The sequence below is a fragment of the Pituophis catenifer genome, unplaced genomic scaffold (genome assembly GCF_029215685.1).
Source record: "Pituophis catenifer annectens isolate HBS135680 unplaced genomic scaffold, rPitCat1.0.hap2 SCAF_2, whole genome shotgun sequence".
Taxonomy (NCBI): domain Eukaryota; kingdom Metazoa; phylum Chordata; class Lepidosauria; order Squamata; family Colubridae; genus Pituophis; species Pituophis catenifer.
This window is the reverse complement of record NW_027256882.1, coordinates 82,897,417-83,041,595: the sequence shown is the minus strand read 5'-3', so window position 1 is coordinate 83,041,595 and position 144,179 is coordinate 82,897,417. Positions and strand designations below refer to the sequence as shown.

Sequence of the window (144,179 nt, the reverse complement as noted above, 5' to 3'; positions counted from 1 at the left end):
ATAGAAAAGACCCAAAAATGTGATACAAAATATAGTGTGACAGTGGCTTCCATAGCATAATTTATTAAGACATCAAAAAACCCTTGCCATTTAATATGCAAACTTAAAGTTTCATGAATAATATTATGTAGGATCGTTGGCAACGAGAGTAGCCTGCAACTGATCATTTGATCTTGGGGAGAAATGGGGAGTATGTCTTATTCTTTCTAAATGTTTTTACAAAATGAATCCAGTGCATCGGTGTACTGTATCACTGTGAATGCTGGTTGGCTGAGCCCATGTCAGAGTCAAGGTCAAGATTCTTTTCCCCACCCAACCTCACCCCTATATCTTCTACTTAAATGTTTGGTAAATATGTATAGTGTTCTGGGTAATTTACCTTCAAATGTAGAGCTACAATCTTCTTTCTTGTCTCTCAAGTTGTTGAATCTGACTGCTGGCAGCAGACTCAAACTAAATGGTAATTATTACTAGTCATGAATGAAGGCGAATATACGTGTCCCAGGATAATGTTGCAGGATCCAATCTGGGTTGGTTCAAATCCCTAGTACAGGTCTCCTGCGTGAGTAGGGGTTGGACTAGATGACCTCCAAGGTCCCTTCCAACTCTTGTTACTATTACTAGCAGTGTGTGTTATTATGTGTGTGGTATTTAAAGTTCCCGTTGTAAGTGGCTTTTTAGATGTTGATTAGGGTGTGTTGATGGCTGGATTTTAATTATTACTACTTTCATAGGTAATTCAGGAAGTAGTTTATGAAATAAAAGAATATGTACAAACTATATTTAAATATTTAGCTTGGTTAGAAAGCATAAGACTTTAAAGCGTAACAGGCAACAGCAGTCAACTCTTTCTTCTGTTATGATTCATCCTGATTTCATACATGCTGTTACTACATGTGTCAAATGAATATATACCGAGAGCAATTTTTGTTCTACTTTTTAAGTATATCAGTAGATTTGCCATTTCTGTTGCCCAAATGATATGCCGGAGAAGATGCAATCTATCAATGACTGCACTGAAATTTTTAGAATCTACTTGTTCTAGAAAAAAGAAATTATACAACCTGAAATTGAATCCAGATAAGATGGCGCTCCTATAGATAAATAGAAAGTTAAATTGAGGACTTGAGATTTCTGCTTTTGTTCATTCATCCTCTAGGAAATAACAGTTTTGCAGTCTGGGAATACTCTTTGTCACTAAATTCACAAGTGGCGACTATGTCATAGAAATATATTTGTGCAAGAATAACTAGGATGCCACCTGTAATCCTTCCCAAACCACTTGATTTGGCAGTAAATATCCATGGCTTTCTTACATCCCATCCTGGCTCCTGCAATACAGGCTGGTCAACAATTTGACCAGAATTTACAGCTAGTGTAAAATCTGATGGCAAGATTATTAATCAGCTTAAAATCCAGGAATTATATGTTGATATAGTGAAAGATCTTCACTTGCTTACTGGACCTAATTCAAGGGGATGGCTTGTGTAGGAAAGTCTCTTTTGAACTGAGCTTGATTCCTGGTGACTTCATAGGCACTTATGTGCAATTTTCTTTGACAACTGTTCAGAAATGGTTTCCCATGCCTTCTTCTGGGATGTTTATTAGCACCCCGATCTAATCTACAGTTCTCCCATCCAAGTAATAGAGGTCCTGACTGTGCATTCCTGCCAGATGTAGCCATTCATTAATAGCCTGACAATTAATTTCATGCCATTGGATGGCAGCAAAGAAATATCAAAGATTTTCTGTTGCCATCTAGTGGCCATTTTTTATTTATATGGCCTTTAACTAAGGAATTGGCTCTCATTATGTATCTGCATAGATGGGAAAAAAATCTATAAGAAATGCTGTCTGTTGCCTGTTATTCTAGCATGAAGGAGAGTCCCCTCCATATTTACAAAATCTGTAAGGATTCATGTCTTCACTACACTTTTGATATTTAGATTATTTTAGTATCTGTTTTAGTGTTACTTTTAATTTTGGTTTTTTACTCTTCTTATTCTTATTTAGTTTTTAATATTTTATTAGTCATCTTGATTTTTTTGGCAGAATAAATAGGTGTACATTAAATACTTATTTAATCTAATTAAATACATCTGGGTTGGGAGTTGGGAATAGAAAAGAAAAATGTCTGGTGTTCAAATGGAACAAGAGTCTTGGTAGTACAGTGGTCTAAGGCACCCTGTTATTAAGCTGGTTATTAAGACCAGCTGCCTGCAATTACTGCAGGTTCGAATCTCGCCAAGGCTCAAGGTTCACTCAGCCTTCCATCCTTTCTAAGGTAGGTAAATTGAGGACCCAGTTTGTGGGGGCAATAAGCTGACTTTGTATAAAATATACAAAAGAATGAAGGCTATTGCTTAGCGCATTGTAAGCCGCCCTGAGTCTCCGGAGAAGGGCGGCATATAAATCAAATTAAATAAAAATAAATAAATAAATTAATTAATTAATTAAATAAAAATAAAGAGTGGAGTATTAAGACAGTGATCATTGAACATAATGGCAAATGCTTATGTTGATCTAGAGAAGCCAACAACAACAAAATCAAAAATAAGGCCCATATATGTGTGTTAAGAGACCAGCATGGATTCTAGATATATAACAGAGAGGTAACAAGAAAAATACTTTACTTTCTGCCTAACCTTGAGCATCCTATCCCATTATTCCCATCCATTCATTTGGCTGATTGTTAGTAATTGCCTAGACAGACAAAGAGTGTAACTCTATCAGGTAATCTTTTTCTAGTCTGTATTATAGTCTGTTGTTATTGTAAGCTTCACAACTGATCTGTAAAGCATAGAGAACAGTCCTGCCTTTGTGTTTGTAGGAAGATTGTATTTGCAGAAAGATTGCTGTATGAAGACAAGAAATAATGAATAATGAACATTGGGCATTGTATCTTCTCAGAAATTCTTTCAAAACTTTAACCGATCTCTTTTGTAAACCTTTGGATAAGAAAGTTATCCAAGTCAGTCTTCTGGTTTGCTATTTGTATGTCCCTTTAAATTATTAAGAGATCAACTGGTTTCAATTGTAAATCCAGTGTAACAACTTTTCCCATATCATATTTGTAACCTGAGATTTTAAAATCCATATTTGAATCAGCTTCAGTCTCAGTCTTGTTCAATGAAACCTATTTCTCTTCTATAACCTCTTTTAAATCTATTTTTATGATAGCAAACTTAACAGTAACTTTTGAATGTATTATTCCAAATTATCCTTGAATTCTTCCAATGTTAAGAGTATTTTGCTTTATTATTATTATTATTAATGAGTCTCTTCTCCTTTAATTATACTCTTTAAGTCTTTCTAGTTCCTTCTGGTGTCCAACCCTCATCTTATCATTTTTTTTTCTGATCAATATTTTCCCATGGGAAGATTTCTTGTACTTTATTAGAAAATATTCATATTTTTATTAATGTAAAATAAAATAAATAAATAAAACAATCTACAGGAAGAATTCTTGTAATTAGTCCAAATCTTATTTCAAAACGTTCTAATAATCTTTTTTTCCTGTTTATTCCAAAACAAGAATTTTTAAGTTCTTAAAGCTGCATATAACATATTTTGCCAAGGATTCAAGGAAACACATCTGGTGAAACACATCAAGGAAAGACACCTGTAGAATGGAACTGGCCATTCTACAGGTCCTTAATATCAAAAAAGCCATTAGTAAAAATTTTCCAGAAATTATTAAAGAAGGACATATGTGAACTCAGTGTCATTTTAAAGGAGCCAACCTGCAGCTTGGCCAAATATTTTAATCCCTCATCTTCCTGCCACAGACCACTATCTTATGGTTTCCTAATAGGAAGCTACTGTGTGGAACATGTGTGGGTAATGCTGAATCTTCTCCTTGCCTGGAGAGGAATCCAAAAGCTGATCCAATCAGGTATGAGCTGAGTCATCTTCCGATTATCATTGCTGCTCCAGAATTCACAAATTCACAAATCTAAAAGTTGCCAAGTTTGGTAAACATTGTTGTAGTTCATTCTAGTAACATGGACAATGTGATTAGTGGCATTGACATGATATGCAAGTTGAGAAAATTGAATTAAATCAGTAAATCATGATTATGTATGGGTGTACTTGCTGTGTGAACTCAACCAGAGGTGGTATTCAGCAGGTTCTGACCAGTTCTGATGACCAATAGCGGAAATTTTGAGTAGTTGGGAGAACCGGTAAATACCACCTCTGACTAGCCCCGCCCCCATCTATTCTTTGCCTCCCAAGTCCCAGCTGATCGGAAGGAAATGGGGATTTTGCAGTAACCTTCCCCTGGAGTGGGGAGGGAATGGAGATTTTACAGTATCCTTCCTCTGCCACACCCACCAATCCACGTCCACCAATCCATGTCCACAGAACCGGTAATAAAAAATTTTGAATCCCACCACTAAACTCAACCTTTATTTGTGCATGAGTACATGATTCAAAACAGGTAATGCCAACTGGATATTCTATTCTTGTGTTAGAGCTGTTTTCCACAATAGCTTTCTTCTGTACTTAAATAATAGCTCAATTTATATCAAGGAATATAGCTGGGAAATCAGGACTGTTCTTTGCCATGACATGTAAGGAGTTGTATTAGATTCCATTTGCTTTGCTTAGCTCCCATCCATCCCTAAAAGAGATGAGAGATCACAAAGTTATGAAGCAGAAAAGTGCTGGAAACTTCACTTCTTTTTCAAACAGGAGCATTTTAAAAAAGGAGATTCTCTGGTGTAGGGTAGTATATCTTATACTCTACCATCTTAATCTACAAGCATTACAAATAAGAAGGCATTTTAGAGTGATGTCTAAATGTATTTGTACGGGCAAATAAAAATGAGGAATGTGAGAAAGTTGTAAATGGCACAATTTAACTGGACTCCATATAATTCTATGAATAAGGGGAATTTCTTAATAAGGGTGTCTTTTGGATACATCTTGGGATAAGGCAATGAAGTTGGTTGTCTTTTTCCTGAAGGGACATGATAGGGAAACAGCTATTTCTTGTAGACTCCACTCAGTTGCTTATATATTTTATAGACACTGAAACAATAGCTGCCTTCTGGATCACGGAGAAGGAAAGAGATAATGTTGCTGTAACAAGTTACAAAGCAAACCTATGCAAGCTGCCCTTCCGGCTGCCGTCAGTCGTTCTTTACAGAGAGGCCCAGGCTTGCTGCCTTAAACCTGTTGTTGATGATGCCAGCCAGTCTGGTGGTAGACACTTGGGATCCTACTTGGTTAGAGAGCATTCTTGTATCTAATTGACTGATCTTCTTCCTAATTCATGTGAAATTGAGATTAAAAGAGCAGTGCTAGAAGCTGGAAATGCTTCTGCATCCTTTATTTCTTTGTCAGTTATAAACAAATTTAGTGTTTCCCTTGCCAGATTTTTCACACAAAAATCACCAAAATTTCTATTGCTGTCATACCTGTAGCTGTATCACACATCTAACCTCTTGAAGATGTAAACATGCAAGCACTTGATGGTTACACATTAACTCCTGCTCTTTTCTCCTTTATTTTATATTACTTGGAAGCAATTGCTAAGAAGAATAATCAGCTTTTCTCCAAAGCAAAGTCAAGTTCTCATAAATAAGGAAATACATGTAAAAATAGCAATGGTTTTCTACTAAAATAGTAGAATTTTAGAGCCTTTCTAATGCCAGGTGCCGTAGACATTTCTCAGCAATGACCAGGTCCACTGGGGATTCTAGTAGCTGATGTTTATATATTTGGGAGGCACCTGGATTGGGGAAGACTAGAATCTGTTGTCTCTCCCCCCCCCTTACTTCATTGGTCCTTATTAAGCCTGATGTAGCCACAATACCATCCATACATTCTTGGCTATTCTTGATTAAACCTTAAATCCCTGGGTGTTCTCTAGCTAACTCAGCTTGTGCAGGGGCTTGATAAGATTTCCTGACCCATCTTTTTCCCCTGAAGAATTATCCCTAGATACTGCCGTGGCAATGTGGGCAGAAAGGGAAAAGATATATATTTCTCAGAAGAATATATATTTGCAGAATCCATGTTTGTGCCCAGAAATGGATTTGCTGTCACTCAATCACACCATCTTTATAAAAATATAGATTCCCATCAGGACCTATTATAAAGGGAATAGAATATTTTCAGGAAAAAAAATTGATGAAGAAATGAAATACCTACAACATTTCTCAATTGATTAGAAACTGTTAGGCTTATCTCCACGTCAACAAAAGAAAGGTGCAATTATCATTTATTTAAGTTTGAATATTTTTAAATTCAATGAGTATTGCTGCAAGTATACAATACAGAAGTGGTAAATACAGCAGAAACAGCTGGGACTCTGGGTCATCTCACAGATATCCCTTTTATTTTCAAAGTGAAAATACAACAGTTTACTATAAATTAGAATGTGTAAAGACAATTATAACGAGGCACAGATAATTGTTAAATAATATTATATCTGCAAGAGAATAAATATTCATGTTCAGAGAATAAGATGCAGAAATATTTAAGAATAAACATTCTGTAAATCTGAAAATGCAAGTTTATTGAACAGTAATACAAAGAATTGCCATCCAGGCACTATGCAGAGTCAACTCTCCTTGGCTCTTGAGCCTAGACAACTGCTGCTCCCTGCTGTGACATTTAAGGAAAAGCTGAAAAAGGAGTATATTCAGGTGTTTTGGGAAATGGGTTTATTTAGTTTACTAATAAAAGCAATGCGGCAATAAGGATTGAGCTCAGAAAATCCAAATGTCATCTCCATTCACTGTCAATAGTAAAAAGACAGGGAGTAACAAAAGCTGTTCTTTACCTATTGACTTTTATTTCCTTTGTTGCCTGCTATTTCTCTAGGCAAGTAAAGGAGAAATAGAACTGCTTCATAATCTTCATGGGCCTTTGTAATACTGACCTCTGTAATGGCATTTCAAACATGAGAACTTGAAGGTTCTTTATTCTAAGGATGCTAATTAGTCAGAAAATTGGACAACATTTTTTTAAATTTGGCCTTCAAGTTAGTGTTGATTCCTGGCAACTGCCTGTTTTCCTGGCAAGATTTCAGAAGTGGTTTGCCCTTGCCTGCTTCCCAGGGCTCAGAGAGAGACTGGCTGGTCCAAGGTCACCCAGCTGGCTTTGGAGTTAAAATTTGAAGTTTACAGAGCAGCCTTCTCCAACATCTCATCCTATCTAGAAATTACAAGGTAATAATCCTATCATTTCCAAACAGCTATCATGTAGTTCATGCAATTCCCATTCAGGTTCCATGGACTTTTAAAAGAAGGTGAGGAGATTTCCAGAAGACTGAGATGTGCTAAGCATATTTTGTGAAGTCCTAAGCTCCTGAATCTTACATTTATCACAAATAATGCAATTTTATCTACATTTGAAACAAGATGAAATGGAACAAAGGTGACAGGATAATTTTTCAATAACTGTTTGAGGCAAAACAGAATTTTTTTTCTCCCTCTCTTTTCATGCTCATCTAGAAAATGTTCAAGTAGACTTTAATGCTAATAATTCCTTTCCAGAGAAGACCTGGATGGAATATATTGGCTGTCATTCTAACTATTCTAACTCTCTTTCCCCAATGCTTTGAAGTAAGAATGGTTCAGCAAAATTTAGTTATCCTGTAGCATTCATCTCATACCAGGGGTGGGTTCTACTTACCTTTGCTACCGGTTTGCAATGGGGCTGCGCGCGTGCATGAATGAAGCGAGCGCGCATGCACAGAAGTGTTCTGATGATGTCAGGGTCAGTGGGTGGAGCCTCTTGCCGGTTTTACTACCAGTTCTATAGAACCGGTGTGAACCGGGGGCAACCCACCACTGTCTCATACCTACCATAAGAAAGAAAGCTAAACAAAGGAAAGGCAGATCCATGGCTGGGAGAACAAGGAGCACTCCAGTCAGTTTGCAGGATCATAGACAAAAGGAAGCAAAAAGGGAATGCAATTCTTAATTATTTGGACTCCTTAATTGCTCCAGGTATGATGTACGGTACATTAACAGCAGCTTGGGAAAACTGTGGCCCGATGTTGCTAGACTCTAACTTACATACCCATTAGATGCTGCCTGTGGAATCTATCAACAACTAGAACAGTGCTTCTCAAACTTTAAGTAACTTTAAGACTTCAATTCCTAAAATACCCAGCATTCCTAACACAGTTCTCTGTGAGAGAGGTTGCCTCCCTCGATCTCACTGATCCTAACATAGGAAAGTTGTAGGTATGTTCATTTTATTTTGTTTTTTCCCCCACTGTTTATTCATTTTCATTTCATATCTTCATAAATCACCCTTCTCTAACCTGATATTCTTTTGATATTCTGTGTTTCAAATGTTGTAGTTTCACTCTAACACATCATGTAGTCACCTAATAGGGGATTACAAGAATAACACAGATAATAAGCTAGCTTTATGGTAAGGTATTCTAAATCACAAGATAAAATAGATTAATTTAAAATTGCTTTGATGACTTTATATTTATTTAAAACATTTATATGCTACCCTCTTATATCCTATCGAGATTCTCAGTCATCCAGGTCATGGTTTGTCCCAAAAGTGCTTTTTCGAAAGACAACGGGACTTGGTTTTTTCCCACTGGGACTGAAGAGCTGAAGAAGCTTCTTGGATGAGAAGCAAAATGTCTTCAAGAAAAGAAAAACAAGTCAAGTTGCCTTTCAAAAAAGCACTTTTAGGTACCTACCCCTCTTATAAAAAAACTCTGGATAGCTCCCAGGCAAAAATTAAAACCACATAAAAACCATTTTAAAATTATTAAAACCAAATGCATAAAAACAAAAATCTGGTCCAAGAATCAAGCTTCTGATGTGCAGTCACATCATTCTATCCTAGTGCTTGGGGGGAAAGCCTGGCCTTCAGTGCATTTCAGAAGCTGGGAAGGTAGAGACCTGCTAAACTTCTGGGGCAAGAGTATTCTCTAGGGCAGAGATTGCCATGAAAAGGTATGTATGCTTTCGAGCTCTTTCCTATAAGGTGGCAAAGTTTAAGCGAAGGGACTAAGAGTGGGCCCATCCTATCTAACCTAATTTTTAGAGAAAGGTAGTCCTGCAAATAACCTGACACTGTGCTCCCCCCCTGAAATTGCAGATTTATACTTCCTTATAAATGTTTTTTTTCCCTCAGAACTTTTGTCCAAAAAACCGCTTTTAGCATTGTTCTTAGCCTATGTTATTCCAAGATTAATCTCAATGCATATACTCATCATTCTCTAGACCTGGTTTGCATTAATTTATTTCCTCTTTGGAAAGTGCAACTCTTCAGTTAGATTCATGTGGGAATTTTATTACAGTGCTACTTAATTCCTCTCCTGAATCATTAATGGAGATGTTGAGGAAAACGAATCTTAATTCTCATCACTGTGATTTCCCTCTGGACGCTTTTTTCTCAGTTCTGCAGAAAGCCACCATTTATCATTATGCTGTATTCTCAGCCTCTTAACTTTGTCCCAGCCCGCCTGACACCGCTCTTATCTAAATCTTTTGAAATTTATTTCTCAGAACGGTTCCACGAGACATTCTAGTATGATCTTTGATTAGTGACAGAAACAGAAAGAAGAAAGGAAAAGGGGTAGTACAATACATTTGATCTCATGCGCTAACCTGTGGGTGACCTTTTCTGGGCCATGATAACATGGTTTGGCAATGAGTCTCAATGTTGTGCTCTGATCCTTGTGTTTCAGGAGAGGGAAACGAAGAGTTTAAGTTTCTCACGGAGATGCCTTCACAGGGGTCAAAAGTGTAGCCGTTTTCAGTTTCGTTTTGACCAAGAAAGACCATAGATTTCAGCAGATAAGCCTTTGTGCAAGATTTAGTATGAAGACAGCTGCTGTTCCAAAAGTCGGTATTTTGGAAAAACTATCTGTACAACAGCAAGTTCTAAGCTAGTTGCTAGGTCATGATATCTGTTTGGAACAGACAGATCTTTGAGAAATTAACTTTTCCACAGAATGTATATGTGTGACTTGGACAAGATTTTTGACTGGCAAAACATTTTTCCCATTAAGTATATTTCTAAATTTTGTAACAATCTGTTCCTTTGGCTCTTTCATCCTAGTTTGGGATTTCACTTCTGAAACACCTGTACATGTATTTTTGTGGATTCCCACCCCCCCTTGGCATTTCAGATAAAGTTTTGCTGCCAAGCTCATTGCAATCATTCCTGCAAAATAAGCGTTAAGCAGGTGGCAGCAGCAATGTCTACACCCACTCCACAAAACTGCAGGTGAATTCACATTACTCTGTGCCAGGGTTTGGCTGATGTTAAAATGAATGCCATCTGTAGAGATAAAAAAGCTTCGTATCTTATTTTACCGTGGTTGTTATAGCATAAAAGTTATTATGAATTTACTCATTTGAATGATGCATGGTTCAGAGATTTCATCCTGCCACCCACACAACCAACCAACCAACCAACCACCCCACACACACATATGGTTTGAACATGTGTAAACTTGACTACTATCATTCAGCTGAAGGAGCAGCTTTCCACATCAAACTAATGGTTCATCTAACCTTGTACCTCCTCTTCCAATGTTACAAAAACAGCTGCTTGTGGGGATTCCAGAGACCACAGAGGCAATAACTTCTGCTAGTAATGTTCCCAGAAAATGCTATTCAACTCATACTGTCTGTGCATGTAGAGGTGGTATTTAACAATCTCCAGCTTCAGAGGCTGTGTAGCACTATCAAATGCCAGAAACAGGAAGGTATTGCCGAGCACCACAGCTGAAAGGAGCTTCTTGTCAACTACTTTCTATTTAACACATTGTTGTATCACTTTTTCAAACTAAGGGGTCATAATTGGCTTTTACATGTCATTCAGGGTGAGAAGCATTCTTTAGGAAGTGGCCATGGGAAGTTATTCAAAAACAAGTATTAAAAAACAGTTTGGCCCAGGATAAATATTAAATAAAAACATATTATTTTCCTTATGTATTTAATTCTTTCCCCATAAAAATTGCAGAATGGTAACACCTTTGAACAGAGCTTGAAGCCCTAGGACTTCAGGTGGTACAAGTCAACAGATCAATACATTAAGTTGGCAAAGTGAAGAGTGAAATCAACTAAGCACAGGTAAGAATCTATAGTGGAACTTACCTTGTGGCAATAAGGTTGGCAAAACATACGTATTGATCTGTCCTTGTTGCATCATCAGATGGGTCTATGACAATTTGCCACAGCCAGCTCGCCACAGCCAACTTGCCACAGCCAACTCACTGCAGGACAACTTACCACAGCCATCTCACCACTACCATAGGACAACTTGTGACGGGACAAAAGTTACACTAATATTAAAGATATGGTGGAATAGAATCATTCAAGGATGCAAAAGGAAGGACAAAATGAAATTTGAATGGCAAAAATTAAAATAATTTTTATTTGTTTTAAATAATTAAATAGAATTGTTAAATTGTCATGCAACGAGTTGTCTTGTGGCGAGTTGGCTGTGGCGAGTTTGCCATGGTGAGTTTAGCCGCAGCAAATTGGCTGCAGCAAGTTGTCCCATTCTCTCTTCAGATAGCTCTCCAGCAGCCCTGTTTCTGGTAACCAAGTCCCTCCTAGGTAAAGAAGGATTAGATCATATACCGAAGGGCTGCTGTGAGGAATGTTCTGTCAGATAAAGTCTCTCAACTTCACTCAAACTTGAACTCTGGCTGGGTAGATCCCTTGGAAGTGACTAAAACAAATCCAATCCCTATTAATTTGGAGGAATTTGAGTTGGTTGATCCTGAGGAAGTTAATGGGATCCTCCACTGGAGAAGCATTCCTTGGACGAATGACTGAATGAAGGATGAAATAAACTAGAAGAGGGAATGGCCGAGGGAGCAAGCATTGTTTCAAGTATGAATATAATTATGTCCTGAACTATTTGTCTTGCATATTTAAATGATAAGTGACGTATTTCTGAAAAGAGAGAGAGAAAGAGAGGGGTGTGAGTGTTGTGTATATTTTAACACAGATTTCAAGTGACACTTGGGCTTCTCTTTAGCAGTTCTGAAAAAGGGGGGCGGAATGGGTTTTGAGGGAAATGAAGTTAATAGCATCTTTGCCACCATGATTCAGTATCATCATAATTTGTCATATTGATCATCCTTTAGAGGTTATGAGAATAATTTGCTCAATCATTCATCCTGCTGCCTTTTCCTTTTGCACAGGAAATTCTGGGCAGTTGGAAGTAGCAATTTATCCCTCACTGTGCTTTTCAGCTTTACTTCTATCTACCTGTTATGTTCTTACCATTATTTTTGGATTCAAAACACATATAAATAACCCCCCCCCCTTCGTTGGATAATGCAGCCTGTACATAATTTACTGATTGATGACTCCTTGTCCTGTACCTATCCAGCAAAAATCACATTTGCCTTAGAATCATGCACTTTGGTTTTTTTCCAGCTCCGTGTTCCTCTATTTCTAATTTGCTGTATTGACCTATGACCAAGATAAGCATTTGTTTTTATTCTAATTTGGAATCCTCTTCTATCTAGTTACCATTCCACTTCAGTAATTTAAGGCGTTTATATGTTATCTGTGGGAGGAAGGAAAAATATGCTTTGAAAAACATGTGCTTTGTGTTAATTTCTAAATGCTCTGCAGTAGCAAGCAATAATCATTTGCCACAGTTTGCTCATTAAAAAGCTCTGGATCTAGTTATAGTCCTGTATAAATAAAATTGATGATAATCATAATGACAATTGGCCTTGCTGAAAATCTCTAATCACCAGTTCCTTTGAAAGGGAGAGGTGCAAAGTGTCTTCAGCCAGGGATTTTGGTCAATGAAAATCCTTGAGTTAAGAAAGAACATAAAGGAAAGGCCATTACCTTTTCATTCCTTTTTTAAATATAATTGTTATTAAAACTTTTAAAAGAGAAGGTAAAAGCGAATACAAATTGAAGCTTTTAAACCTAAATTTAACTTCTACTCCCAGCATATACGATATATATATTTCAAGTGACACTTGGGCTTCTCTTATTACAACAAGCATTTAAAAATGATTATGCTTTTTTGTTTTTGTTTTTGAATGATTTAATTTTAATTTCATTACAAATTGACAAAACATCAGGATACACCAGTTTTGATTTTAGTGTGCATGTATGTACGTGTGTGTGGTGGGGGGGAGGTATCATTCATTCATTCATGGGAGAGATAAAAAATGTAGCCTGTAATTAAAAGATGAAGGAATGGGAACTCAGGAACATGAGTTCAATGCTCATGGTAGCTTACATCACTAGAAGTCCTACAGCATCTTGGGCAAACAGTATCTTTGTGCCTCAATCTCATAGTCTATGTAGGCATCTTTCTTTTTTCCTTACAACATTGGCAGTATTTGTGGTGTTTGGTATTAGAACTTCAAAACAAGGTTATGTTTTCTCTAACATCTTTTGTCTGGAACAAATAATAGCAAACTGCGTATTGTTATTCATGATTATTTTTACAGAGGAAAAAAAAAATAAATCTCTTCTCATTTGTTTCATTCTGTATTAAAAAAAAAACCTTGATCCTCCAACCTGGGGGTTACCATTTTGTTCAGTGCAATAATCAGGAAGATTACAGAGTTTGCCCATTCCTCAGGCCAGCCTGCTCTCAATATGGCCGATGCATAACGAACAGACTATTATAAATCATGTTGCTCCTATATTTATGGTTTTGATTTGGGGTGGTTTTTTAAGCTATGTTCTGTGAAGTTTCAACATTTCATGGGATTCAAATAAGAGTTTGTCCAATAAAAGAAAAAAATTAAGTATAAATTTCAAATTGAAAAAAGATCAGAGTAAACTATATTATCTTTCTTTGCTCATCATGTAAATACATATTTTATCAGCCTCATTCTTTCTGGCATGGAGAATTTGAATTTCATCACCTTCAGTTATATCTCGTATTTTTGTGTCTTTAGATTGTACCTTGTTTCAACTCTAATCTCTGAAACATCTCCAAGCCCTCTGACTTCCTTAACAGTCTTGTTCTCTTTCATTTTCCTTAGACTGCATATGTTTCCTTCAACAAATAAGAATATTTTATTTATGTATTTATTCATTTGATTTTTATCCCTGTATTATTGTTTATAAATAACCCAAGGCATGAACATACGTCACTGTATAGTGATTAATTATTTCACTACAGCTGCACATAAACCAATGTACATAAATTTTCCAAAACTTGGCAATTCAGTAGTATTCTTTATAGATCCTGGCATGAAATCTAGCCAAAATAATTGGCTGAAATTGACAAGGAGAGCAGAAGTATTCTGACTTGAGAGACATGAGGTTTTGGAGGACCCAGATAGAAAGGTTTGAGATGCCCCTAATCATTTTCATTTTCTTCTTCTTTCCCACCTGCCATTTTCACACTGATCTTGAGACAGAACAGCAACGCTGTTCAGCAGTGTCAACTGTGCTAGTCTTCTTTTGAGCCTAATGGATGGTGTTCAGCCCTTTCTTTTTCTCTAATTCAGTAGAAATGCCACTGAAACTGGCATTAAAAGACAGATCCCTGGCCACACAAGAGGTAGCACAAATTTTACTGTCTGGCATCCTCTTTTACCTCTATTGAATGGAAACACAGTATTGTCTTATGAACAGGTTTTCTGATTATGGTGATCACGATTTAAATCTGTGCGGCAATGGCTCTAGGAAAGGTGGAAATTATCCTTTCCTACTCCCAAATCATTAGAACTTCAGTTATCCATTATTGTGTGGATGAATCCGGGAAAGACTGAGCAGGCTAAAAATTCAATTATACTGGGATTCTGTTTATAACAGAAGCTAGAATCCATAGAAAGTGGCCGACTGGCATTCAGGATTCAAACATTTCTGAAAATTAAGAGTCCATCAGGTTGCGATGACCAATACTGTAGCAACTGACAGATCTTTTCTATGAATTTGCTAATACTTCTTTAAAGGCCAACATAACATTCTGTGGCAATAAAATACTTACATTAAATTTGGTGATATATAAAAAGATATTGACAACACAATCCTACGTAGGTTCACTGTGTTTAATTTAATATTCACTATTGAATATATTTATAATTGCAGACTTTGTCTGCCCTGTTTTTAACAATAATTTTATTAAGCTTTATCCTTTTTTCATTGTCAGCTCTTGAAGTTTCTCAAATAGATTTTGAACAAAAACTTATCCTGTCTCTGATTACATCGGTTGCCCTTTCCTGCCGTTATCTGCTTTGTACGGATGATTTAGCAACTATGCAGCTTTTGACATATGTTACATTGTACTGTACAGTATAGATGCTATGCTACCAACAGCATTACTTTCCATTTCTTTTTCAATAATTTACAAAATGGAGTTCATTTTTTTTCAGTTCTGCTCTGTACTAAATTTGTTTTTCTTTGTAAACTGCTCACTTCCCTTAAGTCCTTCCCCCCCCCCAAACAGTCTTAGCCAATTCAGATCCCCTCATCAATTATGTAAAATTATGATTTGTTTTGCTCAACAGACAAACCATACTGAATTTAATTTTCAGTTTGTTGTCCACTCAGCCTTCACAGTCTGCCTTGGATGTCTCACCTAAGTGCTTCATAAACTCCCTATTTTATTGTTTATGCCTGAATCCAGATAACTGAAAGCTCTTTCCAGATATTTCCCTAGACAGCACAAAATTGTCTGTTTCCATTCTTTAATCTGTTACCAATAAAAGAAATTACTCTTTATTCCAAGACAGCTGTTTATTCAGGCTTTTCTGATGATGGGTTTTTGTTAAATGCTTTTGACAAGCCCAAGTCTGAAATTTTTAACGGGTCAAGCCTAGTTACATGTACATACTCCAAATATACTGAAAGTATCTTTACATTTTAAAATTTTACCTAATTTATAAAGCTTCCAATACAGCTTGGGGGTGGGATAAGATATTGAACTGGAAGGTTGATAATTTTTTTTATTCTCACACTGAGATTCCATTCGGCAAAGAGAGGAAAGTATTACAATGGCTATCTTATAAAAATGGTTTTAAAGACTGGAGTTATATGATTTTATTGTAAGATCAACAAAATCATATGGGAGCTCTGGGTCTCTTATAAAGACCCAGTATCTTGCTAAGGTGAAATTTCTTCATTAAGTTTTGTTACAATCTGCTTTCTTTTTTTCAATAATCCTGTCACATTTTTTTAAGTATATCTTCCAGTATTTCTCTGAAGTTATCATGAAGGATACAGCACAATTTGAAGGAGTTTCTGGAGAGTACCTGAAGAAATTGGTAGAAAAAATTCAGGATAAAAGGAAAGAATAGGGCAAAAACCACCTCCTTTGGGATTTTCTCTTAATTCAAAATATGCTTTTACAAATCATATTCTGTCAGGCAATGATAGCTTCCTGTGCCAATTGTATCTCCCTAAACCCAGCCCAAGCCCCATTAATACAGATCTTTGAGGAATGATTCTAATTATGCCATGAATATCACCCAAGCACTTGAGAAGATTTGACTTTCCTAACGGACTACTTCGTTCCACCTCTTCTCTCACATTTTGGGAACTTTCCATTTGGTATGGAATTGTTATTGGATTGGATTTTCTGACAAATCTTTCACATCATATCATAATGAATTTGATAACAGAGTGGTTTTGCTTCTCAGGAAGTCAACCTTGTATTAAGTAAAATATTTCTTGCTGGTAAGGTTTTGTTGTGACCTAGAGTTTGCACCCACTCCTAAGGGTTTGAGGGTAGGACATAGCCTCCTTCAGGGACATACCCATCCCCCAAGAATATGCAAATATTGGAAATATGCAAAACGTTTCCCTTGTTTCAGATGTAAAATTTTGCAAAAAACAAAACAAAAACCCAACTCAGGGTGAAATCCAGCAGGTTCTGACAGGTTCTGGAGAATCGGTAGCAGAAAGTTTGAGTAGTTCGGAGAACTGGCAAATACCACCTCTGGCTGGCCCCAGAGTGGGGAGGGAATGGGGATTTTGCAGTATCCTTCCCCTGGAGTGGGGTGGGAATGGGGATTTTGCAGTATCCTTCCCCTGCCACGCCCACCAAGCCACGCCCACAGAACCGGTAGTAAAAAAATTTAGATTTCACCACTGACCCAACCCTACTTTCCATGCAAAACATTGCCTCAAGTTCAGAATCAGTTGTTCTGAACCCCACTTGCTTTGTTGTTCATTGCCTAGAGGTTCCATTGACAGAAGAAGTTTACAATTATTTTAAATAAATAAGTCTTACACATCCCTAGCTCACATTGTCACTGCCTTCTCCGTCTGAGGAGAGAACATAGGGCTAAGAACCCTCTCATGTTGCAGTTTATTTAGCCCCCAACTAACTTCAAACTGTTGCAGGAGTAATATCCTAGTCTCTAGCTCTTTTATTATTGTGATTGGAAAAAGGGGAAGTAACAGACATTGAAAGGATCCAAGACAAGAACATGCCAACAAAGATGGCAAAATCAAGGAAAACAATGGCTGTCAGCAAGGCTAAGTAATGATTAAGGAGAGAGGGCAATCTGCCCTTATCTCTCAACACTCCCAAAATACATGTCTAATGACAATCCTGTAAGGGCATCTCTTTAGATCCTTGCAAGATAAGTGGGTAACAAAACGTCAACATATTTTACACACCTTGAAGCATCATCTTAAGGGGGCTGTAATACTATTTCACTTAATGACAACTTAAGGCCATTTCACACCTGGTCTGAGGATGAGAACAAGGAAATGTTGTGCATGGGGGCGGGGGGAGAGAGAGACTTGGGTTTTCAGAAGAAACTGCAAATGGGAACAGGATCTACCTTCTGCTTGTTTCCACTCCCTCCAACTTTACTTGAAGGTGTCCAGGGTCATTCTCATTTGCATGGATCTTTGTCCCATTTTCTTAGCCTCCATGCTGACTCCATGATTGTTCCATAATTAGATGATCTAAGGCACAGCCATGTCTCCCATATATAATAGAATTGAGTCTTTATTGAGACCTGAGTATAAATCTATGGAATCAGTATGAGAGTAATTGAAGTCACCCAAGATTATAACATTTCGTCTTTGGCTAGCTGCCTGCCTTCCTGATTATATTTTCTCTGCCTGCATTTTTCTCTCTCTCTTTGTTTCCTGGTCACTTCTAAACCAATTCTATCTCACTTCTTTCATTAATCTCCCGTTTCCTTTCCCTGAAAATAGCTGTAAGCAAAAGCCTACTCCATACATCTAATAAACTGAGCTATGATCCATGGAAGCTTATACAATAATAAATGTTAGTATTTAAGTTGCCACAAGATTCTCAGATATTTTTGTTGCAAAACATTAACATGAAAATGCTTCTAGTAAATTAATATACAGTGAGCCTTCGATTTTGCAGACCCTCATGCAACAGACTTGCAGGGAAAAGACCAATTTTCTTCATCGATTCATATCATTTGTGTAACGATATCATTACACAAATCATATACCACTATATGACATCATGATGCAAATTATGCAAATCACCACAGATAAGTTAATTTGTTAACAATGGGACCCTCTCCTGCCAATTAGTCGATGAAAATAAGCTTTTGCTGCATTAGTAGATTAATTTTGGGGAGCAGTATACTGATAAGAAACAGAGTTTGTACCTCTCATTTATTAGCTCTTTGTAGTCTTAGTTATATAAAGGGACATCTAGTCCTTATTTCCCCATGCTTTCAGTAAATTATACGCACTGACATTGATATTAATTGTTCTGCAACTGTAACTGTATCCTGCTTTGGCATTAAACATTTCAGTTCCCTACATCTGAGGCATATGTATTGGTTTATACCAGGGGTGTTCAACGCTGCCATTTTTAAAACTTCTGGACTTCAACTCTCAGAATTCCCTAGTCACTATGAAGTCCACAAGTCTTAAAGCTGCCAAGGTTATACCTTGCATTTGAGGCTGAAAGGACATAGTTGACACACAACCCTCTATTTTTCCCCCATTCACTAACCTATGAGGCAGATTAGGCTGAGTATGACTGGGACACGGTTTCTCGGTGACCTGTCCCGGCCCCAGTCTAATACTTTTAAGCATAAACCACACAATATTTGTCTTTGAAGGAGGACTTTTCCTTTTTTTTTTTCCTTTTTAAAAATGACTTTCTATACTTTTGTAATGACTATTTTATATATTTGGATTTTTATTGACTGTTTTACACCACTCAGAGCCATTTTGTGTGAGATGGAGACTATATAAATGTGATTAATAAATAAATAAAATCACCCTCTTTTCAGTGCCCACAGACAGATTTTATTTTATTTTCTTTAATCAGAGGCTCAGGAATATTTATACAATTTTATTTATACATATAATTTCCATTTCTAAGTCAGCCCACTCGCCAACAAATTTGGGCAGCTTCGAGAATATGACAAAAAAAGTTAATAGCAAACAAATAAGTCATGCCAGGAGGAAAACAATCAGTTTCATCTTAAATAGCAGATTCACATATTGTCCTCACCCAATGCCTGTAGGAAAATGCTGCCTTCATTGTTAAAATGTCATAACCCATTGCTGAAAATACTTAATTACACAACCCATCATTACATGCATAAGAGTCATTGCCATCGCTATACACTTATTTATAGAACTTTTAACCAAGATAAACTGATGAAACTTCAGTATTTAATGACAGATCGGCGTTTCAGCAACAGATATGTAGAGCTATTAGAAGAGAAGGAGGAACAACCACATCAGCAGCAAAATGCAAGTGTTCTATTACCAATTCTAACTGGGGGCCAGGTTTTAAGGCCTTATTTCAATAGTGTCAGGATGTAGAAGTCTTAGGGGAATGGTGTTCCAGAGGGCATCTGCCATGACAGAGAAATCCTAGTTTTATGGCAAGAAGTAGATGACTGTATTTTTGATATACATCATCTGAAATACAACTTTGTAAACCGAAAAGAAAATCTTAGTTTTCTTATATATATGACATATTTTTACTATGTATTTATTCATTATATATTCTGGTTTTCTAACAGGAGTAGCTCTCATGGGAGTCTCTTTTCATTTTATCCTCACTGCAACCCTGTGAAGGTGTTGAGCTAAGGGTGAGTGACTGGCCCAGAGTTGCTCCATGAGCTTCTGTGGCTGAAGGCTAATTTGACCTGGGTTGTCTCCACTCCTAGTCTAACCCCTGGGTTACTGAGCTATTGCTATGACCACATCTGTCTACTACAGCCCCCAGTCAGTCTCAGTCAGGTTTTGGTGCACAGATTCAACAGGGCAGATATTGTCCAATCACCATTTTTGATGTAGGATTCACTTACACTTCAGCCAACTTCCATATTTGGAAATGAAATGAGGAGTGAAACCATATTGTTGTTAGTCTCTCATTAGCATGTCCTCAAGCTCTGTGGGTTTTTTGTCACCTGGATTCCTCTTCTGCTTCCTGAGAAAATGGTAGCACACTTCAGTGTGTGTTTTCCTAACAGTTTGTCACCACTTTGGAAAAGGAATCCCGCAGTCAGCAGCATTTGTCTTGTTTTTGCTCCAGATTTCAAAACAGACCACAAATAAAAACAAAACAGAAGCACAGGTGGCAAATTAATCTTTGGGTTTCAAAGTGCAGATCTCTGATTTTGAAAAATGATCTCGATTTTTACAAAGCAGACATAAAGAGCGGGCCAATTTTGTTAATATTAATTCAGCCTGCAGCTCTTGATACAGTCTGTCAGCTGGTTCTTTGCCCTGCAAAAGTATTGAATATTTTTGCAAGAGTAAAGAAAAGAAATGCTCAAGAGTATAGAAAGGAACAGAAGGGGAAAAAACCCCCAAGCTTTGGTATACTGTGGAAGCATGACTGGATAGCAGTACTTAGCCAAACTTCATGGATTGATTATGTGCCATTAAGTCATTGTTGACTCTTGGTGACCACCGAAATAGATTTTCTCCATGGTTAATATTGAAAAGCTAAGGATGGAACTAGTACATAAAGTGGGGGGGGGGGTTGAGCATGAGGATACAAGTGGTGAACCACCAGGAATTTGGGGACTGGAGGTTAGCTGGAAAGTTTTTAAAAAGTATCATGGAAGAAGGCAACATCTTGTTACATGGTTGTATTTGCATATAGTGATTGCAAATCAAGCTTGATTTGATGGAGAATTTACAAAAGTATGGAGAAAGTAAATTCTCCATCAAATTCTGTGAAAATCCAAACATCCTCAAATGCTGAGTTTTGTGCTTAATACTAACTTTGTGCATGCATGCAAGATGGCAGAAGAGTCTGTACTGTATTCTCTAATTTTTAATATGATTGAATAGTGAAATCTTATTCTTGACCTGCAAGTGAAGAAAAAAAGATTAGATTTATTTTTATTGAAAGAATTCTTGCTAAAACTCATCAAAATAAAGTTGTTCATTTCGACTAGACTGGTCATGTGGAAAGATATTTTCAGAAAAGACAATTTCTAGTTCTTTCCCATAGCCTCACTTTTCTTTTCCCTTCCTTTCAGTTCAGTTCTCCACTTTCCATATCTATCCCTGAGTTCCATGCCCTCTCCCCAATCACTGATCAAAACATTTGAATGTAGCATCTACTACTTTTTTAAAAAATGCTCATTTGTGTTAATTTTTAACAAAGCAGGTAGGCTGGCTGTAAAAAGCAGATTTGCAGACACTCATTGTTGCAAAGTCTTGTTGAAAAAATTAGATAGAATTCATGCTTATGTGGGGGGGGATTCTGATTCATATTCTTGATGGGGAAGGCAGTGTATGCTTTGCCAAATAACAGAGAAGGACAGGTCTAATTAGGGGCTTCTGTGGCTCTCAAACACTTTTCATGCTTAGATGGTTTGTTAGACCCTAGACACTAAAACATGATTAACTTTTTTCTAATTAATTTTCTTAATTACTACTTTTTATTCCAAAAGCCAGGAAAAAGAGCCAATTTGCATCTTATTGGATTGGAAGTCAAAACAGGGCAAAGAAACAAAGAAAGGGAACAGCTTGGTAGGAAGAACTGGAAATCATCATGACTCAAATTTTTAGAATACCTTTTTTTAACTGCAGAATCACATAGAGGTGGTACACAACCATGATTAATTCTGCTGTATTGCCAATAGTAATGCACATTACAATGACATCTGATGGCCTTGTTGAGTAAGGAACTTTGCTTCCCCACAGAAACAATTCTTTCTTCAGAAAACTAGAGATATAAAACTTGAAATATAGTGGTAATCCACTGATGAATTAAGAATCTTTTTTCCCAGATAAAGAAACTGTTTACATTACTTTCATTACATTTAATCTCTGACCTCAGATTGCACAAATTTACATCATCTATATGGCTTTGAGGCATCTTGCCCTCTTCTGCTTGTTGAACATCAAGAATTTGACTCAAAACTGATTACTACTACTATTATACAGTGCATTCAGCCCTGTGTTTGCCTGTTGTGAACTAGCCATTTTTGTTTTAGATGCTATGGTTTGTGGTTTATTGTGATTGGATCTAGCCATTAGTATTTAAATATACATGGCTGAACAAATCATAGTTTAGCAAAATATTTTAATTAATCTATATTTGTTTTTTCCAATACCTTGCAGTTTGCTTTAAATAAATTCCTCAGTGATTCCTTATGAACGGTTTGACTTTCTGGAATAAGTTGGACAGCATTTTAATAATGAATTAACCATGTTTATAAACAAGGGATCTCAATTCATACATCACTTTATTAATTTTTAAGTAGTTTGCATACAGAAATTATAATATTCTGGGAAATATGTAGATATTAAAACCTTGCCCCAAAGAATAAGCCTTAAAGATCTCCATCTATCAAGATCTTAAAGAGAACTCCATATACATTTTATTCATATCTTAAATAGCATTCTGTGAAATATAATATGGGGTGATAACTTCAAGGTTTTCCCCATCATTTAAGTCAGTTAGATGAAGTCCTGAACTCTGAGCAATTCACAAGAATTTCCTTCATCTATATAAAAACTTTTCAGTTTTTTGAGCTATGCTATCAGTCTGGTCTTCTGTTCTTTAGGCTAGACACACAGATTTGTTTCCATTTCTCCTCCAAGAACTATTTATTTAATGGTTTTGGTTAGTTGTTGCTGTTTTTGGCATCTCATAAAGTAGATTCTCCATGTGTAGCATTAATTGCAAAAAATAAAACATAGCACAATAGAGTCTAATGTACAAATCTTGTTTGAAACCTAGAATCCAGTTTAGAAACTTGCACAACAGTTAACAAGCAAGCTACAGGTGCTAAAACCATAGTAACAATTAATAGTACCACTAAAACTGTCAGTGGCAGGACTAAACCTTTATGACATAAATATTCATCTTAGAAACACTTGGTAAATATTAAAATACTTAACTTGACATTACAGAAATGATTTCTTTAAAACCTTAACATGTTGCCAAACTGACAATATGACATCAAGAAGCCTCTCTAGAAGGCTTTATTTATTTATTTATTTATTTATTTATTTATTTATTTATTTATTTATTTATTTATTTATTTTGTTTATTCATTCAATCAATTAATATCCAGCCTTTGTATTTTACTATTAGCATTTAATATTGCTAACTAGAATTTGTAAAATACGAAGATACAAGATTATACTAAGATAATTAAGACTACAGTCGTTGAAATGCTTAATATGCTATTACTGGGATAAAGAGTGACTTCTGATAAGAAATGTATTGGTCACCTTAAAAACAATCTCCAAAACTAAAGAAATACAGAGAAAAGTCCCAGAGAGGTATCTGTAAACTTAGTTTTAAGGCATATAAGAAGAGGTATTGAAATCCTATTCCTCGTGAAGTTTTACTGGTGCAAAACAGCACCTTTAATTGATTGTGAAAACAAATTAGAAGCTTGTGACAGTGAGAGCCGGCCCATCACATATGATTCCAGTTTCAATATTCAAAGGCAACCCACATGCAACAGATTATATTCGGGTAAGGCCTTCTGTTCAATTGACCACTTTCATTAATCTCATTACAAGATAATAATAGTAGGCACATACAGAAGGAAGATCCTTAGATCTTGGCAATCCCATAGATGCTTCAGTCAAAGATGCCTGTTGTGTCACAGACCCAGACAGAACAGCAATAAAGAATCCTGGTCATTAGCATTCAGGTTGTGGGTTCCCACTGTTATGAAAACTGATGATGTTTATTTAGAAACAGTCCCTAGATTCCGAAGAGCTAGCTTGAAAGGTATTGTCCTAGCAACCTGCATAAGATTTAATGATGAATGCCTTTGTTTGCCATCAGTAATTTGAAGATGAGAAAGGAGATGTGGGAATTACCGGCCATAGCAGAGCTGTTGTTAACGTTTGTCAGATGCTTTCACAAAGGCTATTCAACTCTGCACAGGTGTCCTGGATTGAATGCTTACTTCAACCAGCTCTGATTTCATTAAGAAAGGTGTCTTGTTGCCAGCATATCTCAGTTTTTTGGCAGTCAAAACTGCATTTCAGAAACAAACTCACCTTAATTAAAGAATGTAGGAGCTTTCTTCTTGTATCAAGAAGATGCAGCGCTATTTATGTTGTCTCCAGAGGAAGATAGGAAAGGGGGTGGGGGTGAGGGCTTTAGGTAAACTACTGAAGTCTGAAGTTGGAAGGATGTTTCTTTTTGCTACAATTCCCTACTTTATTTAATTAAATATCACATTCTAATTAATTTCACTGTCACTGAGAAATCCCTTCATGAAAAAGGGAGATAAAACCTACCCAAGACTATTGGGCTATCATTGATCACAAAAAACCCTAGAACTAATTTGGATAAGAATTTCATTGAAATTCCTTTATTGAAATATTGTCAGGTTGCTTATTGTACAATTAAAATTTATTTCTGAAGCCTTATTTATTGCATTTGTATAGCCACCCTTCTTGCATAGCAACTGTATACAATAAAATGGAATGTACAAAAACATTAAAAATCACAATTTGAAATAAAAACAATATAACATCTTTTCCATGGGATAGTTCCATTAAGGAGCATGCATGCATCCATCCATCCATCCAGGGGTGAAATCCAGCAGGTTCTGACAGGTTCTGGAGAACCGGTAGCAGAAATTTTGAGTAGTTTGGAGAACCGGCAAATACCACCTCTGGCTGGCCCCAGAGTGGGGTGGAAATAGAGATTTTGCAGTACCCTTCCCCTGCCACACCCACCAAGCCACGTCCACCAAGCCACACCACGCCCACCAAGCCATGCCCACAGAACCGGTAGTAAAAAAAATTGGATTTCACCACTGCATGCATGCATGCATCCATCCATCCATCTTGTTATTCCTAGTTGTACAGAAAAGGTTATGCAAAGTGCAGAAAAGGACTAAAACTTAACAAGAAATTAAAGACATTAAATAAGAAAAAGAAAAAGTAATATAGCTAAATCTTTATACTGTACAAATTAGTGTATCTCTACATGGGGCTCTCCTTGAGGAGCACTCGGAGGCTCCAACTGGTGCAGAGTGCGGCCGTGCGGGTGGTGACGGGAGCAATGTGACGCTCCCATGTAACACCTCTCCTGCGCGAGCTGCACTGGCTCCCGGTGGTCTTCCGAGTGCGCTTCAAGGTTTTGGTTATCACCTTTAGAGCACTCCATGGCTTAGGACCTGGTTATTTACGGGACCGCCTGCTACCACCAATAGCCTCCCACCGACCAGTACGCTCCCATAGAGAGGGGCTCCTCCGGGTGCCGTCGGCCAAACAATGTCGACTGGCGGCCCCCAGGGGGAGAGCCTTCTCTGTGGGGGCACCTACTATCTGGAACGAGCTCCCCCCGGAGATACGGAGGATCCCGGATCTGCGTACCTTCCGTCGCGCGCTCAAGACTTTCCTATTTCATCAAGCCGGCCTGACCTAAGTCTTTCCCCTTTTAAATGGAAATTTTAAATCTGGTTTTAAATTATTGGGGTTTTAAATTTGTTCAGCCAAATTATTTAATTCGTTTTAATCTATTTTAAATTTTGTATTTATATGTTTTATTCTATGGCTGTTCACTGCCCTGAGTCCTTCGGGAGTAGGGCGGTATACAAATTCAATAAAATAAAATAAATAAAAAAACAAAATTGTTTTACATTTTCTTTGCCCTTTTGAACTTTAATTATGTTCTTCTCTTTGGCTATGTTATTTGCAATTATTTTTTTCTCTGTCCGCACATCATACAGTATTATTCAATCAGTATTATTATTGTTTGCAGAAATAATTCTCTTATGCACATTTTATTCTTATCCATAGCCTCTTTCAATGCATCATTCTGCCAAGCAACTTTGTTCAAAAATAAACATTCAGACATTTTCTAAAAACACCCCCAAGACCATCATCCCCAAGAGCTCTCTAGAAATTGTTAGGCATATCCCAGCTTAATAACTTAAGGGCAAAATGAAAGATCTCTAGATGCAAAATCTATTTCTCATTCAAATTATATATACCTGCAGAAAAAACCAGATTGTATGTTGCATATTCAGTGAAGATAACTTTGGAACACTTAAACAGAAGAAAGTGTCAATCTATCCTATAATATTTTAAATTACAAAAATTCTAGAATATTATATTTGTTATTTACTGCAAAAAACCTTGGTACTAGTGCATTAAACTGTAAGTATTCATAAATTCAGGTTAAGAAAACAAAACTGTGGTGTTCACCCAATGGCTGACTTTGTCCAATGTGCTGAATCCCGAAATTCTATTTTGGTTTAAACTAGCATGCTGTGTAAATTGGCCTTTGTCTTTTTTTTCTTATCAAAAATATGTTAAGCAGCAAAAGGTGGAATTGCTCCAAAGTGAGTTTTGATTCATAACACTATAAGCTTTCCATGTCTGAACATCTCTAGATCAGGGGTGAAATCCAGCAGGTTCTGACAGGTTCTGGAGAACCGGTAGCGGAAATTTTGAATAGTTCAGAGAACAGGAAAATACCACCTCTGGCTGGCCCCAGAGTGGGGTGGGAATGGAGATTTTGCAGTATCCTTCCCCTGGAGTGAGGTGGGAATGGAGATTTTGCAGTATCGTTTCCCTGCCATGCTCACCAAGCCACGTCCACCAAGCCACATCACGCTCACCAAGCCACGCCCACAGAACCGATAGTAAAAAACTTTGGATTTCACCACTGCTCTAGATGTAGTTATGCAGGCATATCTGCCTAACTACATAGGGATATCGCTCTCTCTCTCTCCCTCCCTGTCTCTGCCATCACTGCCAATTCCTATAGTTGCAGACCTAGGATTTACAATATCTATGGTATAATAAGGCAGAAAAAGACTTTCACAGAGAACAACCTGGGCCATTTGCATTCCTCATCTCTACATTCCAATCAGTTCAGAAAACAAAAGGAAAGGAAAGACCAATAGGTAGGGATTGCCTAAGGCCCCAAATCACCTATCAGGCTAGCCTGATTGGTAGCTAGCCTGAACAGAGAGGCTGCACTTGTGATGAGGATGCTCATCACAAGGCAAAACAATGCTCAAGGCAAAACAATTCCCACAGGGGAGAGATGGATCTGAACTACATTAATTGGAGCTAGGATTTTGCTGGGCTGCATGTAAATCATTAGTTGTTTACCTAGAGCAGTGGGCAAATGATGGGAAAATAGCTTCTATCTAAAGCAATTACTTTGGCTCAGTTATAGGATGTATCTTCCTCATATTCCCTACTCCCTTTGTGTAATCCACACAATTTCTGCCCTTCATTTCTTCACCCAAACATTGGTTCCCAAAAGCTGAAAAACTGTTTTGTGAAGAACTGAAAGCTGAAAAACTGTTTGACTACAGGTGAAGGATGAAATTCTTTGGTTTCCAAGCATGAACTGCAATGAGGATCGTATCAGAGAAAAGTGCAGATTATATAGTGTACATGAATGTTTTCTGTCCCTGAAGGCTCCCTTCTTTCTTGTGGATTAGGTTATTATATGCAGGCAACTCAAAACTCAAAAAAAGCAAGATGTGAATTGCAGCAGTGCACTTCCCCCCCTCTCTACTCCCTTCCGCACATATGTGCATAAATGTTATAGCATGGCAACCCCCAACTAACCTGTTTTGACACACATACATACACCATGTGTACAGTCTAACTCTTTAATATGCCATTATTGACCCCATTTGAAAGAAAGAAACCTAGATACAGTGTTTTTGAACCACCACAGACAAAATTTGCAGTTTGCATACAGAAAAACATCACAAAACTATCTTGGTGTGCATTTCATTAAGCAAAGGCTGGAGGTCATGATATTATACCATTAGGTAGAGGAGCAGAGTCTATGTTTTTTTAGCACTTTGCCTGGGGTGGTATATTTAAATCAAAATAAGCCTCCCACTTTTTCCCCATTGGAGCCTGGTGGTGCAGTGGTTAGAATGCAACTCTGCTCACAGCCTGGAGTTTGATTCTGATGGGGCTCAAGGTTGACTCAGCCTTCCATACTTCCAAGGTTGGTAAAATTAGGACCCAGATTTTTTTCGGGCAGTATGCTGACATTGTAAACTACTCAGAGAGTGCTGTAAAGCAACATGTGTGGTATAAGACTAAGTGCTATTGCTGCTGTTAAAGTGGCATAAAAATGTCCCCAAGATGCTTTTACAACAGGTAACTGGACTTTCTGGTTTTTTCTTTGAAGACATTTTGCTTCTCATCCAAGAAGCTTCTTCAGCTCTCCACATTCAAACTCCAGATAGGCATCAGAGCTGAAGAAGCTTCTTGGATGAGAAGCGAAATGTCTTCAAAGAAAAAAACCAGAAAGTCCAGTTGCCTGTTGTAAAAGCACCTTTGGAACAACCATGATCTGGATGATTGAGAATCTCCATAGACATTTGACATAAAAATGCTAATCAACTTCAAGGAGATTGTGGTTTATTCTGAGAACCAACACCCCCCCACACACACACACACAAAAGAAAGAAACCTGGGTGTGCACTTCCCTGTTGCCATTTTTTGAACTGAATGTAGATATTTCCAGATAGGTTTTGATCCAGAATGGCCCTTGTGCAAATACTGGAAAGATTCCAGCAAACTCTCTCAATAATGAAAAGGGAAAGAAACAGATTTTGCCAACTTCTCACTGCAGATTCCTGCAGCGTCTCCCATGGTATTTTGTTTGTCCATGCCCTAATCCTCCAAAACAAATTGGGGGGAGTGCAGAAAAAAACCCCAGAATATTTCCATCCACCCCAATTAACAGAGGCATACTATATGTGAAACTTCACCATATTGTGAAATTGCTTTTTTTAAAAAAATATACAACCATCTGTTTTATAGATACGAAACAGTTCAATAAGAGAAATTGCCTTGTCTAACTACTGGTGAAGAAAACTGTAAGCTTTGAAATGATTTTCCTGTTAATTAGTGTGTGTTAATCATTTTGTGGTTTATTTACCGATAAAAATTGACCAAATCAACATTCCATTTGTTGAGACCACCAAGTAGCAGCCAATCAATAGTAATGCTGCATAAGAGTCTATCTCCTAAAGTAGGGACAGAAATTGTCAGAAATATTGTAGTGATAGCTGGATGCTACCACGTTTTAGAATATGTGTCTCCATCAGTTGCCTTAAACTTCTGAGATAAAGAATAAAAGTATGTACTTGTTGCTCAAACTGCTCCCTTTATTTTTCATCATTCCGTGAAGATTCTTCCACAGATTTTAATTTGGTCTTTCTTAAATTAGCCATTAGACATGAGCAGAGGAAGTGAGGGGATGATTTCTGATGTCTTGTTGATTATATGTCTTTAAATATATGAAAGGTGAGGAATTTCCAAAATGTCAAAAATGTCCTTTTTCCCTAGAGTCAATTAGCTATTGCTATATTCTGTATGAATACAGAAGAGATATTGAAGAACTAAGAGGAAAAGGATTAGTTGAAACTGGGGAGTACAGAATAGATAGTGAATTTAAGAAACGGGAATAGAAATTCATAAAGTCTGAGAGGCATTACTAGAGATACAGATACAGATATAATTCTGTGACGTGTGTTTCTGAATAATAAGAAAAATGTTTTAACTATTGAAAGTGGATGAATACTATGAAAATATGTGGGAAGAAAATAGTTTACAGAGAATATATTTTTGGAAACTCAATAAAAAATGATTCAGCCATCATTTTAGTTCTAACATTTGAGAAACTTTGGTTATGTCCAGATTTCATGAGGAACTAGCTGAAACAGAAAGAAAATATACAAAGACAAGATTCACATATTTAATCTACTTAATCTATGATAAAATTAATGAGCCACAGGTAATGCCACATTCTGCTAATTTACCGTAGTTGGAAACTATAGCTTCATATATGGCATCCAAAGAAGCTGAATAAACTGAAGTAGCTTTACTTATGCTTTACTCATATAAATATTCTGCAAATCAATAGAGTAATCATTTTTCCTCCTGGAGTGTATACTACTAGATGTGGTTTAAATGCTGCTTGTGACTGCCTTCACCCATGATATCCAAGAAGCTTCTGAATGTATCTTAATAAGGCAGTTGATTGTGACACCAGTCCATATGTTAATATTAACCATATGTGCTAAAGAAGGCAGAACAACAGTGAATGACATTGGAGTTTTTTAAAGACTATGTATGTAGGTGAAGGATCATTTTACTTAGTTTGCAAGCTGCTCTCCATGTCTAAAAGATGTGCCAAGCAGCTTTGAAAAATCTCACAAGTGTTCTAAAGAGTGCACCATAGCTATATGTACAGAACATTGCTGATAATTTGGAATTAGTTGAAGCTTATCAAAAGGATATTCTTAGCCTAAAGTCCTACTGATTATTACACTTAGAGAAGAAATTGTTAGAAATTCTGTTTATATAAAGCACCATAGAGCAAACAAAGAGTACAGTCACCATGTGCTTTACTGCTCAACTATTTAACTGTAACAGGAAACTACTTAGAACAAAAGAACATAAAGTATATGCCATAGATCCAAACATGTAAATACTGCCATCTACTGGCTGAATACTACTGTAGTTGATGCACAGAAATACATTCCAACAATGAATTCCAACAGAAACAGTAGGAAATCTTTGATATTGGGCTTCTGGTTGATATGCAGCTGCACAAAACAATAGAACAAAAATATTGTACAGCATTTCCATAGTTGTAGTTTCTTATGTAGCTGAAAGGGAGAAATCCTATTAATCATTTATTAGATTTCAATAGCCATTCCCCATAACACTGAACTCACTTGAAGTTGGTTAATATTTGGGAGATATCTTGAATCACATAAGTTTTTATTTTTAGGTCTCTAGTCCTTGAAATCCTGAGCCACTTATTCACATCATTCCTTCAGTCCTCAATTAATCCACCAGCTTTTCAAGGTTTTAACATAAATCAAGCCTCTAAAAGGCCAGCAAATAGAAAAAGATATTTGATGGTAATCCTGTTATTCCCAAGAGCTAGTCTTCTGCTATTACAAGTTATTAAAAATAAAATCCAAGCAGGAAAAAATACCCACAGCAATAGTAAGAATGATTTAAGATGCTCAGCTTTAACTTGGCACAAGAACTCCCCAGATGGACCTGACTAGGAGAAATAAAATAGAAAAACTTTGCACAAAGTTAAAGACATTTTTGGTTGGCTATAGAGTACGTACTGAGTATCAAAGAATTTAAAGCCTGAAAATCCATGTCCTACAAGATGAAAAAAGGGTGGGTTTGAGAATAATAGTTATTTAAACTTAAGGTTCTTAAGTTGGCATGTTAGATATTGGCCGTAATCCACATATAAACCTTTATTTCTCATGCAGATGTATTAAGAGACATAAAAGAAATTACAGAATCTTATAAATAAATTATATAAAAAATAATTTGGGGAGGAAAATGCCCTTTAGGTTGTTTTTTTTTAAAATAGTTTTGAACTCTGTACTTCCCTTTTATATCAACTTTAAAAATATCAAAGAGTGAAGGCTACTGTGATGCATATTCAAAAACCTGATACAAAGTCAGCTGCAGCTGATTTCATTGATCCAAAGCTTTTTGAAAGTGAGCATTCTAAATTCACTTGATTGCAATAATCACAGTTGATTTTAATAGACTGAATTCCCCTCACTTGATTCAATTTAATTTATACAGGATGCAGTTTAATTTGTTACTTCTCAGGATTAGTTAAAGGACACACAGGTTTTTATGATCAGAGAAATAGCTGTTTCAGGGGTCACAATAATTTTAAAAGGATTGTATTTATACTGTAGATGTAGAAAGTAACATGCATTGGTGTCAACATTGGAAAAAGTGCTGAAAAGACTGTTGGGAACAGGAGACAAATCTTGGCTCAAAAAAGACATTTGCTTCTGTATTCATAATCACTACATGTTTTTAGTTTGCATGTTTCAAAAATTGACTTAACAACAATGCAGATGCCCTGCTCTATTGTAGAAAAGATAAATTTTTCTAGACTGGTCAATAGAAATGGTTGCGTCCACACAAAAAATTCAAAATGTCTTCATCTGATACTTTTAGTTCCCTATATTGCTATAATATGAATAATATGAATGCAATCAAACTTACTCTGAGAATTATTTTAGATTTGTCTTTCTCTGCCTAGAACTGTTTTAGTGGCATGTTACTTATCTTGCTATCCTGACTAAGGTATTTGTTCCAAAGAGTTCTCTTTCACTGCAATACAAAACAGAAAATGTACTAAAATTAGCAAGTGAAATAGCTGTAAATTAAAAGTAGCTAGGATGCTATCATTGTGTGTGTGTGGGGGGGGGGGTGGTTGAATGCTCCAAATTGATTTTATTACCTTTGAAGAGTTCTATTTCTAGGATTATTTTTGAAAATAGGTAATTACTAGTATTGGTATTTTTGAAAAAGAACTGAAAAGCAAGCTAATGGAGGCTTTCATCCATTTGAAAAAGAATCAATGCTAAGCATTCCTACAGTCCTAGTAAACATCACAGATAATTATGCTTTAGTTCTTTAGAAAAATTGATTTTAAATCAATCTGAATCAATGAAAAAAACTATAAGGAAAACTGTGTTGACCAAGAAAAGATTTAAAGGTGCTGTCACCGTCTCTGCACAGCAAAGACTGATGATGCCAACAAGAAGGGGTAGTTAATACCAGACTCTAATTTTTTAGCATTTAAATGTATGCCATACTGTTTACTTGCAGACTATGGATCGATTTGGCTGATCTGCAGTTGTTAATTTTGTCTGAAATCAGGAGGTGCTGCTTCAATTCTATTATATTCTCCAAAAAGATTGCAGAAATCATCCTTAAGGGTTACAGTATAAATCCAATTACTCCCAAATGACTGGCTGTCAGAGAATAAAGAATAAATCCTATTACTGTCTCCAAAGATTGTGCACAGATTCCCAAGGGACAGGCAGCAGCTATCCTACCATAACTTTGGTTTAGTGAGAGTGTTTATACAGTGTGTATATCCCATTATTTATAGAGACAGTAGACTTAACAGCAAGATAGAAGACATAAATTCCAGCCCCAAAAGGATTGAGCTTCTGTAAGGTGCAGTAAATGACTATTACAAATTTGGTTCTGAGCCTGATTTTTGGATTTTGTAAAATATTCCTCAGCAGACTACAAATATAATTGAATGGAGTTATTTTTTAAGACATAAATCAGAAACCTTTAAGCCTTTACCATTTTTTTCTGAAATATATTTCAAAACAATATATTTCATTACAGAGAAGTGACATGGTTTTTTTTTTTTTTTTATTAATGCATACATCTACAAAACGCAGTCCATACGGTCATGCTTTATTACACCTAAGTTTGATTTAGCACCAGTGTTTGATTTGACTATTTGCAACTCTTGCAAGGATCAGAAGCAGTTATTTCATGCATGGATGTTGCTAAATCATTGTTTGTCATCCAGAATTTGAAAATGCAAAATGGAAAGGAGGGGACAAATGCCACTGTGAAGATCAAGTAACAATATGAGAAAGTTAGGCAGAATAACAAAGTTGGAAGAGACGTTGGAGGTCTTCTAGCTTCCTGCTCAAGCAGGAGATCTCATGTTGTTTCAGATCAATCTATTGTCCAATCTATTTTTAAAAACTTCCAGTGTTGGAGCATTCACAACTTCTGGAGGCAAGTTATTCCACTGATTAATTGTTCTCACTTTCAGGAAATTTCTCCTTAATTCTAAGTTGGTTCTCTCATTGATTAGTTTCCATCCATTGCTTCTTGTCCTGCCCTCAGGTGCTTTGGAGAATAGCTTGACTCCCTCTTCTTTGTGGCAGCCTCTAAGATATTGGAACACAGCTATCATGTCTCCCCTAGTCCTTCTCTTCATTAAACTAGACATACCCAGTTCCTGCAACCATTCTTCATATGTTTTAGCCTCCAGTCCCCTAATCATCTTTGTTGCTCTTCTCTGCACTCTTTCTACAGCCCTATATATTTTTTACCTGGTGGTGACCCAAACTGGATGTAATATTCCAGGTGTGGTCTTAGCAAGGCATTATAAAATGGTACTTTTTACCATTTGAGTCCATGTGATCTTGATTCTATCCCTCTGCAACCTAAGACTACATTAGCTTTTTTGGTGGCTGCAGCACACTGCTGGCCTTTATTTAAGTAATTGTCCTCTAGGTCTCCAAGACCCTCCTCACAATTACTGCTTTTGAGCCAGGTACCATCTATTCTATACCTGTGTGTTTGGTGTTTCTTGTCTAAGTGTAGAACTTTAATTTTTTCACTATTGAATTTCATTTTGTTAGTTAGGGTCCAGTGTTCAAGTCTGTCAAGATCCTTTTGCATCTTGAGCCTATCTTCTGGCGTTTGGGCTATTTGACACCAACTTTGTGTGGCCTGCAAATCTGATGAGTTCCCTTTCTATTTCCTCATCTAAATCATTTATGAAGATAATGAGAAGTACTGGGTCTAAGACAGACCCTTTGGGTTCCCCACTATATACTTCTCTCTGTGTAGATGCAGTTCCATTAAGAACTACATGTTGAATGTGGTTGATCAGCCAGTTAATAATCTATCTGGTGGTGATGCTGTCTAATCCACATTTTTCTATCTCAAAGCAAACCTACTCTACTTGAATTTTTCTGCTAAGTAATACAAATATGTATGATCTTTGGGTACTTAAAAGCATCGTGTTAAAATGTATACCTGTGTTATATTTCTTTAGATTTATGTATGTGCTATAAATAGGTATTCATTTTAAAAATGGCTCAGGTTATGTCCATCTTGTTTCCTCTGCTACCTGCTTGCCATCAAAAGCCGTGCCTGGTCTGTAATCTCTTCATTAATTGTTTTCTCAGATTTTTACTTTGAAAAGGCTGTGATAGAAAATAGGAAAGCTGTAATTTATATTGTATAGAGATGGTTCCCTGAGCATTGATAAGACAGAACTTCGATGTGATTTCTAAAGATGTCCTGTGTAGCATTTCTACTTATATCCTGGGGCTTTTAAATGGACCATATATCATCAACAAATGATCCCTTAGCTCTCTTAGAGCCTCAAATCAGAAAGAATGTAGTTGTTTATCCATCAGTGAAGACCTCAGCATCATCAATCACTTTAAAATTAAGTTTGGTGTGTCTGAAGATGACTGGTCAGGTCAATTTGGTATGGAATGTCCTGGCACATATTGCGGAAACATGTAGGTATTGCAGTTGTTGCACTGATAGCTCTAGACTTGCGCAGCTCATGCTTACGTGTTACTAGACTTGCACAGCATAAGTTCTGTGAATCTAGTAACACTTTTTCAGACTTTTCTGATTGTATTTAAAAGCACAAGCTCACTTGTGCTTTTAACAGCTCACTTCATCGCTTCTGATATTTGGTTGCTGTACATGTAAGCTAAAGAAGAACAGGATAAGAAAATTCTGCTGATGATGTTACCTAGTCTGGTAATGAAATGTTCAGAAACTAAATTGAAACAAGTCTGTAGAGATTCTCAGTCATCCAGGTCATGGTTGTCCCAAAGGTGTTTTTTCAGGAGGCAACTGGATTTTCTTGTTTTTTCTTTTGAAGACATTTCACTTCTCATCCAAAAAGGATAGTGGGGAATGGAAGGTGTCAGCTTTGGAAGCTATGTCCATAGCTCTGGACAGAAGGATTATTAAGGAAAATCTTGTCAAAGCTGAAGAAGCTTTTTGAATGAAAAGCAAAACATCTTCAAAAGAAAAAGCAAGAAAGTCCAGTTGCCTCCTAAAAAAGCACCTTTGTGATAATTTGAAATAAGCTTGGAGAACAAACCACTGCAAAATATCTTGTAGTTTCAGTATTGATATCTAATGGCTAGGTAACAAAATAATAAATATGATCTGGAGTTTCTTGCAGCATCTTTCCAGTTTTCCCTCTTTTTCCCTAGTTCATTTTCAATGTTACCATTTAAATGTGATTTTTGGGGTTCTCTCTCTCCTCCCCATTTTGTTTAACTCTAGTTAAGTTATTGGGTCAATATTTTCTCCTCAAAATAGCCATCTATGAGGAGTTAATCTTTTTTTGGACTTTATTGCAGAATATGTTTAATGTACCCTGTTTCCCTAAAAATAAGACATCTCCTGATAATAAGCCCAATCGGGCTTTTGAGCGCATGTGCTAAAATAAGCCCTCCCCAAAAATATCCCCATCTTGCTCCATGCACCCCAAAATAATAAAACCTCCCCGAAAATAAGGCTAAGTGCTTATTTCAGGGTTCAAAAAAATATAAGACAGGGTCTTATTTTCAGGGAAACACGGTACTGTATTTCTTTGGAAGAATCCAGGGAACCTGGATCAAAATTCTCTTTTACATGTCTAATAATGTGCAGAATTGGCTTTCGTTGCTGCATCAGAACCAACAGGCTGTAACTACGGGATGTTAATTCAGTCATTACTCATTATACTCTTCTTCTACCATAATTGCTATCGCTGTCATCGCCCTGCTAAAACTGAAGTAGACAGGTAGTCAAAGGCAAATGATTGAGTGTGCTTTAAAATCTAGCACTGAAACTTCAGCATACATAGTGCAGTATTGCTCTGAACGAAGTTTTGAATCTCTTTGCTGAGGAGCAACTTGAAATGAGTTGCCTAAGTGGGTGTGCTCATATATCATTAGTATGAATAAGGATTTTTCACTTTGGTGTTTTGCATTATATAAAAAAGGCATTTAGGCATTAGGTAGACATATTTTTAACTGCATGCAGTTTTATAGCAGAAAGAGTACACTTGCGTTTTTCAAAGGACCGCTTTCTGAAGAAGCAAGATCAGTTAAGATATTGGTTTCTTTAATGGTCAAAATGACCCACTGATATATAGGAAGGCAGCAGCTGAATTATTAAATCCTAGCAGGAAAGATTAATGACCTCCTTCACAAAACAGTTTCAAGATGAACAACTGTTTGAATATAGGCATCCAGAGATTAGGCAGGATTATTAAGATTACAATATTTTGTAGCCAGCAATCTTATTGCTCTTTCCTGTTACAAAATCTAAATGTGTTCTCTCCATTTGGGAAGGGCCATTTTTCAACATTTGGGGATATTCCCTGTGCAGTCCACCTGCATCATATTTCTCATTTTGATGATAACAACTATTAATTGCAAAGTTCTACACACCATTCCTGCTGGCTCATGTTTTAGCAACACTGTAGTGCCGGGAGGGACAGGGGACAGGACAATTGTGTGTGTGTGTGTGTGTGTGTGTGTGTGTGTGTGTGTGTATTTCCAGGAAACAATAGCTATTCTTAATCTGAAAAACTATCATTTACCCTGAATTCTGTTTTCATATTTGATGGCTTGATTGCATCAGTTTTTCCCAGAAGAATCACTACTTTCCAAATTTTAAAAATGTGAAGTTGTATTCAGTAGGAATGGGCAATAGAAACAAACTGTCATAAAAAAGATACAGTTTAGGAAAGGAAATTGGACACTCTGGATGTTCCTTTTTTGCAACAGGAATATTTGCTAAGGAACATCAAATTTAAACTGAATGATAAACAGTATGACAAAAAGTGTGGATAAATGACAAACAAAACTATACATTGCAGAAAAGAGCCTTAGGCAAAATAGGTATGCCTCTATGTGCCAAAATACTCCTTTCTGTATTATCAAAACCTGGCAGAGCCCATTTCTTCCAGTTCTCCCCCCCCCAATCTACAGGACATGACTTTACATCTTAAATGCGTCAATGGCAAAAGGAAAATAGTAATTTTATTCTCAATGGCTCCTTTTGTCTTCCTTTCTTGTGATGGTTAATAATTCTATTTGCATCCTGAGGTGGGTCTGATTACGTGTAAGTATTAGTATGGCAATCCCTTTGCCTAACCCTGAGTAGCAGAACATTTTCCAAGTGTCAATCACTAAATCTCTGACAATAGAGAGCAAAGATGGATGTAATGTGTGATGTTTTGTGTGTGAAGATCCTATAGCGTTAAGCTATGAGTTTTTAAATTATTCAGCACAAACTGCTCTGTAGCCTTATATTTGCTTATTCTGTATTGCATATTTTCTCAGATTCCTCCTCTCCTTTTTATTTAATAAAATCTTTTAAAATTGGATTTTAGTGTCAGCTGCCTTCCTTATGCATCCAAAAAAGTAATCTTCCCTGCTAAATTGCTTGATGTATAGTAGTATACGCATCAATCCAGGAGAAAATAAAAGAAAATAGGCTGAAGCTCAGCCAAAAGCTTTGTTGTTGGCAGCCCCCTCCCCTTCCCTTCCATGTTATAATCCAGAGGCTGTGAGATTTCCTGAACCTTATGTCTAAAGAGGAATGGGGAAGGCTGTGGCAGCAGACTGGGTAAAAATGGAGATTGCATGTGACAGAGAAAATTAGATCTAATAGCTGAAGGGAATTAGGCTACCGGCCCTAGGCTAATTCATTGGGTGTTTTGTTTTTCCTTTCGCATCTGCCTCTGGCATAAATTATTTGTATTTGTCTTGGCCTAGATTAATGGCAGCGATGGGTTCGCTATGAAAACTTGAGTTTCTGACAAGTATGGGTACATGGGTGCACATGAGTGGGATGATTGATGTGATTATGCTCTTTACAGATCAGGAGTTGGGTCAAATTTGAATGAGAAATTACCAGCTCAGAAGACCCTCAGAGCATTAGAGAAGCGCATATTTCATTTGTATTACCTAAGAATGTTTATGGGAACAGTAAGAGTCCTAGAAGTATTTTTGTGTTCTTATATATAAGTCTGATGCCGAAGCCTAGTGCTTTGCCATACAGTATGCCAACCTCCCATTTAATTATTTTTAAATTAAGAACTAAGCCAAATGAAGTCAGATGGTGCAAGGAACCTGCCAGAAAATACAATTGGCTGCAAAGATGTTGATGGCCGTAAAATCATGCCTTCTTGACAGGAATCTTTTATAGTTTTTCGTAGTATAATGGATTTGGCCTTTCTGTTCACTCTGGTTTTCTTTTTCATGCAGGCTGTGCTTCTTGTGAATCCATCTGTCAAATTCTTTGGAACTTCATGAGCTACCTCCACGTCAATTGCTACTCTCATTTACCTTTATTTACAGCTCTGCAGGTCATAAAGTAAGAGATTCCCATTTGCTTTGATTCATGTGGCCAGGATGATGCATTTAGAAGAGTGTCAAATTACTGAAATATATTTAAAGATATTCTCACTGGCTTTGAAGGAACCATTATATGCCTATACTAATAACATATACTGTACATATGGGTGAATTTTAGGTGTTTCATCCATCTCTAATGGATTAAACCACTTGATTCCTTGTGGTTTGTGTATGTGGAAAAGTCATGAGTGTGAAGAAAGGAATAGAACACAGGTAGTCCTTGAGTTACAATCACTTGTTTAGTAACCGTTTGCAGTTACAATGGCACTGAAAAAAAATGACTTATGCCCATTTTTCACACTTATGCAACATCCCTGTCATCACATGATCAAAATTTGACCATTTGGCAACTGGCATGTATTCATGACAGTTGCAGTGTGCCGAGGTCATGGGATTACATTTTGTGACTTCCTGACAAGCAAAGTCAATGGGGAATCCAGGCCCACTTAACAATAGTGGTACTAATTTAACAGCTTCAGTCATTTACTTAATAACTGTGGCAAGAAAGGTCATAAAATGGGCCAAAACTCACTTAACAACTGTCTTGCTTAGCAACAGAAATTTTGGGCTCAATTGTGATTGTAAATCAATGAGTACCTGTACAGGTGAATTAGACAACCATTACTTTCAAGTATTACTGATGAAAGATATGTGTATATAGAGATGGGCAATGAATCCTTTGATTTCTTTTCCAATATCATCAATTCCAGCCTCAGACATCTGCACATTCAATAATGATTTTTGAGCTAGAGAAGCAAAAATCTTGATTATGTATCTCCAAAGAAAGTGCAAAACCCTTAGAGGGCCTAGCACCATGATGGTGAACCTATGGCACGCGTGCCGGAAGTAGCACACAGAGCCATCTCTCCAGGCACGCCAGCTGTTGCCTGTTGCTCTTCTGGGTTCTGGCGTGCACATATGCACCAGCCAGCTGGTCTTCACGCGTGCATGCATGCTAGAAACCAGAAGACCAGGTGGCTGGCCCGCATGTGCATGCTGGAAACTAGAAGCTTAGCTTCCCGGTGCGCATATGTGTGCTGGAGAACTGCTCGCTCCCACTCATGCACACTGGGGAGCTGCTCTTCTGGTTTCCGGTGCTCCCCCACGTGTGCATTCCTGTTTCAACACTCAGTGCCAAAAAGGTTCATCAACACTGACCTCGCAGTATAGCTTTTTACTTTTTACTCTGAATATGAATATGCTTACATGAATAATGGATACCTAATTAGGTGTTTCTGCTGGAGAGCCAAAGATAGCACATTGGCCTTAAGGTAAAGGTAAAGGTTCCCCTCGCATATATGTGGTAGTCATTCCCGACTCTAGGGGGCGGTGCTGATCTCCATTTCAAAGCCGAAGAGCCAGCGCTCTCTGAAAACTTCTCCATGGTCATGTGGCCGGCATGACTAAACATCAAAAGCGCACGGAACACTGTTACCGTCCCACCAAAGGTGGTCCCTATTTTCCTACTTGCATTTTTTACATGCTTTCGAACTGCTAGGTTGGCAGAAGCTGGGACAAGTAACGGGAGCTCACCCCATTACTTGTCCCAGCACTAGGGATTCAAACCGCTGAACTGCCAACCTTTCGATCAACAAGCTCAGAGTCTTAGCCAATACAGCTTGTGTTTATATAATCCAGAGATGGGCAACCCAAAGCATCACAACATCAACAACATCAAAATAACCAATATCTTGCAGCAATAAACACAAGAATGGAAACTGAGTATTTCTGGAAGGCAAAGTGCTCTCATTTCCACCCTTAATCACCCCCACCTTCAAAATCACACTAACTGCTAAAAATAAACCATTTCTACTCTGGAACCATCCTCATTTTTAAAAGTTATAAAAGTCACCCTCCCCACTCCAGTGGCATTATTATACCACCAGAAGGCATCCTCCATTTCTCCAGTTTATTATGGGAGCAATTTGGAATCCCCAGTCAACAAAACGCTCCTGATATAATGGACTGTCCCTGCCCACTTATCCAACCTTATCCAGTACTTTCTCAGCATTGTTAGCCCAGGGAACTGCATTAAGATTTTGTGATAAAATCAGATGCCCAATTCATATACTGTGCAGGCCACGATAGAAGTTGGCTATGCAGATTTTCATTCGTTAAAATAGAATATAAGGATAAAACTTTCTTTGCCTCTCAGAATGATTGTCAATTCTTTGGCAGACATTCACAACAAGGAAGATTCTCAATCTTATTAATCAGATTTATTTAAAGGGGAAAAAAATTGGATTACATAATCTTTGGAAACTGGATATGTATACTTCAGCAATCCATATATCAGGAAGTTCATTACGGCAAGGATTCTTTGATCCTCTTGCAGACTGCCTCTTAAAATAGTGAGAAAATTGCTAATTGCTTCCCTGATAGAGGAAGAATGTGCAAATGTTCCGGTCTCATAATATTTATCAAACTGCCATTCACTTTCCCAAGCTTTGAGAAGTTCGTTAAAACTCTGATATTATACAGATAGAAATTGGAAAACCATTTGTCAGAGATTGGAGAACCATTTGTCTGAAATGGTATAAGCCAAGGTATCCTGCTGGAACAGGGAGTTAGATTAGAAGACCTCCAAGCTCCCTTCCAAGTCTGTTATTCGGTTATAGGTTTTTTAGATGGAGCAAGACATTAAGTCCTCAATTTAACAGCTCAGGTGGAAAGCAGAGGTGTCCGTTATTTCCAAATGTTGCACGAAGATGTCATTTCATAAATGATGCAAATCATGTCACTTGCATCATTTTACATAATTTGCATGATGGTGTCATTATGCAATTGATGTAAATTGCTTTGGTTCACTACACATGAAGTTTATTGCACTTATTGAAACCTGGTAAATGAAGATTCATTAGGAAATAATTTCCTTTATGCTAAATCTCAAGTGCCAGACTGATGGAATTGTGTTCAAATTTTTTTTAATGAGAGGGGAGAGTATCCTATTATGTGTTTTCTCCATCCTGTGGATATACTGTACAGATTGCCTGCCCTGGCCATTCCATCTCTTTAGAAGCCTTAGCATAGAGTTTCTCAACCTTGGAAATTTGACGCTATATGGACTTTAATTCCCAGAATTCCCCAGTCAACATGTTCCACACATTTCCCAATTGCCAAGATTGAGAAACACTGCCTTTTCATCTAGCAAGAGACAAACGTGTTGGAAATTCCATTCTTTACAGACTTGCATGACACCTATGAAGGAGCAAGACTTGGATTGTAATGTGACATTGCATATTTCATCATTGTGGTTAAGAAATCTATGAGAATTTACTTACAGAAGAAAATATTTGTGACTGTCTGAAGGAGAGCAATCCTAAACACTGTATTCTGGTACCATTTTTAAAAAATCACTTCGCGTTCCCATGTATTCTGATACGTTTCCATGTAATTGTAACTATACAAATTGTGCTCTCAGAAAACCAAAACCACCAGGAAACAGTTTGAAAATATAGAGCAAATGTCATACCGGCCTCTTAAATCTGCAGTGGTACAATTACAGCTAATATATACTCTTGTACTTTATCCTGATTAATAACACTAATCATACATTTATGTAACACTTTTCATTGAGCAAAATCACAACATGCTTTTTTTCCTAAAAGGTCATTGACTTCTTTCCCAAACCACTTCCTACTGCATGCAAAGGTGGCCTTTCACAGATCAATACAACAGCATCGCACAGTAATTGTGTTTTGGTTTTAAAAGATCTAATCTGCCTTTCTTATTCCAACCTATATTTTCTTTTAATTGACTCCCCATTCTTTTGCAGCAGCCAGACTTGCGATGTTATTCTCTCTTCGATATTTTAGTCTGAAAATTATTAATACAATAATTATGTTTAATGGGTTATATAATTATCAAGCATGGCTATTTAAAAAATGGAACAAAATTGGAGTGTGTAGTACAAAGGAAATGGGCATCTGGTTTTTTAAAAATCAAATAATAAAGGAATGTTATATTCAGTTGCTTTCTGGATTCAGCCAAAACTGTAAAATAATGGCGAAAATCACATCAATTACCTTACTATCTAGTCCATTAGACTCAGTTAATCCATAACTGCTCCAATGAAATTTCAGTCTAAGAATTTAAAGAGATTTCACATGTAGTTGGATGAATCTTTTAAGAAGTATAAAAGACTATTAACCATTATAGGATGAACTTCCCCTTCGTGACTTGATAACTATATTGGTAAGTGGGAAAGAGATTTCATCAAAATGATGGTGCAGGAGGAAACAGTTAAACAGTGCAATATTGCTGTTTCCTAGTAGTTCTAGGAAAATAAGTAGTAGTTAATTCAAATCCACTGACATTTGATGATTTGTGAACTCAGAAACCCCCCTCCATTTCCTCTAATATGAATTATGATCCTTTGATTATGTACAATATCAGAATAAATAGTTATTATTTATAACTATTATAAAATAATAGTTAATTATTTTTATTACGGCATCATGAGTAAGATAAGTCTTATGCCAATTCAAGAATTTGAGAATTAAATCATGTTTCATATCTATGTCTCTTCATATATCCAACTCTTCTTCCGAAGATGTTCCCATGTTTTTTCCTAAGAATTGACCTATCATTGTACTCATTAATTGATTAAATTGATATTTAAACTGTGACTAAGACCTTCCCAAGCGTCATCTTTAGTTATAATATTACCATATTGCTTCTTATTGCCTGAGTGCCTCTGTAATAAGTGACTCTCCTAAAGCACACAGCCTAGACAGCATAAGTTTTTGTGGCATTTCATTAGACTTCTGTAATCTGTCACTCACCCATCTTAACCTGAGGATGTTCTGAGAACTATGGAATATTTCAAATCCCAGAGAAGGCTTTTGGAGCAGGCTCAATTACTCTTTATTTCCACATTCCACAACCTGACAAGGAGTTTGAAAGATTGTCACTAGGCTAATCTGCCCAAACATTCAAGAATCCTTGAATTCTGTAAACCCAGTGGTAGACTATTAATTTATAGGAAGGATCTGCCACTTCCATTTAAAACTTTATGAGGAATTGATCTATCCACAATAAAGATACAATTAAAGCTCCCAGGCCCAAACAGGGACTCTAGACTAGTCTTTCTACCTAATTACAAAAAATAATTGTTCAAGATATGATATATTGATTGATAGAATGAATTGAAAGAACTCCATGGTTATTATAATGACCATAAAATCCTGAACTGTGGACACTGAAGTCTCTCAAGGGTATCAGACTATGGTTCTCAACACCATATCTGATATCATTTCAGCCAGTTTCACCATGGAGATTGCAGGTACCATATATGGGGTTGATGGTTTTGGCAGTAATGTTATTATATTGGCATTTTAGTATTCAAGCATTCTGGTGCAAAGTCTTGTGCATTATAATATGCATCTTCTGTCCTTGTTTCCTTTGCCATGTTGAAGACCAGCTGTTGCCAAATGTACAAATAGCTCATTTGTTGTGAAACATGTTGTTTCTATATGAAATCATGACAGTGTAGACATTTTACAACATCGGATGGATTCTTTGTTTTTTCTAATTATCCTATGAACGTTTTTCAGTTTCATCCTTATAATTCTATTTTCTTCAGCATCCAAACTTGAGGCTCTATCTCCATAAGGTTACTTCATAAACTTGGTTTCAATTAAATGCACATTTACTTTGAAATAAATTAAACAAGACTTGATTAGGTGCTCTTCAAACTGAGCTCATTTCCCAATAATTGGATAAATGTACATATCTTCTCTTGTCTTTAGTAATGCCTTGTAATTCTTACAAGGATATTTTAGTAATCTTTGATTCCACCCATCCATCTTTTCTATTATCTTTTCCCTTTATATGCTCCCCTCAACCTTGCCAAGCATATGTTTTCTCATTCAACATCCACCCATATTGCATGATTAAAGTATATGGGTTTCTGCTTGTTGCTCATTGTCTCAATAGAACAGCAAACTTTTATCTGATCCAAAACTGAATCACGGATTCTTTGAGCAGTCCATGATACCTTAGTAACATTTCCATATCCATTATTCAAACCATCTATATCTTTTTTGTTGCTTCAATCTAACAATGTATTTATTTCTTTATATGACTTTTATACTCCTTCAGTCCAATAGGGATGCATTTGTTTAGTTATAAGGTTTAACTAGTTGCTGTTATTAAATGTCTTTATTCATCATGGTCTTATTTACATTTGTCATAAACTTACTCCATGAACTCAAGAAAAGTAAACTATCTTATATTTCTTCTCCATTTAGATCTCCTGTGTTAATTGTGTTGCAATGTGATATTTGTTCTTTTGAATCTGAGCTTTGGGAATCAGGTATAAAAGTTTTAAATTTTGTTCCAAGATTTGTTCAGATTATTTTCCTTTGTGACATGTGAAAATACATGAAGCCTTGTTCTGACTTTAGCTTTCATTTATTCTGAGGAAGAACTGGCCTTACTAGATGGATTGGCTTCCCTTCTTCTGTTTTAAAGTTTAAATCTTATGCCTTTAGTAAAATATTGACAGTATGATTCCCAAGCTGCATCTGAGAAAGATTTGTTGCGTTTTATCATTTCCTTATAGATACAGCTTTTTAAAACCCCTGAAACCTATTCCCTCAAAGCGCTAGAAATCTATGTGGAAAATGGTGCTTCTGTTTGATCAACAATCTATAAATGTAGTAGCATTTCAGAAAGGAATATTTTGTGTCATAAGGGCATATATATGCATGCTTACTGCCATGGTTTGTTTGTTTGTTTCTTTCTTTCTTTCTTTCTTTCTTTCTTTCTTTCTTTCTTTCTTTCTTTCTTTCTTTCTTTCTTTCTTTCTTTCTGTCTTTTGCCTAGTAGGCAGATGTGCAATTATGTTTAGCTATTAATACCTTTGCCTGATGCATCATAACATTCCCAGAACTAATGTCAAATATGTATGAAAGCTGAATGCTGAACAGACTACAGTGGCAGTGTTCCTCTCCAAGCGCTTATAAATGCTAGCATTATGACTGCTTTTTGAGGGAGCATCTTTTTTTCTAGGATATTAATCAGTACAAAGAAAATAAAATAGGAGGGAGGAGCAGCTTAGAAAAACATAATGCCCTCATTCTGAGATTGGAACAGTTTAATAACGCATACAAGTATGTTCCTCTACTATTGAATTCCATGTATTGGCTTTAAAAATCTGCAATAACGTAAGACATGGAGAAAAAGGATTCAACTATAAAGACTAGGACTGTGTTAGGTGGTATTCACCAATGTGTATCCCTTTTTAGCTGCATTCCTCACCCAGCACAAAGGAAGAATATGAGGTATGTCCCATATTTCATTCATATGTGTTTCAGGTGTATAAAGAAAAAAAACAATGCTAGAAATAGGATTAATCTTTGGGGCTGCCAAATTTGGAGATATGTAGTTCTGTCCTCAATTTCCCATAGTGCTAAAGGTTTAGATATCTGGCTTCTCCCTCTCTCCCTCTCTCTCTCTCTCTCTCTCTCTCTCTCTCTCTCCCTCCCTCCCTCCCTCCCTCCCTCCCTCTCTCTCTGCCACTCTCCCTCCATCTCCCCTCTCGGCTCAAATACATGGAGGAACTGAGTCCAGAACAGGATGTCCAGAGCAATCAATGGATCTGGGGCTTGCCTGGCTTTCAGCAAGTCCAAAGAGTTTCTGTATCTTCAATTTTGTGGTCTCTCTGGTTACACAAGTAGAGTGGATTTGACAAGCTGTTCTGTGTGGCTTGTGAAGCACTGATGAACATTTGTTCTATGTCTTGGGCCCCAAATCTGAAAAGAACTAATGCAATAGGGCAGACTAAATGACTGAATTGCACAGTAGAAAGTTTATTTTTTTTGTCGTCACCACCTTCATGTCCTTACTAAGTCACCAAAGACAAGCCGCCACTCTCTTTTGTCCTTTTCACAATTCCTACTATCTGTGAAATGAAAAATAATAATACTGACTTCAGCTATTGTTGCAAGATGGCCTTTTTCATCTGGACATCCTCCAGACACATGGAATTCAGTACGCAGAAATCCTTAGCAGCAAGATCATTATAAGAATTATGGGAACTGAATGTTTGGAGAAGGCCCTTTTTAGCTCTGAGGGCAGCATAACTTGCTGGATCAGAGTGGTATAAATATTCACATTTATCACACATACACGGACCCCATCTCTCATACATATACACACACATGCACAATTTTATCTCTTTCTCCCACACATTCTCTTCTCAGTTCCTTATTCAGGGATCAACCTAGCTTCATTCTGTTAATGGTAACAGATAACTAGTGGTCCAATTTTCTGCAATTGTAAGTTCTGCTCTTGAAGGTGAAAGCTGCATAGAATTTTAAACTGCAGATTGACTAGTGAATTGTATAAGAAGCACAACAGACAGTACCTGCCAATAGATAATGTCTTCAGATGCTTTAAAGTACTGTTGCAGGTATAATTCCCATTTATGTTTAAGACAGATTTATGAATAAATCTGAAAATTAAAGTGAATTAAATTGTCCCCATTAAAGTGATTGCTCAATTAAAATATGGGTAGGATACAGAATAACTTTTAGTGGGCAGCCAGTCATTTTGTGGATTTTTATTACTACCTTAAGATTGGGGGGGGGGGGGTCTGTTAAGCAAATACATTTGGTGAAAATAGATAGTAATCCAACCCAAAAAGTTTGTTAAAACACTCCTAGAAATTCCCCAATGATTCCGAAGGTGCAAGGTCTACATTTTTTTTATACTGTTTGTATGCAGTATAACGATGGAGGGGAAATAGTATATCCTGGGGATATTTTACCTACATTGCTAGAGGTCATAAATAACTAGGAAATGAAAAATGCAGACAGGTGAACTAAAATATGTTTTGTACATAGATTGGAATATTTTGTTGATGTTTACCAAAAGAACAGATGCCATTGAAAACACTTATGCCTTGCTGATGCAGTTACTTCTGTAAGATTTTTATATTGGATCCCTCAAATTATACTCTTGTTATTTAAGTAATATAGAAAGACTTGCATATCTTATCTTCCTTTTCTTGAATGCAATAAGTGCATATCTTCTTAACATTAGTAATGTGGCTCATTTCCCAGGGTCTTAACTGCAGAAGTGACAGAACTTATTTTCACTTTTTTATTGTTTTTCTACTCCTGGGTCATTCATAGAAAAGATTAAAGCCAAATCTAAACAAACAATTGAATGTGGGAAGAAAGCTGATGCAGCAGATTGAATTTGGAGATGTCATTTTTCAGTGCTTCCTGTGTAATATGTAATGTGGCCAGATGCCGTGTATACATGAGTTCTGTGCGAGAACAAATTAGTACAAATTACATAGTAACTTTTACTCATCTCAGGGATTGTACCAAAAAGATACAGCTGATCATGGTCCTAAATTTTGATACCAAAGTTCTGAGGAGTTAATTTCCTTTTTTTCTTTTCTTTTCTTTTCTTTTCTTTTCTTTTCTTTTCTTTTCTTTTCTTTTCTTTTCTTTTCTTTTCTTTTTTTTTTTTGAGTGTGTGGCCTCAGAGAGCATTTTCGAAGGATTCCTTCATGTCGTCAATATCTTCTTTTGAAATTTTATCTTAAAGAGAGTCTCCCTTCATGATTTGTTTTTGGAATTACAAGGGCCATGTAACCCTCCCACCCCCATGGTTAGGTGATTGTATTTTTGGTGAGTAGCTCACCTTTATGGACATTTGCAGCATCCTGCAGTCATATGACCTTGATTCATAATGTTTTTTTTTCAGTTTCAATGGTTTACGTCTGGTTTCTGGCAAAAAAACACCCACTAGGGAAAATGGACTCCCTTAACAACCATAGAATTTGCTTAACGGCTATTGTGTTCACTTAACAACTGTCATAAAATGGACATGACTTCAAGTCCAATCCCAGAATGCCAGGGTCCCAGGTCCAATGACATAGGACCATAATTTCAGGCTCAATTACAACCATAAATCAAAGGCTACCTGTAATCTCTAGAGATGCCATTGTCTACATGAGGAAACTATAATATTCCAACAGACATTTTAAATGCATTTATGATGGGTCAGCGTGAAAGAATAATGCATTATTTGCCTTATTCCCCAGAGACACCCTTGGGAACTCAGAAATGGCATTGGAGAACTCCAGTCTAGTGATCTTGGAACAACCCTGAACTTTGTGATCATCAAAATAACCATAGGACTCATAACTATCAGTCTGATGCATGAGGGAGATCATACTTAGGACCGAAACATTTACCTTAGTGTTCTCCCTCTCCCTCCCTCCCTCCCTCCCTCCCCCCCACCCTGACAGAGACAGAGAGAACTAAGCAGAGAAAATATTTTTGTGGTAGGGCTTCTGTGACTCCTTTATCATGGATAGTCCATTTCCTAATAAGATTTAGATTGGTGATGGCAGAATTTTCCTATAGGGTAAATAACCTATTAGAATGGTCTGCTCCTGAAGACATATAAGATCCGTATAAGATCTTGAACGGTTGGAAGATTTCCAGATTAACAGGGCTGATGTTCTTGTCAAGCTTTGTCACACTATTGAATGATGAAATGGAAAGTTTATTGGAAAGGCTATCCATGAATCCCCTCTTTGATGCTGGTGAAGCCAGAATGTCCCCTTGGTTTTTGGAGCATCTTATGATGCTGAAATAGTCTGTCAAATGGCATACTTTAAAGATGAAGGCCACTGAGCATAAGTGAGAGCACTAGCTGTGCCTATTATGGAGCTGTGGAAGAGGCAAAATAATATATTTTTTTTATTGCATTCTTGAGGTCTATCCATCAGAAACATTTTAATTGGTTAAGGGACTCCTGGGCTGTGGGCCAGTAATGATAGCTCCTGAACATTTAGACATTCATTGTTTTTAACGTGCTAAGTGCATTGGATGAAATCAGGCATGTCTGCAGGGGAGATTTTCTTAAATGTCAAGGTGGTGATTGCAACTGCTAAATCAAAGCCACACCCTTCTTTTTTACATGCATGCAAAGTGTGCCATTCATAATAGAAAGAGGCAGTTTTTACCTAACCTGCCTGGGTGAAACTGCTCTTATCTAAGTGGAACTTCACATCATAATTGCAACAATATCTGGGGAGATCATTCTTTGGTATTTATTGTTAGTTTCCCTGGCTGTAGATAGTTGCATCTCTTTGGTCTTCAACTGTAGTACTGATCGTAGCCCTACTTGGAAATTAACGTATAGCTTGTCCTCAGTTAGTGACTCCAGTTGGGACTGGCAACTTGATCATTATGCAAAGCTGTTATTAAATGAAACTGTGACTGTGCTTATGATCTCCCTTCATATTTTTGTTGCTTTACAAATCTGCAAAGCTGATAAATTTGAGGGATTGGTTGCAAAATTACTTTTTCATCAACGGTGTAACTGGGAATTATTGCTAAACAAGGCAGTCGCTAAATTAGAATATGCCTAATTAAATCAATATGTTCTGCTTTTGCACCTCTTAGTAAAGAGGACATCCCTGGAAAACAGTTTCTCTGTTGTAAAGAACACCTTTGGAGGCACAGTACTTAAAAGGCTTCTAATTCATCAGCTTACAAAATTACAAATTATATGTGTCTTCCATTTGAATGTCAAGTCTGGTTGCTTGACAGTTCTCCCGACTTTCCCCTAAGGCAGCTCAAATACACTCCTGTTGATCTTCCTAGAGTTCTCAGCAACTGTTGATAATGCAAATCTGCTTTATGAACTATTCTGTTACTGGAAAAGGAGGCAATGTTCTTCTCCCTCAACACCAGAGAATGGATTTAGGTATTTTTTGTTAGTCTATGGCCTACCAGGCAGTGGGTTCCCACAAGGGTCCATTCTGTTTCCCTTGGTCTTTAACCTCTATCTGAAGCCACTGAGTGATGGACAGTACTTGGGAGAATCCAACTAGCATGCTGATTAAATTAAGCTATATATTTCTTGTCCCTCATATAAGATGAGGTGACACAGAAATTAAATCAAAATTTGAATGCTGTGATTGGCAACTCATGGGTCCAGAAATTAATCCTGAAAAAGTTGAGACCCCAAGTGACCTGAAATGCATTCAGCCAACTATCCCCAACTATTATTGGTTAAGGATGGCCAGGTGACAGTAGTCTATACTGTGGTAAAATCTCACTTGAATTAATGTAGTGCACATTATGTAGTCTGCCCTTGCATATGACCAAGAAACTATTGTCACTAAAGTTTAATTTAGACCAGCATATTAGTAATTTCTTTGGAAGTTAGGATTATATTAGACATTATAGCTGAAGTGACAGATACTGATATGAAATCAACTTTTCTGAAGACGTTTGTATGAAGATGTTGAAAGATATGTGTAAATATAGGTGCCACTTACATTTTATTGATAGATTTTCTACCCAAAACGGTGGCATACCCCCACACTTGCTTCCCTACTACTGACTGGAGAGTAAGAATGGAGAGACGTGGTAAAAGAAAAGTAAAGACAATCCATGATTGTCAGCATTTGCATTCAGGCAGATGGGGAGAGAGGAGCACTAGCCTGTACAAATCAAGCTGGGTAAATTTGCAAAATGAGCAACAGCAGGCTTACGAACAGCTCGCCTTTCAAAGAAGCCAACACAAAGCCACGATTGCCTAAGAAAGAAAAAGACCAACTCGTGATGTTTCTGCTAAGAAAAGAAGACCCATCGCATGTTTTCAGACTGCATGGGACCACCTGCCCTTGGGCACATATGCATGGATTTCTGCATGACACATCCGTGCTTTTACGTAAGCTTCTCCTTCTCAAAATAAGCAGTCCCACAAGTAGTCATCAAACAAAGGCTAACAGAGCAATAGATCCCATATTTCATTCCTCCCACACGCCTTCTTAACAGAATATCTCTGTTCGCTCTGTTGTCTGGCTTCCTGTCAAGATATCCTGCAGTCAGCCTAGAGCAGCCTCTAATGGGCTGCCAGGGGATTTAGTCTGTTAGGCGTGTAGACCAGGTGCTGACAGCTTGCTGGAACAGCTCGCTCTACTTGCCTGATTGGAAATTGGTCTCTCATTTTCACCCTGTCATAGTGGTAGATAGCAGACGGAAGGAAGGAAGGGATGCTCTCTTTCTGCAGTCTTTCACTGCTGCAAGAGGTGGGGCACCGACAGCTTTTTCTGCCTGAAGATGCCTGGCTGGAGCCTGTTTTCACACCACCTTCGCTCTTGTAATAATGGCCAGGTTCCGGTTAGCGTGATCAGCGAGCGCCACATGAAGTGGTGCCCCTTTGGCACCAGATTCACTTGCAGGTGCTATTTTTTCCCCCATCCATTGTCTGTCCCTGTCATTAAAAAATAAAGGAGGGGGCTTGTATGCACAAGTGTGATTTCCACATTTCTGGATATGGAGAAAAGCAGCAGGAGACGGGCTGTGAAATTAAAACATGGCTGAGAAGCATTTCCACCGGCTTCTAAGTGGTCAGTAGAAGAATCAATTTTTCGGAAACTTTCTGACCCAGACCAATTTATTGTTTGATTTTGTTAGCCTGTTTTAATATATTCATTGCATTTCTATATTTTTCAACAGAACAGAGCTGTTCTCTGGATGGTTCACCATTTAAAATGATAGCATAATGAAAAATAAATCCTAAAAGTGATGTAGAAGAAATTTTAAAGCAATCTATCCATCAGTCAGAATAGATTTATTCTATTCTTCCAGAGCTGGAAGCAACATTGGAAGTCATCTAGTCCAACCCCCCTGCTCAAGCAACCTGAAAAACACAGCTTTTTTTTTTAACTTGAAAGATTTTTATTAAAAAACCTGGCAGAGAAAAAAAGTGTTTCACCAGCCTCCAAATTAATGATTAATCTAATTAATACCAGGCATTTTTTTTAATGGAGGTCATTCTATGACTGCTGGACAAACTTTCCCCTTAATAACCTCTTGCCCCAACTCATTTTGGCCAGGGCACTCAAGGGACAGCCTTGGAAGATGATCTTCAAATCCAGGCAGGGCAGTATAATATATGGAATCCTTCAGACAATCTCACCCCAATCTCTTGAGGTTTTTAAAGTTTCACACTATTTCTTTTATTTGGGTCCTGAAAAGCAGTGCAGATTACAAAGGAACAACATAAGATTTATTGACATATCACTGTTAACAATCTTACAGCTCTGTTATTGTTGTTTTTTTAAAAAATTAAGGTCCTGAAAAAATTTGAAGGCTGCCCCACACCCAACATAAGCAATTATTCAAACAACAGGCTATCAAACGTGAATAACTGTAACTTGTCTACCTCTTTCCAGATACGACACAAATTGTAACAGATTAATTGATAAGAACTTCTCCATATCTCAGCTCACTCATCTGCTCAGCTCCAGTGCTTCATTTAAGAGCAAGCCTGGAATATAAACTTGATTCTTAGAGTACAATCTTCTCCTAAACAGTTTGAGTAGCACTCAGTTAGCAGGTAAACCATTGTATCTCATCTGAGTTTCCATCTTTGTCCTTCAGTGCATTGCACCCACTGCCTTGTCTGTGTTTAATGAAAAGAAGAGAAAGAATTAAATGCATTCGCTTCTTATTGGTAGCATCCTGACCTTTTAAAGATACGCTCATCTGGCCTATGGATATCAATGGTATGATTGCCAAGAGCAAAGCAGCTATACTATAGCACCACCTTCTGGTATCAAACACCCAACCAGAAATGGACTTGTACAATACAGTCCTTCAACCCCAATCCAGATAGCAAAAAAGGCTTCGGTAGGCTATAATGAGGAACATCCCACGGATTCCTTCAGTCAAGGAATTTTGACTGGTTGGGTCCAGAAGAAGAGACTTCTCTGCTTTGGCTCATGTCCTTAAGAACATCTTGCCTTCCCCCACCCACCTACCCCCCGCCCCGAATTGAGATCTGCTCCAGTGGTGGGTTTCAAATTTTTTTACTACCGGTTCTGTGGGTGTGGCTTGGTGGGCGTGTCCTGCATCTGGTTTCCTAATATTCATTCTGCAGCCCTCACTGGGGATAGGGGTTCAAATAGTGAAGTGGGTATCTGAAGTCAGAGCCATACTTAAGGCATACCTTTTGTTTCCTAAATCCAATTAAACTTAATTTCAAATTGGCCAAAATAATATAATATAGAGTTTCCACCTTGAGCAGGGGGCTGGACTAGAAGACCTCCAAGGTCCCTTCCAACTCTATTATTCTGTTAATCTCTTATATCAGGAGTGTCAAACTGGTGGCCTGCAGGCCAGATGCGTCACGTGTAGGCCATGCCCACCCCAGCTCCGTGAAGGGAGAAAACATTACAAAACATCACATGACGGCAACATGACTTGGTGAGTTTGACACCCGTACCTTATATGGTGTCGTTATCATCAGTCATGCCCCTGTGGTTCTTGAAAGCCAAGACAATGACCAAGGAGGTTGCCTCAGGTGCAAAATATCAACTGCTGATCTCGCTTATTGCCTTGTGCCTGTAGTTTCTTTCTCGGTAAGACATTTTTAACCTCTAGTACTAGCAAGATGACTTCTCCATATTAGCTATAATGCACCATGTTGCACAAACGTCATAGATGGACTACGGGTAGCCCTCAAATTACAGCCATTCATTTAGAGACTGTTCAAAGTTACAACAACACTAAAAACATGGCTTGTGCCTGTTTTTCACACAACCGTTGCGGCATCCCCATGGTCATGTGATCAAAATTCAGACACTTGGTAAGTGACTCATATTAATGACCGTTGCAGTGTCCTGGGGTCATGTAATCACCTTTTGAACTTTGATAATCAAAATCAATGGGGAAGCCTGATTCACTTAACAGCTGTGTTACTAAATTAACAACTGTAATGATTCACTTAACAACTGCGGCAAGAAAGGTCTTGAAATGGGGCAAAATTCACTTAACAAATGTCTTGCTTAACAACAGCAATTTAGGAGTCAATTCTGGTCATTCATCGAGACTACCTGTACTAAATTATTCCTTGTTGAAGCCTGCATCCTTGAGACTTTAAGGTCAAAAGTTGTCTAATAAAACTAGAGTCATACACATTTTTCCTATTTTGGCTCATGGATTTATGGATTAGTTTATATGATTTATAGAACCTCTCATTTCACACAAGTGTCTTTGAGGCAGCTTATAAGGACAGAAAAATACAGAAAAACAAACACAGAAAAATATGCAACACATAACCCCGGGCACCCAAGAACAAACCATAACTCTACTCACGGCGGGAAAGAAAAAATACAACCATAGTAGCAGAATGTATCTGTTTGATCGAAATGCCTGTGGAAACAACCAGGCTTCCAATACCTGTCAGCTCTATCAGGTAGATAAGACTTAGAAAGAGACATCATGCAAATGTAAAAGTACTTTTATTAGTACAGGTATAGAAACTGCTTCTTGCAAGTCTGAATGTGTTACTTCTTGTATCTTCATGAGAATGGGGGAGGGGTGTGTGGCTATCTGAGGTGATTTCAAAAACAGTTTTCTTAGCTGGGCTCAAGTTCTGCTTATCTGGTTGTTGCCTTGATAGTAGATCTTCCCTCTGCCCTTCAAGATCATCTTGTGTATTTATTACAAATTGGGTGGGTGGGTGAGTGGGAATGTGTTCCATAGGGCAGGTGCTGCCACTGAGAAGGCAAGATTTGGGGATCCAACAGGGTTACATTATTTAAGAGAAATCGCCTTGATCTGGTGGGATAAGCAATCTGCATTAATTGTGGAGCCCAAATCATATGGTGACAATATAGTTAAAACATTTCACAAATTTGTTATAGCCATCTACCAAGCCATTTGGCTTTTTTTTTTTTTTAAGTCAATTCTTTCCTTAATTCAGATTGCAGCGGATGCAAACCACTAGAAATTGAGAAGATGGAATAATAATGAAAAATAAAGCTCTTTCTGCTGGAATCATGATTAAAGAGCTTAGTAATTAATTGAAACAGGCCAGTTTTGATGCAATTTTTTCACCAGTGTCTTGCCTCTCGCTCCATCGCCCCAGGTATATTTTAAAAAGCTGCCTGAGTTCTGTTCAGAGGAAACAGGTTTTTGAGCATGATAATATTAACTGTCTGAGTCTTTCAGCATCCAAAATTATACATTTACATTCAGTTAGTATCCATTGGTCAATTCATACCAAACCATAGTTAGTCACAAAGCCTTCTGAGGATCTACTCAGTAGGAACAACAATAACAAACAAAATAGTTCTATAAATTCAGTTTTCTATAATGCAAATATATCACGTATTGGTTACATATACTGGAAATGAGATAACCAAGTGTGTGTGTACACGCTACTCACCTTTGGTAAAACTGCAGCAAAAATTATGCCTTTTTAATTCTCAGTAATTCTGAATAAAATGATGGACTAGATCACAGACAAGGCTGATGAATTCCATATTCCTGGAATTCAAATATTTTCAGGATGGGAAGGTCCCACAAAAATGAATATGAATGTGTTTGCTTTAATGTCTTCTAGACTACCTCTGAAGGACGCACAAATATTCTTTGATTTAAAAACATCTTTGCTATGGTTTTTTTCCTCTAATTATATTTAGCATTAAGAGTTGTTATTCCAGTCTGCTGTCAGCACAAGATTTTATATGCTAAGTTTAAAGTTCAAATAAAACTGCATAAATTTACACAGCAGTATATGGTGGTATGAGTGAGAGAGAGTGAGAAATAATGGATTAAGATTTTATAAATAATTGGGTCTTTATTGGTATACTAGTGACTGCTTATTTTTCTTTTTTAAAATAAAGGAACTAACACCTGCACTTTGTAATAGAGAAGAGAGAAATATTTTTTATCAGATAATAAGGTCTTGCTTTCATTTGGCAAGCCAATTTATACTGAATGATTAGTTCTTTTCAGATGATAGAGATTTGGAATTACAATTCTGAGACGTCTGTAACATATGTGTTTCTTATCAGGTCTTGCTGAGGTGTTTACTCATCAAATCATTTTTTATACTTTTGTAATTTCTCATAGCTTCATGATTACTATGAACAAACTCCAGAAGGTAACCAACAGTGATGTAACAAACAGGTGAGCATTTTTAAATGAATTCTTTGCCAACTTGTGCTTTCTGAAAGGGTTAGACTATATTTTGTATAATTCCCAACTAGTGTTTTTTGTATAACTCCCAACTACTATTGACTTGATTATAGCCCAATCAAATCAATATTGTAATATATAATGTGCTAATGTGAAGCAGATTAAGGGAAGGAAGGAAGCATTGGCTTCAACATTTGCAAAGACTTCCATTTGTCTGGGAACACAGCATGATTAGGGTTCTCATCTCTATTAGTATTATACTCATATTCTAGAATATTGTAGCTCCCGTTGATGTTTTTATTCATGCTGCCAAGATCAGAAATTAAGAGGCCAATGCCAATATTCATGAGAGCATTAGGGGTGAGGTGTAGACACTCTTTGCAAAAGCACCACTTTGGTACACTATGCTTTGTACAGATGTAATAATTAAGACACATGAAAGATAAAGTAAAGCTTTATACCAATTTAGTAACTAAAGTAAGATGTTAACAACATACACATATCTATAATAGACCAAACATAGTATTTTTTTCTCCCAGAAATTTAGGTATACAATATATCAAAACAATTATTTGATATACTATTTTTATATAGTATATCAAAACCCACAATTATCTGGGTTTAAATGTCTGCATTTGAGGCTACTACAATTTCATATGGTTGTACAAACGATTCCAAGGTCCATGAAAACACTGCCAGGACTATCTTTATCTTCTTTATCTTTATCTTTATTTGATTTATATACTGCCCTACTCCCGAAGGACTCAGGGCGGTGAACAGCCAAAACAGTAAAAATATATAAATACAAAATTTAAAAGCAGAATAAAATCGAATTAGACAATTTGGCCCAGACAGATTAAAACACCCCAATCATTTAAAACTGATTAAAATTTACATAATTAAAAAAGAGGGAAAAGATTAGGCCAGGCCCGCCTGATGGAATAAAAAGGTCTTGAGAGTGTGGCGGAAGGTGCGCAGATCCAGGATCCTCCGTATCTCCGGGGGTAGCTCATTCCAGATAGTAGGTGCCCCCACAGAGAAGGCTCTCCCCCTGGGGGCCGCCAGTCGACATTGTTTGGCCGACGGCACCCAGAGGAGCCCCTCTCTATGAGTGCGTACCGGCCAGTAGGAGGCTATTGGTGGTAGTAGGCGGTCCCATAGGTAACCAGGTCCTAAGCCATGGAGCGCTCTAAAGGTGGTAACCAAAACCTATGTTTTTTAAAGAATGCTTTTCCCAAAGTTACTTGTACAACCTTCAAAAGAATGACCAAAGAACAATGAAAATATAAACAATAATGGCATAAATAAATATCCATAGTCTGCTGGCAGGAATAAAAACATAGAAGCAAGTTTGTTTCCATTTTCATGTCTTATTCATTTCTTTTCCACTTTTTCTTTATCCAAGCTCAACATAACGCATCTCCTTCCTTGTCCTTCTCTTCTTTAATGCAACTCGGCACTCGTCCTAGGACACTTGATGACTTCGGTTCAGCCTAAACCTTGGTCTGTTTTTTTAAAGTCTGAACAATGAAGGCTGTGGCCTGAAAATGCATTTGGGGAAAAGAAGAGTGGAAAGAGGCAGTGTGGAAGAATTTACAACAAATTTGCTAAGCAGGATAATGGATACACCATTATCCCATTGTCTTCTATGGCTTTTTATTCCTATGTGATTATATTGCTAATTTCATATAGGGATTGAAGCCATGCAATACATTGGGGACTTGCAACAGAGGATGCCTTTAAATGCCTTGTTCAGTGGAGAGAACTCAGTTCTTCATAAACAGGGGAAGGGATTGTCTCCATTAATCTTTATCGTGTGGTTGCTACATCTACTCTGCTACATCAGTGACCATTTTTCCTTCTCTTTCCCCATTGCAAGCAAAGCCTCCTGCTAACCAAGGACACTGGCAGGATGTTTTTTTATCAATCTGACTTTTCACGTAACGTGTAGAATTGACTGGATATCATTGCATATGGCTGGCTTCTTTTCTGTTGTGGGATTATGCTAAAACCAGCCACCACAGAGTAGAGATTTGTAAACTCTGAGAGACTGAACTTTTCTAAAAGCACAGTACAACTTCTTTTAAGGGGTTCTTGCTCTTACCAGGCTGTTTGGGTCCAGGCAAAGGGGGCTTGGGTGGGAGGCACTGGGGAAAGCCAAGCACATTGGCTGCTCCTAGGGAAAGGGGGGAAGGAAGTACTAGGAAGCCTCGGGGCTGAACATGCTAATCAGAAGGGATACACAGATAGGCTGACTTCTCCTGTTGGGAACATTGTAGAAGGAGAAGGGCACAGCCAGGGGCTAGAGTTGAACAGAAGGAGGGAAAGGGAAGGGCTGAGAAAATTGGGGGTGGCTGAGACAGAGTGAGATGCTGCACTGGGTCAGCAGCTGGAGGGGTGGTACCTGGATGGGACCAGCAGCTGGATGGGACCGGTCAGAGGGCAAGGAGGGGGCAGGCTGGTGCAACATGTCATTGGCAGCTGGTAAGGGGGTGATATATTGGAGATTTGCTCACTTCCTTCCAGAATTTGTTTTATACACCTGATTGAATGGTTCGGCAGACATGCAGAAACACAGGAGTTTCTACTGACTTTAAAGGAAAAAAAGATGTGCTCACCTCTACTACTGTGTTTCCCTGAAAATAAGACCCTATCTTATATTTTTTTGAACCCTGAAATAAGCACTTGGCCTTATTGCTGTGTGCTCAAAAGACCAATTGGACTTATTATCAGGGGATGTTTTATTCTGGAGGAAACAGGGTACTTAGATATACGATATATGGCAATAAAATAAGAGTGTCATCAATCTGAATTGAACTTTTAGTATTATTTTATTTTTTTTATTTTTTTATTTGATTTATATGCCGCCCTTCTCCGGAGACTCAGGACGGCTTACAATGCGTTAAGCAATAGCCTTCATTCTTTTGTATATTTTATACAAAGTCAGCTTATTGCCCCCACAAACTGGGTCCTCATTTCACCTACCTTAGAAAGGATGGAAGGCTGAGTCAACCTTGAGCCTTGGAGAGATTCGAACCAGCAGAAATTGCAGGCAGCTGTGTTAGTAACAGGGTGCACTAAACCACTGTACTATCAAGGCTCTGTACTATCAAGTATGTCCTTCAGAGAAATAGTTGAGGCATCAGTGTTTTCTGTTGTAGCAGTTTAAAAACAAAACAAAAAATTGGTGATGATGAAAATATTTTTCAGATTGAGAAGAGCTCCTTAAATACATGGATGTAAGAATTATTTCTCAGTAAATTACCTGGCCTGTCATTTTAAGACCAAGAAGAAACCAGATACCCCTAATAATTATCCAGGTCTGATGGATACATGAGACCTTTTGCTCTGTTAGCCCTTCCTTCCTTCCTTCCTTCCTTCCTTCCTTCCTTCCTTCCTTCCTTCCTCCCTCCCTCCCTCCCTCCCTCCCTCCCTCCCTCCCTCCCTCCTTCCTTCCTTCCTTCCTTCCTTCCTTCCTTCCTTCCATCCCCAAACCCTATTTTATCCAGGGATTCTCACATGCGGCCACCTACACAGAGGTACCTTATGTAGTTCATCCTTAACTACAGAAAACATTCCTAGAGCAGTATTTTCAAGCACCTGCATCTAAGCAGTTTTCTGAAGTGGTTCTCCGCCATCATTTGAAGAGAAGCACAAACAATGGAAGAAATACCATTACTTTCAAGAGTCTGTTTTATTTATTTATATATACGCATTTATACTTGTTCAAAATGTGCATGCCGTTTCCTATTTTAAAATATCTCAGAGCTATTTGCAGCTATATCTGGAGAAGAATGATTATGCTTTTACACTCCACCCTTTGGTATCTGCTTGGGTTCAAAAGTGAGCCAAGTTGCTTTTCCTCTAAAAAGCTGAGGCCAAAGGCAGATCTTCTGAAGGGGAACTCTTCCCTTTAGCACAGGGTGAAGACACGTCCTGCCACTGATCCTGCCTGATAAAGAAGCGATGGACATTTTGTTTTTTTAATCTGCAGCCAAGAGGTACCCTTGGATTTTTGTGAGTTCGGGAAGTGGAAAGCTGAAAACGATGCTGTGGCAGAAGTATTACTGCAGTTATATAATTTTCCCAAAACTTTCTGAGGCATCATCAGGGGCTTTTATAAAGAATGTGTTAAATCTGTCACATTAGTGAAAATGGCAAAATTAGTTTGTGAAAGAGATTATTGGAGAACCCCTTCTGCTCACTTCATAAAGCACCCATTAACACCTTGTGAAACATTAGCCATTAATCAGAATCTGGGCAGAATAAACTACCCACACGTATCATTATCTGATCCTTAATGAAGCGATAATAAGAATGCTGGGGAGAAGGGATATTAATGTCTCCTAAGAGTCCAGGGCAGTGGAAAGGCTAGAAGCCAAGGTTTTTAATTTAGTGCCAAAAGCTTTCACTGTTAATAAGGTAGTTACTTATCCTCAGCCATTAGCACTGTTTGGCCACAAGTGTTCCACTTACATAAATGAGCTCAGCCCTGAGAAAGTGCCAGCTGTTGGACTGTTGATCCTCTTCCCATCTGGCTCTATTCTGCCTGGTGGAATCGGTGTCTAATTCATCCTACCCAACTGATGGTGTCATTCAAGCCACGGTTTTGTTTTCTTGTTTGGTTGTGATGGCGGTATAGGATCCATCCCTCCACGGAGAGAATACTTGGAGAACATAAACTGTCAGCCTCTGTGCCACACTTGACTTGACCTGTTTCACCTAACACTATCAAAGTCTAGCAAAAATACAGTAGTCTTTTAACCTTTTTTCCTTTAAAAAAGAAAAAAACCCATTCCATATTTTGAAAGGATACAATCAACTTTAGAAGAGTATTCTTCCTCCTGGGGCATTTTTAACAGTGTGAAGATTTTGGTCAAAGACTGATAGAAGGAGTGATAGAAGGGAGTAATGCAATTGTTCTCCAGTCAAAACATTTTTGCAGATTTTGGAACTTCTACGAAGAACAGCCTGAATGACATGTGAACTAAACTTACATATAAAAGACTTCCTAAAATGGATCCCGAATCCTGGAAATTCTGTCAATATATCTATGGAACGTAGTTGGCAGCAATAAAGGCACGACTGGCATAGCTTTCTCCCTAAATGTTTTCTCAGCTTTACAGTCTTGCTCTGGGCATTTCTGCCAAACAATATGCAGGTGCCATTCTGCTTTGGGATCAGTCAACAACAGGTAAACATAGATCTTTCAAAGTGATTCTCAGCCTGAGGCTCTCCAGATGCACCAGATTTCAATTAATAGAATACCCATCTGGGTTTAGGAAGGATGCTACACCACATTGCTCCCATTTCTGGGGTGGGGGGGGATGGGGAAATGTTGCAAGAATATTTTAGAATGCCAAACACCAGAACCACTTAAGATCTGCCACTCTTTTGCTATTTTCCTTCTTTCCTTTCCTTTCCTTTCCTTTCCTTTCCTTTCCTTTTCCTTTCCTTGTAGGGGTAGGGTAGAAGTTGACCGCAGAGACTTGCCTATCTTTCCTGTGTCTTGGCTATTTTGGAACAAGGTAGATTTTAATGTGTAGACTTATTTATGGATGTATATCCTATTTAGATGAAGAAACACTCATATGGTCATTGACACAAAAGAAAGTACCTATAATCTTCTGGTGCTCTATTTTTCTTTCCCCGGCACTTGCCTTTCTTACCATTTTTCTAAGTCGCTATTACTGCAGATGGTAAATAAAAATTAAACAGCTAACACTTTACTATTGGATTAGTATTTATAGAGTTCCTGCGGTGCTGGCAGAACTAGTTTCTAGCAAAATCATTAGTACGGAAATGAAAGGAAATGATTAATTCACATGTCTCCTTCTTCTTTTCACGTAGAGCAAAATCACCAGGTACCAACGAGTATTCTGTTGGGTATGACAATGACTTATGTGCCTTCAGTACAATAATTAAACCAATGACTTCCCATGACTCCACTCCCAGTCAGAAACTACTGAATGATGATATATGGTGTTGTGGATTCAAAAAAATATAAAATTTGGCATGGGTGTTAGCAGAGCAGACTTTTACTTTGATTGTGCAAATGTCCTAGTTCATAAAATGCATTTGTAAGTCTCCCACTTTGGTCATTTTTATTTGCAAAGGAACCCATAGAAGATATGATTAAAAAAATTCCAGGAGATTTTTAATCAGCAGCATCAGAAGAATGGAAAGATTTAGTGGTGGAGTCTAGCTTTATCTCCCTGCCATCCCTCTTACACGCAGCCTTTCCTATGACTATTCTACTATAGAAACAAGAGAATACCCGGATTTGCTTACATCCTGTATGTTTTTCTTTCTTGATCTCCAATGACAGTAAGGGTTGCAAAACATGTACATCATGTTTCGAAAATGCTTTCTTATAATTTTGTTGTCCTTGACCAACTTTCCCCATTTCTAGTTTCACCTCATTAAAGGAAAGGAGAGTGGGAAATAAAGATATTCAGAGAGAAGAAAAGTCAAGAAAACACTGATGTGAAGTGTGCTTCAAGCAACGTCCTTTCATCTGTTTTCATCAGCTTTTCCTTTTTGAAAAAGGTATTTAGTTTAATAATCAGTGAAATGTTCATTTTAAACACACACACACACAACTTTAAGAGCAATGGGATTACTCTGAAGAAGTAGCTGCTGCCAAGGCTTTGCGAATGAGCCTGAAATCACGCATGAACAGCATCTCCAAGGAATAATGAAGAACTCTGCTGATATAAAGAAACTGTTTTGGTGTCGGGTTTTTTTTTTTTTTAAAAAAACCTCTCCTGAAGCTGTTGCTGTGAGGGATACAGAAAACACAACGAGGACACAAAATTGGTTCAAACCTGTGCAGGAAGGCAGATATAAGTAGGCTTTCATCCTTGAGTGATTTTAGCAATACAAGCCTTAATTCCTGGTCCTCTAACACAAAGGTTCTTCACTGAAACTTTGGCAAAAAAAGCATCTCGTTTGCCATTAACCCTTCATATGCCATTAAGTGCTTGAAGTGTGATATATTCATTGGAAGCTAAATGCAGTACAGTAAAATGAAAAAACAAAGATAGACTGCTTTGTACTGTTCCAAATGTAGTAAGTATCTGCTAGGAATACTGTGTTGTATTAGATAACCCGATGAGAGACCAAGTGACAAATATTTAGCATCCCGTACATCCCAAGACCACACACCCAACTGAAATGAGTGTGCTTATCCTTTTAATAATGATATAGCTTTAGCATTATCTTGTAAATAACAAGTTAGAAGTCGATGCTTTAATCTTACATCTCTTGATCAAAATACAAGCATATAATATTTAGAGAAGGTACAATAATTAACCCTCCAACTATTTCTAGACTGCCTTTAAAAACCAAAATGTCCAAAGGAATATGTTTCATTTTTAATAGGTTTTCTACACCTTGTTGGATTTTAAATTACATAATTTAATTGTGGAGGGTGATTTACACTTAAGAATGAGACAGATCAGCTTTTAAATGTTGCCAGCTAGATGGGAGGTATTTGCTCACGAACAGCTCTCAAATATTTGGGAAATGATTTTAGCCACCAACTCGTGAGCAAAGCCTGATTACATGGATCTGTTTCCCAGATGGCTGTTTTCTAAGCTAAGCAGCCTCTAGTCTCAGATGCATGGTTTCTATTATAGCTAAATGATCAGCTAAAGGGCATCTGAGTCATGCAATAATCACTGCAATAATCTCTAATTTATTTACTACTAGTTTTTAAAAAATGGTCATATAGTTAATAGGTGTTTCAACAGGAGATAGCAAGCAAACATTTGCAGAATTATTTTTATTTTAACTGGTGGGGTCCAGATAGACAGGCTTCTCTGCCTTTGGCCCCAGCCTTTGGAATATTCTGCTCCCCAAAGGTGAGGCAGCCCCCTACAATTCTGGCCTTCTGGAAATGTCTGAAGACCTGGCTCTGCTGAAATGTTTGGTGCCCAGAGGAGCATGCAGCCATGGGGCTGGTTAGTGTCTTGAAGGCCCGCCTCACTTTTAAATTTAATTTTGAATTTTAATGAGCCTGATCTTGTTTAACTGCCACCTATTATAATATTTATATATAGCTTTTTAGGTTTTTACATCTAATTTGTACATTGTCCAGAGTCACTCTGTGAGGGAGATTTTTAAATATGATATATAGATATAGTAATGCTGAAGGAGAAAAGCTTAGGTTTTTTTTCTAAGCATTTCACATTGTGCACTAATGTGAAATAAAAAGATCTGCTGGCAGCAGATTTCCAACCACTTAATATACCAGCAATATACCAGTTCTGCGTCCAGCTGGATGGAATATCTCTTTGGTTTATCTAAATGTTATTGATGGAAATCTGATGGAAACCTGGGGAGAGTTAGGGTCCAGCAAATCTTTGAGTATTTTCCAAATTTAGGGATTTTGATTAAGGAAGACACCAATGTAGTGTCAGTGGGAGAATAGAATCAAATATAAATTTCCTCCTTTTTACTTAAGTGGGGACAGATAGGATCAAGCCTATGGTTCCCAAGGACCATAAGATTGCGTTCTGTGTGTGTTTTTAAAAAAAGGTACCAGAGGGGCACCATTTTAATTTATTGCAAAATAAGGGTAGAATGTTGTAGTAACAAAAACTAAGTTGTGGTTAATTTATGGAATACTCAATTTACTATTCTCATTAAAGTAGCACATGCCTCATTGAAAAATGGATTGGTATTCTAATTCGCCCATTTTGCTGAACAGAAACAGGAACAGTTAGTTTAGATGAATCACAATAGGTGATTTTTGTGAAAATCATTACATGTATGATCAAAAACTGATGTTTTGTTCAGCTTATCCAAGTGACCAGATGAACTTGGTGATTTTGCTCCAATAGTCGACTGCATTGTTCAATGCAGCAATTTGGCAAGAGTTGCCTGTGTGGGTCTTTCTTGCCTTTGTTCTCTGGGATTAGAGGAGTTAATCAAAGCGACAGTGACTTCTGGCTTGATATAGTTAGAAAGGTCACAAACCTGAGGCTCCATTGTTTTCCAGTCAATGGTAAACTGATACATAAAATGCTCACAGCTTCCATTCTGCACAATGCAATCCCCCATGAAATTATCAATCAGCAAGAAAAAGCCATTACAAAAGGTGAGCAAGGTCAAGGTTACATTAGTTTCAGCACATCTAGCCCATTTTTCAAACTCTTCTCCCAATATCAGGTGGTAATACTGAAATGGAGCAGGTGTTAAAAAATGCATATCCTGCCTGGATTTGATGGAAATTAGATTCTCAGTTCCAACCTCATTCGATGTGGACTCTCCAGCTGAACAAAGGAAACTTGGAGCTCTCAGTTTCCACTAGGATGAGTTAACATACAATGACAAGCTGATTTTTCATGTTGGGAAACCAGAAGTATAAAGCTAATGCGAACCTGAGATCACTGATCTGAAGCTTTTTCTGTTATTACTTTTCAGTTATGGTGGGGAAATTGTCTAGTATATGAATTTAGGTTAGATGTCCCGTGGCAGGGTGTAATAAACAATTCTTGAAGAAAATGCTTTATTTTGCAGTGATACACAAAAAGTTCAGCAACACTGTATTAGCTTCAGAAACTGCTTCAGCAAATCCACGGGGAAAAGAGTTACAAGGTTAGCACAGTATTGCTTCCATATGAAACCATTCCTCCCAGTGTCATGTCTCCTACGACTGTGTCTCTGTCTCCATGAAGTCTGAGGGGCAGGAAACTGTCCCATGTGCATGAAAAATCCAAAGTGAGCAAGCACTTTAGTGACCAAGTACCTTGGTCACTACTTGGTCACTATCTCGGTTCCTGCTTGCATGGGTGAACAGTCAAACCCTCCCCCCTATCTGCAGACATGCACCATATACTTCTAGATGGCTGAAAAAAAGATACCATCATCACATGCATGAAAGCTGGGGGAGCAGGGGGAAGCAAGCCCCATATGAGACAAGCTCCTGTTTAATATCTGAGAAGAGTACCGTTACAAAATAGTGTGGGCCAACCTGAGACAACAGAAGATTACAAAATTAAAGTGCTCTCTGAATGGCATCCTCAAGACTAAATGGAGTTTTGTTAGCTCCTCTTTTTCGGCCTGGGCCATTCAGAATGACCAGAAGAATTCTTCATACTACCGAAGAAAGCTGTTATAAAAAACTAATTGTGATAGTTTCAAACAGCTGTTTCCGTGATCTAATTAAAACAACAAAGTGACCCTCCCTTATCTATCAGTAACTGTCCATTAGGTCCTTGTTATCAACAGCCTGGACAGAGATATTCCATTCAGGTTGCCTACAGAATCCTTTGTAATCAAAACAAATCAATGTCTGTGACATCACTAAGATCTTCGGCTTCTGATTAAAACAGCATGAATATCCATGACATTTGTGCCTGTCAGGCCTGTCATCAAAAGGTGATGTCCATTTTGGAACTTGGTGAAAAATGTATATGAATCATTATTGCTCAACGTGCTTCCCACGTCAAAGCCTTCCTGCTCGGCCTCCTCCACCAGATCCTGGCTGCAGAAGGCCCCAGCAGCCTCTGTTGGCCCATCTTGTCCATCAGTTCCACCACTCAAAAACATGACTTCGTATTTATTAAGACAGCTTCCCTCCATAGTGGATTTAGCTCTGTGCATTTCCAAGGCCACTCGCAGAGCCAGTTCCTGGTTCCTTCCACCCTTCCCACTTCCTTGAATCTGCACGGTGGTTTCTCCACCTGCCAAAAGACAAATGGGGTTTTCCCCATGGGTTTCTTTCATTGTTATTAGAGAGTCTATCAGGCTCAAGACTGGAATCTCCAGCTGTCCTGAAATGCTTGTGAGCGATTCTTTCACGGAGTCTCTTAAAGGTCTATTTCCAGCATCATTTATAATGCTCAAGCATACAAACTGAATCAATAGGCTATAGAAACGGGCAACAGTGCTGACCTCCCCACCCACAGCATCACTCAAAAGTATAGTCAGGTAACCCAACTGTTCTGCTTGGCATTTGGCTCCCTCTAAAGCTAACCTGTTGGATCCAATCACAACATTGCAGACGTGGGAATAGTCTTGCTGGGTGCTGTGCTTTGTGACAGAGCTAGAGAGGATTGTCAACACAGACTTTGGCAAGGTATTCAATACATCATATTTGGCCAGTATCTGAAAGCAATCCTGCATGCTGTGAGAAGTGGCAACAGTCGGGCCACTTGCTATAATGTCCAATGGATCTCCAATGACATCAGAGAGGATGAGGCTCAAAACCTGAAATAAATAAGCAATCGTAAATATTGTTCATGTTGCATTGGAATTGATCCAATGATCAATCCTACATATGTGAAATGAAGCTGAGCCAGAGTCCTAGGACAGGAAAGACAGCCACCTTCATATTTCCTGCCTGCTGAAAAACTGGGAATGAATGATATAGCTAATCTATGTCTTCGTATACTGTATGATTCCTGCTGTACAAAAAAACGGGCTCAGTGTATTGCTAATAGACAGAACTATGTTTGACATATAAAGTATGAATCATTCTTCAATTTCTTCCCTACTGCTCTGACAAAACTATTTATTGTCTTTCACTTTTATGAAAAATAGATCATATTTCATAGTTTATACAGGTAGTTCTTGACTTATGATCACAATTGGGACCAGAATTTCTGTCATACATTGTTGCAGTTCTTGAATTCAATTTTATGATTATTTTTACAATAGTTGTTAAGTGAATCACTGTAGCCATTAAACGAATCCACAATCTTCTCAATGGACAGGTTTTTGCTGGAAACTGGCAAAAAAAGTTACAAATCATGATCATGTGACCACACGATTGTAATCACATTGCAATCACATGACCATGGTGGTGTTGTAACAGTTGTAAGTGAGAGCACTGGGCATAAGGGCTTCTTTTTCCAGCACCACAGTAACTTCAAACATTTGTTAAACAATTGGTTGTAAGTCAAAGGCTACTTGTATAAGTTCTTAATTGTTAAATGTTTGCAAATATCTGCAAAGCAGAAAAGTTTTTTAAAAGTTAAATCCCTCAACCCAAATTATTTACAAATTGTGTAAAAGAAAAATTAAGCAACAAGGCATCATTTTTACTTAATTTGTATTATTCATTACAGCTGAACAATCAGAATTTTTGATGGGATGCTTTGGCATTTTCAGAACAGAACTTTAGGTCCCCTGCTCAAATATTCTATTCACCTCAAAGAATATAATTTATCACATTTAACTTTTTTTGGGGGGGGGGAAACCCGAGCCCTTATGATCATGCAAAGGAAGGACTTCTGGAAAGGACTTTAGATGAAAGTTGGTGCATTAAAACTGAGGTCTTCCAGATTTGTACCAAATTAGCCTGTGTTGCAATGATTTTTACAAACAAATCACTATTGTTGCATAATTCACTCTGGGGGTATTAATTTGTATTTATTGCATTATTCTGTATGCACATTCCCTAGCTCAGCCTAGAACTAAAAGATTTCTTCAAGAATACTAAAAATATGTTAAGTACTAATTACAACCATTTCCTTACATTCCTTAGATGTTTCTGATTGCTTCAAATGTTTAAGCATCGGAGTTGACTGATATAATGTCCCTGATATTGGTGAGGATTAACATTATCCTGACCTTAGATTTATCCCTTTCTCAAACACAGTCTAGAATCTAAAGAACTACAACTGGCATTTCTTTTAAAACCGAGAGTTATTGGGCCAAGACAGCTTTTGATACACTTACCTGGGCAGGATAAGCCACCCGGGCCAGCCCCCCACCTTTTGACAAAGAGAGAGCCTTTCGAATGGTATTCAGCTCTTGAATGGTGGCTCCTTTTGAAGAAAGTAACCTGGTGACGGTGGCCTTGTCTTCGAGGGTGACAGGAGGGATAGGTGCAGGTAAAAGGGCAGATCCACCTCCTAAAAGGCAGAAAAGTATGCTTTTAGGCAACAAGGCTCCTTTCTTGCCAAGGTTAGCCTCTATCAGAAGACAACAGACCCACCAAAGAGAGCCCTATCCAGGCAGTATTTTCCTCTTTGCCTCTTTCCATCTTTTGCCATTTTTCTCCTCCTGCTTTTCAGATGATTATTTTACAGAATGACAACTTTCGTATCAAGTAATTAAAACAGAGATTGATATATAAACTCCTTCTAAAAGGGCAAGGTAGCTTTCCTCCCATGTATATTAAAGGTAGAGAGCCAATTTGGTGCAGTGGTTAAGGCATCATGAGTTCTAATCCTCAGGGATCATGAGTTCTAATCCTGCCTTAGGCATAAAGACATCCAGGTGACCTTGGGCCAGTCACTCTCCACCCCAGGGAGAAGTAAAGGGCAAACCTCTTCTGAAATATCTTGCCATGAAAACTACAGGTAGGCTGTGTTAATGTCTTACAAAATTCATCTTTGCAAGTACAAGATAGAAAATCTGGAAATGATGATGTGGTGTGGCAGCAATATAGGCACAGGAAAGTTAACTACATATCATTGTGTGTGATGGATTGTGTTTATGAAAGGGGACATGGATTGCAGTGATGGGGCAGTTTCTCAGAAAGAAGAGAGAATAGTCCAAGGAGGGGAGCAAGACAAGAGGCACCACAACCCGAAGTTGGATCAGGAAGAAAGTTAGGATAGCACTCCCTAAATCTAGTTAGGGTGAGAAGAGTATAGGCTTAGTCTGGCAAGATTCTGTCTATATGATCTGAGCAACTAAAAAACTGAATGTTGGTTGTATTGTTTTATCTCATTCTTAGGCTGAGCGTGACAATGAGATATAATAGGGATCGTTCACTTCCTCAACACTCCTCCCCTCCCCAAATCTATAAGATTCAGAAATGCCTCTGAACTCACATGATTGCAACCTATCTCTGCTAGTCATTAAAGCTCCCCACTTTTTTGTGTAAGCCTGAAAAAAAGATGATTATGGTTTAAGGAATTCACAGATTTAAGTTAACATGTCTCTTCAAACAGTGGCATTTTTTTCATATAAAAAAGGGTGAATGAATAGTTGAGAAGGATTGAGCTCACACAAAATCCAACACACTTCTTAAGAATTATTTTCAGAACACACAGCTCTCAGAATTAGACTCCCAATAATCCAGTGAATTAAAAGTTTCATCCTGAAATCCATTCAGATTTACTTATGTAAAGAAAGCCATAGACTAACAAGGTGGAATCACATGTACAGATGAGAATACATTTTACAGTGCTTGTTATTTCTGCATAAAAAGAGCTCTAAATACAGAGCCAGATTAAGCAAAATAGAGAAGGAAAATGAATTGCAACTGAACACTTCAGCCAGGTGTCAGGGATAGATGGATTAGAGGGAGACAATCCATTAAAGAGAAATATCTCAAGCACCAGACAGACCACCTGAGCAATGGATGCACAATTACAACTAACAGAAAGTCCATGGAAAGAAAAGATCAAGAGAGTAGTGAAAGGCCTCAAGGTCAACTCTATGTCAATGATAGTTCAAAAGTTGCCATGAAATACAAAATAAACTGAAGTTTGAGACACAATCTCTTGCAAAATACACCCCTGAAAAACCATTATATAGGGATTTTTAACCAACTGTTAGAAACTTACTCATGGCAACATTAACCAGAAAGGGAATTCTTCTCATATGAGAGCAGTGGCTTCCAAAAAACTAAGGATAACAGGCAGTGGTGTGATAATAACCTCTTTTCAAAGAATTGCCTACAAAAGTATGAATAGACTTTTCCTCAAACAGCAGTATCATACTGATCGCTCTTCCTGGGAGGGTAAGAGTCTTTTTATATCTATCTTGTTAAGTTCATCTATCTTCTATCTCATTGCCAGCAGATCTTTACTCAAATTGTAGGGGATGTGGAGACTGTCTTCTCCACCCTAGATTCAAGAACAATTACTCTCGTTCATATGTCAGAATCAGATCCTGCTATGTCTGCTTGTGTTTTGATGTTACAGCTGAGGTTCCATTCATACAGCAGGGGTTGTTAACCTCTTCTTTAGTAGATTAAGACAAACTACACATACCCTTGACCCTTGTCTTCTCTATCTAAGGCAACCAAGGAAGATCCAGTCAACTAGATGGCCAATCTGCCATTGAACATTCAGCCTTGGGGTGGGAGTGGGGGTGCTAGTATGACACCTCTTAATAAAAATAGTCCTTTCTAGTTCCCCATCCTGTTAGATAATTTCCAATTTGCTATTCTTGAACAAGGTGCTTAACCATAGTATGGCACCTCAGATTCAGGAGTTCCTGGATGAAACAGGTTGCTCAGACTCATTTTAGCTTTGGTTGCCTTGGTAAATAATCCACAGTGAAATCACGACAAGGGGACTATGTCCCTGTCATTTTGCTGGACGTCTCAGTAGCATGTAGCTTCACTTCTCTTTTTTATCTATTGCTAGGGATGGTGTGGGTTCTAAATTGGGTTCTAGTAACAGCAATAGGTGAGGTAAATGGGTTAGATGTCTGAAGGCATTGCTATACTCCAGTCCTATAACAATTGCCAACAATTATCTCTTTATTTTGGGGCACAATTTAAAGTGCTGAGAGTAATTTTGAAAGCATTACAGGCTTAGGGTCCAAGATACCTCAGGGATTGCCTTAATGGGATTGCCTTCTTAATGGTAGCCCACAAACTGTGGAACCCTCTTCGTAGGAGTCTAGACTATCGCCCTATTGGATAATGTTTTGCAAATAAGTGACACCTTTCTATTTTAGGAAGGCATTCAATATCCAGTTCAGTTTTAGAAGCTATGGTTATTCCTATTAGATGTCTTTATACATTTTTCGAACGCTGCCAAAATTTAAATCTTGCACTTATTTCAAGTGTTTTAAGTTCTCCAAGTGATGCATATGCATTAAAGGGCAGGAACACAATGTGCATATACATATAAAAATAAAATCAGTAACCACGCTGATTAATTTCTGCCTCCCTAATCTGGAATTTCTTCTTCACGCAGCCTATGTTTTTACATTTAAAACATGTAAATTTTACACATCTAAAATGCAAAACCTAAAAAAGGTTAATTGTGGCCAGTGGTGGAGGATGAGTGAGGAGTAAGCGTGAATGTATTTTTAAAAGATCGGCCTGAAAGTTCCCACATAGCCGATATTGCCCCTGAATAAAGAACATGCTACCCAAGCTTGCAGAATTGTGCCAATTTAAGCGGAAAGGCATTGTGAGTGAAACACAAGCAAGCTGACCCCTGCTCCAGACTTCTTTTGTCTCAGCTTCATCCCTGATCCAACCATGTCCATACCATGAATCAGTTTTGCATGACAGTTATCTTACAACCGGGTAAATAGCAATGCTTCCAGAAATGACGCCAGGATCCTAGACTTTTGTGTCCTACAGTGACACAAACTGTAGCTTGAGATGCCCAATAATCCATGCATGCTTTAACATTCTCATTGCTTTAATATGCAAAAAAGAGACAAAATGGGTGAAATAAAAAAACATACAGAGAGAAAAAGGGGGGGGGGAATCACGGAACATATCAAATGAATATTTAAATTCATCTCTGCATCTTGACCACACAGACTAATATTGACCAATCTTTTCATTACATCAAGAGAGATCCAGTTCATAAACAGAAAGGAAATACATATCGGTAATCTCCAAATTATAAACATCTGGGACCACACCATCGTTCCACCATTGAAGAATAATCTTCGTACAGAGATTAGTTCCAATTTGTGGGATGGTGGTTGTGGTCCATAATTCAAAAGTACATTCACATCTTTAAATTGTATTAAAGTTTGTACACCAAAGTAAAACGTTTATGAGTATAAAACCATTAAATGGGTAATATGGATCAAGTCCATATCATAGAAATAAGTGTTTCTTTACCCATTTTATACATGCTACATGTGATTGATATCCAAACATTTTAAAATATTATTAAGGGGTGCTTAGCACATGTTAAAAAATTATTTTATTGAATTAATAATTTTAAGAAGCATACTTACTATTCTTTAAAACTCTTAACCATTCATTTTTAATAAGATGCTTCAATTCTTTATTCAATTCTTCTTGCAAATAACTAATGCCTACCACAGTGGAACTTTTTAATTGCTTATTTAGGAAAAGAGGTAGAATTAGAATCATGCCCAAACCAGTGACTTTTGGGAAATGTTTTGAAAATCTAGAGCAGGGGTCTGCAACCTTAAACACTGGAAGAGCCATTTGGACCCATTTCCCACAGAAAAGAAAACACTGGGAGCCACAAAACCTTTCCTATGCCTGACTATTTCTTGAGCAGCCACAAAACTAGCATATGTAGTTGAATTAAATGTTCTGTTTTCTTCTGAAACTTTTCTTTTCTTGGATTATCCATGGTTGGCCGACCGGGGTTTGAAAAGCTCAATAAATTGCGTGCCAGCGGGTGTCGCACATTGGCGGTTGTGACGCATATTTTGAGTGACAGGGAGCCGCAGCAGAGGGGTGAAAGAGCCACATGCGGCTCCAGAGCCGCAGGTTGCTGACCCCTGATCTAGAGAAACTGACAATGCATTTGAGCAATGCATTTTACATTGGCATTTTGCAATGTTAGGAAATCCAAATTCTTCCTGCAATAATTTAAATGCTTTAAACATTTGATCGGCAACACCCTGATTTCAAGCAATTTTCAAACTGGGATTAAGAGAGTTTATGTTTACTATGGGAATAAGGTATAAATTAGCTTTCCATTCCAATATTTTCCAAATTTACTCTGCAAACATAAGCTTGGAAATACAATGGAGCTATGCTGAAATCGAGCCCTCTGTCAGGTCTTGATCCCCTTACATTCTTCAATTTTTATTCTTTCATGTTTTTGAAATTACTTGCATCTGATCTTTATAACTGCAAATGAAGAAAGTTTTCTGCATATTCCTAATATTCCTAAATATTAACAACTATTAAATAATAAGTAATTGTTAAACTATATAATAGGCCCGTGAATGCAAACCTATGGCACACTTGCCAAAGGTGGCACAGAACCCTCTCTGTGGGCACGTGTGCCATTGCCAGCTGCTCTTCTGGTTTCCTGTGCGTGCATGAGCGCCAGCCACCTGGTCATTTGGTTTCCAGCGCTCCAGTGCGCACTAAGACCAGTTGGCCGGCACGCATGCGCACTGGCAAGCTGGTCTTCAGGTTTCCAATGCTCGCGCATGTTCTGGTTTAGGCACTCGGTGCCAAAAAGGTTCGCCATCACTGTAATAGGCAATACATTGTTATATAACATATTAAAATACAGAAATTACTATTTAAATAAATAAATTTATTAAATAAATAAATCTTTAAAAGCATTCAAACAGCAGAAACCTCAATGATTACAGATTTCCATTTAAATATTCATTCCTATAGGAAATGAATCAAATTTGTATCACTTACCTGAACAACCTTATAGAAGATCAAAATCAACAAAAATGTGTGTGTATATATATATATATATGAAGCACATTTACAAACATAATTATATACATTAACTAACATACTGACATCAAATGGGTTCTGTAGAAATAAAATCATCAGTATGATCCAGCATGTAACATCCAGACAGAAGAGAAATCAACAAGAGGAACAAAACAATGGGAAAGCCATCTTGCCCTATATAAAAGGAACAACGGATAAAATTAGCAAAATACTACATAGACACAACATCAAAACCATATTTTGCACAGATAGAAAGATATGGTCTATTCTGAGAAACCATAAAGACAAAATAGAATTAGAAGATCAAGGCATATACGAAATCCCGTGTGCTTCCTGCCCCTCAACATACATTGGAAAGACCAACAGAAGAATGAGCGTGCGCATCGAGGAACATTAAAAATTCAGTACAAAAGAAAGAACACACATCATCATTAGTACAACACATAAATGCCACAGGACATCATATTAATTTTAATAACACAAAAACAGTTGCAAAAATAGAACATCTCGATGGCAGAATAATCAGAGAGGCCACTGAAATAGAGAAAAGACCATATTGTATGAATAAACGTGATGACACTTCCCGTCTGCCTACTATTTGGAAACCTGCTCTCATAGACAGACGAATCTTAACACAAAATATAAACCATAGATCAAAGATTCATCATAATGCCTGTGTTGCCACCATTTCCAGCATAACTTATCCATTAACCCACAACCAGCGCTTCCACCCAATCAAAATACAGCTATGTCATCAGCCAATCAGAATACAACAACACTGTCGACCAATCAGAATACACCTTTGCCTCTTTTCATAGAAAAACGTCAGTTATGATCACACAGTTTGCCCATAAGTACCAAACTGAGAACTTCAGCCAGAAGATGACGAATGCGATTTCGTCAAAACGTCGCTACTATCCTTTTAAGGATATGTTTACAATTACACGGGAAGAAACCCGAAATATTAACTGTACACACACACACACACACATATATGATATATCACTGATAATAACAATTTGTACCCAGTTTCATCCACTGTTATATACCAAATAGTCTCCATTTTCTAATAAACTTTAAAATCAAATACAAAAGGAGGTAAACTTTACAAGTTTCATGAGACCATAATTCCATCTGAAATACTCATTCACCAATAACTAGAATATCTGGCTTCCGGTTTGCTCTTCGTAGCCACCAGACGGTCTCTTGGGACCGCCAGCCCCTTCGCCTGTAAAGAGCCGCCTGTACAGCGCAAAGGCGGCTCGAAAAACCCCATTTCCAGGAGGAAATGTGGGATAGAGCAGGTGAGTGTAGGTAGAGCTCTCCGTAGCCCCCAGGGGTTTTTTTTTTTACTCTTGGGGGCGGGCGGAGGAAGCTCCCTATAGCACTCGCCGCCCGCTCCGGGCGTTGGGAGACTTCTGCCTTTTTGCAGAACAAGGCTACGAAGACAAGCTTCTTAAGATATTTAACAGATTAACTAAAGATGATGAGATCTGGATCTGGACCTGTGACCCTAAATTGCAAGTATTAATACTTATTTTACAAAAGATATTCAACAAAGTAAAAAAGACCTTTTAAAATGGCGATTGCCGAAACTGGAGCAGGGAAGCTGAAAAGAGAAAGTCCTTCCGTTTCTTATTAAGTTACAAAATAGCAGAATAAATGCTCCTGGTTACATTTGAAGGGATTTGAGCTGGACTTGTGACCTCGAATTGCAAGTATCTCACTTATTTTATAACAATTATTGAAGAAGGAAAAGGAAAAGGAAAAAAGAATCTTTAAAAAGGGCGACTGCCGAGGCTTGAGAAGGGGCTGAAAGGGAGAGTCCTTCCGTTTCTTATTGAGATACAAAGTAGCTGAATAAATATTTTTGGCTACACTTTAAAATAAAGCTCTACTTTTGTGTTTTTTCTCTTCCTGGAGATTTGATATTGATCTTGGTTGGAAAGAGGTTTTTTTTTTTTTTTTTCTGCTGCCTCTCTTTTCTTTTTTTTTTTTTTAAAAAAAAAAATAGTTTGTCTGTGTTGAAACATGGCATTAAAGTCGGACAAACAAGTAATGGGGGGGGATTCCCCCATTAACAAATTACGTGACCAAGTTTTAAAGCTCCAGTCTCAGAAAACCGATTTTAATATAATTGAATTTCTTTTGGAGGAGATTGTAAGAAGGGATGAGATTGTGAATCAGAACTTTGAAAAATTTAAGCAGGAAATTAAAGAATTAGTGCAATTAAAGTTTGATATTTTGAATCGAAAGATTATAAAAATGGCTAATGATCTTGTAGGATTTATGACTAAGTTGGATGAAAATACTAACTTATTAGAGTCTAAAGTGGAAGAAATTGAGGACAATTTGGATAATAAAATACAAAAAATTGAAAATGATTTGACAAACACTCAAGACAATAGCTCAGAAGAAAAATCTGAAATGGAGGTTGAACAAAAGTCTTGTAATGCAGAAAATTTACAACAACGGATTGAAAGAGAGGTCTTAATGATGCATTATAATTTTACAGAATATGCGATCAGACTCAGAGGTTTACAGGAAAATAACAGAGATGATTTAAGGAAAATATCTTCTGAAATTCTGGCTGGGATTTTAAAGGTTCAACCTGAGGAAGTGTTTTGTAGGATTGATAGAGTGTACAGAATAAACTCCTGGATTGCAAAGCAAAGGCAATTGCCTAGAGATGTGGTGATTTATTTTACAGATAAGGAAATTAGGAATAAAATTGTGCAAAATTCCTTCAATTCTACTTTGCAATTGTATGGAAGAAAGATATGGATCTACAAAGAGCTTCCCCCCAAGATGTTAATGGAAAGGAAGAAATTTGGTTTTCTGGTGACTGAGTTAAAATACAGAAATATTCCATTTAGGTGGAATGCCCCAGTTGGCATAATATTGAGATATCAAGGAGAAAGATACCAATTAGATACTGTTGAAAAAGCGGAAGAATTTTATCAAAAAATTTTGAAAATGAACTTAACATCTATAGGCACAATACAGGATAAGCAGAAGGAGTTGGAAATAAAGGGAAAACATCGAATTACAGAGGTTGCGGTAGACAAACTGTCTTTGGATTCTCTTGATACTCCAGCTGGATTATCTACAAATATGAGAGAAGCGGCATCTGATTTCAACGTGATGATCCAACAAGATCAGTTTATAAAGCAGAATGAAAACCGACCAGTTGATATACAACTTGTAGAAAGGAAAACAGGATGGAAATTAAACCCACAAAAAGAAAAGAAAAAAAGAAATAGGTCTCATAAAAACAGAAATTTCTAAACTAAGCAACGGTGAAGCCAGTGATTTTAAAAAAATGAATGAATATGTGAAAAGATAGTGGAGGCGAAGTATTGGTTAATATCATCCTGAGGACAGTGACAGACCTCTGCAATGCCGTAATTTTGGGATGTGAAAAGAGCCTTAATCTGTTGGATTTGAATTATCTATTTTGGATTTCTTTTCTTGTACTGATAAATATATTATAATTATTCTGAGCTACAAGGCAAGAGAGTTACGTTGGGGCATGCAGAAGATCTGGTTGTTACCCATTACGATGATGGGAATTAATAATCCTGATGAAAGCCACAATTACAACTATATGGAATACAATTATAATGTCACTCGGGTGGTTGTTTTTATTTTTATATATATATGAGGATACTCATTACTGATGGGGGCAGATGAAGACTGAAGACTTTGAACAAACTGTTGCATCAGGATGCTACGTTACCCAATTATGGATGGGGGACTCAACAATCTAGTGGAAAGACATCAAAGAAGATTATATGGATTATAAATTTAAAGTTATTGTCTTTTTTTTTAAAATAATGGAATATATGTATATATATATATATATATTAGCAGAGTGGGCAGTGGATTGAAGATATTAAGAATTGTTGTGTATGGTAATTTTGTAGGAAAGTGGGTGGAAATATGTTAGTCTACTGATGGATTAGCTTAAGAAAAGGGATGTTTAAGTGATATATTTAGGGTAGTGGAGGAAATGGACAGAGTTGAATAAATGTTAAATTAGGACTTATGTGGAAGGCTGCTTTGAAATGTTATATTAATATACACAAAGAATAAATGTTAAAGTAGGATTTATTATACAGTCTTAAAGTGGAAGGTTGCTTTGAAATGTTGTAACAATACATAGATATAAGTTTTGGGGAGGACAAAAAGGGTAGATTATTGCTAAATTGGGGGTTATAATAATATTATGCTAAACTAGAAGTTATCATACAATGTTATAGCAGACTGCTTTTTTTTTTTGAAATGTATGGTAAAAGGGGAAAGTAACAATATTAACAATATTTTTAGTAAGTAAGGGTCAGTATATAGAGGAGAGAGTAAGGCGATGGTAAAATATTATGTAATCTGTTATGAATTAGGTTTTTGGTGTGAAGAAGTCACGGGGGGGATGGGTGGCGAGGGGGGGGTTAGGGAGGAGGGGGGGAAGGAAAAAAGGGGAAAAATTTGTATTTGAAAACTTTTTCAATAAAAATAACTAGAATATCACATATTAATACAATTAAATTAAAAAAACCGTAGTTAGGCAGAATCTGTTTCAAAAATTTCCACTGCATCACATCGAAGGCTTTTTTCCATCTTCAACAAAACCATCAATGGCAATTTCAGTTCTTTGAATGTATATCCAGAATATAAATTAGTAATCTGATATTATCAGATGCTTGACGATCTTTTATAAATCTAGATGGATAGGAGGGATTCAGTAGTCAGAGCTAATACTGTCTGTCATTTGTAGATCAAGATTGCTTTTAATTCATTGGAAAAGACCCTGATGTTGGGAAAGACAGAAGGCAAGAGGAGACGGGGAACGGCAGAGGATGAGATGGGTAGATACTGTCACTGATGCAAAGGGCATCAAAGGGTTTGGGTGAACTTCGGGAGCTAGTGGAGGACAGTGGAGCCTGGTGACCTGTGGTCCATGGGGCTGTGGAAAGCCAAGCAGACTTAGCAACAACAACAAATTTATGTTAACATTTTCGCCTCAATCTTGAAAAGAGAAATCAGATGATCAAATGCAGAGTTTCAGGTAACACAAAGCTTAGTGAAGGAGGCGGGGGTGGAATGGCATTGTTATACCTCCAGTGAGAGAAGGGAAGAGCTGAAGAGATCTTATACCACCCAATGGAATATGCATTCAGACTGGAGACTTCCTTCCTTACATAAATTTAGTGGTATCTGTTATTTCTTGATAAAGGCAATCTTTAGAAGAGCTATTTTATGAATAAAATCTTAATTTTTCTTTAGTTATGTTTGGCTTAGCATTACACAACTGAAACTAAACATTTTTAAATTGCTTCAGTTACTCAAAATGATTATGTATATATTTTATCCTACCATACTGTGAAATTAGTAGCTGGCTCAGTATCTTTGCTTCATATAATTCAATGAATATTCTGTTTCAAGTTAATAAAGGGAATTAAGCTCCTGTTTAAGAACTCCTCATAACATTCTTATGTAAGCTGCTCAAGAGTTTCTTAAATTTATTAAAGGATGTTTTATGTATTTATTTATTCATTCATTCATTTAATTTCTACAGCTGCCCATCTCTGTCAATGACTCTGGGCTTCTTACAATTCAAATATATTTACAAGTAAAGCTTTTTCTTCTTTTAAAGAGAGATTCTGCAAATATTTGGGTTGCCTAGACTGTCTTTAAGGCAGATCAATGTGATCATACTATTGTTTATACCTCAAACAAAAAGAAATAGTTGACAGTTAAGAAAATAGTGGAAAGAACAATCTGTGCAATAATTGCACCAACATAACTGATACCAAGAACATCAAGATGAAATGAATGCTATGACGTATACCTCCAAAGCATGACTACTTGGAATGGAAATTCAGTTCTTCCTAGCCCCTTCAGACCAAACAAATTGGCCAACTCATTGGCACACTAGACTGTTTCCATGGATAATAGGATCAATCTATTCTCCAAAGCACCTGGGGGTGGGACAAGGAGTAATGGGTGAAAGATTATTAAAGAGAGATGCAACCTAGTATTAAGGAGAAATTTCCTGGCAATGAGAACAATTAATGAGTGAAACAGCTTGCCTTCAGAAGCTGTGTGTGTTCCAACACTGAAGGTTTTCAAGAAGAGACTGGACAACCATTTGTCTGAAATGGTTTAGGGTCTCCTGCTCAAGCAGGGGGCTGGACTAGAATGCCTCCAAGCAGTGGTGGGTTGCCCCCGGTTCTCACTTGTTCTATAGAACCAGTAGTAAAACAGGCGAGAGGCTCTGCCCACCGACCCCAACGTCATCAGAATGCTTCTGCGCATGCGCAGAAGAGCACCCATGCACAGAAGAGCGTGCATGCGCATGGCCCCATTGCGAACCGGTAGTAAAGGTAAGTAGAACCCATCCCTGCCTCCAAGGTCCCTTCCAACTCTGTTATTCTATATTCTATGTCCATGCTCCTTCTCAGCTTACTGTATTTTTCAATATTACATGGCATATTCTGATTCTGGACTGCCACCTGCTGGACAAAAAATAGCCTAGCAGTTTTGAAATTTCTAAGCAAAAAAAGCTAGACCAGTTTCATTAGACTGGAAAGCTCAGTAGAACAACAGAAACTATTTTAGAGATTATTTGCAAAATTAGAGTCAAAGCATACATACTTCTTATTTTTCAGTAAAGTTGAATTAGATGGAGAAAGAGAAAAAAATGTACATCAGGCAGACTCAGAACCCATCTGTGTAAATCACGGAAACTATGGAGAACTGACTCATATGAAATGATCACATTTATTTTAGCAAGCTACAATAATAATAATAATAAAAACATTTATGCAAAACTATTAGTATTACATTTCCTTCCATTGCAGAAGATCCCACTTTCCCCACGGCAGAACAGCAGCAAAAGCTAAGGGCAGGTTATGGAGAAGACTATCAGGGCCAGCAAGAATATGATTTCCAAAGCAAGTTGACACAAGAAAGCATAAGGGTACTTCAAGGGCCAGTCAGCATCACCCAGGGCAAAGTCATACTGAAAACCATCCTAGTCACCTCCCCATGCCATCTGCTTTTCTTCGTTTTAACAGCAGACAACTCAACCTAGTTGCCAAGCAGGTTTGCAGAACGTGCAAAAATGTAACAATGGGAAAGAAGGATTTAAAAAGCATCTGGAGGTGACAAAAGCCTTTCTGTCCTTTTGGGCTGTCAAGCATTACCTGAAATTAGAACCAGGAGGAGGTCATCTGCTGTGAGACTCTTGGCTAATTCCAAGATGGCCCTGGCAGCCTCCAAAGCTTCTTTATCAGGAAGGTTGTCTCTCGCGCCTTCCAGGACTTGGATTCGGCTGCGTGGCTTCAGCAACATTTCCCTGCAGCATTTTTTTTTTCAAAAAGAGCCATTTATTAGCTGAGCTTTGTACTTCTGAAACTCATGATATTTAAAACTTCTTAAACAGATGGCCAGCCAGTATAATTAATGTGATAATGAAAGGAAAACAAAGGAATATTGATCACCTAAAATTCTAAGGAGCAACTCAAAACATCAGGTTGGCTTCTGTGTTTTCCTCAGGGTAAGTAAAAATAGGAAGTATCTCCATAGCTCTGTCCAAGTACCTAGTACTTGAAGTAGGAAAGCATATCACAACTGAGATTTAAGATACACCAAGCCAAGGAGGACTCAAGATAGGATTCTTGAAACTGGCTTCCAAGACAGATTTTGTATGTCATCTCCATAAAAGGTGGCCGTCTTCCTTACCTCATTCCTGCATGTCGCAGAGTTTCTTGGATGCCTTGAGGAACACTGATTATTCCCTGAGTGAGGTAGCCTCCGAGGATGTCCTCAGCCACTGCTGCCATGCCCAGAACAGCTTTTCCAAAGCCAACCAGGTATAGATTTTTCTTCAGTTCAAAAGGACGGCCATGTAGCAAAAGTCTGGGGCATCCACCTGGTTGTAGCACCAAGGCCCTTTTCAGTATCGGCCCCGGCAGGACTGTATCCACAGCACTGCGGAAGAAATGTAGCCCATGGTCCTTGAGAGTCATTTTGAGAGAGGGTATCTCACTGGTGAAACTAAAATTGGGCCGCCAACAGTTTTTGCCAGTGATTGGCAAGCTTTTGAAAACAGAAACCATGCCCCGAATCCACCAGGAATAAGCGATGATTAATATCCTGAAAAAAGCGGATGATTAAGTTAGTGATTAAGGATATCTGGCGAGTTGCTTTTCACTCCCAGAATATATGTTTTATAGAAACTTTGCTTGTCATGAGCTTTCTTTTTTTCCTCACCCTCCTGTGCTTTTGTTCTCTGGGAAGGTCCAGAGGTCTTTTTATACACCCAATTTGATAATCAAATGGGAAGGTTAATAATTTGCCAGCAAGAATTTTTTGAAAACAATCTACTTGGCATTTAGGGAATGGAAAAAAACCACGGTTAGTTAAGCAACATAATATTGAAAAAGAAACATATACCACATATTGTCTTTTCCTCCCTCCCCCCAAAAATGTAGAATACAGACTAAATTACTGATTACAAAACAATAAAACTTCAAAGATGGATATTTTGTGAAGCTAGGGTTCCAAAATAAGAAGCTCCAAAGAATTACTTAAAAGTTCCCAGGAAAACATGCTGGGTTCCGGGAGAAGGGGACGGGAGGAGAGAGGGAGGGAGGAGGAACAGGAGGAGGAGAGAGAAAGACACAGAGAGAGGGCGAGTGATCTATTGTTTAAGGCTACAAACCAAGAGGCTGTGAGTTCTAATCCTGTCTTGCACATGAAAGCCAGCTGGGTGATTTTGGGCAGTCACTTTCTCTCTGCCTAACCCACCTCACAGGGGGGGTGTATTGTGTTTGAGTTATTTATATAAAAAAATAAAGGTGGAATATAAATAAATAAGAGAATGAATCTTTTTTCTCCATCTGTGAGACTACCTCACCCATAGGATTTTCTATGCAGTCATGCAATAGTGTCAATAAGAGCATCAGATAGTGAGAAAGGTCTTAACCCAAGAGTGAGAGATATTGATGGTGATGAAACAATGAATGTACCAATTTCTCCTTACATACTAAACATGAAAGAAAAATCTCCAACTCTTAAGAATCAACCTAATGATCAAGAAATTTAGCCTCATGACTCATTATCTGACCACTGACTCTCAGAAGTAGTGTTTGGGGAAGGCCCCAACACACTGATCCCACCTGGTCCCTGGGAGAATTCTGCCTCCAGCTCATCAGTTCTGCCGTCTGTTGGCATCTTAGAACGTTGGTGATGTTACTTTGCACTCAAGTCTTTGAGTATATGGAATCCAAATTTCTAAACTGTCCTTCAAATGAGTTTTGAGATTTAGACATCCTGAATTCTGTGATATTTGGATCCATCTCATTGGCTTTCCAGGGGCCCTGATAAAACTCCCAAAAGTCTTTGCAAAACTGTTATCTTTTTGGATCTTCCAACCACATATATGTGCTTGTGTGCGCACACACTCACACTTTCTATGTTATATAGAGTTAATTTATGTTCAAAGATGCCAACAGATGGCAGAACTGATGAGTTACAAGCTCTGACATGTTCTTCAGCATCTTTCACTTCAACTGATAGCAAGTTGCTTTGAGAAAATATTGTGTTTCTATTATTTGTGAAATGTAAGCTTGCAATAAGCACTCATCAATGCACACTGAGGCACTGAAAAGGTGCAGAGAAGAGCAACTAAGATGATTAGGAGACTGGGCTAGGGGAGATATGATAATAGTGTTCCAGTATTTGACGAGCTGCCACAAAGATGAGGGGGGCAAACTATTTTCCAAAGCACCAGAAGGCAAGACAAGAACCAATGGATGGAAACTAATCAAGGAAAGAAGCAAGCTAGAACCAAGGAGAAATTTCCTAACAGTGAGAACAATTAACCAGTCAAATGACTTGCCTTCCAAAGTTGTGAATGCCTCATCATTGGAGGCTTTCAAGAAGAAATTGGACATCCATTTGTCTAAAACAATATAGACTTTCCTGTTTGAGCAGGGGGTTAGACTAAATGACCTACAAGGTCCCTTCCAACTCTGTTATTCTATTAATTGATTATTTAATTATTCTATTCTCACATTAAGCAATGTGCTGTGATTAATTTTTTTTACTGCCAAAGGAGACCCCTTCAATTGAAATTTTATAGATTTCTGATTTTAGGATTAGATTTGTTTTATATAACAATTTTATTAAACATTATGAATTCTGATACAGTAACTGGTTTGAGAATTGATCTGATGATGTAGATTCTTATGTTGAAATGACAGAAATAAAAGACACGCCTCAGCAGGCTTCCAGGCTCATGAAGACCTTGTGAAAGCATCAAGAAAACCTTGTTAAAGAAACCACAGAGCTTGAGGATGTGCGCATCAGGAAGTGTGAACTTCTTGCCTTATCCACTATGCGCTGTTTCCTGCTTATGTAACCAAATAAAACTAAGAAATCTATATAAACTTGCATTTGAGGTTCATCCAGCCTTATGGGGAGGACCCACTTTTGTCCAGGCCTAGAAAAACATGTGATAGAAAGAGAATTTGGATTCTACCTTTTTGTTTGTGCCAAGCCACACATGATTCCCTGCATAACAATTTCAGTTAAAAAGATAAAAACTAATGTAAACTAAAAAAAGAAAAAAAAAGAAAATACAGAAAAAAGAAAACAATAGAAAAGAAAGAGTAACAATAAAGAAAATGAAAAGAAATATATAATGCAATGACATCTTCCTTCATCACAAATATAAACAATTTTCATAACTTCTCTAAAAATACAATAAATGATTTCTTTTTCCCATATCTAATCTCTTATCTATAAACAAAACCTTGTCATTCAATTCTGGTCAGCAAGTTACCAGAAATAAAAATCTATTTTAATTAACTTTGATCAAAGAAACCAAGTTTATATTGCTTCCTTTTGCTTTTAACAATCTTTGATCCCTTCAAATACTGTCCTAAAACTTGATTTCTTTTTTTCATTGTCCCTCCTTACAAAATCTTTCAAACTTTTAATAAATTTGTTTTGTAAATCCAATATAGGAAAGTTATCCAGTTATCCTCTTTTGATTTGTTATTTGTATATCCCTTTTAATTATTAAGACACCAGCTGGTTTCATTTGTATATCCAGCATCTTTTTCCATATCATTCTGTTGCAAAGGTTGGTAATAGCTAAAAAGTAATTAAGAAGCAATTTCTGAAAGTGATTAAGAAATTACTCTCAGCAACCTTATGTCCATATAGGCTGCATAAAGCAATGAACTTGATTGAAATCTCTTGAACCCAGCGGTTCAACTCATGAACTGAGCGCCACAGTTGTTAAGTGATTCACTGCAGCTGATAAGTTAGCAACCCAGTTGTGAAGTGAATTTTACTTCCCCATTGACTTTGCTTACCAGAATGTCGCAAAAGGTAACCACGTGACCTTAGGAGACAGCAGTGGTCATAAGTATGAGTCAGTTGCCAAGCATCTAAATTTTGTTCAGAGGACCATGGGGCTGCTACAAAGGTTGTAAGTATGAAAAATGGTCACAAGTCACTTTTTTAGGGCTGTTGTAACTTTGAATGGTCACTAAATGAACTGTTGTAAGTCAAGGACTACCTGTATTAAAGAGTGAAAAATAAAATAAAACCATAAACTTATTTAATTTCTACATAATGTTTTCTCATAAATGTGGCTAACCTGAGATAATAAATCCTTTTCTATTCTTTTCTGCTATTACTGATCCAGTGCTGGCAATAGTACAATAATCAAATGCCATCCGGCTATATGTGCAGCTGAAGGAAATAAATCCTCCACTGCACTTAAAAGTTTTCCCTATGTTCTTGAGTTGTTTTGTCTACTTTAATCTGCCACATTTTGGCCAAGAGCCTGATGTTTTCATTCCCACTGACAAGCAAGGTCACAAGCATATCAGGGATGGCACTAGGATCTCAGAGCCACAAGGGCTTCCCTGCCACCTTTCACTTCTGAACAACAAACAGACCAAAAGGGGAATAATTTATTCTCTGCACTGAAATTAGGACTTTTGAGGCAAGAGTTATGGCTAGCCGGATGGAAATGAAATTTCTTCTACTTGTTCTGTTTTCACTTGATCGTAGCAGCTGCTCAGAAAGTGATCCAGAAACCATCATTAATCTTGGCAGATCAGCTGAGAATTGCATCTTCTATGACAGCATTGCTCTGGGACTGCGAAGAGCTTAGATTAATCTCTTTTAAATGAAAACTTCATAAGCTGTCATTAATGAAAACTGGTCCTAATCTGCATATTAATTTGAATAAATCATCCCAACATGTTCCTCTGATGGTTCCTTGTGACTCTTGTTTAGTTTTCAGTGTATGAAAATGGAAGTAACTTTTAATTTCTCATTAATTCCACAGAGTGGCATACCAAAAGCATTCTAAAATAAATAACTGAATCAGAGAACAAGTAAATAACACATAGTATACTTACAAGAATAATTTTTTAAAAATTGAATTAATCAAGGTGGTCTACAAAATCACTGAATAATGACATCATTTAACACCAACCTCTGCAAAGAAAGGTAGTTAAGCCAGAGGTTGGGGTGGGGGAGAGGAGAGGAGAGGAGAGGAGAGGAGAGGAGAGGAGAGGAGAGGAGAGGAGAGGAGACACACACACCCGCTGCAAATCCTGGATCTGACCCTGAGCCCCAACTATGTCTAAAGAATCCCCCAGAGAGGATCATATAGGTCAGGACAGCCAATCTCAAAGCTCCTGTTCCTACAAGTCCATCATTTCTCCCCAGTTTAGAAGGAGGCACTCGATGAGAGAACAAGTAACTGGATATAGTTTGTCCTGATGTTACCTAGTTTGGGTAATGAAACATCTGCGAGAAAACAACCAAGACCCATCGTAGTTTGTCCTGTTGGAAATCATCACCTTCTCGCACACAAGCTCATTACAGGCAGTTCCTGATACTCAACATATCAGGCAGTGGAGAGAAAAAAAAGAAAATCAGAGATCAGTTTGCCAGGTTGAAAAAAACCCCACAAGAGCCCAGTCAGCCTAATTCTGTTGCTTGTGAGTTGCCGAAAGGTACACCATAAAGCAGCTCATTCTCTCTGAAGATGCCAGCCTGAAAACACCAGATGCTGGCCAAAGGTCAGACAAAAGAAATCCGGACTACAGCAATTCAGTTCAGACGTTCATTGATACCAGCCACTGAAGTTTACATCAGTATATTAAACAAAATTTCTCTTCAGGAACTGTTATTCTGTGAACTTACCATTACACAAAAAAAAAAAAAAAAATCCTTACAATGTTCCAGCTGTCAGAATAAGGTATGGAATATTTACCCAGCAGGTCATAAAAAGGAGATTTTGCAAATGACACATAAGAGAAAAATGAGTTTAAATTCAGAAATGGAAGCGCTGAGACTGCCTGTAACCTTCCCAACCTATCATTTAAAGTGGTAAAGAGAGGCAATATTTTCATAGCTGTGCCTTCTTTGATTATATTTTGAAGTAATTTTCCCATCCATTTTGGAGCTTTTTAATACAGACAGGGTAAGAGAAAAGAGCTTAGAGGGAGGGAAACAACATAAAGAACCGGAATGGAGCAAGAAAAGAAATTAAACATTTTATCAATTTAGAATTTAGAGTCAGCTTGTAGGGGAGATGGACAGTGTAGAAATTAAACAAACAAATAAATGTATGCCAACATTACTCTGGTTCCCAAAATGCTCTCCCACTCCCTGAAAACTCATGGCAGTTTCCTATTATTTTGTAAAATATAATTGTCATATTAACCTTAGAAAAAGAATGATTTAAGTCATGCTCAACTCTTACTGGCTACATGAACAAATCTGTGGCAGCAATACAGAAGTGATTTGCCACTTGCCTGGGATTTCATCTTTACTTCTTAGTCTACTAGCCTACAGCCCTAGTATTCTCTGGAGGTCTGCCATCTAAGCAGTAATTCAGGCCAAGTATTTTCTTTTCTGAGATCAAGCAAGTCTGACAAAGTGCTGCCGTCTGCTGTAGGCACCAAATAAGCACATTTTTTTAAAAAAAAACACCTCTGCACAAAGTCAGAGGAAAGAAAGAAAAAAAGCTTCAGCCACATTGCAGATGTTCAGCTACTGTCAGTTACCAAACATTTTGCTCTCTCCCTCCTTGTTATGTACCAGTCTTTCCAAGTCTGATCTACTTCTAGTAGTGAGGACTTCAACTCCAAAATTTCATTATCAGCATCCCTATTATGGAGATTTATGGCTGCTAAATGAAGGCAGGCAAAACAATGGAAAGAAGAGGGCAATGGGCGAAAATACAACACTGAGACTTAGAAGCCTTTCAAATAGTAAAAAAAAGAAAGAAATCTGCAAAGGTTAAATTATCACAAATTGCAGATAGTCCTTGAGTCAATGGGGAAGCCAGATTCACTTTACAACCATGTTGCTAACTTAACTGTAGTGATTCACTTAGCAACCCTGACAAGAAAGGTCATAAATTGGAGAAAAGTCACTTAATAACTGTCTCACTTAGCAACAGAAATTTTGGGCTCAATTGTGATCGTTCAATCAAGCGCTACCATTATTAGCACATCTAAAAGAAAACTTAGATTGTCACTGAATGGCGTTGTCGAGGGGGTCACAGTCAAAAAAGGCTACTGCAATTAAGTTCCGCTTTCCAGCAATTCAGTATTTGCTTAATTACTATGAAAGCTACACTTACTGTTCTTACAGCTATAGCAACTGCACTTGTGAGTGGAAGATAAACATTTTTGTGATATTATTACTTGGAAAGAGAACAATTCATTTATGGAACCATGCCAGGTTGAGACTAATCTAGAAACAGTCCCAAACTACAAATTAGGCCCTCCAAAAGAAGACAAATGACACATGAGAGCAGATGGACTGACCAGATAATTTACCAACAGCAAGTAAAAAAAATTGCATTTCAACTCCTCAGTGCACAACAATGAATTTCTTACTATTTCTTACAAAGTATACTTCAGAACTGGAAAGACAGAGCCTGATGTAGTGAAAACTAGGAGTAATCTCAAGCCTCTCCTTTAGAAGATACTGGTAGGTAATATAATTTGAAGTATTTATTTAGGAAAAAATGACCATGGGGAATTCCATAAAAGTGTGTAAAGTGATGCATGCACAACAGTCATTTGACTATTATTGGGTAAATTTTATAAATAAATAAAATATAGTCAGATGCTACATTTCCTCTTCTAATATTAGAATACATGGATCATCCAAGGAGGCTTAGAAAGTAGAACCACAGAACTTTTGATAACTCAAGATTTCAGGAGACACAACTGAGGCATTTCCATACCCATTAGTCTAGACCAGCAGCCCCCAACCTTTTGGGCACCAGGAACTGATTCTGTGTAGAGGTTTTTCTGCAAACCAAGGGGGCATAATTTTGTGTGCTCCATCCCTCGGAAGGAGCTTCGCTTGTTTGCGCAGACCAGTTTCTGGCATGCCGCAGTCCAGTGCCAGTACAAGGACCGGAGGTAAGAGCTATTATGTACTTGACCCTTAGAAAATTGTTGTATGCATAGACTTTGCTTAACTGTGTTTGATATTTACTATTTATTATTACATGACCTTCCATTCACTAGCCAGAGCGTTAACACTGGAAATTTAAGATTTTTTTTTATAAAGCAACGTTTTTGCATGGTATACAAAGCTTTTATGATTTTTAATATTTTTAACAATTACATAGTGGTTTTATATAACTATTTTGTATTTATTTTAGTGGATTGTTTACTGCCTAGAGTAATTTTCCATGAGATGGGCAGTCAGAATCTTCTCTCCATATAGTGCTTTGAAAGGCATGCCTTCTCCTAGTGCTTCTCAAATATGACAAACTTTCTTGATGAGGGTAAAAGTGGAGAATGCAAAAGTTGGCTTGAAACTCAACCTTAAAAAACTAAGACCATGGTATCCAGCCCCATCACTTCCTACCAAATAGAAGGGGAAGAAATGGAAACAGTGACAGATTTTATTTTCTTGGCTTCCAAGATCTCTGCAGCCATGGTGCCTCCAGCCATGAAATTAAAACAAGCTTGCTCCTTGGCAGGAAAGCTATGGTAAACTTAGACAGCATAATAAAAAGCAGAGAACCTTACCAATAAATGTCCATAGAGTCAAAGCTATGGTTTTCCCAGATGTAATGTATGGCTGTGAGAGCTGGAAAACTGAGCACCAAAAGAACTGACGCTTTTGAATTGTGGTACTTGGACTTCAAGGAGAGCAAATCAGTCAGTGCTAAAGGAAACCAACCGATTGTCCTTTGGAAGGACAGATACATAAGTTGAAGCTCAAATACTTTGGCCACCAAAGTAGAGGACTCATTGGAAAAAGACCCTGATGTTGGTCAAGATTGAAGGCAAAAGGAGAAGAGGACATCAGAGGATGAGATGGCTAGATAGTATCACGGACTCAACAAACATGTATTTGGGGAAAGCCTGAATTTAGGAATAATTTGGGAACTCCGAAAACATGAATTTGGGAAGACCGTGGAGGACAGGGGCGCCTGGTGTGCTGTGTGGTCCATGGGATCGCGAAGAGTCGGATACACAACCTGGTGACTGAACAAGCAACTGAGACTTCAACACCCAGAATCCCCCCCAGCCAGTTTTTGAAACAAAGCATCTTTAAATTGGCAAATTTGAGAGACAGGGTACCGCATAGCAGGCCATGCAGAGACTCAATCTCTCCAAAAAGAGTAGAATGAGACAAGGTTTCCAACCCAGGGTAGGGATGCAATCACCACAACAATAGTCCTGCCTATTAGTATTAGTACCGTGTTTCCCCGAAAATAAGAGCCTGTCTTATATTTTTTTGAACTCTGAAATAAGTGCTGGGCCTTATTGCCATGCGCTCAAAAGCCCGATTGGGGTTATTATCAGGGGATGTCTTATTGGGGTTATTATCAGGGGATGTCTTATTGGGAAAAACAGGGTAGTAGTGTTGTGGAATGATGAGACCAAACAACATTCTTGGGTCAGCCAGGGACAGTTTTATTGCGCAAGGTTCGGAGCCAGTTTTGTACCTGAAGCTTTGAACAACCAAAGAACTCTGATGAAGACTTCCGGTTGGCACCGCAGGCTTCGTGGACGGTCTCCTTAGACCGCCAGCCCTGCGACTTCGTAAAAGCCGCTTTGACAGCGCAAATCGGCTGTCTGCTGGCTGAAAAACCTCCCCTTCGGGAGAAGAAGGAGAGGAGAGCCGGTGGGTGAGAGTTGAGCTCCCCGAAAGTCCTCTGGAATAATTCCAGAGGCTTGGAGGGTGAGAGCTCCCCAGTCAGCCCGCCAAGAAGCTCCGAAACCGGAACAACTCTGTGCAAACAGAGCTAGAAGCCGCGACCAATCCTGCTGTCAAAAGTGAGTCTGATTGATTACAAGCGCAGGCAGAGCGGAAACAGGAGAACAAGCCATAAAGTAACAAAGCTTAACTCCGGACTTACATTGTTTCAAATTGAATTTCTTTGAGCTGGAGGCTGAAGATGGCGCCTTTGTTATGGGTGTGAGAGTGAAAGTCAGAAGCGAAAGTGCTGATTGAGAACTTTCTGTGAGAGTGGATTAAAGCTGCTGGAATTGAGAGCTTGTAGAGAAGAGACTATTTTGCTTGATAAATTAGAGACTATAATTTACAAACTTTTCAAAATTGTTCAAGGGACTCTGTGGCTTTCAAAGGAAAAAAGATCTTTTTTTTTTTTTAAATGGCTTCTAAACAAGTTAAGCCAGGAGTTGTTAAAGGAGGGGGAGGTTCTCCAGTTGTGTCAGTGGTGACACAGAAAGCACAACTTCCGGCTGATTCACAGAGTCAGGAGGCCGCTCTTAATGATTTCAAAGAATTTATGAAAGAAGCCATGAATAATCAAGCTACAGCAATGAAAGAAGCCATGAATAATCAAGCTACAGCAATGAATAACTTAACAGTACTTGTGGAAGGGAAATTAAAGAAAGTTGAGGAGGATATAAAGTCAATTAAAGAAGTCGTTGCAATAAAGCAAATTTACTCCTCAATTGTTTTTACTGGGTATAATGACGGATTGTACAGTATTAGAGACTAAACTGATTTTGAATTTACTATCAGCAGCTAGGCTGTTGGTAGCGCAATATTGGAAGAAGGACTCTTTGCCTACTATTGAAGAATGGACACTGAAAGTAGCGAATTTAGCGGAAATGGCGAAAATTTCAGCATATTTGAAGGACTATACACAAGAAAGATACATATTGGAATGGAGAAGATGGATTGATTATATTCAAAATAAGTATCAGACAAGAAAATATCAAATAGTTTATGAATGAATGTTAAACTTCAGAAGTATTATCTTATCAATAGTGGAGTTAAGGTTGGGGGGGGATTTGGCAGTTTAAGAATAGTTAGGTTAATTTAGCATATGATTGTTAAACAGAAATACCCTGTATTTTGTTCTGGGATGTCTGGGGGGGTGGGGGGGATGGGAGGGGGGAAGGGGTGTGGGGGTCGAGGGGAGGGAACTGGGGGGGGAATTTTCTTTGTAAAACTTTTCAATAAAAAAAAAGAACTCTGATGAACAGTTTTTATACATTTCTAAGACAAAGGATTCGGTGAGATCATGCATTTTCCATATATGGGTAACATGAGATCATATATTCTCCACATATGGCCAACACACACCTGTCATCATAATTGACACACTTCCTAATTAATAAACCATTAGTAAACCATTATTTTTAGTTTATAAAATTATCTTAGCAACACAACTTTTCTTAAGTGCTTGTAGTTGTTAATGGGAGAGTTACTGCTGTCCTTGGGTAAATTTATTGGATTAAGTAACTCTTTGTAACATATAGGTCTTTGTGTCATTCACAGTGAGGTCACTCAGATGTTTTCCATATGGCTGTCCTTCCCTGACATCTAGGTTTCATCAGAAGATATATTACCACTTAATGAAGTTTAACTGTTTGTTAATGTAATTTCCAACAAGCACTTTTCTCTCTTATAATAATGTGAATAGAGAGGTTCTCTCAGAGTTCATGTATCTAAGCACGTCTTCCCCTTATAATAATGTGAATAGAGAGGGTCCTTTAGAGCTCATATATCTGACTCTGTATGATTCCTTTCTTTTATCCACATTAGTAGCAGTAGTAGTAGTAGTGCTGCAGAGGTCTTCAAACTTGGCAGCTTTAAGACTTGTGGACTCAACTCCCAGAATTCTCCAGCCAGCATAGTTCCAGCTCCAGGTATGCTGGCTGGAGAATTCTGGGAGTTGAAGTCCACAAGTCTTAAAGCTGCCAAGTTTGGGGACCCCTGTACTAGAGTATCGTTAGATCCCACAATCGGTTGCGCGCGCTTTCAGCCTCTCCCCCCCCCCCCCCATCGCCCCCACCGCGCGCTAAAAGACTCCTCGCAAGCCTCGGGCCTTACTCGCGTATCCCAGCATGCACCAGACCGGTAGCGTCTCCGTCGCTGCTCCTTTTCGTCGCTTCTATTTCCTCCGGCGGCCCACAATCCTACGCGTGCCGACACCGCCGACACCCCCGTCTCCCCGCCGCCCTTAAAGCCGCAAAATGGCGGACACAATGAGCCGGAATTGCCGCCCCCGCCTCCTCCTTCCCGCAGCCTGAGTGGAATCCGCCCGTGGGCAAAATCGCTTCGCTCCTTCGCCGGCTCGGCTTTCTTTTCCCGCCTTTCCCGTCCCCACTCCCCCGCCGCAGGCTTAGTCCTGCCCGACCGACTCCGCTTCACCTCTCAGCCTTGTCCGGCGCGCAGGCCCCGCTGGCTCCCTTTCCCCGTGACGGAGGCGGCGGAGGCGGCATGAAGCTGACGGACAACGTGCTGCGGAGCTTCCGCGTGGCCAAGGTGTTCCGCGAGAACTCGGACAAGATCAACTGCTTCGATTTCAGCCCCAATGGCGAGACCGTCATCTCCAGCAGCGACGACGACTCCATCGTGCTCTACGACTGCCAGGAGGGAAAGTGAGTGGCGGGGTGGGTGGGTGTGTGTGGGGGGGGGGAAGGATGCGAGGAGTTCTTCGCGGGAAAAAAGAGGCCATGTACAGCAGGCCTTTGTGGATTGAGGAAGGCGGGACGTGGATCCCGAAGCAGAGAAGCGGCTTTTCTTTCCATCCATCCAAAGCCCAAGGCCACAAAGAGCGGCTCCTTTGAGCTTTTAAACGGTGTGTGTGTGGGGGGGGGGGGGGGGTTGGAAGCAGTGGGGAGGGGAGAGAGAGAGACGTTGCTTTTTTAGGTGGATGCTCAGGTGCATCTCTGAGGCTTTGCGTTGCAGGGACAAGGTCTGAAAGTAGAAGAAACCAGGGACTATTATTATTATTATTATTATTATTATTATTATTATTATTATTATTATTATTATTATCTCGCTCTGGAAAAAGATGTGCTTATAAGCCTTAAGTTAAACATACCCTTTTTAAACTCTTTTTTTTAAAAAAATTTATTATAAGCTGAAGACAAAAAAAAAACCCAAAAAGAAGACGATAACAAAACAAAATCACATACATAAAACTAGGGTTGATTCAACCCCCATATACATAGAGTTCCTAAGTAACATCGCATACCATCATACTACATCTTCGATTAAATTTTCCACATTGCATCTTACACTTGTTAATCTTCTTGCATCTTGTATTACCGTATATATATATTTAGCTTAGTATCAACAAATCTATGCTATATGCTTTCCTAACATCTACCTCATGGCATTTTTGCTTCTATCCATTTGGACCATTTATCCCAGCTTTGATTGAAAGTTGATTCTTGTCTATCTTTAAGAGTATATGTTAATCTATCATATTCTGCACACCACAAAATTTTTTTTAATAATCATCTGTTCCGATGGTACTTCTTTCCCTTTCCAAAATTACGTGTATGCAATTCTAGCCGCAGTGGTAATATGTATAAAAAGGTGCCAGTCTATTTTTCTTATTCCCCCAGGATTTATTCCTAATAAGTAGACCTCTGGTCTCAGTTGAAATACTCTGGTTTCTCTTCAGATCGTATAAATCTTTCGCCTTTTACCCTTCTTAAACTCTTGTTCATGTTCATATTCCGCTAAATTGGAATTTTAGTCATTCTAACCCAGAATGTATATTTTTAAATATATGAAAGGCACCTCCGTTTAAAACTCCTGTCCATCATTAGGAGGGTGCTGACTTTCAATTTTTGTAGCGGCTTTCATTGAGTCTTTCGGTTGTGTAGACTTGTAAATAATTAGAATGGTATAAAGTATCAATGAGTCTCCTGTGGCAGCATCCCAAAAGCTCTTAAATCTAGGTCAGGACTGTCCTCTTAAATTTCTCACCATTGCAAGGAGTGTTATTTATTTTGTATTTGTATGTAAACTGCCCAGAGTCACTTAGTAAAATGGGCAGTGTGTGCATTTGGTAATCAAACGTAGGCTGTGTCGGACAGTATTATACTGGTGGGGAACTTAGGTTACAGTTTGCAAGAATATTTATAGATATACTGTGAATAGTTTGAGACACTATTCAAAAACATATTCACCTTAGGGTTAATAGTGAAGTATGAAGTGGGCTTAACTATGAGAGATGCTTGGTGCTCTCTGAGCTTGGTTATTTTCTTGCAGAAATTTCATTATCCAAAATACTGTAGGTAACATCATTGGTGCTAGTAAGGAATGGGGTTTGCTCTCAGTTTATATGCTAGTCTAGTGGCTTGCCCTATCAGTGTTACTGGGAGTGATCTTGGTGATTATTCTTTTGGGATGTTTATTGTTAGCTTGCTTGACAGTTCCTTGATTGGGGTATTGTTTACTTCTTGACTGCAGGTCTGGTATTAATCTTGGTATTAATCTATGCTCATCTGGGTGTTGGTTATTGGTGAGGTTGTGTTCTGGTCTTTATGTTTCCTTTTTCGTTTGTCTCTTTTGAAAGGTATGTAGATGTTGTTTATTTCTATGTGCCTGTTGATGGCCGATTTGTCAGGAGAGCCAGGCTTCCAGGAACTCAAGTTGGTCTAGGATGGATGTCAGCAACCCGTGGCTTCAGAGCCGCATGTGGCTCTTTCGTCCCCCTGCTGTGGCTCCCTGTCAGCTGAACCCACCACTGACTGGCCGCGCCACTTGCCCTTGCCTCCCAGTCACTCCTCGCCTGCCCTGAGGAAGTAAGGGTGACAGTGGGGTATGGAGACTCGCTCCATATTCCAGAGTGGGAGCGAAGCACCCCTGCACTTGTTGGGTTTCACAGGCACTTCTTCCAGCCCTTGTTGGTGCTGTGTGCACCTCGTTCACTCAGGGAGATGCATGACTTGCTCTCTGCCCCAAGACACTGGTCCAGCCTGGCTGTGGTCGCTGCTTTCACCACCTCCATAGTCTGCCCGCTGCTTTCGCAGCACAGTTAAATTTAGCATGCTTCACAATGGGGGAGATGGTGTCCCCTCCTCCTCATGAAGCCCGTTATGACACGGAGCGTTAGCTGCAGCCGGGCCAGGCCAGTGTCTCGGGGTGGAGAGCTTTTCAGGCCAGGCGAGGAGTGACTAGGAGGGGAGGGCGAGAGGCGGGGCCAGCCGGTGGTGGGTTCAGCCGACAGGGAGCTTATAGCAGGGGGACGAAAAGCTTCATTTATCTGGGAACTTGAAATGACTCTTGATTTAAATCATATAGTAAAAAGCACCCCAAAAAAGAAGAAAGAACAACAGTAAAAAAAAAAAAAAAACAACCCTCACCTGTTTTTGGAAATGGTTCAAGAGGGAACACACACACACACACACACACACGCACACGAGAGAGAGAGAGAGAGAGAGAGAGAGAGAGAGAGAGAGAGAGAAAGAGAAAGAATGAGAGACAGAGGGAGAGAGAAAGAGAGAGATGACAGAGAGAAAGAGACAAGGAGTGAGAGAGAGAGACAGAGAGAGAGAGATACATGTTTCCCCACAGAAAAGAAAGCACCGGGAGCCACAAAACCTGGGTAGGCGTGGCTGGGGGGAGTCATGTGACTGGGTGAGAGTGAGTGATATCGAGTTGGCCATGCCCACCCAGGTTTTGTGGCTCCCAGTGTTTTCTTTTCTGTGGGAAACAGGTCCAAATGGCTCTTTGAGTGTTTAAGGTTGCAGACTCCTGGTCTAGGATGGTCACAGTTTCCCAGTTGAAACTGTGGTTAAGTCTGTTCATAGGTTGTGAAATGATCAGGGTGGATAAAAATCAATGATTTTTTTTTAAAAAAATAAAAAAATCAGATTTTTTTGATTTAAATCGGATTTTTTTGAGTTTTATCGAATTTATTTTAATAAACTTTTGGGGTAAAAATCTATCATAAGATAGTTTTCTGTTTAAGATACATAAATAATTTAGTTTATTCAGCATGAAATGGAGCTTAGTTATGTAGCATGAGGCTGTATATTCTGCAACACTGGGACTATCGGTGAGTCAACAGTGGGTCAAAGGAGTAGCAGAGATGACAGTTTCTCTTTAAAAATTATGATTTAAATCGAGTTGATTTAAATCAAGCCTTTTTACTAGTGATTTAAATCATGATTTAAATTGTGATTTAAATCAACTCGATTTAAATCAAATCCACCCTGGAAATGATGGAGTTCTCATTGTGTCTCATGGATGCGTTCTGCTAGTCTTTTGGTATCCTAGTTTGGGTAAGGAAATATCTGCAAGAAAACAGCCATGCTCAGAAAGCACCAAGAACTCATTTCACCTCTGAGCTACAAATATTTTCCTTTATGACCTTAGCTAATTTAGTAATCACACCAGGCAATTATTTGCTAACTGACCATACTTTCACTGCTATGAACCAATAGAAATGAAATTGTAGCTGTAATTACTTCAAGAACTGCGCTATATTTATTTTTCTGTATAGCTGGGACTCAATGATGGGGATCATTATTGCAAATGCAGTTTCATATTAGTGGATTTTAATGAAGTGGATAGTGAAGTTGGAGATAGATATTGTCTGTTTTTTTATAATTAGGCATAGAGTTTACATTTGCTGTAAACTATCAGTGTTATCTTGTCCCAAATCCAAAACCTTATCTGTCAGCAAAGTATTTGACCTTCACGCTTGCCAGGCATTTTTCAATTTTTGAGCATGAGGCTGAACTTCTCACTTCCTTAAGTAAGAATAAGCAAATTTGTTAAATCTTCAAACTTATAATGAATTGCTAATTCTTATTTAGATAGGTACTGTATCGTCTCAAGTAAATGTTATTGATAATTAGTTTGAATGCAGTTTAACATATAAAACAAAAAGGAGACCGGTTGAATATCAGGGAAAATATCCAGAAATCCTTTGTTGGTTAACTTTCAAGATTTCATGACCCTTTTATTAACTTAGATGGCTTAAAATCTAAAATAATGGTAGTGGTAGGATGTGATTTTTGTTTTTTCTGCACCAGCTTATACTCTTAAATGGGGTTTTGGATAGCTTGCAGAGAAATGATGTGTTTTTGACTTTTCAGCCAAGAAAAATAGCTTTACTTCAGCTACTTTTCTGGTAACAGGAACAAATATTCTTGCCAGGCACTAAAATCCACACAGCTCCTATCACTTTGACCTTCCAAAAAGCTTTAAAGAATTGGCTTTTCTCCCAAGCATTGGGATGGAGTAAGGCTGGAGCCCAGTGATTCTGACTGTTTATGTATAAGGGAGCGCTGCTTAGAGCGCCAGAAGTTGTTTTATGGATGCTGGTTTTCATTGCTTCTTTTATGTTTTTATTGCTGTTGGAGTGAGTTGCCCACAGTTATTGCTGTTCGGACAAGCAGGCATATGCCTCATAAATACATAAATATCATCTTAGAACTGAAACCTTGTGCAAACATAGTATCAATACTAACCACATTGTTAACCCTCTCCTTTGTCACTGTTAAAATTGCATCCTGTTTTATTTATTTATGTTTCATATTTCTAAACTGCTCATCTCTCTCAAAGAGGAGCTTTTTTGCTGTGCGCCAGTCTAGGGAGCAACATAGATTATAATTCAATAATAGTATTACCAATATGTTTAGAAATAAAATACAATTAGTCCTGGATTTTATTTCAAATTTAAAAGTTTAGTTAAATGTTATCATTAAAGTGACCAGCATTTTCCAAGTTAGACTATATCAAAGAGCTTGTTATAGTTCCCTAAATATTTGGGTTAAAAAGAGGGGTGCTTCCAGCTCTTCTTCTAATTTGTGGAAAGCTAATCATAAAAAACAACAGACTATTCTTTCATTTTGTGTCTGTAGCACCTCCATGCCTTGCAAGGTATTACATCTAGACTTACATGAAAGGACTAAATTTAAATTATAAATTTAAATCACCATTTATAACCTTCCGAGCCAGGTTCCAACAACAAAGTCAATGGGGAAACGCCAGATTCATTTAATGACCACATGCTTCACTTCAAAACTGCACTGACAAAAAAAGCCATAAATGGGGCAAAACTCATTTAACAACTGCCTTGATTAGCAATGGAAATTTGGGGCTCAATTATGGTCATTAAGTCAAGGACTACCTGTATGGCAAAATGGAATTTCTCTATAATATTTTTTTCCCCCTTGGCAGGCCCAAGAGAACACTTTATAGTAAAAAATATGGAGTTGATCTCATCAGATACACTCATGCTGCCAACACGGTTGTATACAGTTCCAATAAAATAGATGGTAAGTGAGCCATTCTTCCTGATATTGCCTATGCATATTGGATGTTTTAACACTTTAATAAGTATTGAAGATTTAAGAAGACTGATTTTGATTGAAATTAATAGTGTATTCATTGAAGCTGTTACTTGATAATGTAATGTTTCTTAATTTCAAATCCTAATTTTAAAGCACTGTTTAAGGTAGTTTCCTGATCAGCTTTGAGTCAGAAGTAAACCAGAATGAAGTGCAAGCATACACTAGCAATTTAATATCAGTTAAAAAGAAGTTTCTCTATTCTTTGAACAATTAACAAACTTTTTGTCAAGGAATAAATTGTACATTTAATGGGATGGCTTTTATTGCTTTAACTTGCAAACAAGAGAAACAGGCTACTTCTCTTTCCTGCTTCATCCAGACCATTAGATGACAGTAAATTATATACTTTATTGGAAGAGTGCATATCAGTAACAATGCAAATCATTGTCCTTTATCAAAGCAAACAAATATCCTCTTAAGCATATCAATCCCCATAGACTCGCTTATCCATTTAAGCAACAGTTTTTCACTTATTTTTATCCTTTCAAAATTTCCCTTAAAAAGCTTTGGGTTTCTGCAAGTTCTTTTTGCCTAATTCAGCAATTTCTTCATTTACTCTGGAGTCCTTGTATACCTTTCATAGCAACAATAAACAACACGCAAATGTCATTAAGGCCTAAAATCCTTTACATGTTTCTGTAAAGTCTGAAGTAGCACAAAGTAAAAATTTTAACTTGAAAATCTCTGCATTTTGAAAATTTACATCTAGTTGGCATGTCTTTTTCTTGCAGGGCCTCCTTTTCATATGTTTCCTCCTGATTCTTTGGTAACAACTAGTTTTCCATATGTTTTGCTTTTTCTAATTCCTTCACAGACAGCAGTTTTTACTTTTGGTTCATTGCTATCCTCAACTAATAAAATATTTGTTGGATTATTATTATTGAACAAATTTGTATTCTGCTACAATCATAAAACTGAGTGGCTTACAAACTACAGGGAGTTATAAAATAAACATAGGTCAATTGAACCCAGACCTAATTCATAACTTCAGGGCCCAAAGACCCTCTAGGAAAAAGAACCTCATTTTTTTTCAGAAAGTGGACAATGTTGGAGATGGAAAAATCTCTATGTAGAGGTCTTTCCAGAGGGCCAGTCCCATCATGGAAAAACAAAACTTCTGGGTTTTTTCCCCTAACTTACCCCAAATAGGAGACAAACAGCTGCTTCTGGCATGATTTGAAGTGCTGAAACCAACTCTAGTGAGGAAACGCAGTCCTGCAAGTAACTACCATGTTTTCCCAAAAATAAGACCCTGTCTTATATTTTTTTGACTCCTGAAATAAGCGCTTGGCCTTATTGCCATGTGCTCAAAAGCCCGATTGGGCTTATTATCAGGGGATGTCTTATTTTGGGGAAAACAGGGTAGGTGTCAAGGAATAAATGGCTTTATAGGTAAAAACTAGCACTTTAAATTGTACCTGGAAGCTAATTGGAAACCAGTTAGAGACCTAAAAAAAAACAGGTATACGGTAGTGGCCAAAATTGTGGAAACCTTTTAGGAAAAGTGTATTTTCTAAAACTAGCTAATAACACCACCTTTTTTTGGAGTAGTACCATAAAATTTATATATCAGTGGAAAGATAATTCAATCAAGAATGTAATGCAATAACTTTTATGAAGGATTTGCTATTAGAATAGCAATTACAAGCTGTTATAAAGAAGAAAAGAGAAACACATAGAAAAAACGAGATATACAAAAATTATCACGTCAGTTAATACTTAGTTGGGTAACCTTTAGCATGAATTACGGCCTTACAATGTCTTTCCATGGAGTGAACCAAGTCCTTTAGTTCTGCAGCTGTTATAATGTGAAACCAAGATTGAATGATTGCTTCTATTAACTGGGTTTTATTGCTGGATCAACATTATTTAATGTTTTAAAAATTAAAAGCTTTAATAAAATATAGATTTATATAGTTCTAGCCCAGTAACCAGGCCATGTTAATGACAGAGAAATTTCTGACCAGCAAGTCGGTCCCAGAGCACACTGTAGATGTATCATATCTAATATATCACATTAGCAGTGAATGTGTATTGATGATGCCATATGGCTATTGGATGGAACATTTTAATGCATCTTTGTATGTAACTCATTTTTGTGCTTAATCTACATTATTTACTCTATGTTACTATTACTTTCCTGTTTGTATCACAAATTTATGAGACTGAGAAGCAAGGTCCAATCTGGCTCCGTCCCGGGACCCAAGGTTTTGTCTTCTGAGCTTTTGGACTTTTGCTGGAGCCCATCTTCAGGGAACTTCTCTCTAGAGAGATGTTTCCTGAAGATGGGCTCCAGCAAAAGTTCAGAAGATTAAAATTCTGGTTCGGGTGACCAACCAAAATTGGATCATGCAACATTATCCCTGGACACATATATTCGCCTTCTTTCACTGGGAATTAATTTCATATGCTGTAAAATGATACAGGTGGAATAATCCTGATCATATTATTTCTTTGCTTTCCAAATGCTTGATGTTAAAAAAAAGTATTTGAGAAGAGCTGTTATGTTATGTTATGTTATGTTATGTTATGTTATGTTATGTTATGTTATGTTATGTTATGTTATGTTATGTTATGTTATGTTATGTTATGTTATGTTAATCACTGTATTTAATACATAGTAATGGAAATATTTTGGCCATTTTTCTTGTGAGAAAGCATACAGAAGAGACACAGATAAATTAATTTTCTTTTTTCCTGCTAGAAATTAGTGTGTCTGAATTATACCTTGAATGTGAACCAAGTCTACTCTAATACCATCCTTTATGAAGAATTCTTGATTTTTTAGCTTTTCTTCTGCTTACTGCACATTGCCTGGTTCCAGGCTGAGGTAGTAGTTTGTACAGTTTGAGGGTCTATGATACCACCCGGTACAGGAGATAACTGTACAGGCCACTGCCTTGCCTGGGGCAGAGCTTTACGACTACAAGAAGAGATTTCCTGCCCATGTTTGTTTGGTGCCAGGTAACAGTTGTTCTCTGGAAAGCACCAGTTTGTCTCAAATGCTTGTATATGTTGCAGATTTTCTTGTAGCTCTTTTGTTTGTGGAGAGTCGGCTCTTCAAACTTTTAGGTCTAATCTTGTTCATTCATGTTTCTCTGTAAAACTATGCCTTGGAATAAATGCTTGCTGATTCATCGGAAAATCCTGAAGCAGATTATTTCCACGAAACAGAAAAACTGCAGAAATATGAGCCTGCAGGCATAAATTGATATCATTTAGTTTATCTTTGAAGAAAGGAAAATTGATTTATTATCCTATAGGGAAAGTATACTTAATCTGTTGTACCAGCTGACTTACATATACTTTGAGACTTGATCACCTACTGGTAATTTTTTTTTTAAGAAAGTCCTATAATTTAGCAACCTTCCAATGCATTCAACCTATATTTAATAATCATCTAAATTTAAATCAGTTAAGAAATGGTGCAATAAAATATTACACATTATTTTTTATTTCATATTCATGGTTTATAAATGCTACTAAATTATTTCCTTTTACATTGTTTATCTGCTTTATATTATAAGGTGTAATCAGTGTTTCATATACACATTTTTATAGCAATTACTGAGCTAGAAATGAATTCTGGTTCTGTATCTGTGGATATAGAAATAATGTATCTTTTTGAGCCAGATTCTTACAGAAAGTTACACTTCGTGACCGTATTGTTTACACCCACAATAGCTGATTGGTTTTACATGCCATGATTTATTTTCACTGTGATTTTATATGTGTTTAGTTCATATAAAATACCAAACCATATACCTGAATTCATACATAGCACTAAATCTTTGTATGCATGGGTGAACTAGAAACTGTGTTCATGGCTGAATGTGTATGAACTTAAACACGGTAGTTAATTCCATTATTAAAATGTGAGATGTGCAATATTAACAAAAGTCTTACTCTAATAAGCAAGCTGCATTAGAAAGTACTTGTATATAATGTTTGCCTTGTTGATGTTTCCATACAGATACTATCAGATACCTTTCTCTTCATGACAATAAATACATTAGATACTTTCCAGGACATAGCAAGAGGTAAGATGAGTAGAATATAGCATATAATTGTATATTGCTTTAGCTATAGGAAGAATTAAACACGTAAGAGTCATAACTAATCCACAATAGATTTTGTTCTGTTTTTACTTACATTGCCTAAATTTTCACCTTTTTTTGAAGAATAAAATATATATGGCATATGATGCAGACTGCTTTGGCTATATTATTTTTTTCTCTTCATTTCAGAGTTGTTGCTTTATCTATGTCTCCAGTGGATGATACCTTTATATCTGGCTCACTTGATAAGACTATCAGACTTTGGGATCTTCGGTCACCAAATTGTCAGGTAAACTTCTAAAAGTCCACATGAAGTATGTTAATGTATTTCAAGTGTTGTGTAGATTGTAGATTACAGACTTTATTTCCAGTGTAGTAATAGATATAAACAATAGATACACACACACACACACACCTCAAGCCTAAGTCTCGCTTATTGAAAAGTGCACTTTCTCTTAGGTGATTATTAAGAAAAACAAATAGTTTTGAATAATTATAATAGTAATAGCAAAAATTAAAAGGATTCAAACCAAAATTAGTAACAATGTCCAAAGTAAAGTGTAAAGTAACAATTAATGGCTGGAGGAAAAAGGGAGGGGCTACCAAAATATCAATTGATCTATTCTTTTTAATTGTTTTTTTCAAATAAGAGCCTTGATAGTACAAGGGTTTAGTGCACCCTGTTATTAACACAGCTGCCTGCAATTTCTGCTGGTTCGAATCTCTCCAAGGCTCAAGGTTGACTCAGCCTTCCATCCTTTCTAAGGTAGGTGAAATGAGGACCCAGTTTGTGGGGGCAATAAGCTGACTTTGTATAAAAATATACAAAAGAATGAAGGCTATTGCTTAAAGCATTGTAAGCCGCCCTGAGTCTCCGGAGAAGGGCGGCATATAAATCAAATTAAAAAAAAAAAAATTCCTTCAAATACACAAATATGCGTGTGTATTTATGTTTGTACTTTTGACTTTTTTGCCTGAATTTTTTAATTACTTAATAAAAAAGAAGCCCAAACATTTCAGTACATTTCTAGATCACATCCTTTTAACAAAAAGCAGTATTTCAGAAATGATTATTTTGCATTTCTGTTAGAGATGCTATCACTTTATTTAAATAGATTACTGTATTTTGATAAAAAGCAGTTTGAGAATTAATATAGATCCACCATGGATGCTTCTAACAAATCATGGCTTTAATTAATCATTGTTATTATTTAAATTTGCACCCTGCCCAACTCCCAATGACTCCGGGCAGCCCACAAGTACAACTATTCAAAACAAAATAAAAAATACAGCGAGAGACAAAAATAAAATATGACAAGGATGACAAGTACCTAATAGAAATGAAAGTGACACAAACCTATACAACTCAAAGACTCAGGTGTACAGCACGGTGTTCAAATTCCTTTGAAACACCAATAGGTGGGATCAGTCAATCAGATTTTGGGAGAAAGCTCATTCTAGAGGACATGTGCTGCAGCAGAGAAATGCTGCTTCCAGAGTCCCAGTAGCTCATATTGCTTAATAGTCAAAGGAACTTGGAGATTGAATAAGCCAAGCAACTAACTATGGAAGACAGACAGTCCCTGAAGTAATTTGGCCCAACACCAAAAATGGCTTTATAGATCAATGCCTTGAGGAAAACAGGCAACTAGTGCAGCTCACAAAGGTGTGTGTGTGTTACTTACAACATTTATATAGTTGCTCATCTTATATTGAATTCTGGATGGATATATATGTGTGTGTGTGTGTATTCAAAATCTAGGGTCTGATGCATCCACAAGGAAAACCTGTATGCTCATTTGATCCAGAGGGGCTGATTTTTGCAGCTGGGGTCAATTCCGAAATGGTGAAACTTTATGATCTTCGCTCCTTTGATAAGGTAAATAATATGTAATGTTTAAATGCATTTTGAATATGGCATCTTTTCTGAGGTGAAATTCCTAGGATTGTAGATTTAATATTCTGTTGTGGCTCCGTTACCTGAGCCTGAGCCTGTGTTATCGGCAGGAGAGGACTCCAAGAGTGAAGGAGAGGAGTTGGCAAGGCCTCCCTCTCCAGGACCCTCCTCTTTGGCAATGCCTTCGGTCTCCTCCGAAAGTCAAGAGATAGGCCCGGGTCCAAGCACATCCATGCAGCCACAGGTGGACAGTAATGAGGAAGATGAGTCTTGGCTGGACCCTCGGCAGCGTCGCAGAGATAAGCGCGCGCAGCAGAAGAAGAGGCGTGCCAGGGATTAGGCTGAGTCACTGGACCACACTCCACAGGGTATTAAAAGAGGGTGTGGTGGCCGGTTCAGCTCTGTGACAAGCAAAAAACGGATATCGGATGACCTTTGTATTTACTGGACTTAGTTGATTATTATGTATTGGCTTTGTTCCCGGACGAAGGGAGAAACTCCCCCCTCGTGAGTAAAGAATACCTGGCAGCCAGCCACTGAGTTGCTGCCAATTCTGATACTGGATAAACTGTTGTCGGCTGAGTTCTTTAACTGTTGCCTGTCTGTGGGGGTGCGTGTGTGAGACGGGGACAGAACATATTCAGACATATAAAAGCAAAACATTAAACTCAGGATTTCTAGGAATTGAAGCAGAAATAATTTTCAGGTATCCTTGGCAAGTTCTGTGGCCTAAGAAAATGAAAATTCTTCCCAAGTCAGACACAGTCTGCCTAGTAAGGTATTCTTTGCAAAATGGTATGAACATCTGGAATAGTTTTGCTGCATGCCAACATCTGTCTTTCTTTTTTGAAGGGTCCATTTGCTACCTTTAATATGCAATATGACCGAACCTGTGAGTGGACTGGCCTGAAGTTCAGCAATGATGGAAAACTTGTTCTTATTTCAACTAATGGAGGGATCATACGGCTCATTGATGCCTTTAAAGGAGCAGTTCTTCATACATTTACAGTGAGGGACATTTCTATATCTCCACATATGGTCTTCGTTTTGGGGGTTCTTTAAAATTAAGACAAAATTTATGGAATATTGAGTTAGCATTGCAGTTGAAGACACTTTTGTAGCTGAAAATAAGGATACTTAATTCATCAGGTTATTTTTGCTGACCCCTTTTTATTAAGTGAATAAAACTTAAGTGAATTTATTGAGGTTTGATGGTGCATCCCTTATGTAAAACTGAATCATTAAGCTGGAATATCTGAGAGTAACTTCTTAATTGAAAGAGATCTACTAGAATAAAGAGATGAAAAGATAATTAATAAAGTAAAAAGCACTTTATAAAATCACGCTTTAGATTATATTTTAGCATCCTCCCATCCTCTTATACTCTTTTCAACCCATGGAGTTAAAAAATAAATTATTCTAAATTTCACAACCATTTATAGCTACAAGTATATATTCTCATTAATCATGACAAGAAGAAAAAGCTCCTGTTCTGTGGCTGATTCTGGATTTTTAAATAGTCCAGAGATAGTAACAATTTTTCCACTCTTCGATTTTTAAATTTTCCTGGGGGAAATTATAGATGATGTCCTTGTAATGCTGTTCAGATTTTTTTCCCATCAATTAAGGCTTAATTTGAGAGGTAGTTTGGCATAGTAGTTAAGGCACTTGGCCTAAAAATAGAATGTGAGTTCTAGGCCTCCCTTAGACATCAAAGCCAGCTGGATGACTTTGGGCCAGTCATTGCCTCTCTCATCCAGCCCACCTCACAGGACTGTTGTTGTGGAAAAATAGGAGGCAATAGGAATGCTTGCTGCCCTCAGTTGATCAATACAGGAAAATGGGCAATATAAAATGGTGATGATGACCTTCTGAGTGATGTCTTTTTCATTCTGTTTTCAGCCATAATCTCGTACACAAACTTTTCATAGATCCAGATCTTTCCAAGACTAATCCTAAATTTGGATTAACGGGATAGCAATTGATTTTACTAAATGTGCTTGATATTGTACATCACCTTTGTGAGGGAGATGGGCAGTTAAGAAATATTTTGTGACTATTTTGTACTGGCTTTTGAAGAATTAAATCTTCTAGAATAGGAGTGGATAACCTTGTGATAGCATAGATGCATGTAGTATTTTAAGGAAAAAAAGTGTTGTTGAATTATTGAATGGGCAGAGCGTGGTTTTCTCCTTCACTGGTAGTGGGCATTTTCCTTGGAGTAAACCTTTTTAAAAGCTTTCAGCAGACTTTTTATCTGTTTCTCTCCTGAAATGGCAAGGACAATGGTTGGAAGGGGTTTCATGGGCACACTGACATTGCAAATCATTTTTTGTTTGAATTAGCTTTAACTTTTCTGTTATATTTTATGGTCACAATCTCACTGTTTTTTGTTATTGTTGTTCAGACGCTAAATTGTGTCCGACTCCATGGTCCATAGTACGGTAGGCCAACCTGTCCTCTACTGTCTCTTCAGAGTTTGCTCAAATTAATATTCATCTTATTCTTTTTACAGGGATATAATAATAGCAAAGCTGTCACATTGGAAGCTTCATTCACTCCAGATTCTCAGTTTATAATGATTGGTAAGAGAGTTATATTTCCTATGTATATATCAGTGCAGCACCAATTATATAAAATAATTTCAGGGTCACTTCCATAAAGCATCCAAGTGGTTTGTATCTTTTGGGGAGGATTTTTTTATATGGTGCTTCATTTTTGCTACAATGTGTTATTTATTGCTATTTACTTGAGTTGCTTGATGAATTAGTCCTGATTCCGTTGATTTTGGTTAAAACTGCAGGATCAGAGGATGGGAAGATTCATGTCTGGAACGGAGAGACTGGAATGAAGGTAGCAGTGCTTGATGGGAAACACACAGGACCCATTACCTGTTTGCAATTCAACCCCAAGTTTATGACATTTGCCAGTGCATGCTCCAATATGGTAAGGAAACCTAAGTTGATTCAAATTTCTGAACAACTCAAGTCCTTCTGGATTGAGGGGACCTTGGTGTTTTCTGAGTTTGGTTGTTTTCTTGCAGATGTTTCATTACCCAACATCTGAAAGAAAACAACCAAGCTCAGAGAGCACCAAGGACCCCTCTTTTCAGACTTGACCTACAAATATTCTTTTATTGGTACGTTCAGGATTGATTGTACTTAAATTAAAAAGATCAAGAGATTATTATCAATAATATATCACTTTTCTTTGTAATTCTTGTTAATTCTCTACATTATTTTGAAATTTTGAGACCATATTATTAATGATCTCACAAAATGACTACCATGGGGAGCTTGCCTATTTGTAAAAAAAGGCTTCCAAATTGAAAACAATGCAACAAAAACTTCCAGAGCAGGTATAGTTATTTCCAAAATATCTTTTTACCAGGAAGCAATCAGATGCATTTGTTTTCCACTAGTCTGTACACTCTTTGGCATGAGGCATCTAAGAGACAAGATAGTAATCATCAAATATCTGAAATAATGCTGAAGAAGGAATGGGTTTACTCTATATTGACCCAGAAGGAAGGACCAGAACCAACAGGTTAAAACTAAAAGAACTGTGGGTAAGCTAAATGACAGGAAGGACTTTCTGATTGCACAACATGTTAGCCAGTGGAACAAGCGAACACATAATATGGTGAGATCTCCTTTGCTCAAGGTTTTCTGTACAAAGTTGGTCAGAACCTCTAGCAGATCTGCGCTGGACAAGGGTTGGAATAGATGACCTCTAATGTCATGTACCTTATAATTCCATGGGTTATAACGGTATGGACAACCATGAGATAGTAGTGGAAAAGTGTAGAAAACTAGTCAGCATCCATTTTTGGCAACCCAGATATACTGCCCGTATTCCACTTAATATCCCTAATCTTTTTTTCTAGGCAGACAGGGACATTTTCAAACAAAGCCACTGGGCTGCAGTCATTTTTATTTTCTGAAAATTCCTGTTAGGCTGGTTGAAGTCATTACTGCAACTAGAACGTGGATCTGGAGAAGTGGCAAAGTGGTGCTCATGGGATATCATTCTGCTACTTTGTTTTATATACATTACTAAAATGCCGTTTCTCCGATATTTAAAAAAGAAGCAATACTATAGCTCCATTTTTCTCATTGTCACAAATGAACGTGTTATTTCTGTAAGGAAGACACACACACATATACACACGAGTCATACACAGGTTAGACAATAGACAATTATTTTTGTATACTTGGATGACACTCTGGGTAGGTAGAAAAATGTTTATTTTTCTATTTAAATAAATATTTTAAAAGAGTGATAAAACATACTCCAGATGATGACTATTCAGGTGGTAGAGCCTTCCTTTAGTATTATTTAAAAGCCCTGGTATATGGAAGGGTATCATTTTAAGAATCCCATTGGCCTATGCCAGTCAAGTAATGTGGATTGGAATAGTTGAAATAGAAAATGTTTGGTGCTCAGATTGATTTAAATAAACACCATGCGTTTTTATCCTACATATATGCATTTCGGTTTCTGTGCTATAACAAATTGGTATACTGAATTTGATTTTTTTTTAGTTCTCCCAACACTTATTTAATAAAAACCAAAATAATTTATTTTAAAATACATTTGAGTTGTATTAATGGATCACATTCAAAATGTAATAGTGGTGTTGATGATAAAGATACTGCTATACACACAGACACACACACACACACACACACATAACATTCTTCTAGCCTGTTTTTCCTCTGCCAAAAAGTTGCTTACAAATATACATTTACGAATACTCTTCGTTACTGAACTAGTCATGGTTGAAAAATGTGTAGGTACATTGTTTCAATCTTGTAGTATCACATTAAATCAATCACATTGTAGTATCAGAAAAGTCAGTGTTAAAGACAGTCAGTGTTACCTGGGAACATATGAAGATTCTGACAAAGTAAAAACTGTATCACAGTTTAGAAACTGAATTTCTAAAGGGCCATGAATGCTGGTTGCCCACCGCTGTACACTCCTCCAGCCCTTCCTGCAGGAAGTACTAGCAACCTGAGTTACCTCTCTGATGCTACTTCCCTATTAGTGATGGAGTACAAAAATATTGTCTCTGCACAGCTGCTGCATAATCATTTGGATAGCTGTTAAATAAAGGGCTTAGGTGGCCATCACAATATAGCCAGGATTGCCTGCTGATGCAGTAGGTTAGTTTTTGGCATTGTTTTAAGACAAACCTTCTTGAACATTAACATTATCCTCTGTTTTTTATTCAGGCCTTTTGGTTGCCAACTATAGATGACTAATCTGAATTCATCGCATCCAGTGGACAGTTTCCATACTGTATTGAAAGCAATGCAGTATTTATAAAGACAATAGTGAAAGTATTGGAATTGGGTCAGTTGGAGATGAATATTCCCATCAAGCACATTCTGCATGTATCTCCTTTTGTCAAGCTCTTTCCTGCATCTCCTACAAAGGATTTCTTCACGTGGCTATACAGTTCCTGCTTTGAACATCTCTTCCAACATCAAATTGAAGCAGAACTATTACAGCTGAAATCAAATAGCAACTTTGCTTTGGAGTACATTCGGAAAGAATTTTGCCAGTCCTTTGTCTTTGGAGCTGACTTGTAAACTCCTGGGATTTTGGATTTGGTTAAAAGTATACTTTCTAACATATTCTGCCCCATTTGAAATATCAGCAGTAACCATGCTGTGTACTCTTGTGCTATATAGATACCTTTGTGCCATACACACACACACACACACTTATACAGAGAGATCAATTGCTAGGGGGACATTGTTAAAGATGTTTAGCCTTAAGTGCTCCAACAGGTTCTGAATCTTTAGGAAACCATACTGATCCTCTTTGTCATGGGCAGCTTCTGACATGAACAGATAATTGGGTGTTTGGGTAGAATGCCAAGCAATACAGAAGTCTCAGCTGGACTGGATGGAAATGCACTTCCTGTATCTCTTTCTTCAGTGTATCTTTGCAGATTTTTATAAATAACAGGGAAAGGGAGGAGAATGTGAAAGGGTCCCTTGTTTTTTTACTAGCAGGTATTAAAAAATAGTAATATTGGACCAACATAGTATTCTGGAATGAGTGTTAGTGTACTTCTCTTTCTAGGAGCATTCCAAGTTTCTATTCTTCCAAGTACAAACTTACATTCCACTCTTCACAATGCAAGTAGTACAACTCCTCCCTCTGCCTACACAGGGGATCGCCATTCATTAAGCACTGAGATATTCTGTACGTGGAAATTAGTCTTTTTCATTAGTGGGTTGGATGAAATTGTATAATTACCAGCTGATCTCAATTTTTATTTCTGCTGATAATTATACAATTTCATCCAAGCCGGTTTTTATTCCCTGCAGTAGAATGAAGGGCCCCGTTTTAACTTTCTCTAAGCATCCTTTCCAAGCAGCAGAAAATTTAAATTCATGTTTTTAACTTCCTAAGATTTTAATTTTATAATACTGATGCTGCATTTCCTATACATGTTAATGGTGGTGTATCAGCTACCATAATCATCTTCACCTGATAACAGTCTGTATACTTAAAAACCTGAATTTCATAGAAACATAATTTCAATGCTTCATGCTCTAGTTTTCTTAATATTAAGATGCTGCTGCCTTTTCCATCCGTCAGAACATTTGGATAATATCAGCACTCTTCTTTAGTACATTTGGCTTTGCTCAGAAGTGTTCATATTCTATGGAGATGTTTGCATTATTGGTATTGTACTAAACCCTCCATGGAGTTGAGAGGCATGAGTCAGCCTGAGCAATATAATCAGGGAAGTTTGTTTTGGTGAATAAAAGAAGGGAATATCCTAGCTGACATTAAGTTGACTGTTGGATTCGTATTTAAACTGGGTTTTGTGTTTATGCTCAACAATTTATATCCCACAGTAAGATTTTTTCCTTAGTCAGCTAGCATCTAATAATACAGATAACTCCAGTTTAGGGAATTACTGTAGATACATCAATGTTCTACCTCTTGGCTTGTTTGTGAAAGATTTTGCAGGCCAATGAGCAGCAATTTTAGGACACAGGGCAGGATTGTTGTTTGCGGTGCCCTTTGCAACAATTAATTGCACAATACACTAAATTATATGTTCTTTTTTTATGGCCAGTTTTTACTAGATATCATTTAATCAACTTTAGACCTGTTTGTAATTTTAGCATCATTTCTTCAGTAACACAAATCAATAGAAATGTCTTTTTAAGAAATGAATACACTTTTAAATACACTGCCCTTGACCTAGAACTGGTTTTCATTTAACTGAGTAAAAGTTAATTTTTTACTGGGAATTGATTGTGGGATTTTTTTTTCTTTAGAAATGTTATCATTTGTAATCTGATTTCTTACATTATGCATTCTAATAACATACTGCATTTTTACATCTGTATTTGCATCTTGAATATTTTTTATAAATATTTCCAGTCAAGAATAAATTACAGTATTAGGTATGACAGGACTGCTCTCCTGTATAAATTGTTTTTTTTTTAATTCCTTTTTAATTTCATCTCTAAGCACATCCTTAAAATACATTGGTTGGCTATTTTATTACTATTTTAAAAGCATAAATAAAATCTGAAGCAACTCAAGATAGTAAGATAAATATGTAATTGCACCCAGTCTGTTTTCATATAATTGAAACCCTTTGGACATTGAAAATGCAATGTCATATTTTGACTAGCTTATGTATTTCCTTCTGCCTTAAATGTTTTTGGACAAAATGCCACTTTTTGTTTTTTTTTAAATGTCAATTTAGTATTAAGGGATTTAGCTAATATACTGCCCAATTCCTCAAATATTCCGTGAAGAAAGTATAGTGTAATTCTCTCTGAAGATTGCTCTAGTGATCCTCTCCTCCCTCTGCTGTTTTGCCACTTTTCTGGTGGTTGCCATTGTAATATTGTAATCCAAAAGTGAAAGTGTCTCCGTTGCAAGGGAGAAAGTAAAAGGAAAGCTTATCTCTTTTTTCCCATTTTATCTTCCAGTGCCCTTTCCAATTTGTTCAAAAGCACTTTCACAAAATAATCAAATAGCTTATCTTAAATTTTCTTACATTAGTTCCATGTTATGCTTTTTACAAAGTTTTTAAAAACTTTTTTCCCTTTTGTAATTCAGAACGATTGATTCACCAAGTTGAATTCTCTTATCCTGCTCTCCAAAAATACCTCTATAAATGTAACTTAATTACATCCAAAAGTGTTTAAGAAATTATTGCATCAGTTATGAGCTTGATTGAAATCCTTCTATTCCCAGCCACTTACTCATGACCCAACTACAACCACCTTAGTTTCTGCAGTCTGTTCACGAGGCGTAGCAATCCAGAGTGCAAGTGGGCAATCTCACAATCTCTCCTTTATCTTGAAAGCCTGCTGATTAGATTTCTCTGGCCACCAATCTCTGCCGCAGTACCATTCCAGCGCCTTCAAGGATATTTAGTCCATGAATTTCTCATAGCAAGAAGCATCAAATCACCAAAATTGACTTTGTGCAAATGACCAAATTAAGGGAATTAGCATAGCAAGTAAAAATTATTGAATGTATTTGTCAATGACATGACTACAATTTCCAATGCAAAAGAACAAGAATGTGTCGGTCTTCAGCAAAAGCTTAGCAATTATTTTCAAAAAGTCCACAACAGTTGGCATTTATACACACCATAAACAAAAATATTTCCTATATCTTAGATTTTCCCCTTCAAATTTTAGGTAATTAGGAATTAACATATCAAATAATTGAAGCTATTCCATAATGATTATAGCCCTCTTTGGAGTTTTAAAAGATTTATGTAAACATTTTGAGTTGTGGTGCCCAAAATTGATTTCAAACCCTCTTAAAATAAATGTTGACAAAATTCTAATTGTCAGAAACAAGCTTTATTCTGTTTTAAATCAACATATAATACCATAAAAACATGCCACAAAAAATGGGACATCTCTTAAAAATATAGTAAACAGCCCAGCTGACATGAACCATGCCTTGAATTCCACCAAACAATGGTCTGAAATGTAAAATGCTCAATTCTGGAATAAGTCTCTCTTCTCCCCAATATATTAAGAATTTCAATAACTACCCAAATAATAGGCTGAATTTGGAGAATGAATTTATTTCAAAATTTATTTTACATATTTCAGTTCTGTTGAGAGCCAGTTTAGTCTAGTGGTTAAGGCAAGAGGCTAGGGAAAGCATGAGACCATGAATTCAAATTCCCCCATTGCCATAGCTGGGTGACCTGGGTCCAAATACACCCTCAGCCGAACTCACCTCATAGGGTTGCTGTTGTGGGGGAAATGGGAAGATGATGTGTTGGATTTGCTTGCTGCCTTGAGTTATTTGTAAAAATAATAAAAGTGGGCTACAAAAAACATACTTGAAATGTATTATGGCAAGTCTGCTACAGGACTAAAAGAAACCAGGAACTTAAGAGAAAGGAACAATTAGGTTTTTAGTTATTTAAAAATAAATATTAAAATTAAAGATGTTTGTGAATCTCTGGCAGCTTCAAAGATTTTTATCAGTATTAATAAAGGAATTATATCTTAAACTTCAACATCAGTGGCATCAAGCTCCCATATAACTTATCAACATTCCGTGAGATCCTGGTGAAGCTGACAGTCAAAGGAAACATTCTTTCATCTTTGGTAGGAATGCAATAAAGTATTGGAATTTTGGAAGAATGTGTTTAAAGAAATATGTAACTAAACAAAAGATTCAATTGCTATGCATATTTGATAGATTAAAAACCACAAAGTAAAAAACATTAACATTTTTGTCTAGAGCAGCTGAATTGGCTAGCTAAACAATGGGACTACCTGGAAAATATTTCAGTGGAGAGATGAAAAGATAATATCTGGTATATATCTTTATTTGAAAAAGTATCTGATAAAATCATTTCTGTGACAAGCCAAAGTAATGAAACATTTTATAATGAATCATGGAATGTCACTATAAGACAATCATTCTGGAAATAGCTTATATCAAACACTATGGGCATATAAAAATGTACCAGTACTGTGTAATACTTTAAAACTGCACTTAAATCTAATAAAAAATAAATATAAAATGACCTTGCTATTTCAAATAAATGAGACAAATTCTGCCGGCACGTATTTTATTGAAAATAAAATTATTTTAAGATATTAAATATATATATTCCTTATGTTTGATATTAAATCCATGCTTATACTATTACATTTTAATATGCAGGTAAGTTTTATATATAAATACAGTCACACACATAAAATACAAAGATAACCTGAACTACAATAAAAATGGTTCTCAAAAGCCCAAATCAGCGTGTTGTCTTGACAGATTCAGCCTGAAGTCAAACAATGAAGGTAGTAACATTTTAATAGGGTGATACTCCTTAATGTCCTGCAGTTCAGATTTTTGAGCAACTTTAAGACAAATCTTTGCTAATGGCTTTGTATAGCAATGTTTTACTACTATTTTTAATATATTTTGTATTGCTGAGGAAACTCTGGATATTACATAAAATTTTAGGCTGCAATACAAAAATTTTCTTCATCTTAATAAAAGCATTATGTATTACTAAACACATGCTAATCCTTCCATATTTAGATAATGAATAGAGAAAGCTAAAACTTATTTTCTTAAATACTAAATTAGCATTTATGATAAGTTAGCAATTTGTAAAACCAAGGAAAACAAGATTAGTGTGAAACAAAGTCAATGACCTTTTCTGACTTAAAGCATCACCACCAGATGGATTCATAACTGGCTGATCAACCACACCCAATATATAGTCCTTAATGGAACTACATCTACATGGAGGGAAGTATGCAGTGGGGTACCCCAAGGCTCTGTCTTAGGCCCAGTACTCTTAATATCTTCATCAATGACTCAGATGAGGGGATAGAAGGGGTACTCATCAAATTTGTAGATGCCACCAAGCTAGCAGGAATAGCCAACGCTCCAGAAGATGGGCTCAAGATACAGAAGGATCTCAACATACTTGACATCCCATCTAACATAATGAAATTAATTGTTGAGAAAAGTAAGGTTCTACACTTAGGCAAGAAAACCCAAATGCCCGTATATAGAATAGATGGTACCTGGCTCAATAGTAGTAATTGCAAGAGGGATCTTGGAGTCACTTAAATATGAAGCAGCAGTGTGCTGCAACTGCCAAAAAAGCCAACGTAGTCCTAGGCTGCATCAATACAAGGATAGAATCAAGACCACATGGAGTGTTAGTAGCACTTTATAATGCCTTGGTAAGACCACCCTTGGAATATTGCATCCAGTTATAAATAAGATATTGAGACTCTAGAAAAAGTGCAGAGAAGAGCAACCAAGATGATTATGTCCAGAGGCAAAAACATGAAGAACAGTTGCAGGAACTGGGTATGTCTAGTTTAATGAAAAGAAGGACATGATAGCAGTGTTCCGATATCTCAGGGGCTGCCACAAAGAAGAGGGAGTCAACCTATTCTCCTAGCACCTGAAGGCTGGACAAGAAGCAATGGGTGGAAATTAATCAAGGAGAGAAGCAACCTAGAAGTGAGGAGAAATTTCCTGACAGAACAATCAGTGGAACAACTTGCCTTCAGAAGTTGTGGGTGCTACAACACTGGAGGTTTTTAAGAAGAGATTGGACAACCATGTGTCTGGATTTCCTGCTTGAGCTAGAAAGTCTCCAAGGTCTCTTCCAATTCTGTTATTCTGCTTTCAAAGTCTGGACTTACATTTTTCAGCAACTGTATGTTTTGATACAGTTCCATTACCATCTGAAAGGCAATTGTGCCTCCTCTAGCAGCAGATTGTTTAGTATTCATTCTCGTTATACAATGGAATTGCAAATACAGAAATGTCATCATAAGAAGCAGGCTCTTTACTGTCCTTAATCCAGTAATAGCCATCCTCCTTCCCTCTTGCTTTCTGCACAAGCAGTTTGGCCAATTCTGAAAACCTGTGAAAATAATACTGGGTTTTATGCAGTGCAGTTATAAATAATCCTAAAGAAACAATTAAAAAAGAAATGGCATAATGTTCATGAATGGTATAAATCAGGGGTGAAATTCAGCTGGTTCTATCCGGCTCGGGCGAACCGGTAGTGGCGACTGCAGGAGCTCCACCCACCTGTGCGGACGTCATGATGTCGCTTTTTTGTGACAGTTTAAGCCTCTGCGCATGCGCAGAAGGCTTTGCACATGTGTAGATGACTGCACGAGCGAAGCGAGCTCATGTGCAGCATGTGCACATTTGCAAACCGGTAGGGAAGGTAAGTGAATTTCACTCCTGGTATAAATACTGTACAATATATTCTACGAAATTCGTAAAATCTCTGATCTCTGTGTATTTCGCTGTGCCCTCAAAACCTTGTTGTTCCGCCAGGCTGGGCTATCAACGTAAAGATTTTAATTGGTTTTTAAATATGGGATTTTAAATTTGGGGTTTTATAATTGGGCCTATCATTTAATAATTTTAATTATTTTTAAATTTTGTTTGTCTTTGTGCTTTTAATCAGGCTGTACACCGCCCTGAGTCCTACGGGAGAAGGGCGGTATAGAAATAAAATTATTAATAATGATGATGATGATGATGATGATGATAATAATAATAATAATAAAAATAATAATAATAATAATAATAATAATAATAATAATAATAATAATAAAACGAACTAACCATATTGACTGAAATTCAGAAAACTAATTTATATCAGGCTGGAGACAAAAACATTCTAAATGCTATGACTGGCTTTTCTTAACATACAGACATTCTATTTCTCTTGGAACAGACAAGGTAAGGAGGAAAGTGAAAATGAAACTACAGATATTTACAAGGGCCTTAAGCTTAGACAGCAACCATTTTTGTCTTTCCCAAAGACAGGGCAGCAGGTTGTGTGAATTATCCAAGTGTTCCAGAAATGTTTTTATTTATTTATTTATTTAATTTTATTTTTATACCACCCTTCTCCCGAAGGACTCAGGGTGGTATATGAAGCTTTATTCTATATTTAGATACAAAAATTGTGTTGATTACTTGAGCATGTGTGTTCTTCGTGCATATGCTTACTGATAAATGTTCAGGTTGCCTTATAAATGGAAAAAAATATATAGTTTGCTAACCACTGTTGTCTGACAGGCTGTCAATACAAAAATATGCATTGTACTTATGCATTGTGACTGCTTAACCTAAACACCTGAAAATACATTTTTGCTGTTATATTATTGATGGATTGTGCTAAGCTGTGTTGTTTTTTTACCAATAAAGACTGAAAATAATGTGTAACCATGTTTATGTTTTGCTGTGGAAAATTTTAATACAATTCCCATGTCTAACTTTTTATTCTAGAATGGGAAGTAGATAGCAGTCATTATAGACTGTCACCTTATATCATTTATAAACCTAGATTTAAAAATGAATTGGCAGTGTTCTGAGTCCCTGGTACCCATTTGTGGCTCTTCTCATTTGTGGATCATATGTAACAGGGTTGTCAAACTGGATTTCTTCGAGGGCCGGATCAGCATTGTAGTTCTCCTCCACGGGCTGGCGGGTGAGGGGAAGCAGAGGGGACGCGTCCTGCAGCACTTTGCCAGCCAAAATACAGTGTGGGGAGGGAAGTGTCCTCCCCCCCGCACCTCTTTTATGGCCTCCAGCAGCACTCTGCCAGCCAGACGGGCATCGCGGGGGCCTCATGAGGCCTCCACGCGACCAATTTTTGGTTGACAGAGTGCTGCTGGAGGCTGGGGAGGCCAAAAATGGGCTGCGTGGGGGCTCCACACGGATCATTTTGGTCGGCAGAGGCACCGTGGGCCAGTCCTTTGATATTTCCAGGCTGGCCCCACAGGCCAGATTTAAACACCCCACAGGCCGAATCTGGCCTGCAGGCCTTGAGTTTGACACCCCTGTTTTATAACTTACAACTTTCTGAAAGAACATTCCAAGTGGAACAATTGTATCCCAAGCTTGACATTGTATTTTTCATTTCATGTGTTACCCCATTATGAGAAAAGTTACTTTCAAGCTATTTTATTGTAGCAGCAAAGAAAGGCAAAATATTGTTTAAACCTGAACAAGTTAAAATAACCCAAAAAAAACCCCAGCACTTTTACTAATTGTTTTTTCTCATCTTTATAAAAAGTAGTTTAGAGATTTTTTAAAAAATAGAAAATCTCTTTATTATTAGATGGATTAAACTTTAACTCTCAACAACCTAGCCAATTTAGGGGGGTATTTTGCCAGCTGTAAAGAATCATGAAGGAAAAAAAATCCTATATGGAAAATCTGTCAAATAGTCAGTCAATTTAGCACGCAAAGATGCCGATGGTAAGGCAGAGCTCGGCGGCGAAGAGAACAGCGGGAAAAAAAATGGCGGGTGGAGGCCTGAGGCCCCAAAGCCAACACCGCCCCGCAAACGGTGGAAAAAACGATGTAACTCACAGTACTGTAGTTGATAAACAAAAGATTGATTCTGTAGGTAAATCACGAGGGGAGTTGAAATTTTAGAGATATTGTAAGCGAAATGAGGAGAAATCCACAAAAACACACTTGTTCAGGCTGCACTGAGTGAAAGGAACTGAGCCTCCGCCGGGCCCGGGGGCGGAGTCAACAGTCCTTTTTTAAAGATACATACACTCAGTATCAGGCAAGCTGAGGGATATTACCCATGCTCTTGGATTCTTCCAAGCAGCACGCCAGAGAATAACAAAGACCAAATGTATCTCAGAATAAATGCTCAAGCTATCACATATGAAAGATTCATCCAAATTTAGTTCAGGTGGGGTTTTTTTTGGCCTCTATAAGGTTATAATATCTCAGGTAAAATGAATGCTACGCCCTCTTCCAATATAAAAATTATTAGTTGCCTGGTATTCTAACAGCTCTGTGAGCAAAGGATACTGATAAAGGACCAAAATTATAATTGCACAGATTGACTAACATGTTTCACTTCTTATATTTTTAACACCAGTATTTCTGCCAAGTAATTTTTATTGCCTTAGATTTCTTAAGGATTCCTTTATAACTTGTATTGTTAATGTTAAAAAATGTGGTAGGAGTGCCATCAGGTTGAACACAGTTCACACAATCTACATCATAGTTAACTATCAGTCAGAAAATGGAATTGGTTAATTATTGTTACAGTCCTGTTCTACAAAATTCCATTGAGAGAGAATAACTTTGATATTCCCATAATTTTTGCAACCTCTAATTGTACCTGTAAGGATCTGTTGTATTGTTCTGGAGAAAATTTCTGACAATTTGGGCTACATCTTCATTGGACAAAACATCCCAAAGGCCATCTGTTGCCATGATAAGGACATCATCTCCATTAACATTTTCTGACGTTAAGTCAAATACTTCCACCTAGTCAGAAATAATAAAATGATAAAAACTTTTTCAGTTGTGATTCCTAAATGTCTCGGTGCTAAAATTTTATAAACCTACGCACTGAAAAGCTGTACCCTATATACTTATACCCTATATTCAATATATTTTTCTGTTTTAGAAGCCCTGAAGATTGCACTACCAAAATATAAATCAAAATTTGAAGGTGTAATTTGTAATCAATTTTTGAAGGAAAAAAAATCTAAATTTTGTATAGGTTTGCAACAGTGGTGGGTTTTCGGGTTTCTACCAGTTCGGACAAACTGGTAGAGGTGGGAGCTCCGCCCACCCGCCCAGACATCATCACGGATGCTCTGCGCATGCGCAGAAGGTTCTGTGCATGCGCAGAAGCGCTGCACACAAGCAAAGTAAGCACGCACAGTCGCACGCTCACAGTTCTGAACTGGTAGCGAAGGTAAGTGAAGCCCACTACTGGTTTGCAATTATGTGATACTTCAGTGCAAATCCCTGGCAGTACTTAGTCACTGTGGCATATGGTCACTGAAAAAAACCTGAATCAAAAAGTGCATTTTCTGGGACCAAGAATTTTGGTTCTGCGTTTAGGATTCAGGGTTGCATTAATTACATTGCTTAATTAGTTGAATTCCCAGTTTCAAGATTCCTCTTGCAGGATACATGAGCTGGATATGTACAATACTTAATCTAAAACATGGTTATCTACATCGGTTAGTAAATTGTGCCCTTACAGCTTTAGGAGTGTAACAAATCTCTATGAAAATCTCTATGACAGCATTTGAGTTGATTAAAATATAGGAACACTTGTAAGAAAGTGGGATATGTACATCAACAGTGTTGCCCTCAACATCTTATATGCCACTTCATTTCTCAAATCTTCATGTTAAGGTGAAAAATATGCAAGTGGAGTCTACTTGAAAATCAGAAGAACCCTTCCTGTGATTTGGGACTTCATGAGGCTTCTCATATTTAATTTAACTAATGCGAAAGATTGTTGCAGACTTCCCCACAGTATTCAATCCAGGAAGATTTTGGTAATGCTATCTATTTTCTTATATAAATATAAACACCCACATAGTACTTACATATACAGCCTACCCAGACATAACACTTGTAACACTGTTGTAGTTTCTTTGAAATAAAGCCACTGTTCTAAAAGGATGAGTAGGCTGAATATAGAGAAGAGGAAGTACAGGCTGCTACTATCTACTACTAAATACAGGCTGCTACTATCAATGTAACATAGTACTTTCTTACCTTAGGGATGCAGGAGAGGAAAGGCTTAATTTCAATATTTGTTTCAATTACTTTTAACTGATGATCTCCCAGGCCTCGAGATACAGCCAGAGTGCCTAGTAAACGAGCCTGAAAGAGATGAGAACAGATTCCAGGCTAAAGATGTAATAACATAAGGCATGGGAGATAATGTCAGCAAGAGTTAAAGTAAGCAGTAATATGTAAGTAATTAACAGTATATTTATATCCAAATATTTATTTTGCAGCTTGCAAAATCAGCATAGTCAACAGTATAATTATGTTAAAAGTAGCATTGTCCCACAGCATAAGAAGCACACCCTAAGAGGACAAGATTGTTTCTACCTAGCAATTAAGAATCAACATGGGGATGGAACAGCATGGGGCAGTTTTAATCTCTTAGTAACTGTGCTTTTAGTCAACGGTTCTACTTTAGAAGCAAGGAGGACCCAGGATCCAATAAGGTGATCAATAAACTGGCTACTTTGATTTTTTTAAATATCCAGAAGACTAAACTAGCCTTCTCCCATCTGGTGTCCTCCATATTGTGTTGAAATTGCAACTTCCAATCCACATAGCTGACAACTTTTTAAACTAGGAATTCTAAACTTAACACAACCAGGGAACATCTGACCATTGAAGGTTATTTAGGTTTTAACATACACATTACATTCTCACAATTAAGTTTCTCTGAATTACTTCCCCTGAAATAGTTCGCTTACTCCCTAATACATGATCATAAAAAATAGCCAAAAATAGAGAGAATGTTGAAACAGGCACCCACATAGCAGCCAGAGAAGCTTCTCCTTTTGGTCTAATCTGCTCTGGAGAGCACTCATGCCTGATATGTCCATTAGCTTTTCAAGTGGCAAGGATTCCCTTAGTACAGCATTATAACTTTATTTTTTTTTTCTACACCTTGTTTCTATAATCAAGGTTTCTTCTATAACCTTGTTTCTTATACTGTAATTGTTAGAATTAGAGGATTGGTGGCCAACAAAATCACAGACAGCAGATTCCTGTCTGTGGACACATCAGAGGATTTCTCTGACTGTTGGAGCCAAATAAGGCGGCTGTCCCTGGTGCTGTTGCCATGAACACCTTCGATAAAGTGCCACCAATACCCCAACTGCATTTGTCATCAGCCCTCTGGTGAGCTGGACAGCTGGGATAGCAAAGGACAGAAGTTGACAGGGCCAGATGTCCTATTCCCTCACTTCTTTTCACCTCAGGATTTGTTGCAATGGAATAACTTTCCATTCACAAAGTCCCTGCATTCCACTCATCAGAGCTCCCTGGGTGACCATGGGATCCTCAACAGTTCCATTGTCAAAGCAGCCCACTCCATTGACTGTGCCCCATGAGAGAAGAGAAGCAAAGAGAGGGGTAGAAAAAATAGTGCCAATTTTCTTCCTCTGTCCTCCTCTTCCTCAGAGGTTTCCTGTCTAATTCCCAATGACCCAGTGAAGACTAGGCTGACACCAGAGTGAAGCGATAGCCATCCAACAAGTGAAACATGCCCTAGTTCCCTGCTAGGTGGCATAGATGTGGCCCCTCAGGACTTCTCAGATAGAGAGGAATAGGGAATTGTCCCTACATAACAAAGAGGAATAACAACCAGGTCTCAAATCTACCAGATTTTTCTAGGAAATAAAACAAAATTTCCACAACCACAAGTCTCTAGGCCTGAAAGAACCAGTCACCCATTCTCTTGGTCAGAGGTATTTCCCTTGGTTACTAATTGTAGGTTTCCTGTTTCCCAAAATAGTTCCAAAGGTGCTTTTTCAAGAGGTAACTGGGCTTTCTTTTTTTTTTTTTTTTTTTGAAAAAGAAAGCAGAAAGTCCAGTTGCCTCTTGAAAAAGCACCTTTGGGGTAATCATGACCTGAATGACTGAGAATCTCCATCGACATTTCCCAAGATAATTAATTAATACACTCAGTTATGTTTATAAAGCTCAGGATAGTGAAGGTGTCCTTGATTGTCACACCTCTTTCCTCAGCCAGTGTTAGATCATCTCCCGAACTCTCCCCACCACCACCCCACCACCCCAGTATATTCTGTGGTAGCTCTTACCTTGAACTCTTCGTTAACATAGTGGAAGCATCAATTATCCAGAGGACAGGCAGGAGGAAATTTTATACCCCAGGCTCATGAGGCTACAGCCAGATTTACCGTATTTTTTGGACTATAAGATGCACCAGTGTATAAGACACACCAAGATTTCGAAGAGGTTAAGTAAGGGGGGAAAAAAGGGTTTTGCCCACCCTGGCCCCCAGGAGCACTCTGCAGTCCTCCCAAACCCTTTGCCCACCCCATTTTTTGCAAAAATGGGCCCATTTTTCACCTGTTTTTTGCAAAAAACATGGCACGCAGAAGGTTTGGCAGGCCTACAAAGTGCTCCTGGGGGCTGGGGGAGGGCAAAAACACACCCGTTTTTGCAAAAATGGGCGTTTTTTCGCAAAAACAGGGGCATTTTTGCCCTCCCCAACCCCCAGGAGCACTCTGCAGGCCTCCCAAACCCTCTGTGCACCCTGTTTTCGTGAAAAACGGGCCCATTTTTCCCAAAATGGGACAAGGGGGAGGCGGGGCTTTGGGATGCCAAAAATGGCTGTATTCATTGTATAAGATGCACCAACATTTCCACCCTCTTTCAGGTGGGGGAAAAGTGTGTCTTATACTCCAAAAAAATACGGTACCTCATAAATGTTAGCCTGTCTAGCTTTGTGTTCCAGGTAAAAGCATGGATGCCAACATGGCCAAAATCCAAATTTGTTCCTCATACTGAGCACATTCAAGAATGACAAACTATTTGGAAAAGGCCTGAAATTAAGACCAAAAAGGGAAAGACTCTTTAAAAAGGGAAAAGGGAAGGCAACAGGACATGATAATGAATTTGATTTTCCAATGGGACCGCAAAATGATCTGCCATATCCCAAAAGCCATCTAGAGAAGAATTGGTCATCAAATTCTACAAGGATAGAACAAAAGAAGTCACAGTTTCAAACTATGAAAGTGGGAGGCCTGAGGGACATCATACCTGTTTCCCATGTCCATGAATCAGAGGGTATTTGAGATCCTCTTTCATTACTGTCTTATATCCCCTGAAACAAACAAGACAAATGAGTCTTTTTATTTGTCCTTACACTGCACTGTGTCTACAAGTTAACATGGATGTTTAAACCACCTAATCTTAATGGACACTTAATTCTTTGTTGAAATCTAAGGCCTCAACTCAGAGGATTTATAGAATGCCCTATACAGCAAAATTGTATTCTTTTCTCTAAATGATTGAGAAACTCCATTTGCAAGGAGGTCAACATCTGAATGACACCATATATGAATACTTTGTATGAAATGCAATAGGAACAGCAGTTTTAAAGCAATTTCAGTCAACCGGCCTATAGAAGTCCACTTCAACAAATGTCAAATTATTTTTTATTAGCAAACCTATTTCATTCTCCCCCATCATTTACTGTTCACCATTATTAACATTAAATGTAAGAAATTTGGCCCAGAGGACTCCTAATTTTCATTTCCTCTTTTAAGAAAAGAAAGTAACAATTAAAGACCATTGGAACACTGCATATTTATCAAGATATAGAAAGAAACAAAAAGTTCCCTTTATGTTTTACAAACATTCCCTCCTTCTGTAGAACAGAAGCCATTCTAGTTTCAATATTTTTGATATGCAAAGAAAACAATATGGTTGTAGGCAAACTGGCCACTGCAATGTTACTTGGGATTCTCTTAGCCTAAGTGGTTTAATTTGGAACAAAGATTACAAACATGAAGAGAGGAAAGAACAAAAGTAGGTAGGATAAATGGATGCAAACCATAACCAAGAGGAGGTTGTTAAGAAACAACCTAAGGAGAAAAGGAAGGACGGACTACTTATCCAAAACAGAAAGACCTAAAAGATTACTCATACAAAACACCTAAAACCAGGCTATTCAAGAAACTCACCAGCCTTCCATTGAGTAATCTCGGTAGAGGACCTTCTGGCCTACATCATCTCCTTTCAATCTCCTTGGAAACTCAAACCGTGTGAACTCATCTGCTAGGAGCTTTGGGTAGATGAAAGCCTGGGGGGGGGAATGAAAATGGGGAACAATGTTGTACTCAAAATACAATGAGCCTTAAGAAGTAGAAGCTAAAGATAAGAACTGGCCCTTATATTTACAGATTTTAGGGAAGTCACTTGATTTTCCCTGTGAGGATTTTTTTACACATACTTTTCCTCATAGAAAAAGATAAAAGGTTTGGATTTCTTCACTGGGCAACTTGTTATTCTAAGGGATAAGAACATCAATCTAATGTACTCTTTGTCTAGCTACAGTATATGCAACTGCCAGAAATCTGAAGCCAGCATGGCAAATGGCTAAAAATGTAGAGAGCTGAAATTTTCTGAAAGGTAACAAACTGGGGAAGACTGTACTAAGCACAGTTCAGTGTAATACTGAAAATATTACAGAATAGATGCAACCTGCAGTGTTCAGAAAAATTATAACATTCCTTTACTCCAGACCATTCTGGGAACATTCCTGAGCTTATCAGATACAAGTAAAATGTTTTGGCTCTTTTTTTAAAAAAAAGTATTAGAAAAAGGTTACTCTTACCAGGTGCTGGATTCTCTTCCTGTCTGTCTCAGGGGTACATTCAGTACTCAAGGGAACGATGCTCCGTTTTCGAACAAGAAGTACCCTGAAAAGCAGTATTTTTTTCTTTCAAAGAGAGGAGTTTTGCCACTTTTAATGGTTGTCTCTCGTTTCATGTTTAAGATGGAAGAATAATTACATGCCAAGGGAAGATTCTTTTTTGTTTAGTCCAAGAGCTCAATTGCTTCAATTTAAGCCTATTTTCTTTTGTATAAGGCACCTTACTCTGTAGCTCACAATTAAAACACCCATTTTCAATAACTTAGCAGCACCTGGGAATGGGATTTTTGGGAGGAAACCAACATGGGTAGGATTAAAATGAAGCCATCTTTCTTGTGCATCCAACCTGGAAAAAGACCTTCTGGTAGGGTTTTGAAAGATTGTGTTTCTCCACATACCACATTCCTATTCCAAATCAGGGCCATATGAAGTTGCATTGTTTTAAAAAAATACCTACTTTAACTACCTTTTTTTTTAAAAAAAAAACATGCTTATGGTCTAATTCCTTTAGAAGGAAAAAACCTATTGACGTAGTAATTTTTAATGGCTTTTGCTTTGCATGTGTGTGTGTGTGTGTGTGTGTGTGTGTGTTGTTATTCTTTGAAAATACTCAATTTTAGGCTTAATAAAATGTAGATTATTGTAGATATTTATTTAGCTAAAATAAAATGCTAAATGTCTTCCATATCCATATTAAAGAAACATGTTGGATCTTATCCAATGATGTTACGGGGTTTTAAACTCACCTGCTATCACCTGCATTTGCCACATAGAGCCTTCCCTGCAGATAAAGAGCAACCAGTGCAGTGCAGCCTGCTGATTGGTTGCTTGCTTTCATCTCTTGACCTATCATTTTATCCTGTTGGTAAAAAAACAATATTTAATGATGTAAGACAGATATCAGATTTCCCAGCACTGAAGCCTAATTTCATCACCATTGTTCCCCACTGGTGGTGGATGAAAACAGGTAATTGCCAGTTAATGTTTCAAGTACGCTTAATTGTAAATAAAATCTAAGTAGAAACATTTATTACATCATTTTGCACGTGATATGTATTCCTTGTTGGTATAAGAATTGATAGCACAAAATAGAACAAACAAGAACCCAGAAAAGATGTCAAAGATAGACGACCAAAAAGTATTCACAATTCCTTACCATCGGCCATACTGACTTGATGGTTGGGAATTGAAATACAAGCCACCAGGGAAACATCGTTTTTTTTTTTTCCTGATCTAGCAGCTGCCCTGCCAGAATTGGAAACAGTAAAATTAACTCCATCAGCCATCTACAAAATATGACTAATACAAACTGCAATGACACAAACTGCATTCTCTCACAGCTGTGTCCTAAAGTTGGTTGCAAATATGTTTATGTTACAATATCATTTGCATTCCGTGTTTCCCACAGTGCGCAACGTAATTCAATTCTTTTTTCAATAATAAAAAAGAAAGTGGGATCACTCACACATTCCTGGAAGGCGCTCTCCAAAGCTCCAACGACCACATTTTCCTGCTGAATTTTCTTTTCTTCCACAAACAGTGGATCATTCTGGCAAATGCATTGCCCACTGAGGTGCATCGGAGGATTATCTTCAGTGATGCCTTCTATTACATCCTCTAGTTTCTGCTTGATGCAACAGTGCAGGTAATTGGAGGCCATAAGTGAAGCTTCTGAACCACCATGGCCATCAAACAGTGCCCAGTAATAGCCTGTCAGATACTGAAAACCAAATTACTGTGAGGATCATCATATGGGACACGCCTTCGTGCTACTGCAAGGACATTTGTGAGACTGAATGTTTGATGTGGAAATGGGAGACCCAGATTAAATTATCTGCTTGGGCATGAATCTCAATGAGAGGTCTTGACAAGTCAACAATATTGCAGCTTTATTTTCATTATAATAAGAGATGAATAGAAGGTTTCGACAAGTATGAATGTCTGAAAGCTAGTTATTAGTTATCATCAAGTCCCATCCCTTAAAGAATATCATCTCATTAAACCCAAGCGACATGACTTCTTGGCTGCTGTGCCTATCTCATGGAATAGCACTTCCCCAAGATCTGGATGCCTGGTTTTTCTAAAGCTGTAAAGACCTGGTTTTCCTCCAGGAGTTTGATGCCATTCAATAGAACTGTCTGTTTGTTGACAAAATTGCAGGGTTAATTTTATCCTATGTTATAGTTCATTATATCTTATTTTTATTTTCCTTTTTAATTGTAAACTGCCCTGTTGTTTTAAGCATGTGGCTATGCGTGTGTGTGCACAGTTGTGTGCACAGTGTGTGTGCGTATGCGCGCGCACACACACAAAAGTATGCACTGGATTCATTAGGTAGAAAATGTTAAGCGGTAAAGTAGTTATAATTGAAAAGGCAAGAAGCAAAAAAGGATAAGAGAATGATACTAATCAATCCTGCCTGCTAATCTCAGAAACAACAGGAGCATCAGAAAAATTAGGCTCGTGCAGTAATTAAAATTTACTAAAAACTTTACTTCTTCCAATTTCTCTAGGATTTTGTTATAGTTTTATTAGAGAACCTTGACTAGGAACTGCCTATATATTGCTATTTTAGCTTAAAATGCCAATGCCAATTCACTTCTTGCAAATAAACTTAATGACAAATCAGGTGGGTACATGCCTGCCCATTCTACTCCTGTTTCACACAACTGACAAACCATCTCACATGAGCCCTCTTTACATACATGGTGCATAATTTAGAGGTGGCAAATCAAGCTTATGAAAACAAAGCAGCTTCTGTGCAAGAGATCCTCCCTCCCCTCCCCCCCCCAAGTTTTAGTTTTCCCCAAATACCTGAATAAAATTAAAGATAAAATGGCTGATAACCACAACTTGGAAGGAAAGCAGTTATTTCTTTCTGCAGGCATATGGAAGAGCTCACACATGCTTCTTAGGCATTTCAAGCATTATTCACACCACGAGGAATGGCAATCTCTTGTTTACTGTAAACTGTCAAAATAATCAAGAGGACGCCACAGAATCTAAAGCGGGGATTTGGTTTGCTTCATAAGGACCTCGGCTGCCCACCTTGTAAAGTATGAACTTCCTTCTGCTTCAAATTTTATTCTGGACATAATTATTTTTATTTAATTATAAAACTGTAACACTTATTAATTCAATGCCTTTCACGAGTGTTCATAATGGTTTACTAACACATTTAAGAACCAAGCAAGTCATTCATAATTGCCAGCATGAAGCTGCTATACAAATAGTCTAACTGTTTGCAGAACAATGCAGTCTATATTAACAAGGAAATTTTTTTTCTTCCCACATAATTACCAAGCTGAAATGAACAGCCCATTGAAAAGAAATCTGGCAGTGAAAAACAGGCGTTCCAGTCCCACAAGATAAATATTGAAAGGTTCTTAAAGAAAATCTTGGAACCTATCATGGAAGCTGGTAATTGCAGTTCTATCGGGTTCTTTTCTCTCTTGACCTTAAAGAAGTTCAAATTCCAGAATAAGACATACCCAGGTGGGCAACATTATCATTCAGTTCCTTCCTCCTTATCCTAAAACAGTGGACTATCTTAATGAAAACAGGATGTTTAGTTTTGATATCTGAACTCACCTCAGCAGAACACAAAATTAGCCATTCTTGATCCTCCACTTCACCACACCCAAATGGTCTCTTCCTGATAGAAATCTGGCAACATGTTGCCTGGTCTTCATTAAATTCTGACTTTTCTGCATTAATAGTTCTGATGAAACAAATAATAAAGGTTCAAAACAGTTAGGATAACTGAAGCATGCCTCAGGTAAAAATAAGCCCAATTAATTTCTGTAAAGGAATTGAATGGAGCCTAATATATCATTAGTATATCTTTACGCTGTAGTCCTATACATATTTACTTCCACGTCCAATAAACTTGGTTGGATTTGCTTTAGGCAGAATGCTAATAATTATTTCAAATGACAAATATGGAAGCACAGCGCAACAAAATCTTGATCTGCAATATAAAAAAAAAAATCAGTGGAATTGGGGTTCTGAATATTTCTGCTTAATATTCATACTGTCTTCTTGAGCTTCCAACAGGAGGTGATTTTTGTTCCATTTTTCTTTTTCCTTTATTCATTATCAGATTCTCTGAGCCCCATAAGAACTGCATGAAAATCCTCTTCAGTTGTTTATCCCACTGAGATTTAAGCACCTGTTTGCAATTCTGCGAGAATCCTATCCATTTCCTAACTTCTCATTTCTCTTCTGGGAGTGGCCATTTCTGTCTAAAATAGTGCTCCTAGACCTAGGGTCTTCCTCAAGTTTTATCTATTTGCCATCCGTTTTTAACTAGATGTGCAATGGCAGACTTCTAGCAATGGGTTTTAGATTTACTGTATGTAACAAGAAATAACTGGAGATGTGGGAAACTATAAGAAGAGCCACGAGGATTGTCAACCTTGTTATCTTTAGAATCTGTCTTTTTCTGGTCCCTTAATTTATGCCTCTTTCTATAATTAGCCATTCACTTACTTAACACAATCTAATTCATGCAAGTCAGTTTTCTGGTTTAAAGTTTGAAAGGCTTCTATCTCTATAGAGGATATGAAACAATTTTCTGATCTCACAGCTTCTCTAGCTGCTGTAAACTTAACTGCTTTGATATTACAAGATTTTATGAGCTAAAATAAGGCTAAAATAAAATAAGCTGATTAAGTCGAATCCTAGTGTGAATCCTAGTTCTACAAGAAATCCCTCAGTTCAACTAATACATCATCAAGTTTCAGACAATGCCAATGCATTAAGCAGTCTTACATCTTAACAGGGAAATACAAGCACAATTTTTCAGGCCCCAAATCTGGTAAGTAGGGGGGGCACATTTATATCTCCACAACTGGGCATGAATTTAAGTCCAATTTACAGACTCTCATAACTTGTGATTATATGGATACACCCAACAGTTATATTATCAATGACATGGAAACAGTCTGCCTCTGCCTGTATGCAAGAATACCAGAGTACAACCTTCATGTTTCTTGATACTAGTCTCTCAACCAAGTATTAAACAGGCTTAATCCTTCTTAGCTTCTGAAAGCAGATAAGGTAGCAATGAAACAAGGTAATGGAGACTTCTCAGGAATAATCAAAACATGAACCAATTGGCTTCCAATATATCTCATTGTAGATATGCAATACTTTTCAGATGCATTCAAACTACAAGACGAGAACATCCACCCACCTCTAGATATACTGACAATTCTGGAAGTTGTAACCTAAACCTCATGGGGTGAAGGGAGGGTAGAGTCAGGTTGAACAAAGCTGTTTGACTTCTTGTGCATGTGTGTGCCTTCACATCAGTGTGAGTCCTGATGGCAATTTCTTAGCAAAATTTAGAAGTGGTTTGCCATCTTCTTAGCGCTGAGAGTTACTGATCCCTGGCTGGCTTTGTACTTAACATGGCACTAGAACTCCCAGAGGCTTAGCTATTACCCCAATCTGGTTTTACTTCTTAGAGCTCTTCATTTATCTGTGAATTCTATTTGGGGGATGAGCTTTTCTTGCCTTTCTTTGTGTCTCTTTAAATGATCTCACATAGGAGATTTTTCTTCCAATATGAACTAACCATAAACCTCCTACAAATTGCATACCCGACCTGGGATAGTCGTCCTCTTCCACCTAGCAAGCAGCTTCAGGAGGGACACACATGGAGCAATGAAGGAGGAGGGGACACCTGCCTTGTCAGCTAGATCAGCCAAATCAACCCTGGCAATCAGTGGGGTGACAGATGTTGCAGCAAGATCGCCCTCCCATCCATCCAACTTCCTATAAATCAGTTTCACTGTGCTAAATTTTCATAAACACAGGAAGTAGCTGACATGCAAAATGTCCTTTTCTTCTAATCAGCATGTACACACAGTGTACTCTATTTCAAAAGACAGACATCTGCTATATTCGATGTTTATGTCATGACAAAACTGGTGATGTGAATCCTTGGTCATAAAAGGGTAGCAACTCTAGCAAGAGAGGAAGATAGTCATGCAGGAAAGAAATATAAAAGCACAGACGTGAAGAATGAACAATACGACAACATCTTAAGAAATCTGTCCCTGCCAGTTAACACAAGTGATGTAATGGATTAGATAATTGATTTTCAAACACAAACAGAAAGGAACTAGTGTTGTTTCTTTTTTTCAAGATTATTAGCAAAGATGAATCTCCAATCAACTTTGTCCAAGTAAGAATATTTTATCTTCAACATTTTAGTTAGTTAGGTTCTATTTGATATGGTTCAACTAAGTAACTATATGGCCAAATGGTCTCCCATTTCACTTGACCGCAGCAACTATCTACAGCTCATCTTGGGATCCCCAAGGTGCTTTTTTCCAAAGGCAACTGACATTTCTTGGTTTTTTTCTTTGAAAACATTTTGCTTCTCATCCAAGAAGCTTCTTCAGTTCTTCAGCTTCTTGGATGAAAAGCAAAACGTTTTCAAAGACTTTTCTTGATCTTCAATAAAAGATCAAGAAAGTTTAGTTGCCTTTTGGAAAAAAGCACCTTTGGGACAACCATGACTTGGATGACCCCCCCCACCCCCACCCACCCCACCCCCACACAGTAGAGTTGCCAATAAAGCAGCAACCTTGAAACAGGTGTCAGAGGAGATGTGTGTTTTGGAAGCTCTGGAGCCACCAGCAAATCAAAAAAAGCAGTTGAATAAAAGAAGCATGTTCCTTCAAAGGGGATGGATGGCCCAAACGAGGGGGAGGAAAGGCAAAGCAAAGCATCATGTGGAAAGATGCAAGTGCTCTATTATGCTGGCCCATTAATAGAGAAAGAAAAAATGGATGAAATTCCAAAGAGAGGAATTAAAACAGGAGTGAGAACAAGATTTGCAAGAAAAAAGCATTGCTACATAATAGTAATATTATAGGATGTAGTTAGGTAATATCAAAGAGGAAATGTTGTAATAACAATACAATAGTTATACACTAAGGTACATTATAGAGGAAATATAATAGTAATTAAATAATACAATACAGTATATTGTTATAGTAATAGTAATTAGCATAGTAATATAGAAATAATACTAATAGAATACAGGATAGAGACAATAGAAAGCACTCACATAGAGATTTGTAAGTTTTGTATTTCATTTTTATGTCTTGTTTTTTTCCTTCAGCAGAGCTGAAGAAGCTTCTTAAATGTCTTCAAAGAAAAATCAGAAAGTCCAGTTGCCTCTTGAAAAAAAGCACCTTTGGGACATTCATACAGTAAGTTAAGATTTTAATGTAAATTATATTGTCATTTCTTTTTTACATTGCCATATCACCTATTGGATTACATTTATGAGAAAAAAGAAAAAGTACCCAACTTTGTTATTATTGTTGGGTCAAGCATCCTTTGTATATTAGTAGAATTCACATGAAGTTTCAGTAGCAACCACGGACAAAGTTAGATAAATGTTCAGTGGCAAAGAAATGCAAAAGTTCAGAAAACCTAAAAAAGGGGAAAATAATTTCACAGAACTAAAATACCAAAAGAAAATCTTTACTTTAATTATTGTCAATATCCTTTATCATCACATCTTGATTTATAATCAAATATTGTATCTCCCATGGATTATTCACCTGACTTTTCAAGCACACTACTCAATGTACTTCTATTTTCTTGGACTCATTTTGGACTCATTGGACTTCCATTTTCATTTACTTGCCATAAACTTTGAATTGTCAAACTCAACTAGAGTTGAGGTCAATCATGTATCTACTCAAACTTTATCTTTAATAACTTAGAGGGCAATTAAATTTGGACTTAGCATATAAATAGCAGCATCTTCTAAAGGATGGTTCCAGATAATTTTAAGAGGCAAGAGTTTAGGAAGAACTCTACCTTAGTTCTACTGTATACATAATTTCTGACTGATCTTAAATTTTCCATTCTTGTTCCTCAATGACCTACAGTGGAAAGTGAACAGCGTGATTTATATATCACATTTAGAAACCACCCATCTTCTCCACACAGCAACTCTGGGCAAATTATGTCACCGTTGGATTTAAAAGCTTTCAATACTGTCAGCTATGATATTTTAGATTTTTCCTACGCATTGCACACATCTCACATGTTCTAGAAGACAACAGAAATGAACCTTCAACTAATATTCAGATCCAGTGCAAGAGGGAAAGACTAGGGCAAAATACTCAAAAAGCTGTTGACCCAAGGTAATGTAGCTTCCCAAACAAGAACATTCTTTTCCATTTCTACAAACACACAAGGTTCAACTCAAATTACTGAAAATTCGGCTTTTGACTATCATATATTCATGTCATTTTTCTCACATTGAAATGATCCTCTGGACTTGTTTTTCAGGTTTAGCTAACCTCACTGAATATATTTTATCTAAAGGCATTATCTCAAGGAAAGGTTAAGATTTTAGTGCAAAAATTTCAGTACAAGTAGGAGAGAAAAGGAGTCCCTTTTGTAATAGCCAGATTTTCCATGTTAGGCAGAAACTTAGTTTAGCTTTTCCAGTTGCAAAATATCATGCTGGAAATAAGAATGGTTTTATAAGAATATAAAACATGCTAATATTTCAGTTTATCATCAAACTGATGCATTCTCCTATCAACATGATTACCAACAGTTACCTTGCTTATTATGTATGGCTTCAAGCAGACTTTTTTGTATTTTACCCTTTTATTCACTTGAATGCTTGAGAAATTAGTAATGAAAATATAAAATACAATAAAGACATGACATTATGGCAATAAGACACAGAATCCCTGCTTGAATAATACTTAGATGAAGATATTCCAGTACCTTATTTTAAAAGGTAATGAAGATTTATTTAATCATACAGAAATGCAGCATATTTGCTTCACTATGGATTGCTGCACTTTAAATCAAAGTCACTTGCTTGTTGGAACAGAGAAAATCTGTTTCATTGAAGCAATGTATTATTTTTTCCCCTTTAAAATGTAGTTTTCAAGGTAAGCATTCAATTTATTGCAGTATACTTGGCAATTAATGTTTTAAAGACATGAACAAAGCACTCATCCACTTCTTCACCACTTTGTTCTTTTTAAATCTCACTCCTTCCTAAGAATTGTTGTCCTCTGCAATGATGAAATAGCTGAAGCAAAAAAAAAAAGTCAGCCTTTGAAAAGCCTTCCTCATCTCTTGCTCAGGGAAAGAGTAATATTTTCAGTCCCTGATCCTAAGTGACTGGCAAATTTACATATTGGGTCCAGCAGCTTTACTGGCAATGAATATAGCAGAGTGACTTAACACCCCACTTAACTATTGAATAGCAGCAATTAGCTACTTGCAATTTCCAAGCCATCTTCAAGGGTAACTCCATGGAGAATAGGGGTCTATTGGTAATGATGCTGTAAGTGTTGCATGGACAGAAAAACAGAATATAAATTTAGCTGGAATCAAATATGTTGGAATCATCCCACTGAGAAATTTTAAAGGCCGAGATACTGAGGTTATAGTGGTTCAAAGAAGGTAGCAGATGGCACACCAGGCAAAGCTGAACATAATACTGCCTCTAAAACCCCAGAAAAAGGTTTAAATTCTGGTTTAAGAATCAGATTTCAAATGCAAATAATGAAGTTATTGACAATACAAATAGGGAAGTTGAAACTCCTGTTTTGTTTCTTGTCTCTCCTACCAGTGCTCGTAAAACATCCTTGCAGAAAAGGAACTCATAACAAACCTAGGCTAATGCCATTAATTTAACAACTGACAACTGTGTAATAAAGCAAATGTAGTTTCAGGGAAGCAGTAACACACATTTTCTTTATGCAAATGCAATGAGTAGTATATTTCACTAGTATAAATACAACTGGTGAAGTTATGAGTTAATTTCATAAAAAGTTATTGCAAAACACTAGAAATTCTCCTTATGCTAATTTTTCTGCACATTAGACGCCAGATATTGTATGGACACTATGGCACAAATGTCATTGACAATATAACAATTAGGTTTTGCCATGAAACACTTTATAATACCCAAACAAAATGCCTACCTGATTATTGTATAAAAGATGCTATCACAATGCAGTTTTGGTTTTTGAATTGCTCCTAAATACAAATACTCCTTGGCAGCAGTTACTGAATAGATCCTGGGTACGGTAGGGCTTTCCGTCCCTAGTTTAACATTAATATCTTTTAGAATTACAATGTAATGGGTGACTTCATAATAATGTCTAAGTTCTAAAGTTGTGAAAAATTAAGGCTGAGAAAGTCTATGTTAACCAAAGCTTGTTAGCCCATCCTAATGTAAAGTTAACTTTGATAATTTTCCAGACTCATGGTTAGGAAAATTGCTTAAAAACAATGAGACATTTTCCTTTCCCACCTTGGCACTATTCGTTTATGGATGTTTAGCTCTCTGTTCATACCCCAAAGCCAACATTTGTTTGTTTATTCTTGTCTTACTTTTATTTGTTCTTATCCTCAACACAGTTGCCGAAAGGTACAAAAAGTTACTAAAAATGTCCTGGGTATAGACTGGAAGGTTGTAATTAAGTGTCTTATTAAACTGAACTATTCTATAGGACTTTCTACCGCATGTGGGGGGTTTTCAGCAGAACAGCAGCAAGATGCATTACTGCTATTGTGGCTGTCCTACACACACGTCATTTAGTTCAGGGGTCTCCAACCTTGGCGAGTTTAAGCCTGGCGGACTTCAACTCCCAGAAATCCCCAGCCAGCAAAGCAAAGCAAAGCTGGCTGGGGAATTCTGGGAGTTGAAGTCCGCCAGGCTTAAAGTTGCCAAGGTTGGAGACCCCTAATTTAGTTTGTCCCTGAAACGGGTGGGCCGCCTTTCCAAAGAAAACTTAGCACCCGAGAGAGGCCAACCAAGCCCAGAGTCAATCTCCTCATCCCGCGCCTTAAGTGTTTCTGTCAAGCAGCCTTCTTTCTACCTAGGGTGCCCGGGATACTCACTCGGCATAGCCCGTGTTCCACTGGAGAGGCCTGTCCCGGGAAGGGCAGCAGATGGGTCGCTTCCCAGGCAACTTCTCCGCGCAAACCGGTCCACGCAGGAATTTGGGCCGCCTGTATTGCAAAGGAGCTGGCGGCGGCTTCGGCTGCTGCGAGCCTCCCTCCTCGGCTCGTTGCTGCTGCTGCTCAGCAGCGCCTTTTCCGCACTTCGTCTCCCTGTTCAAGAAGCACTTCTTAAACCAGCTTGAAGACATTAACTGAGCTGAGCGAAGCCCCATCCGACCCCCCTTTCTTCTTCTTCCACTTCCTCCTACCAACTGAGCGGATTGCTAACTCAGGCAGCGCCCAACCGCGAGCGAGCCAACAGCAGGGGCGGAGAAGAGGCGGTTCTTGCAACCAATGACTTCAGCGGCGGGCAAGGGAGTTCAAAAGGGCTGGACGTCTGGCGGTCCTGGGAGGGCGTGGAGCGGCGGCAGCGGGGCCTCAGTCTTGACAGCCCTTTTTTTTTGGTTGCTCTTTGCAACCGTACAGGGAACTGTTTGGCCTCGCTCGACGTGCTAATCCACAGTTTCCTCACAAAGGCGAGCCAAGCTTGCCTTTGGAAGTAACTTTGTAGGTTGCAGGAACTGGGCATGGCTAGTCTAGTGAAGAGAAGGACCAGGGGAGAGATGATAGCAGTGTTCCAATACTTGAGGGGCTGCCACAAAGAGGAGAGAGAGTCAAGCGATTTCCCAAAGCACCTGAAGGAATAATGGATGGAAACTGACCAAGGAGAGATTCAACCTAGAAATGAGGAGGAACTTTCTGACAGTGAGAACAATCAACCTATGGAACAGCTTGCATTCAGAAGTTGTGGGAGCTTCATCACTTGAGACTTTCAAGAAAAGATTGGATTGCCATTTGTCAGAAATGGTGTAGGGTCTCTTGCTTGAGGGAGGGTTGGACTAGATGACCTATAAGGTCCCTTCCAACTCTGTTAATCTGTAACCCAAAGGGGTCTTCTCACTGCCGTTACTCGCGCAAGGGAGTTAGTGAAGGGAGGAAGAATAAAAGCATTCCCCGGGAGCATCTCCTTTAAACTGACCGGTCTCTACCTGTCATCCGGGGTGTTCAGACGGGTTGAGGATCCCCTTCATTATAATTGCAGCATGACATGACGCTTCTCCTTTTCACCAGACGTTGCTAGGATAAGTCCGTTCCAAGAGAAAGAAAAGTATATCAAGTTAGTCTCCACCTCTGGTTGGCTATCCAGAGGTCGCTTATAAAAGAAGTGGAGTATCAGTGCAATAACTTTCCCCCTGTTGATCCACATCAGTAACTTGAATTTTGAGATACTCTTCTTCTCTATGAATTTAACTAACTTTCCTCCATTTTGTACACCAGTGGTTAGTGTCCAAAATCCCAATGGCAACTGTACCTGTGCTAGCCTTAGTTGTACGCAACAATATTGCATTAACTGAATTTTGGCTTGCATTAAATATGGCCTGGTATCAATTTATTATTCGTACTAAATCAGATATTGCACTATTGAACTTGTAGTAATTGTGACCTAACTTATAACAATTCTTAGATGAGAAGTGAAATGTCTTCAAAGAAAAATCAGAAAGTCCAGTTGCCCCTTGAAAAAAAGCACCTTTGGGACATTCATACAGTAAATTATTGGATTATATTGTCATTTCTTTTTTACATTGGCATATTACCTATTGGATTATATTTATGAGAAAAACGAAAAAGTATTCAACTTTGTTATTGTTGTTGGGTCAAGCATCCAGATAAAATGCAATACATCATGCGCTATCCAGATAAAATGCAATACATCAGTCACTGCATATTTTTGTTCCAGTATGCAGTTGCTAATTGTCCCAAACTTAGATTTTGCCACTCTCATGACAATTGTTAAGTGAAATGATTGCTGTGCAAATATCTAACTGAAAGAGAGGCTGTGAAGATTGCTGGTTGCTGTCATCTCATCCTTATACAGTGTCCTGTATCTGACTCATTTCTTCCTCATTTTTGTTCCCTTTCAGGGTAGAAACATTTGCATAAATAAGGTATCCTTTCTGAGCTATTTTTCTCAGCAACACCAAGCTGCTGTACTAAAGTACTAATTACAAGTTAACAAATTCCCCTGTGACTTTAATTAGTTGATATGAACTCTCCCTGAACTGCCTGAAGCTGACCAGACTATAATCAGTTTCACACTTAAGCTTTTATAGTTGTAAATGTGCACATTGGTGGGAAATTACTTAAAATATTTTATTTATTTAATCAATTTATCGAACTGTCCACTCAGCACAACTCAGGCTGGTCTATATCAAATTTCATAAACCACATATTAGAAAAGCATATATAGTAAACATAAATGAGCATGAAAACATGAACACATGAAATGCTGGGGGGAAACATCTTTTGATATTTTAAGCAGTCCAACTCATTGGCTTCCTTGTTGTTTCTTGTTTTGCTGTTTCTGCTGTACATAACTTTTTAAAATTGTTTTAATGGTTTATTGCTTTTCAGATTCATGTCTGCACCCTTTATAATCTACTTTGTTTTATTTTATTTATTTTGCCCAAGTACATGTTTTTTTTTATAGTCTCGTGAGTAAAATAGTGCTTCTCTTTTCTGAAGAAACTTTTCCTTCCTCTTACATCTTCTTTGACTCAGCTTCTTATTCATATTATTTCTCTGCTTGGGTAAGTTAATACCAATCCTAAATTGCGACAGACATTCCAAATAAGCTTTGATTGTTGTCTTAAATAACTTCCAAAGATTCTAGAATTCTAAAATTGGCCCTCTTAGAAAATTTGCATGAATGTATATATGTACAATGGTGGGTTTCAAAATTTTTTTACTACCGGTTCTGTGGGTGTGGGTTGGTGGGTGTGGCATGGCTTGGTGGGCATGGCAGGGGAAGGATACTGTAAAGTCTCCATTTCCACCCCACTCCAGGGGAAGGTTGCTGCAAAATCCCCATTTCCTCCTGATCAGCTGGGAATTGGGAGGCAGAGAATAGATGGGGGCGGGGCCAGCCAGAATTTTTACTACCAGTTCTCTCAACTACTCAAAATTTCCGCTACCGGTTCTCCAAAACTGGTCAGAATCTGCTGAAACCCACCTCTTATATGTACATATCCGTCTGTGCACATACACACCATATTTCCTACCAGATCAATAATCCCTATACTTCTGATAACCAAATTGAAGGATGTTGTAAGTAGCCACCCATTGCTGCTGAGAATCAGATGGTATACAAGCTTAGTAAATTATTATTATTCAAACCAGATTTTCTTTTGGAGACAGGATACCATTCTAAATAGACTTTGGTTTGATTACTAATACTTGAATACATAAAAATTTAGTTCCTTGTTTCTACATCCAGTTTTTATTGGTTTTTACTGTTAACAACAATAATGTAGAAAGAAGATATTTATAGCAAATGACATCTTTGCTTAGTCATAGTCATGCCTCCTCACCATTTGAAGCCTATAATAGTTCTGCAGAGCTTTATGGAATCTAATTATAAAATATTTGCTGGTCAATTTGACAATTGGCACCACTTCCTTGCTGGCAGAAGGGCTGGATTTAGATATAGGGAAGATCTAATTGATAAGTGCTAACAGAGAAGACAGTGTAACCCCCTGAATTGGAGAAGAATACTACCAAAATGCCTGACAATCCTGTGAAAGGGTGAGAAAGGGCCTGCTGTGAACAGAGGATGTGAAGGCAGGCAAAACAAAGCATATCTTAATGAGATTCATGTGAGCCATATAGGAGGGTTTAATTGATGGAAATGTAATTTATATAAGAAATTACAATAAAACTGTAACTCAAAAACCACTGGAAGTTTGAAATGCTCCTTCCTTCTGTGAGGCTCTAAATTATACAGTATTTGCTTAGCTTATATTTAAATTTGGCTCTGGATGATAGTTCAGACAAATTAAAAGGTCCATGTTTTTGAGACCATTTAGTGTCCTTGATCATCTTATGGTCTGTGTCCTTTGAATAACGTAACTGTGTTTTATTACTTTAAAATATTTGTAAATTTCTTTGCAGATTCTGTATTATTAATATTTGGAATAGCGCTATTTTAAATAAATAATTATGCAGATAATATCAGTGTTACCTAGTTTGGATAATGAAATATCCACAAGAAAACAACCACGCTCAAAGAACACAAAGGATTACTCATTTCAACCCGAGTTACAAATATTATCCTCTATCGGTAGCAGTGGTGGGATTTAGCCGGTTCGCACCAGTTCGGGAGAACCAATAGCTAACTTTGTGCAATTCAGCTGACTAGGCCATGCCTCGCCCCTCCCAGCCACTCCTCGCCTCAAATTGCTGTCTTCGGACCAGCCTCGAGCCCTAACCGCCCAACTCAGCCACTGAAAACCAGGCTTCACAACCAGCTAGGCAAGGAAGCAAACTGCCTGCTCCAATCTCCAACTTGGACAACACAACTCCCCCATCACCCACGGCGCACAGCGAGGAAGGCAGCAACCTGCTATATTTGCTCTCTCCACCACCCAAACACAGAAAACTCAGCTTCCGTCGTTCACACAGTTACAATTTCCAACTAATGGAGGGTGGAAGGGAGGGAGGGAGAAAAAGCGGGGGAACTGCCTTGAAACATGGGGGGTGCTCCCAGCCATAGAGGGGTGGCTCCCTTCCAAACCCACCCCCAAGCCCGGAATCTCTTGCTTGCTCA

The 144,179-nt window shown here is 37.7% G+C and overlaps 3 protein-coding genes across 3 annotated transcripts; 1 reads left to right on the top strand and 2 right to left on the bottom strand.

Annotated features, from left to right (window-relative positions):
• Nucleotides 1-66,884: 66,884 nt before the first annotated feature.
• On the bottom strand, nt 66,885-95,171 carry GLYCTK (glycerate kinase). Its single transcript, XM_070937055.1, has 5 exons — nt 95,105-95,171; nt 83,462-83,875; nt 82,924-83,075; nt 70,057-70,232; nt 66,885-68,583 (listed from the first exon to the last, which is right to left on the bottom strand). Exons 2-5 carry the CDS (start codon nt 83,836-83,838, stop codon nt 67,678-67,680), a joined length of 1,611 nt encoding a protein of 536 aa, XP_070793156.1. The 5' UTR covers nt 83,839-83,875; nt 95,105-95,171; the 3' UTR covers nt 66,885-67,677.
• A 61-nt stretch (nt 95,172-95,232) lies between these two features.
• On the top strand, nt 95,233-114,781 carry WDR82 (WD repeat domain 82). Its single transcript, XM_070937058.1, has 9 exons — nt 95,233-95,655; nt 101,207-101,304; nt 105,353-105,419; nt 105,627-105,726; nt 107,200-107,316; nt 108,187-108,342; nt 109,850-109,919; nt 110,138-110,280; nt 112,572-114,781. The coding sequence occupies exons 1-9, from the start codon at nt 95,495-95,497 to the stop codon at nt 112,599-112,601; spliced, it is 942 nt and encodes a 313-aa protein (XP_070793159.1). The 5' UTR covers nt 95,233-95,494; the 3' UTR covers nt 112,602-114,781.
• Nucleotides 114,782-117,278: 2,497 nt separating this feature from the next.
• Nucleotides 117,279-139,765, bottom strand: PPM1M (protein phosphatase, Mg2+/Mn2+ dependent 1M). Its single transcript, XM_070937057.1, has 10 exons — nt 139,475-139,765; nt 132,155-132,284; nt 130,029-130,283; nt 129,310-129,422; nt 128,525-128,609; nt 127,872-127,990; nt 126,946-127,009; nt 123,910-124,017; nt 122,507-122,655; nt 117,279-119,254 (listed from the first exon to the last, which is right to left on the bottom strand). Exons 1-10 carry the CDS (start codon nt 139,747-139,749, stop codon nt 119,110-119,112), a joined length of 1,443 nt encoding a protein of 480 aa, XP_070793158.1. The 5' UTR covers nt 139,750-139,765; the 3' UTR covers nt 117,279-119,109.
• Nucleotides 139,766-144,179: the final 4,414 nt, after the last annotated feature.

Bases quoted from the DNA above. Each gene is read 5' to 3' on its own strand.
- PPM1M (XM_070937057.1), bottom strand. From the start codon at position 139,749: ATGGGGCTTCGCTCAGCTCAGTTAATGTCTTCAAGCTGGTTTAAGAAG. The intron at 128,610-129,309 runs GTGAGTTTAAAA...ACTGCTTTTCAG, and splicing joins GCAAATGCAGGTGATAGCAG to GGTACTTCTTGTTCGAAAAC. The intron at 127,010-127,871 runs GTGAGTTTCTTG...TGTTTGTTTCAG, and splicing joins GATTACTCAATGGAAGGCTG to GGGATATAAGACAGTAATGA.
- WDR82 (XM_070937058.1), top strand. From the start codon at position 95,495: ATGAAGCTGACGGACAACGTGCTGCGGAGCTTCCGCGTGGCCAAGGTG. The intron at 95,656-101,206 runs GTGAGTGGCGGG...CCCCCTTGGCAG, and splicing joins TACGACTGCCAGGAGGGAAA to GCCCAAGAGAACACTTTATA. The intron at 109,920-110,137 runs GTAAGAGAGTTA...TTAAAACTGCAG, and splicing joins TTCTCAGTTTATAATGATTG to GATCAGAGGATGGGAAGATT.
- GLYCTK (XM_070937055.1), bottom strand. From the start codon at position 83,838: ATGGTTTCTGTTTTCAAAAGCTTGCCAATCACTGGCAAAAACTGTTGG. The intron at 83,076-83,461 runs GTAAGGAAGACG...AAAATGCTGCAG, and splicing joins CTGCGACATGCAGGAATGAG to GGAAATGTTGCTGAAGCCAC. The intron at 70,233-82,923 runs GTAATGCTTGAC...TCTGCCTTTTAG, and splicing joins CCTCCTGGTTCTAATTTCAG to GAGGTGGATCTGCCCTTTTA.